We start from the raw sequence: 136,611 nt of genomic DNA, 5'->3' as shown, positions 1-136,611 counted from the left end.
TGAAAAATGTGCCATCGGAAAAGAAATTGTGATTGTATAGGGAAGGTTGGCTGGGACAACTTTTTTCAGTAGAATTGCTTGCTCTGAGGACAATATCAATCAAGTATGGTTTCAAATATAAAAATCAAAGCTTGAAAAATTAGCAAAAGCAGAAAAATATGAAGTAGCAATTTTACTAAGAAATCAAACATGCTTTGAGATATATAATATTTGTCATAATAATAAAAAAAAACTCTCTCTGAATCATATCATTCAAAAAGAAGTGGTCAGGCTAGTAAAAGACGCAAGAACGCGAGTCTTACTAATCCTCTTAAACCAGTACTGCTCTATGGATGTCTCTATGGTTCAATGATGTATTCTTGTAAATTTAAAAAAGCAAGAATTGTTCGAATGCTTATTCAGATTTCATATTAAATTTTATCATTAATTTCTTTTCGTTGGCTTGTAATTAATGTTTAATTTACTGTTTTAAGATTTAGCAAAACCTTCTAGTTTTTTATATATTTTTTTAATTTTATTTTTGATAGTCATCTATGTCAGGTATATTCTTTCGTGAGCATTTGTGGCATTCATGTATCTTTTATTCAACCTGATACTTTCCAATACTTGCCCCAGTCCATTCACAGGCTGCTAGTAGCACCTGCTTGCAGAGATACTGTTCCAAGTCCTTGCGAAATGACTGTTGGAGGTTTTTTCCTATGCCATTCATGACTTTAAGCAACATTATGATATCATTACTACACACTGAAATCTGGCTAACTCTTCAAACCCACACACACAAACTTCTCTCAATTTAAAAAAATATAGCCAATTGTCGCCTCCTCGTGGCACATAACCAGAAAAGATTATTTCTTCCATTTTCTCCAGTTACTACTTAAACTATTTGTTGTTCCAGTGTTTTTCTGAAGGAAAGCACATTAAACTCTAAGCGAAAGCCGACATTTATGAATCTGTCTTTTCCTGTACAGCCTAATCTATTATCTAACAACATCGTCGGGGTTCGGTCATCATCTCGGCAGCTGAAGCTGACTCCCAGTGAACGATGGAAGACGAGGTCTGCTGTATTCCGGACCAGGTGAAGAAGTACTTAAAATTAAAAAAATATATATAGAGACGAGAGAAAGGAAATGAGATAAACATCTCATGACCTTGAAAAGTAAAACATTTTTTACAAATTACATTAATTCATTCATTCTTGACTCATTTTAACTTTTGAACTATTTAGCTGTTTCAAACCTTTTGAACATTTTCTCGTTTTTTTTTTTTTTAAGGGTGATCCTCTTTCCTTTTCACGATTGCCCAAGCTCATAACTTGAAATTCTAGGTGTTACTAAAATTATGTTTTAAAAATTGATTTCGTTCTGCATGCTTCTAGTTCTAAATAGACATCCCAGGGTTCCCTCTGTAATAATCATAATGAGAATGTAACAGAGCCAACAATTCTCCATGACGAAGACATGAAGGCCAACACTCACAGTTTCCTTAAAGTCGATTATTAAGTAAATAAATTCACAAGAATAACATTGGACTAAGTTCGGTAAAAATAAATTAAATTCACATGTAGCTGTGTAAGCAAAATATAACAAAATTGCCAAACGTTCATCCGTGTATGAAAATTGAGAAAGGGCCTTAATAAGCCTTTCTTTTCCCTTCGTTTTTGCCCTTACCATTATAGTGACCTCCCTTGCCAATCATCAAAGTTTTTATTTTTAAATAAACAAATATGGAAAAAGGAAAAAGAGTATATATTAGTATTATCTTTATCAGTATTACAGCGGCTTAGGTACTTTAATTGCAATCAGTAGCAGTGTCACCTGTTGCACGTGGAGAGTCCCTCACACGCCTCCCTCGCACGTGCCCCTCCATTCAACAGCAGGAAAAAGAAATATCGAGAGAGAAAAAAAGGGAATGAGAGAGAGACAGGACAGAGAGAGAGAGAGGACAGAGAGAGAGGACAGAGAAAGATCAAAGTGTGTAAAAAAATAATATTTGTTTTTCTATTAATTTATCTAGTATTGGGTAAGTAAGAATTATTTTAAAGAATTCAAACATCAAGATGGGAGAGAGCCTCGCCCCATCTGCAGACGTTTCGTCAAGGCAAAGTTGTTTCCCGTGCAAGGTACTGTCGAGACATCCTTAGACACTCATTATAAAGACAGAACTTGTCTCTCTCTCTCACACACACACACTGTGCATGCGTGTGTAAGTGTGTGTGTGTGTGTGCGCACGCACATAGCTAAATCTTGAACCATGAGGGGGGGGGGGGCAAGAGGGGCGGGCAGTTGATTTTGCAATAGCTGATTAAAATTTAATTTGTTAAAAGATTTTTAAATCTGGTAATTTACTGCCTGTAAGGAATATAAAAAAGTGGGAAACATACATATTGAACAGATTAATAATATGCGATTGATGTTTCAGAAATATATAAATATACACTTGATTCTTCAGGAATTGCGGAAAACAACGAGTGGTGAAGAAAAAGCAATGTGGGAATAAAAAGCGTTGTCTCCCTTTTTCCATCATGTCCGAGGCTGAGATGCTTGCTTTGAAGACAATCACATTGTTGGCGAAGTAACAGAGGATGGGGCTATACTAAGGTATAGAAAAGTTCACATAGTCGGAGATCAGTTTCTTTTAAACTCCTTTCCTCGAGCAAATAAATCATTTTACAAACGATCTCACAAACTTCATTACTTGATAAACTGTAACAGTTAATTTAAATGACTTATAAATTACAACGTTTTTATTTAAATGAATAATTTTCCTTTCAGCAAAGACATTTTACAAATCTGGGTCCAGTCAGAGAATATAATATTACAAATTTTAACTTTTTACTTACTTTGTAGGTGAACATTGTGGACGAGCGCATATTCATGATTTTTTTTTATTAAAAAAAAGACATGTTCGCGAAATGTTATAACTTGGTCATGATGGAGAACACCAACAGCCGTTGTTGTTAACGAATTAATTCAGACACGGCTACTTTTCTGTACTGTTACCTCCAAACAGTAAAACAAAAACGATTACTGTATATACGGTGATCAGGATAATAATGGCGACATCTGGTGTCCTTGTGAGAACGAGCAGGGTAGGACAGAATAATCTTTTCGGTTTGTTTAATTGGTCTGTCTGTCTGTTGGCCTGCCTTCCTGTCCACCTGCCTGTCTATCGGTCTTTCTGATGACACGTGTACAAGCAATACAATTTACGTTCACCTGTCACCATCGGTTACATTTGTTTTTCCTTTTCATGATCCGTCTTTTCTGATTTCCTGGAATAGAAGGTTCTTAGTTTATATCTACAAGCACCTATTTTAGGACAACGCCTGAAATAGTCTAAATTACTTACAGTCAGTCAGTCTGTGGTATGTTTTTTGTTTTTCAACCTGGCACGAGAACGAAGTGTGTAAAGTAGGTGTAAGGTATGTCAGTGGTGAAACTTGGCAAGTACTGATGGCCTCAGAACAGTTGTCTTCCTGATGGGAAGTAGTTTTTTCATCGTCGTCTATCATCCAAGCAAGGTACACAACGACAATCTAAAGACATTAATCTAACTCCACTGTTTATTTACGATTTAGAGCTGTTTGTTTGGAGTCCTCTGAAAGTGAAAAAAAAAACAGTTTGGAAAAAAAAGAGACTTCTGCTGCATTATTTTCTATCCCCTCGGTTTTTCCATTTCTGTGCCAATCGGCAGGGTGGTCCCATCACACCAAGGCTTGGGTAACAGGATACTGAGCTGTAAGGTGATATGACAGGGTCGTAAGAAACTGTCGACTGACGTGGTAACGCCTTGCCATTCACTGGGTCACAGCGCTACACAGGACTCGATCCCGTGTCTCCAGCTCTGTGGAGGTGGGCTACAGCGATGTTGGTCTTATGTCGCTAGGATAATTGCTCGCAGACAGACAGACAGACAGACAGACAGACAGACACCATGCATACGTATTCTATGCATCATTAATCGATCTATTCATTTATAGACACGCATACAACACAAACTCACATACACAAGCACAAACTCAGAATTTAGGGAGTGGGAATGAATGTTTACGAGGTGTAAACAACTAGACAATAATGCCCAGATGTAAAAAAAAAACAAACAGAAACGCACAATATACTTCTTCCCTCATAGCAAGTGTGAATGCTATGAGGGAAGATATATTAAATATATATTAGAGTCATCTTCATGAAGACACAAAGAAGCATATCCTACTCATCCACATGTGAATGTAAAGGGGGCTACCGTAAATAAATTTTAAGCAATACAGTTCATGAACGACACTAATTGAAGGTTTCTTTTAATGAAGAGGTCTTGTTTTAATTTTAATTAAAAAAAACTATTTTTCGAACTCACTGTCATGCTTTGGTCTCTCATCTTTTCATCAATTCACACCTCTAAACGAGAGGTCACGAGGTCGCAAAATACCTTCCTAAAGCTCGCCTACTTTTCGCTTCCTCAGAGTTCATCCTTCATAACCTGGTTTCAGTCACCATGGATTTGTCATTACCGATGATGTGTTTGTGTTGAATGCAAGCAATTTTGTATTCTGTTTTTATCCCATGTCAGCTCTGTTGTCCCTTTAGGCTTACTCCATATCGAGTTCTCTCCTTGATGTCAGTCTGAGAGCGAGGAGAAAAATATTCTGGAACATCGATGATTTATTTCAGTGTCAACAACGTGCCATCACTCCATTCTATCATCGGTCATCGTTCGCTCATTTTCCTCAGCAGACTCGGTCGAGCGTGTCCTGCTGACAACGAGGCTTCTGCAGTTCCTCCCACTGCAGTCATGCTTTTGTCGAATTTTTATTTTCCAGATCGTTCTCTGTGACAGTTGTCATTTATAGATAAGCTATCACCAGCTTTATGCCTCTAGCATGTCATCGTTCACTACCGCTTCTTTTTTTTGTCATGTTTTATTACCATATGTCTTCAGCAAGGTTTGCAAAGGATCGATCTCCTGCCTGTTAAGTAATGCAAAAATCAAATTTCGTGTTTTCAAATTGAATACACCCTAGAAGTATAATCCTACAATGGTGTCCAGTATCCCTCAGATTTTTTTATCTTAGTTTTGCTAATGGAAGTAATTGATAGTTGACCATTCAGCATACTTAATATTTCCTTTGCTTGCTTATATTTACGAAAACATTTTGCATATATATATATAGATACTGATTTGAGGTAACGAGGAAAGGTCTACTCAATAAAATTCAAAATCAATTCACAGTGATCGCTTATTTTAGCGGGTTTGCCCCACCGACAAAATGATCTCCCTTTTCTACTTAACTAAGCACTCATTAAAATATTTTAGACATACGTGAGCACTATTTCCAGTTTATCATTAAATAAAATTCACCACAAATTCAATGTTCATTATCAGTAAATAATATTAGTTGCAAACAGAGACTAGCTACATGCTTAGTCGTTTTCTTGCATGTTTGGTATTGTCCTCTTGCTCTAGAAGAAACAAATAAATGATTTAAAAAAATTTTTTTATTTCAGGCAGAATTGTTGAGATGTTTTATTGGTCAGAAATTTTTCTTTTTGCTTTGGAACTCTCCTCCTGAAACATTTTCCATGCGCAATAATTCAGGCTTTGAGGACTGTCAAGAAAATGGCGGTTGGTGCCACCATGACTTCATCTCAGAACTTGAAGTCACACGTTCGTCTTCTGAGGGAGGCAGGTCTGTCCGCGGCTTCATTAGATGATGTGTTTGATGATGCCTTTTGGTGATTAAAACGACGAGGAGATGTAAATAGCGCCACCTTCACGCTCAACCTCCTGCAGTCTTTGATAAACTTTTGTGAGCTTGCGGCTGAACGGTTATGTCTTGTCTTCAAGAGCGGGTCGTTCCACCCGCTGGCGACCGCTTCGCTTCACTGACCACCTGGAACTCACCGCAGGTCAGGAAGCTATTAAACGTCAGATCCGGAGAGTGACATAAAGCTAACGACTCGGACATGGCATCCTTCCCTCTTTCCGTCCCCCTTCTTGGACAATAGGCCTCATCCCTGTGACAAGCCTCTCTCTCTCTCCTTCCCCACCTCCCCGTTAGTCACTCCAGTCCGGATCGTCTCACGGTGGTGACTCCATGATGGATCACTCCGCCAGGTCGCGGAGGGATTCAGGTGAAATGAAACGTGAGGACAGGCGGTTGCGGTGTGTGCTCGGTGCTTCAGACCAGAGACAAGAGCTCCAGCCTCTCCCAGACTCACCATCGGCGCCTCTTGCTGGCTGTTTGAACCCCCTGCGCGCGGGGATCGTCTGCCAGTCTTGCTCATTTAGCTCCTGCGTTCAGTCGTAAACCCATCGTTTCAGAGCAGGAACTGGTCCGTGGCTATCGCCGGTCTCTAAGGACGCCAGGCGGGAAGCAAATGTCGCGACTCTTGTCGCAGAAAAAAACGCCCCGGGAGATACGAACCCCTTTTTCCCAAAAGAAAAGATAAAGCGTTGATACAATCACCGTTTTTCTTTTTTACGGACAATCAGTGGTGAGCATCGATGCCAGTCGTCCATCTATGAACAGTCTGGCGCTGCTCGCTAGATATTCGAACGACTGTCACCGACGATCTGATTGTCCACGAGTACCTCCCACCTCTCTATTTTATTTACAAACCTACAACCTACTATGAGGTCAATAACAGATATTACAAGGGCTGTACACACACCAACGGGAGAGCTGGGACAATATGTTAATTAGGCGTGCGTATGAACAAGCCTGACGTCACGAGTTTGTGTGGAGGACGAGAGTTATTTCCCCTGATTTGGGAATATAGTGTCTCGCAATGAGCTTTACTTAGTTATTAGAAATAAACGAACTCCACTAGACCTTTAATGTTATCATACCTGCACCACAGCTGCTCAGAAGAGCAAAGAGGAAAGCTCCAAAGAAGGCTTACCTACCTACCCCGCTGGTTTGCCTACGTTTTAATGACCGCTACAAAGTGATTTGAACCGTCTCCTCCCATGCAGATCTGTATATTATGAAAAAGGGAAACAAGCAGCGGTGGAGGTGGAAGAAGAAGAACAGAGAGAGAGCTCAGCCAGACAGGCAGCCAGTCATACAGACATTCACGATGGGTGGCATCAAAACAGCAAAGTGGTCAGAAAACGAAACCATCCACCCGGGGTCTCCCGAAGACGATCACTCCAGTTTGAACCTCTCCCGTGGCGAAATGACACGAGCAACTGGTTTGACGCTGGTGTCCCCCTACTCACCATCCCCCTCCTCCTCGCAAAACACCTCTTCCCCCTCCCCCCTACACAACCTGTCTTTTGTGGAGGAGATTTTCACAAGTCAGTAACCTCGGCGATAGCGTGAGCCTTTCTTATTGACTCCATCAGCTTTGGTAAAGGACGAGAGGTAGGGCAACCACAATGAAGCGCCTTGTTTCCTTTCTTCTTTGCTTGTAGCGCATTTGCCCTCTCATGCATACCTTATAAACTGCGGAGAGAGAGAAGGTGCGGACTCAGAAAGAAATCCTTTTTTCACTTGCGCGTTAACTGTCCGCGAATGAACACAACAGCTCCGCGTGATGGCCCTCCTTGCAGGTCGTTATATTGCAGGGACGGGGCTGCTTTTGATATACGATTATGCTCTAAGCTTTTCTCTTAGGTTTTTATCGACTTCTTAATGGACTACGTGGGCTTTCCAAGCTTGAAATTCATTCACTGAACGGTGAAAATTCTGTGTGTTCCGACGGTCGGCATAATAGTCCCCTCCTCGAAACAGACAGACTATGAGATGACAATTAATTTCGGGGACATGCAGATTTCGGCAGTATACCCTGAAAGTACAGGCCGAGGTGCGGTGTTCAAGAAGCACTTGATCGCCGCTTTCGAGTGTAATGTTGTGTAACAATTCGTCGACATGGTTTGTGAACATCGGCTTTATGAACGACAGTTTCAAATACGGAGGCAAAAATCTTTTTTCTTCTGAGAGCCGACTCTTTTTTTAGTATCTGAATACAGCAAGCGAGCTGGAAACTTAACTGCCCCCTTGCCTGTTAATAAAGATTTTTGACGTTGTTATTAATGGGAAAAAGATGAGCAACAGAAATTCCACCTTACTTTTATAGCATGCTTGGGAACATGGAGTAGCTGAGAAGACAGTTATTACGTATTCCATTTATCTACTCATTCTTCTGTTTACATCAAATAGGACTGGTCAATCGGGTGAAGGAAAACCAAGAGTGCGCATGCCAGAATTTACCTCTGGAAATTGTATATAAAAATCAGGGAAGATCAAGCAGATTGAACATGAATCAAGGATCGCTGAACCAAGGGCTAGAAAATGTCTTTTAGTTGAAGTGCGCGTGCAGTTGAGGATTCCTGCTCACAAGTGTGTTTCTCAAAACTGCAGTTGTCCAATCGTCTAACCCACCCAAGACACGTGTGAAGGGTGGGGAAGATACAAGGGGGTCTCCAAACAGCTCCATCATTTACACGCATAGAGCCACCACCTGGATATTGCCTTTACAAACAAGTTCAATTACGATGGACCCTCGTCTCCCACAATGCACCACTCTAAACCTGTCAAACTCTTGAGACAGATGTGGGGAAGTTTACTGCAAACTCATCTGGCGGCTCTTGTCGATCTCTTGTCTACTCCTCCGTGTCTGGTCCGTCCCTTCACGTTGGCTTCACGTGGCTGCAGCGCCACAAGTGGCAACACGACTTCCTCAAGGCCCTCCTCCTCCTGCCTCCTGATCCTTCCTGCACAAAAAGAGCCTCGAGAAGAAGAAAGAAGTGGGCAGAAGAGGTTACAATTCCATCTCCAATGAAGTAGTGTTTGTTGTCACACACCTCTCAGCCCTTCCCTTCTTCCACCTCCCACGGACCTCCACCTGCCCGCCGACACCCACCAACCATGGACTCTTCGAGACAGACACTAAGCCCAGGCGTTAACAAAGTAGTCCGCGGGATTACAGACACTGAACACTAGATGTTCAGAAAGTAGTCCCTTGAACATTGTAATACTCGTTCCCTATGCTCAGAATTTGTTTCTTTTTGTGGGCTAATCTCGTCGTGAAGAAACCGTAATGGGGTGCTTGCACCTCAACATAGCCAAGCCGGGTGGGGTGATCTGATAAGCGTGTAAGTGTGCTGACTTACTATAAGCACCCCGGGTCCTTCTGTGAATATACTTAAAATACCTGTATTATAGCATCGCCAAGCAAACGATGTTCACGGTCAAACACCTCTCTTACATACAATACAACTTCAGTTGTAGACTTTTCACAAATGTAAGTAGCCAGGTACACCTTTAAAATTCATGTTCTCTGAAATTAAGGGGTTTTTTTTTGCCGGTTTTTTATTTTTATTTGTTAGTTGTTTAAGAAATATTTATAGACTTTTCCAATTTTTCTAATTTTTATAGATAACTAAATTCTCTATCTATATATAAATTCATAAAAAAAATTAATCATGCTTAAAAGAACTTGTCTTCATCGCGACCTCACAGTCCGCCACCAAGAACAGACTGGCGCCATGAAGACTGCTGACTGTTCCTGTGGTGCAGCACTCTAGGCGATAGTCTCTCTGGTGCAGTAGTCTAGACGACAGGTCAAGCTCAGTGCAACCACGCCCAGTGAACTACAGAAACCACTTCTCGCCTTCTGCCCATGTGCCAAGGGTCTTCTCTGCACCCAGCTCTCATGATGGTGTTAGAGAGGAGTCGCTAACCATGTCACGTGACCGTGATGAATGAACAAACAAGTGGTTTGTTATTAGTTTGCGTTCTTCGCATCTGTCTTCACGGATGAATGATGGTGAAAGTATCATGTCGACAGTATCAGTGATATCAGGGTTCATCACATCTAGGACATAGCACGTAGAACTATTTTTTTCAATAAACATACAAACATGTGAAGATAATTTTTAGAATGCAGTGAGTGTGACTCACTGCTGACTACGAAAAGTGAACAAAAATGACAAAGTTGACTTTCTAACCACAGGAGCAGCCTGTCACTGGCATGACATTGTCAGCAGCTGACACTTTTCCCCCGAAGCTAAACCTCCCGTCATTCAGCGCAGTCCCGCCTCCATGGAGGAGTCTTATTATTCTTAACATCAGTCGTTGAGAGCTCACCCGGGCAGAGCAGGACATGGTAGCATCTTCCTCCACACAAAGCACGGGACGTAAGCCACGAAATCATAACAGGATTTCTCTCCCTTTTTAATGACGGCCAGTCTCCAGGTGTAAGCAAGGTAGAGACAGGGAGGAGGGTGATCTTTTTTCTTTTTTTTTAAAATGACATACTTCATGGAGGATGAGTGATTATAGACGGGGATAGAGTTAGTAGAATTGATTGTGTGTGAATAAATTCACTTGACTAAGTATTGGACCTACAATATTACATATAAATTTACATATCTTGTAATTATCTATATTACATATGGTGTTCTGTGGAGCTCGCTTTCACAAAAGTATTTAAGATGACATGACAGGTGACAGTATAAATACTAACATCCAATGGCTGAGCTCAGTAGTAACCCTAAGTACAGGGACTTTTCTGGTGGCTGGCTGCTTTCATTCCATTGTCAAAGATCTTGAACCCGCCGAGGAGGGACTGTCTGTCCCCAGACTACTGCTCGGGTGTAATTTGATGTTTATTATGGGTGCACTCGGCCGTAATGCACCAACCAGAGGGGAACAAAAACAGAATGAAGTAAATTCTAACTAACGAGCATAGAACATCAAGCTTTTTTCCCCCGTCCTGGCCAAAACATTTGGTGATGGCCTGGGGCAGGCGAGACAGGCCTCAGACGGGGCCCGCAACACCCTCGCTCGACTTTTACAGCGGCCAATGTATCAAATTATTTCTGCTTCAGATGATAGTAATCTGTCGCTCGTTTAGGAGCTTGAAAGGACCTCGACAAAACCTCCAAGCAAAACGCCTTCTGCGTCATCAAGGATATGACTGCGGAGATAATTTCCCCTTCCGCGTGGTGTGACCCCAGTCGAAAAGTCAGCTGACCCCGTCGTCTGCTGCGCGGGGTCCCCGCATGCGCGAAGTTCTCCGAGACCAGAACTGACAAAACACAATGTCGGTGATGGGGGATTGTAAACTAACCCTGATGGTAAACCGCACTCAGTGGAAACTGAAAATTCTACAAGTTTGTTTAGAGGCAAGTCACTATTAATGCGTGTGCGTAGAATGCACGGAGTATTTTCGCACGTGCACTAAATATTTCTGCAGAAACTATGACCTGACTTTTACTTCCGGTGTCAAATTTGAAGAATTTATAATTTTTTTTTTTTTTTGTTTTGCAATGACGAGGTAAACTCTGGGTAAATATCCCGATTTGTTTTCGATATACAGGCAACACCTTTACAATTATCATCATGAAAATCCAGACAGAAGTTAAAATCATGATGTCCAGCTTAATTATTATTTGCTTCTAGTTTTTGCATTGGCCGAGGTCTTTACAATGTAAAAAAGCATTTTCTGACATCCACGTTTCTGTGCATGGTGACATATGTAAGTTCGTATCTCGGGAACGGAATGGGTATTCACCCAGATTTATCGTCATCATCATCATTAGCAACAGCAGCAACAACAGATAGGAAACGTAAATAACAAACACAGGTTCAAAAACCCCAAAGCACACGTGAAGAGCCACGTTGACACGAATGTTACACAATTGTATGGCAGACAACATGATGCCATAACAGGCTGATTGAGCAAAACCATATGAACTCGCCTCAAAACAACTAATACGTGGTTCCTTTCTTCACCACCCGTCTTTGGCGGGGTGTATGTATGTGTGTGTGTGAGAGAGAGACCTTACTATGTCTACTTCAGTGTCTGTGTGAGCATGTACGTGCAAGTCTGCAATGCCTTGCCTCAAGCTGAGTTTTCTTGTTCTTTATCTTTTCTTTTCTTCGTAAAATCCAATTAACCTGCTAAGTAGAGTAAAGATACGGTCTGTGTTTAGTATCAGGCGTGGCAGCTGTAGTACTACTTGTTTCTTTCTTGTTCTTGTTTCCAGAACTTGCTCCCATGCACCAGATTCGCAAAGCAAACCTCAAGGCCCGACTCCATGCTCAGAGGCAGCAGAGGATGTCTTGAGAACGAACAAGTAGTTCTCGAGTCTGTCAAAGACCGATGGACCACTCACAAAGGGGCCGCCACTCGAGGCATGGCTATAGATCGAAGTTGTCGCGCTAAGAGTTTTCTAATTATCAGTCTTGAGGCTTTGCTGCCAGGCCCACCCTCCTTTGCTTACATGCAAAAGGATGGATAATAGTTGTTTGAATTCTCTTGTCATTATTCGATTCACAGACCTGGCGCGACTAATGTTCCAGACGGCCTTACTTCACCATTCATCTCATTTTTTCCCCTTTATTTCTCCTGTCGAATTAGTAAATAGAATAGGTTGGTGGTGATCTGTCGGGGACAGGGGATTGGAGGGTGGGGTGGATAGACAGATGGTATGCTGGAAACGATGGTCGAGACATGCGACCGGTCTTGGTATTAATATATTAATCAAATAAATGTTTGAACATGGCTGTTTAAATTTTAAACAGCTAAAACTTTGATCATCGTCCAAAGAAAGACATCCACATATACCACATGTAGGTGTTGTTCTGAATAGGTAAGGCGAGCCGTTCAGACATATGGAACATAAAGGCGCAGACACGAATCCTCCCCGAGGCACAATGGAGACCCCCTTGTACAATATGACTGTTCAGCGCCCAACTGTACAAAGGCAAGGGAGTAGGGGGAGTGTTTGAGCGAAGAAGTGAGAAGTACGGACCCCTGCTGGTCCTCCCTTGTGCGAGCTCGGGTAAATGTGCACAATCTGGCGGCAAAGGCATTGAAAGGGACCTCCAAGACATGAATGTCCGGCCACCTTCCCATCTCGCCAGATATCGTCTGTACCGCCAATTCGTCTTCTTTTCACCGTTTGGAGTGTAAGAGTAGGTGAGGTGTGAAGTTGATCGCGAAGGAACAGCAATCAGGGAAGGAAGGCTGGGTATTCCGGGTGGATCCGCCAGACCGTCCACGTTCGGTTGGGAGTCGCGGCGAGGAGGCTCTCCAGGGGTTAATAAAGACTATTAACCCTAAGGTTCAAATTGTGAAGACACAGTTCGTGCCTCAGCTCTCGTGGCATTTTCGGAAGAGAATGGAGCTCTTACTCTTCTCTCTTTGCAGCAGGTGATGCAAGATAAATTTCCGTCAAGGTTTGAATCAGAAAATAAAGAGAAAAGTTGTGTTCATTTTAATTACTGAATGTTCGCAGAATCGCGGTATTTGCTTAAGAAGCGAAAGGGAGAAATTTTGTGCTGTTTGCCCAAGGGAATCTGCGGAGAAAATAATAATAATAAAAAAAAACTCTTGTCGCCTAAACTTTCCCTCTGGGTTGTTTACAGTGAGTTTTTAGGCAGTATGCCGTTAAATGCAGTCTTGGAATCATTCATCTCAAGTGTTTAAAATGTTTCATGGTTTGATAACCAGTGTGAATAACTATATTTTGCCGGGACTTCTGACAGTCCCAAGAGTTTTGCGGTTTATTATGCACAACGAAAACAAGTTATTCTAGGGAACAAAAACAGCTAATCACAGTTTCTCCTTTTTTTATTCACCCCGTTCCTTTCTTTCTACATCTGTTTGGCTGTAAGGCTTACAGAAGTTACTGCAAACTAATCATATATTTTTACTCAAGTATTTTTTCTTTAAAAAAGCCAGTAAGATATTTTTCTTTAGTATCCAGTATTATAAAAAAAAACTAGTTAGTGGTTTTGTGGTATAGGCAGCGCTTGTTAGAAATATCTCTTACATCCCCTGAAAGATTTTCTAGATGGTATGATACTAGACAGCGCGAGGTCCTTGTGGAATACACTTAAAATACTGACATCCATGATTTTCATTGCCTGTATCGCTCCTTTAAGCGAATCTTCGGTTGTTCTTTCAATGTGCAAGTGCTGAAAAATGGAGTGAAATGGTAAATATGTCCTTAAATCAAACATTTCTGAAATCGTTTTGGATCACAACTTCCGGTTTCAAACGAAACGTTTTCTTACAATCATTTTCTTAGCATGCCTCTCCTATCGTATGCCACCATGTGCAGAACTCTTTCACGAAGAGAAGCATATCCACACAAACAAACAAACAAACAGACCATAATTCATGATATATGAAAAATCATTTTAAAGAATTCTAGTTATTCTAGTCTTTCTATATTTTCGCTCAACTTTCGGCTTCGTCCAGGTTCGAACTCTTCAGCTCCTTGACACCAGCTTTTTCCAAGAAACTGAGAATGAACATTGGCACAGGATGGTTTTGATGAAGTCACTGGATGGCAAAACATTCTTGAGAGTTCTTTTTTATATTTCAGAAAAGTTTGAGCGGAAACGATTCAAAAATCAATGTTTATCATTAGGCTCAAGTTACTATTTTCGCTGGGTTTTCCTTTAATAATCATAATAGTAGTAATAACAGAGTTTGTAAAGCGCATTTCGCCGTGTGCTGAATGCGCTGCACACAAAGGATCGCAAACGATTCAACCGGAGGAGAAACACGAGCTACAGCAAACAGAAGACAACATAACAAAAACATGAACTACACAGCACGAAGAAAGAATGAAGAGTGAGCAGAACAATATTGCTTGAATATGCAAAAAGATAGGTTCTGAGGCCGGGTTTGAAGACTTTGAACATATAAACAGTTTGAAGACAGGGAAAAGGAGCGAATGACAAATTTCTCCCGTCTGATGGATGGTACAGAGGGCAATACGAGCAGATATAAGAGATGGACTCGGATGGTGAGGCATCAATACTTCAGAAAGGTATGAAGCAAGATCCGTGAAGACAACACTAACACTAGCGATGTTGTCATCTTTAAATACCAACTGGTCATTCTCGTGGCCATCATCATCATCATCATCAGAAAAAAAATGACAAATGTTTCAAGCCACTTGACATCTCAGCCCTGTGATCGGATGAGGCCATGTTAGTACAAGGAATGAGGTGGCTGAAGTTCTATCCTTTCAGCCTGTCTGTTCGGTCATCTTGGCACAGCTCCCTAGGATTCTTTGCAAAGTTGTGCGTTGTCGAGTCGAATTAACTAAACATCGGGGCCAGCAAATGAGCGAAACATCTGCTCAGAGAGATGGATTTCCATTGCTTACAGAAGGAGTCCGGCAAGACGAAGGACAAGAAGAAGCAAACGCGGTAACAATTTGGCTTGCCGCCTTGAAGGAGCTCTCCTCTTCGAGGAGTTTGATAAGGTTTTAGCCAGATGTCCGCAACACCATCCCTCATTGTCTCACGCCCAGGACGAGGCTGGCGCGCGCCTGACACGCTGCAGGGGGCCGATTATTTAATGCAACACGGACAGTTTGGTCATTTTCTTGGGTAATTTAATTGTCATCTCCAGCATTGTGCACTGTCAAATTTATGCAAACGAGCAGGCGGCAGGGGGAGGGTTGGCCCGAAACCGTGGTACTAGCGGAAATGTAGCCAATTAAGCCAAGGGCCCTTGTGTCCCGCCCCCCCAGATGGCGGAGTCGAACCCTAGAAAGAACACTGTCTAACCACCTATCCATTTCTAATGTCAGCATACAGAATACACTTTTCTTCATCGTCAGGGTCTTTTCATTCATCGTTTTTTTTTTTTTTTTTTTTTGGTCTTAAGGGTCATGTTCTTTTTTCAAACACTGTCACTTATTTGAAGTTCAATACTAGGGTCTAGGTGATTGGGTGAGAAGAAGATGAAAGTGTTTCTGAAGCAAGAAAGAGCTTTTGGAGTGTTTGTAACATCTGGTATATGTCACACAGAGAGCTTCCATCAACCTACGCGGGTCACTCGAACTTTGAGTGTTCAGCAAGCTTCTATATCCAGCCAGTCCATTCAACGACTCGAAGATGGTGTCAGATGATCTCAATTGTTATTTTGGAGACTCGCAGGAACATTCTCATGAGCACATGATGTGACTCAGGCGCTTCGCCCTTTGAACTTATTCCACCTAGGACGCCTTGAAAAGCTCTTACGAAAAGACTAAGACGACGATGACGATGATGATGATGATTCTACACAGAAGACAGTTGATGGCAATATTTAATTCCTGCTCACAGACTGGTCTGTGTGAGACTCGCGCGGCAAGTGTCACAGCTTAGTGCCGAGAGTCTATGTAATATTAATGGATGCCGTGGACATCGCCAATTGGTGCCAAAAATGAATCGCCTGATTATCGCCCTCTTGCCGGCAACTTCCTTTCTCCCTCCGTACAGGAGAGGTGCAGGTGGCGCTCATATTTCAGACTAACGTTTGGTGACGTTCGTGCTCCTCTGTTCGTCACACCACCACAGGTCGCTGAGACATCCTCGCCCCTATTGCCAATCACGGCGCACGCTCACGTGGGCTCAGCTTTCATTCCACTCGGGCACCCGGCAACTTTCACGGCCCTGCATCTGTCAGCACCCTCAGACAAACATTTTTTCTCCCCCTCCCTTAAAGCCAACGTATGGTGGTTGGGGAAGGAAGACTGCAAAGTGAAGACAGTGGAGTGTTCATCGGTAAATATTGTCTTCGCTCGTTGCAGAAGACAGCTTTGCTACTCGGTTCATTCCTTCATTCAGTTTCAGGCAAAATAGTTCTTAAGGAAAGGACTTTAACGGATGAAGACATCTTGCTTTTTTCATTTCGAATGTGACTTTTTCTCTTGTAATGGACAGCCTGGACCAAAACAGCACTATGGCAAAATCTATGACCGCTTAATAGTCGGATCTGTTGCCCTCTCAGACTAAGTGTACATAGCAGGTGAAAAATACCACAGCAAACAGTTAAATATGATCTTCATCATGAATGGTTAGCGAATACCAATAACTGAACATGTTCATTTATTTAACCAGTTCAGCTAGCTTCTGGAGACTTGCTTTGCACCTGGTCCAGGTAGCCGTTTTGAAAAAATCTGTTAAAGGTCTAATATTGTACAAATTTTTCAGAATACTATGCGTCGAACACAAAAAATATAGCTGACCAACATCAAAGCACTAGCAACCGTAAAGAGGTTCTGTCACTGGACCCGAACCATTTGATGAGTAATTATGACCGTTTTGCATTATCGTGAACTGGCCAAAGGTCGCAAGACGAGTCTAGTCTGGTAAAGAAACCTACGGGAGAAGATTTTTGCTAAATTTTATACTTCATTAATTCTTTCAATTGCTTAGACAATATAAGAATTTTTCGTTATATTAAATACACAATATCATGACAGTTGGAAAGTGTGAAAAATCTTGACGAATTGTTGATATATAAAAAAGGACGAATTGAAAACCGATACATTTGCTTTTCTGCGAAAGAGCTCTTCCTTCTAATTAACCAACCAACCCAGCCACCCACCACCCAATCCATCCTCATTCCCCACTGAGGTGAGTGGGGGTGGGGGGGGGGGGGTGGGGGCAAGACTCAAAACTCCGCATGTGACCTTTCACGTTTGCCCTATTGACTTCTAGTCATCTCCTGCTGTCCTGCTGTCCTGATGTCAAATCCATTGGCAGCATCTTACAAACAAGAGCTTGCTCTCTGGCAACCTGTATCCCAGCTGCCCAAGCGAGGATTGTGCCAATTAAAGGTTCGTTACGAAATCCACCCGCCATTTCCCTCCCAGGCGCCGCTCCTTGCTCTGCGACTTCACGTGCTTCATCCGGGTACAATGCAAAGGTGGGTCTGGGGTCTCTGAAAAGGATGCTAATAGACCGCCGAAAGATGCTAATTGACTAGCAAAGGATGCTAATAACGAACTGTCGCCAGTGCGCTTGTTGTAAAGCTAAGAGATGTCAGAATTCAGAGGTGTTTCAACAACATCTGCTCTTCGAAAAAAAAACAAAAAGCGTATCACTAATTCATTACGAGTAACACAAAACTAAACGGATATAACTCTGAAAATTATAGAAAGACCATAAATTTTATATTTTTGCCGTATTTTATTTTTCCGATTGCTACATCCATTTACACACAAAACGTGGTGCAAAGTTGTAATAGTAAATGAAAATGTCATGCATGTAATGTACGGGTATTAATACAAGACATGACCATCCGGCGTTTCCTTTTGTAGCAAAATATTCCCTATGTGTTCGGTGCATCTTTAAGTTTGGCAAATAAACTAGCATATATAATAACAATAAAGTAATATGGCGTTTCTTCTTGTGGCAAAGTGGTACTTTCTCTGTCGATCTTGACCCGAAGTACTGATGAACTTGTGAATGAGGTGGCAGTTCATTAAGCCAAGTGAAATGAAATCCCTGTTCCACATGCAGCAGTCAGTTGTGAAATGAAGCCAGAGGGAGCAGTAGCTTCAGGAACCATAAAGTGGACGGTCCGTGTGGTTGCAGGTCTGTAATCTAGTCTCTATTGGCGGTTTGGAGAGGGCGTGGTCAGGGCGGCGGACATCAAAGACTGACCTTCCAAGAGGACAGCCTCGGGCACAACGAGCAGGTCCAGTTAGAGTCCCTGGTGGCTGGTGAGCAGGATGAGTCAATGAAAAGAGCTCTGTAGGATTCGAGCCCTAGTCTACTGCTGTCCTCGGGAGCTGGGAACGCGGGTGATAAGCACGCGACATTTCTTATTTTTTTTTGACACAAGGCGTGCGTAGTCTATAGAGTGAACAGATTGCTCTCGGCTTCTCTGTGTGTGTGCGTGTTCCTTTTCTTTTCTCTTTCCACTTGCCTGTGTGTGTGTGTGTCCGCGCGTGCATAGGTACTAATCTACATGTGAAGACGTCGGAAGGCGATGGGTGATGTGAAAATACTTCTTTTTCTCTTGTTTAGTCTTCATTTTCACTTGAAGCCAGTAGATGCCGACAAATAAATGAATTTGCAAACAATACCAAATTAATTCCCTTATAATTTGCTTGTATGTTTGCAATTTGATTGTCAATATCTATATTAGGACAAGTGAACCAGGATTTACATCACTACTTGAACATAGAGTTGTTTACACGTGAGTGGTTAGAAAATGACATTAAAGGCTCTCCATAGAAAAAATCGCCAGAGTGAGTATTGTTACACCAACATTTCTTTAAAAGAAAAAGAAAAAAAATAAGGAAAAAATCCACTGAACAAGGCAGACGAGAAACCCGTGCCAGTGTTATTCCGGGTTTAGAAGAATGCGACTTGTATTTATACACCTTTACCTCATTGCGTCTGGGGAAAAAAAAGTTCTCTCTCCCGAGAAGACAGTTGCGCAACGGACAAGTCGTCCATCTCTTCTTACCTCAGTGCGAATGGATAAGCCGTTGACAACAATCTCAGTAAATCGAAAAAAATAATGGCTCATGTAAAGAAAAATAGTTGACATACCTCTGATACGGGTATATCATAGCGTGATACTCTGCTATAAAAATGTTTGCGACTGCTCGCGTTGTGTCTGACATTAAAATATTGTTTCTCTCAATCTGAGATTAATACGCGAAATGTAAACCGGGCTTAAGTTGAATGACTAGGAATAATTTCAGCCGAACGCAACACGGGTATCCTGTAACTTGGTCACAGCTTGATAGAAGGAGAGAGAAAAAGAAAGAAAAAAATAAATCGAGGGACAGACAGAAAAATAATTAATAATTAAACATGAGATTAAGCTACAGTTCGCCCAGCAGCGGGGAATGTGTTACTATGTAAGTGAGGAAGGGTACATGTGAACTGTGTGTGAGTGCGTTTGTGTGTGTGTTTGTGAGAGAGAGAGCACTGTACAACACAAAAATACTGTTTATTCTAACCACCACAACTCTTTCTTACTCACTAGCACAGCAAACACACACTGCCACCCTCCTAATAAGAAGGGTGGATTCCGAAGGATGAAGTCCAATCGTGCCACACACTGGCAGCGGCGATCCATCAAGAGCTGGCACCCGGGTATAGTTCCCGGACTCCAAATGAACGGGTACATTTGTGCTTTTGACCTGCGTGAATTCAATGGCGCACAACAAACTACCAGGCGACAACCTGATGGCGCAGATAGTGTATCCACATCCCTTGCCATCAAGACCACTTCGTTTTGTACTCGCTCGGAAAACTAGCCAAACTGTCAGCCCCGGAAGATTAAGTGAGTGATAATGTCAGGGGATCGCTGTTTTAATCGGCCAAAGCGGGTAATCCGATGGATACAGCTACAAATTAGCCTCTTCACTTCTCACATATCCACTGCCCTCGCTAGACACCAACCCCATCTCCTACCCCACACACACCTGTACCAGCATGTTGTGGACTTGCAAAAAGTTGCCCATGTGCCCTTTGGAAGTCAAAGACCTAAAGAATGAACTGAAAATGATAGGTCCTAGGTTTGTTTTCCGTACGACTCTGGATGCTAATGTGTGGAGTGTGAACAGATCTTAATACTTTAACAATCTTTTTTGCTGATTTTTTGTTGTTGTAAATGAACATGTTTCTAAACTTTAAACTGTTCTAAATGAGCAAAAATTGTTCCTTTGCCATTTCGATGCGTTGCACGAGCGTATATGAAAATGCTGACGAGAACGCAAACGTTCTAAAATTATGTTGTGTATGTATAAAACTAACTTATACCGGTTTAATATTTGAAATTGGACATGCAGCTGGCCGAGTGCTCAAGATCTCATGACCCGATGGGGTGACCTGAGTGTTCCCCATGCCGTTGAAAGCGAAAATGTGGAGAGGTCTTCACAAATAAACAGTCTGTTTGCTGTTTTTGTTGTTGTTTATTTTTCTTTGTCAGGGGCTAGCTGCCCAACATGTTGCTAAAACGTAAAACTGTTCTAAAGAAGTAAACTTCGAAACATTTTTTTCTTTAAAAATCACTCCTATGCTATTCATTCGAAAATGTGATAATAAGAATAACTTAATTTTGCAAGAGGTGACATTACCAGTTTTATGTGGCCCACCCTGTACTTGGCTTAGAATTCGTTGCTTTTATGAGATCTTCAAGCTCAGCTTTGCATGGTTTGTCAGCCTCACTGGCTGGTCAGTTGTGCTTCTAATTTTCTCGTTCTGCCGTCCTTTTTTTAAAAAAAAAAAAATGGTTGTTAAAATTTAGTTAAACCGTAGTGAAAATTGGTGACAAAAGACTGCAAGAAAAATACTTCCAAGGCTGAGACAAATGTCACCGACAGGTCTCTGATTCAGTGGCTGGACGAAATACAAAGGTGTGTGGTATCTACTCGGCCCACTGGTCTTAATGTCATGTTTAGTAGAAGCAAGTCTACACATTGTGAAAGCTTTTGGCTAAACGACGAGAAAAACATTTTGCTGAAGACACAACGGGACATATCAAATTCAGTTATTCCCTAAAAATAATGAAGAAACCTATTTTTAAAGAAGAGAAATATATATTTAATGATTAAAAAAAATGAAATGCACGTTGGATACATACTTGCATGAAAAACATCTTGCAAAACATTTCATTGATTCTTTTTCATAAGGAATTATTATGTTACAGACGTGCGGACTAGCGATAACTTGCTGTGAAATATTCCTTTTTGAAAATTTTATTTCTTTTTCTTCCTTATCTCAGAGAAATCCACAACCACTACCACCATCACCACTAAACAACAGATGCATCTAAATCTTCACACCTTTTCTCAATGCTTTAGAGAGATAGCTTTGTCGGGAGCCACAGCGTCTTGCAACAAAATACCTTCGGGTATGTACCTGTGAATGGCGAGGCCTCCCTGCTGAAATTGTATAGACAGCATCCATCTTTATTAGCTCACGTCACTTCCTCGCCTTACAGCAGGCTGTGCCAGACTCTTGTTCCTCGTCCTGGACACCCAGCTGGGGCCACAGGCTTTGTGCCGTGGACACCCTCCTGGAGCAGGCAGCTTTGTGGACGCCGGGTGGAGCTCACTGCTTGACACGCGGCATTAAGCAAAGCCCCAAACAGCGGAACATGATCTGTTTTGCTGGGGGAACAGTGTCTGGGGTAGGGGGACGAGGAGGTGGTGGTTGTCATGTAAGAATTTCCAACGATGACATATATACGTCCATGATGACCTATAGGCTCCATGAAGAATAAAGTTTATTTTTAGAGACAGTGATTCGGTAGGTAAATTAAAAAAAAATCTTTCAGAATTCACATAGAAAGGTACATACTGTGCAATAATCTGGAGAGCATGTCTTTGAAAATTCAGCTTCTCACTCAGTCAAATAAATGCGAACCGACTTACATTGCACACACACGCATCTACTCAAAGACAGACAGACAGACATTCTTCAAGTATTCGACCGTCAAAGAAAGAGTATTGTGTGCAGGACCTGTTCTTCCTGTCTGCTTTGCTCGAAGGCATATCTGTGTAGCCAAGCTAGGTTTGCACACTGAGCACACCTGAATGGACTTGCCTCTCTAATTTTGGCACCCCTGCCGCCAAGCCACGGTTTTTGTCTCTTCAGGAAACTACACCTAAGGCGAAAAAAATGTTCCACCCTCTACCGAGAAATGAATAGGAGCTCTGAGACACAAGTGTAGAGAAGGAACAGAGCACAGCCAGTATTACACCGGGCAGGATGGACGGCACACAAAAACGATCAGTGAAGCACAGAACATAATCGCTGGTTTACAGAAACTTAGAAGAGCGAGAAAACTCGGTTTACAAAAAGAAAAAAAAACTGCTGAGGGAAAGAGGGACAGCTCATGTCACCGCTAACCACACGAGTTGATGTTTGTTCCCGGTTTGTATTCCTCCCGTGTTCTGTGTGTCATCATGTTCTACCTAACACCTGTTGTTGTGTTCTGTGCTCCACTCATTATATTGTGTTGTTATTGATGACATTATGTACATCGCCGGTTATGTTCAGCGAGCCACGGACTATGATCCGTGTTCCTTAACGTTTTGCGGTCATTTGACTATGTTTGTGTTCCATCCATTATGTTCTTTATACTGTCGACTATATTTTGTCTACAGTCTGTTATGTCCTGTGTCCCATTGACTACGTCCTGTATACCAATGTTGTGTGTCCCATTGACTACGTCCTGTATACCAATGTCCTGTGTTCCATTGACTACGTCCTGTATACCAATGCTCTGTGCCCCATTGACTACGTCCTGTATATCAATGTCCTGTGTCCCATTGACTACGTCCTGTATACCAATGTTCTGTGTCCCATTGACTACGTCCTGTATACCAATGTTCTATGTCCCATTGACTACGTCCTGTGTATCAATGTCCTGTGTCCCATTGACTACGTCCTGTATATCAATGTCCTGTATCCCATTCACCCCCGGTGATCGAACGACGGGGCCACATCAGTCTGTGCGATTATCTACCCTTTGCTGCAGTGCTGTCCCCTGGTGGCTGCTAGGCGTCGGTAGCGACACCTCCAGGCGGCAGGCGGCTGCCGCGCCGCGGGCCCGGATCTGGCAAGAGGGCGGAGGTAGCGTAGACAGCGCGACAAAAGGTGTTTTATCGAAGTGTCGTCGAACGATAATCATACGTCGTCTCGTTAGCCTCCCCTGGCCCCGCCCGCTCCCATAAAAGACAATGAGGTTCTCGCCCGGTAAACGGCTGTCGCCGTGAAGGACCCGACCCCATGAAAACAGATCCACTGGGCGAATTTAATTTTCGGGCTTTGTCGGGGCCAAAATTGATACCTACAAGGCGAAGGTAAGCCGTGAAAAGACCGACTTTCCCAGCCAGACCTGACATAACTAACCCGAGCCTTGTAGCTCCGCCTTCACAGCAGAAAATCCATTGTGGCAGGTCCAGACTACAGCCTGGAGACATGCTCTTTGTTTGAACTGCATGGACACGGGTGGATGTCGGGGCAGGACGCACCCTGTATCATTATGCTTGTCCCAGGGCTTAGCACGGAACATAAGCTGGACCGCGACAGTTAGCGACTGAAAGACGAAGCAAACAGACATTTCAGTCCTTGTCGGCGTCTGGCTCAGGTTTCTTGGACAAACTGATGATTTCACGATGTAAAGACTGCCATGGTGGGTGAAAAAACCGTGGTGGCTGCTTTGCATGGAAAACATTTCTAACTGCCTACTGAAAATCATTTTTTTTAAATTGATGTTTCTTCTTTACCTTCTGCTGATCTTGATGCTTCTCCTCTTTCTTTGTTTTTATCGTTTATTACTTTTTCTTTCTGTCGTTTTTGATTGGTTTAAGTCTTAATTTCTTTTTTCTCTGCTTTAAATTAATTCTACTTCTTGTTTCTTTTCTTATCCTCCTCGGTAAACATTTCAAAAAGCTTATTTAAAATACTGAATGATTGTCAAAGGTACAAAACATGAAGAAAGGTCAGCTGTAGAGATTATCAACATGTAAAATGAGCACGTGGTCTAACTCCAGACCTCCCTATGATGACTGAAAAGACTTCTAAGTCAAGAAAATGTTCGAGTTCTACTTCCCTTCACCCCACTGTGTGTGCCTCGGGTGGGCGACGGATGCGCACGCGCTTTATTTTTCCCCTCCTTCTTGTTTCTTTATCAACATCTCCTCTTCCTCTACATTTCTCGCTCCCTCCCTCCCTCTCCTATTTTTTATTTTCGAGTCAGTCGTGCGGCAGCCAGGAGCACCTTCCATGTTTGTGTCGCCCTTGTTCTGACAGCAGCGTCTACCCGAGTGTCGTTCATGAACTTCAGCCATTGCATCTACCCCGTTTTCCTTTTTGTGCGGCCGTCAGGCGCGCTGCGAGGGTTGCTTTGAAAGTTCCACTTGAGAGTGTATTATACACATATGACACCTTTCACGCGGCCTGTATCACGGCATCGTCGGGTTTCTTCGGAGCCGGATTCGCGGACTGCAGCCACAAAGCCCCGGCTTTGTTGTTTGCATTTGTGAACACCGCGAACGGTGTTCCGCAGAAGGTGGTAGACACCTACCATTTTCTTGTAAAGTGTAGTTTTTGTAGTCACCCGTACCCTTTATGTCGCTCTCCATGTTGTTGGAGTGGCATAAAAACGGTCTCAAACATCTTTCGCGTTCAAAAGCCTAGCTCTGTATTCTTTCATTGGCTGGAGTGTCGGGAATTAAATCCGCATAATCTTCTGCATAATATTCCTTTATTACCTCGTGTTTATAGTTATCAACTGCAGGGGATGAGACAGAGGCATTTTAACCATGTAAGAGCTTGTTCCTCGACATTGTGTGTGTGTGTGTTTGCGTGCACTACGTGTTTAGAAAAGTCAGCTTAGCTTCAGAAAAGACTGTAACACTTTGACCTACTTGACCTATAACCTCACAACTCAAAGTATTTCATTTAACAGTTCGTGACGCACGAGCAAGTGAGAGAAAAACATAAAAAGAATTAAAGGAAAAAAAAATTAAGAACGAAGGAGGATAGGGATAAACGGAAAAAATAAACAAATAAACAAACCAAAATTAGGAACAAACATTAGCCAGCAGGATGTGTGATCGTTATCAACAACAGTGATAATTTACAAAAGTGTTACGCATGTTTCAAACTTTTAGCTTAAACTATTTATTTTTTGCACTTCTGTAAACTGTTGTTGTCAATTGTATGTTCAAGGACTGGTGCACTTTACATACACAAATTCCAGAATGTTTCGTCGTCTAATAGCTTTGATGAGCGGCCAGGTGGAAGCTGCGAGACATGAAGGCTAGCCACCACCACCGACACCTCCAACTCTGCTGTGTTTAGGTCGCAGCTCAGCCCGGGGGCAGCACACGGACGCATGCACCGCGCTCTCGCCGGACACGGGCATGATGCACACCCCGCCGCAGCGACTGTTCGCACGCGCCCCGACCCTTGCCCGAGCGGGATGCACGTGCTGGCAATTGTGTGCTCAACCACCGTGTGGGCAGTGTGGCTGGCACCAAAACTGATACCGGTCTGACGGTGGTTGGAGTCGGATCTGCTTCAAAAACGCTTAGTTTGTCCCTAAAGGTCTGTCCAGTATGTATGTGACTGTTTTAAAACTTAAAAAAATGACTGTCAACGAAAACGTGCTAACATAGTGGCATGTTCATCAATATATACATATATTAGGTTAAAAATGTCCCTTACCGAGCTGCAGAGGAAAGGGCGAGCGGGGAGGGCAGGCTGAAACTAATAGGACAAAGAATTAAAGCATTTGAGAAAGTTAAGAGCACACCCGACAAAAACAGATGTCTTTTAAAGGAATGATGCAAAGCGTGACATACTACCATCCTCCTTCTCCACACTATCATCTTCCTTGTCCATGCTCACAACCCCCTTTACTCTAATCCAGCCTTTGTGCCACACCTACTCTTACCTGTAGCTCCGCACAAAAAAGTAATAAACCCATACAAGGATCTATATTTTTTGCGTATTTATTTACATGTGTTAGCATGTTTAGCATTCGCGACACATATGCGCCTAACAGTTACCCTCGCATTTGAAGATGAAATGTAGTTTTGTTATATGTAATGTTTTGTTGTTTGTTCCCAAACCTGCTCCCATTAACGCGCTGTAAGTACCGTATTAAATAATTATACTAAAAGAAAAACAAGTGTGGTATAGGGAGTAGGGGGAGAGAATTCTGCCCTTATGAGGGAAGTACAAAGTTGTCGACTAGCCCTCGACCCATGTAAGGCAGATAAGACGAGCCCTGGAACCTTCTTTCACGTCCATTGGTCGCCTTGTGTAGACTGACACCTCCACCGCACGCGATCGTTGCTCCGCCCACCCCTCGTCCTGAAGCCACGGGAACCTCCAAGGGGGACAATCTTGGAGGGAAGGGAGGGCCGAAAGGTGGCGTGTAAGGACAAGGAGGGCTGCCGTACGTCCGCGCGTTTGTGGGATAAATGGCCCTTGTCGCCTAACGCTCGCTCGCGTGACATGGAGAAGATTGCCTGACGACCCCCCTAACCAATTACACCCAAGCCAAATTTCGTATCCACGGTCGAGAGTCAAGCCGCGTGGTGGCTGCCACACACTTCAAGATCGGTAAACATTTGCTGGTCACGGTGTAGTTGTCAACAGACATTTTGCTTGTAAACAAGTCGACGTTCCCGTGTTTTTCTGCTTGGACCTGCGTTATACTGTGTGCTTCATGTGTCTTTTGGCTTCTGTATCGATGCTTAACACCTTCAGGAATAATCTACCCACAAAAAGCTAGTATGTCTTGGATTTCTTTGAATGAAGTCATATCAGTGCCAGTGTTTTGAAATTGATGATTTATCGGAAGGGCGCTTCCGTGCTGCCTTCGTCGTGTGGGGAAAAGTGTGACAGATTATGATGGACGACGACACCGCATTTGAGGACAATATTCACACGGATGCTGGCTCGGACATGTCAGATCCACTCATCTCTGTTGACGATCTGGACTCTGAAGGAGAAGACGAGTCCTCCGGAGATCGCTTTCTGCTCTCCCCCGTGTCTGCCTCCAAGGCGGAAGACAGCTGTTCCTCCCTGTCGTCCAAGTTTGGCAAGGACCGCGACAACGGACGAGGATCCGGAGGAAGTCTCGCCTCCAAGCTGAAGAAGAAGAGCGCGCTGGCCAGCAAGTGTTTGGATGAGAAGGAGCTGCAGAATCTACGGTTAAAGATCAACAGCCGCGAGCGGCGCCGCATGCATGACCTCAACGCCGCCCTGGACGGCCTGCGCGAGGTCATGCCCTACGCCCATGGACCCTCCGTCCGCAAACTGAGCAAGATCGCCACGCTGTTGTTGGCTCGAAACTACATCCTCATGCTAAACAACTCGCTTGAGGAAATGAAGAAACTGGTGAGTGACATTTACCAGACTCATCCGCCCCCTGTGCGCGGTGGCGGCGGCGGAGGCGGAACAGCTGGCGGCGGCGGACACCACGCTCAACTGCACGTGCCTCTTCCTGCCGTGCCATCTCCCACCACGGGACCGGCCCCAGCGCCCCATCCTCCTCATCATCATCCTCATCCTCATCATCTTCCTCACGTCCAAGTGACGCCCACACTGTCCCTGCCGCTTCACGGCCAACCGACGACGCCGTCGTCTGGTCGGCTCCCGTCACCCAGGGACTTGTCACCGTCCACTTCCCCCACCAAAACCATCAGCACGACCACCGCCACCACGGTGTTCGCTTCCCTCGCTTCTCAGAGTCCTGCAGCTGCAACGCAACCCTCCCCGTCACCCCTGCCACACGACCACCGGTCGCTCGTGTACGGCCGCTGGCACGTGCCCTGCACGTGTAGTCATTGCCTGGTGGAGTCGGTTCGTTCCCCCTACGGTGCTCATTTCAGTCGCTACCCGTATTCATACGTGGCGGCACATGCGTCATCGTTACAAAAGTGATTTTTGTTTTCGAGGGATGGGAAGCAAAGGAGAGAGTGAGAGAAGAAGGTGCATAACCAGAAACTTTTGCCCTTATATTTGATTAGCGTGCCATGGGCCACGTGTGCTTAGACGATGAAGTCGATGCTTCTGCACACACCACTGTCGAGGACAGACGAAAGTGTTCATTCCTTTATTCCAGGGAGCATTATGTCATGTGTTAGGGCGTGTGTCCCTGTGTATCCCCTGTGGCGAATGAGGAGTGTTTTTAGCTGAATGTTGATAGTGTAAAAATTTCTACGATACATTATTTCAACGAATGTCCGTCAATGGACGACAATGTCCATAATGTGTAAACTTTTGACATTTTACAAAGTGGTAATAATTTTATTAGGACAACAAATTATTTAAAGTGTTGCATTAAGTGAATCCTTTCTTTTGTTATTTGTAAACTTTACTTCTCCTCCCCGAGTGTTATAATATAGAATCTTTAAGTGCCTGAATTGTTTACACTCTCGGATGCTGTTGATAAATTTTGTATTTTCTGCTATTGCGCCTTATCATGGATTATTCATTTAAAATACAACAAAGGTTTGTTAATGTTTTTTATGATGCCTTTTAGCACAAAACCTGATACAATTAACTGAAATAAATTGAATTTAAATGTACATGAACAATATGAGTGTAATGAAAGAACAATAATTATATTTTAAAGAAAGTACAGTGGATGCAAACAAGCTTTCTCTTTCTGCGTTTTTGAGGAAGCCCCTGCGTGGATACGATATCTTGTGTATAAGACAAATCTCAGGAAAACAAAATTATTCCCAATATCTCCTCTCTACGTAATTAAACATTTAAAGATCTTTTCATATTTACCAAACTGAAAAATCTAGTTTTAGGCAAATCTCCTTCCTTTAAAAAAAAAAATCCAGAAAAATTCAGTTTCGACGATATATCGAAAAATAAAATGCAGCTGTCAGATTCTACACAAATAGCAAGCAATCAATCGAAAGGACAGTAATTTAAAACTATTTTTGACTTCTGGAAGGTTGTCTTTGCATTCAGATTAAAACACTCCAATTAGTTTAAGTATGTAATAATGAAGGCTGGACACAAGTACTTGATACGAAATTAATTGTGTTTTGCCCATGTATACTTTCTGTAAACGCAGTCCAAACTGTGAGCATGCAGCTTGGGAAACATTTGTTAAGATATGCTATCAACGCACCAGGAAATTACATTGTCTGCTTTGAATGCGAATATAATTCTGTACATTTCAAGTAGATACTTTCGTGAGTTTATGTTTCTTTCTTGTGAGGTTGGGGGCGGACGTGGGTGGGGAAAAATGCAAATATAAATAAATAAGTAGGGTTGGTGAATTTTAATGTGGACCCGATCTCTACTTTCCGCTTTGTTTTTGATAAGTATAAAAATACATATTAGAGCATTTACTACTTTATAATTGAAATCTTGAGGAGAAACAGTTTGCAAATGTGAAATATGTAAGCCAAGAAGCATCGTATAGAGTGCACTGTACTTCGCAACATCCAATTCGTTGTGATGCGCCGGATAACGACATTTCAGTTAAAAGTGGGCTGCATAAAACGTATACGCACAGCAACGAAGTGGAATAATCTATTTCTTACAATATATCTCCGTTATTAGAGATGCATGGCTGTACAGAAAATGTTTTGCCAGTAGTTTTTCTCTGTGGTGTATCTACTGATCACACAAGGAAGCGGGCATTCATGTCCGTGATTATATTATTGTAGTGTTGCATTTGAACATTGTTGAAAGTATTGAATCTGAAGTTTACAGGATGTCAAAATTATTCTGATTACTTTCTTCGGATGCGATGCCTGTCAATTTGTGGATTGCATAATTTTAAAAAAGTCTGCTACTTTGGCTAATTAAGGTGCCTTTTATTACGTAACTGGGAATAAACTGTTTTGAAATAAAACTTTTGTTGTCGCTTATTGTTACAACCATGCTTCTCTAAAATACCCCTCTTAAGGATGATCTTTTCTTTTCTTTTTTTTTCTTCAAATTTTTATGTGTTAAAATTAATTATAGGAGACTTGCAAGACTCGCTAATGAAATGAAACAGTTTAGTTTGTTCAGTCGAAAGCTGACATTCTATTTTCTTTTTCTCTTTCTTTTTTTTTATTCCAGCGAAGAATTCTCTTTTCAAAACCTTTCTTCGTAGATATTTATATACAGTTAATAGTAGCTGATTTATCAATTGAAAACATCGAATTCATACAGCAGTGCTTTCACCCAGACGTTCTCACCTTTCTGCATCATTTTGCATGTGTGCTTCTTTGTATGGATAGCATGGGTGGTAATGTATACTTTAGTCTGGTATATGAGAAAGTGAACGAGGAAAGAAGAGTGCAAAACAAGAACCTCACAACGTAGTCACACACGATGAGAGATCGATCATTAGTAACACGTACAGATCGATAGACAGCAACAAAACCGGTGAACGAATGAGAAATACCAGAAGGAATTAAAAAAAAAAAAAAACAGAACACGGTTATTGTTGGATGGGTGTTAAAGCAATGAACATAATAAAAATAAATACAAATCCTAATCTAAAATATGAAAGAGAGGGAATTTGTTAAACAGTTTTATATGGAGAAAAACTTTTCTACTGCCACAACCCTAGCATAACTCTTCTCCATGTGTAATACTGGAAGAGTAGTTTCCCCTAAGGAAGCAAGGGCTGTTCCATTAATGGAAAGAAACACTATTTTGTATTGGTTGTTTCCACGAAAAGAACCCAATCACATGTCGCATAGCAGCGACAGTAGGATGCATGTTTTCTAATGGCGGATAGTAATGTCTGAGGCATGGAGCGACTTTGATTGAAAAAATCGTAAGATTCTCTTCGTTAAACATCATGGCAGCTGTCTGTGCATCTTGTGGGGGAAAGGCGGCTTTAAAAAGACCCAAAACAGTGAGTTTATTTTTGTCCGATTACACCGAATTCATGTGACTCCCTTGACTGAACCATTTCTCTGTTTTTCGAGTCCTACATCAGCATGCTGATCTGAGGTTTCAATTGTCATATGTTCAGAAGCTGCTGTATTTAGTATTACTCTTATAGAACAGAACTGTGATGATAGTGATGGTAATAGTAGTAGTACAAAATTATTTTGAGTTTTTGTACTGCAGTATTTGAGAGAAAATATAATAGGTAAGTAAGAAGAGAATGCATAAGACACATCAAATCAGAGGCGATGACAGTATCACAGGGAAGCTAGACCACAATAATTTATCCATCAGCTGCATCTGCAGTTACTTCGAACATAATAGCTAAAAAGTACATATCCCAAAAATATTATTCTTGGTTACAGTAAGATTCATTTAAGGGTAAGAATATGAAACATTTTATGGTCGTGAATGTTGAAGTCTTAAAAATGGCACCTGCCATAATTTAATTGTAGGAATCCGCAAAGAAAACAGATTATGGAAATAACTGTTAAGTATTTTTTTTTTTGAAGGCATGAATGTTTTCGTTGTCATATTCTGTAGTTCCTTTTTAATAAATTAATTGCAAAATCAAGCAATATTTCTGAAATAACAGTTCTTTAACATTTCTTATAATACAATAGCTAATAACAAGTTTTATAAAGATGATCTTTATGCCATCAATGACTGCATTTCTTACGCATTTTTTAAGTGTCGTTTTTGCATGAGTTTTCATAGATTTATACTATTTATTGTGAGTGGGCACATGTGCATATAGCAAGAGAAAGAAAGGGATAAAAAAGTTGAACCATATGAACGTGTATTTTTTTTTAAGGTAAATTGTCAGAGTCAAAACATTTTGTCTTTTCGAATGAATTGCTACTTTCAGTAAATCATAACTACTGCACAAGGATTTACTTGAATAATTGCAAACAGAATCCTTATAGTGTATTTCTCTATGTAGCAGGAGGCTCAGTGTGCTTAATAAAAGAAAGGCAAGTACACACAAAAAAATACAAAATGCATTATTCACTTTAATAATTGCTGTCCAGCCAGATAGTGATTTGAGAAACACTGGTCTCAATGATGTAAGCATACTTCTGTCGGCTTTGGTTTCTCTGCTTGGATTTCTCAGTAAAATGATTATCAAATCAAATCAAATCAGACTTTATTGTCTGTCGAGGATACCCAAGACAGAAATTTTTCTTTTGCTCACAAGGGCAGGCATACATACTCATACAGACATTTACACACACAGTTAGGAGTAAAGATACATTGTCATGGTAGGGTGGATCTCCATCAAATAGTCAAAACATTGTAAATAACTGTTTATGTTTAGATCTACAGTCAGTTATCAGTGCTAAGGGGAGGGTTATTGCTCATTTGTTTACAAGGTGCTGGTCACTTTCTTTTAGATATTATTATACCTGCCGACCTCCACCTTGCCTGATCTTACTGCATTGTTACTAAGAGTATCTGGCTATTTCTCTAGTACATTGTTTCATTGTATGCTTTTGAATCAAATCTCCATTGTCTTCGTGATTGACTTTAATTTCCTTATTCAGTGATTGGATTGTATCTTGATTTTCCTGTGCAGCACATTGAACTCATCTTCATGGTGGAGAAATGCATTGTAAAAGTGCTCTCATTATTATTATATAAATCAAATAGTTCATTAAGCACTTTGGTAAAATCTACATATAAAATAAGCAAATTAAAAAAAAAAAATCCAGAAAGAAAGAAAGGGAGACTAGCTATTCATAGGTTTTTCAGGCGACAAACAAGGTTTCTCCCCTTTTATTGAGAAGTTAGGGGGGGGGGGAAGAGAAGAAACCTGTTTATTCTCGCTAGAATCACCTTTAATGTGTGGTGTGATAACTGCATGTTAAAGGTGAGTCTGACATTATGAAATTAACTTGAATGGCTTTAATTCATTGTTGATTTGTATAAATAATTACTGATATTTTTATTTGTGGAAATAGCATGCTGGATCCTACCAATTTATTGTGCAGCTTCAGGTGGGGGGGGGGGAGTGATCTTTTTTATGTGTACCCACATTTGACGATAACGTTAAATTTGCAATTTTACACAAACTAGGATTTTTTCTATCCTTGTTTAAGATTTCGGGTGCAGTGTGTGCCACCATTTGTCAAACTGAAGTCAGGCTGCATTTGAGCCCTGGGTGGTCTGGGTCTTTTATGTTTTTGTTGGGTTAAGGGATATATTTAGAGCTGTGACATTATGTTTTCCTGTAATGGCTGGTCTAGGGAGACAAAGTGCCACAGTGTCTTTTGTCATAGAGCTCTCTCCTGTGGGTGTTTTCTGATGGCAGTGTCAGGAGCAGTAGTCAAGACTTTGATACTGTCAGCTGTCGAAAGGATTTGAGTATAGCTGACCATTTGAAAATCTAGCCCCCGTCCCTTACCTCTGACACCTTAGCTTGATGGATGAGGTGTGCACAGCCAGCTCCAACACCCCTACCTCTCCTTCATCCCTCCCTCCATCTACTCGCTCCCCCCTTTTCCCCCTCTTGGTAGAATGTCTGTTCCTGGGTGTTATGTTTCCCCATTCCAGCTCCTGAAAATTGTTGGGTTATTGACGGGAAAACTACATGTTTACAAGCCAGCTGTCTCTAAGACTTGCATGACAAGGACATGTGCTGGACTCCCAGAGTCAGCCTTCAGTGGAAAGCGACAGGGTGGAGCCAAATGGTGGGGAGAGGGCAGAAATCAAATCACCCAGCATGCCGAACTCTGCTGGCAGCGGCCCTTGTGGGTAGGGCGGACCTTCTGCTGGCAGCGGCTCCCGTGGGTAGGGCGGATCTGAAGGACGGAGGCTGGGACAAAGCGCAACCCGAGTGCAAGGAACTGGTGACAGAAAGTGTACAGCTACCCACTGGTGCCAGAGAACACACATTGACCACGGGTGTAAGAAAGTGTACAACAAGCAGAAAATGAACAGCAGTTCACATGTCAGACAACTGCTTCTGAAACAGCCACAAACTCCGGAGAAACTGAGTTCAAACAAAGACAGCAGATGACGAATAAACGAAAAAACAAGAAGTATCAGCTTTGGGATATTCAAGAGGTATCCTATTAGTTGCAGACAATGGATTTTCCAAAACTTTAAATACCACTGAAAAAGTTACATAGCTAAATCTTGGCATAAAATATTGTTCTCTGTTAATTGAAATGCATCAAGAAATAGTTACACTGGTTTTACAAATGAAAATACCATATGTTGAAATTTGAATGTTTTCGTTCACAAATTATTTAAAAGAAGATTTTGTATCTTTTATTATTTCTCTCAACCCAACTCACACGTAACTGATGTGAAATCTTACAAATAATTCCTTTTTTTTGTATAACCATTCGTTTTCAGCGATTATGCCTCGTTTGCTTCCCCATCAGCACTGTCCTGCCCGTTGTATTATTCTCCCGACCGTGGCTGCACGCGTGACTCTCCTTAGTAGGTAGAATGGGTGCCGGTGGGCTGGGTGTCCATACTGATGATGCCATGTGACTACCTTTAGTCTCACCATCGCCACCACCGGCACAACCACCTTCTCTTTCTTTGTCTTTCTGTCATGCAGCAGCCAACTGCCACCCACACCGCTCTCGCTGTCATTAGTAGTCAAGAAGTAGGTGCGAAGAGATTAGTCAGGTAAACTGGCCCGAGAAAAGAAGATCCTTTTTTGGGGGATATAGGCGCTGAGGACTTTGTTGGTGCCTACCCACCCTGGGCTGCCCCTGTCGCTCTCCTGGCATTAGTCTTCCCATAAAACTGCCGACAGAAAAATAGAGGTGGCAGGCAAGGGCTGTTCTCCTGTTGCCCACTGGCGGGCGCAGAAGGATTTACAGCTTGTAAACCAAGTATAACCAATTAAACCAAAGGTTCCCGTGCAGTCACCCACCCGGTAACTGGACCTACTTGATACCCGCCACAGATTCAGGAGTGGCGCACTCGATCAGCGACAAATTACGGCGAATGGGCCCACGGCACCTGCGGACAATGAGGCTGGGGCCCGTGTTCGCGCTGCCAGGGAGGAGTGGGCGCTCACTCATTGTTGGCGCTACGGGCATGTTAATTAGGCTCCGTCCCGCCATCTTCAGCTGGTCTTTCTTGTGCTGCAGCCTGAAGGAGAGGGTAGTGCTTTTGCTCTGGACCAACCCCACCATCCCTCTTTTTTCAACACTTTCTCTCTCTGTGGTTACACGGCAGTGTAGAATTGTGAAATGAAGGATTGCGACAGATAATCTGATGTCCGTTACTTCAAGGGTTGACACTAGCAGTGATTTTTTTTAATAGGTAAGATGGTCCATTTCACTGTGAAACTCATTTTGTGGACAGTGCAGATATTCATGTTCCAACATGGACTACAGTCATTACAGTGATATTTGTCTAGTGTACGCAGTGTCATGGGTAACACAATTTGGAAAGAGCGGTTATTTGTTTACAAGTACCTGGCTTAAATAATTTAAAATGACTATTAAAGATATTGATCCCTCTCCCAGTATCTGTGTGACTAGATCACCCACTCCAGAGAACAGCGTCTTCTTATTTGCCTTGTGGGAAGAGGTCACAACCTCATTTCGTGACGTCACGAATAGCTAACGATACGTGTTATTTACATATGGTTCCAGCTCTCGTGTGTGTGGCAGCGTGTGTCACATGCACGTTGGGGATGTCAGGGGTTTGATCGTGTTTATGTTCGTAGATGTATGTACATACGTCGAGAACGGCAGGTACGGTTCATCCAGACCTCGGGGAAACAATATCTCCCACTGAGTTCAGCTCAGTTTTGTAAACAGTTCGCACATTGACTCTGGAAACGTGCTGGTGGCCAGTGGAACAGATGACTTTACATTTAAAATGGACGTGATGTCACCAGTTTAACTACTAAACTGCTGTTTGTGCTGCTCGAGATGTTGACTCAGTAGATTAATCATATTCTAGACCTGTCAGTCAGTCAATCTGCTCATTATTTTGCGATTTCTCGAGTCTCTTGCTTCGGACGCGTGGTGAACTATTTCTGTCTGTAATAATAAACACCAGATCCGTTTGTCCTGCGCTTTGTGGACATGCAAAGCGATCTGCTGTTGACGGGTGCTTGTCACGCAAGTGTTTACACAGGCAGAAGCGAACCCGTCCCTTTCAGCCCGCAGAGTCCAAGAAATTGTGGGGTTGTTTTTCTCCGGCAAAGACGGTTTAGCGCGACAGACAGCACGACACCGGTCGTCATGTCACAGTCGTTTGTGGTCGCCGTCGTCGTTGTTGTCTCCTCGCCCGAGAAAACAAGCCCTTCACCCCCTTTTCTCCCGCCCTCTTACCCCGCAATTAGCGCGCATCGTTTTAATATCCCTGACCTCATCTGCTGGCCCCGGGGCTCGCCCAGCGCCTCAGGCAGTTTCAGCAAGGACAGGGCCAGTTGGGGATATTGTTTGTGTCAACACTGCGCGAGGGCCAGGCGGTGAGGGCGACACAAGAAGGGAGGGGGAGTTCGGGTTCTGGAGACACTCACCGCGTCGCCAGCAGGGAACAAGGTCGGGGTTTCATGTCGACCAGCGCAGAACCTGAGCCCAGGTGGATTAAATGACAGGTCCTCGAGGATGGGCAATTGTGCAGCGACCCAGCAGCTTTTCCTGTCCTGTCACGGAAGCCATGGTTTTGCCGTTTTGCAACGGGTGACCTTTTGTAACGGCCACGTGGTCAAGGGGGTCAGGCGTGTTTAACTTTGCGAGGGCCAGGGACTTCTGTAATGGGCCCTTAGAGACGGTTGTTTTGGTGACAAATAGTGAAATACCCAAGTGGTAGTCTCATGCTTGTTCAAGCAAGAAGTCTTCATCTGCACATAGGCTTAAACCTTGATGGGGGTTGTCCTGAAACAGTTACGTCGACAGTTATCCGATTTACGGTCACAGTTGCATGCTTCAACAACGAGCAGCATTTGGTTTAAATGTTGGCATTCACTGCAGTATTAAGTTATAATTAACAAAGTCGTTTTACCATGGAGACGACGTTTTGTGCAAGCATCTAGAGCGATTGTTTGTAGTTGTTTATGCCCTGTTAATGCATTCTGCACACACATTACGCATGAGTATGACAATGACACGCTGGCAACACCACGGCTCGAAACGATGGATTTGAAGATTTTAGCATTTCTGTTATATGACAGTATTTATAATGATAGGGATGATTGGCTTTCAAGAAAGATGTGCTTCATGAACTCTGACTTTTGACTCGCACCTTTCTTTTTTTTCCTCACATCTTCACATCAGTCCTATAACACTCTTTAATGGCGACACATCATTTTTATAGATGCTTTAATTCGACAAGGTTTGTTACTTGGATAATGGACATAAGGATCTCTCAGTGCCCTTTAAGGGTGAAATATCCTGTTTTGGAAGTTGCACATTTTATAAGTTAAAATACAAAATATTACAGTGGAAACTCACACTATTTCTTGAATTGCTACCGTTTCCCAGCAGAAGACGATACCGACATAAGGAAGGTCCAGGCTAATTCTCCTGTCCAGTGAGTTAAGGCATTTGAGTGAACTGAAGCTGAAGAAGGCCATCTGGCATGAGGACACTGTGTGCACACGGTGATGAGAGCTTGGCAGCCAGGCGTGATAATCGACCAGTGTGGGCAGTTGAAGGGATTCTGAAAAGAAAGCATAAGAAAATACACACTTTACCTGAAATACACATGCTGGCAGTAAAAGACAAACACTTTTCTGTTTATTTTCAGGTGCATTTAATTGTTTCTTAGAGTAATATTTGCTGGTGTTTGTGTTTGGTGTTTGGCTCGGGGTTTTGCTGTTTATCCTCTCCCTTTCCATCCCTGTATATGTGTGTGTTTTGAGGAAAACATTTGTGAATCAAGGAACCATGGACATACTATAAACTAGCATGGACCAATAAGAACTACAAATATTTTCGCCAAGAGGTACTGCCCATGTGATTTCCATTCATGGGGAAATATATTAGAGCTTTAATTACACTCGAGTTCACCGATGTGGTTGGTTGTATTAAAGAAACGGGAACTATGCAGTTGTAAGAGTAGAGATATTTAACTGGTTACATTACAATGGCTGGCAGAAATAGAGCAAAAATTGAGAAATAAGGGTTTAGTATAATGTATAAAATTTTTTTGTAAATTAAAAAAAGTAGTGGAATTGTCAGACATATGCACACACACTCACATGGAAATAAATGCTAAGTCAGCATAGGTATAGCACACAGTTCAAATGTTAATTAAGTTCAGGGTATGAAGTAAGTAGCTATTAATGGTCTCAACCTGTCATTAACATCACTCATGAACTTGCAACTGCTGATTATTTTACTTTTTTTTTCCAGGGACATGCTTTGTGCAAAGAGTGTTTCTACTTTGCCTTTGAAGAAGAGATTCATTACACTATTGAGTCAGCTGAGCTGTTCAAGCCATGGGAAACAGTGGCCATTGGTGCCTCAGGAGGAAAGGGTAACTCATCTTTCTTACAGACATTTTGGTCAGAGGCTCTGGCACCTAACTGTTTTGTTATTGCATTAAACTTGTCACATCTTTTTATTATGTCATATTGTTTTATATCTCTGTCACATAGGACTCAACAGTACGGTAAAGACAAAGACTGGGTGCATCTGCTTATCTGATGATTTAGAGATGATTTTTTAAATTGAATTCTCTCCATTTAACAGTACATACTCTTTTTGTGTTAGAGATTCAAGATAGGGTACAGAATCAGTTGTTAGGGAAGATGAAATGAACAAATAAAGATTGAATAAAGGTTGGATGCTGGAGTAGGGCAAGTGTTACTCATGAGAATGTTGAGCCAAGGTATTCTGACCCTCTTGCAGCATACCCATCTTCATTCAGTTTTCTCGAGACAATATTCAGAGTACTAAAAGAATAAAAGAAACAGCTACAGTTCATTTTAAGGAGAAAAAGACTCATCAGCAAATAGCAATACTATGTCGGGTGACAACCTGCTAATGTTGCAGATTCCACTGTCCTTGCATACATCATGAAACTGCTCAATGAGAGGCATGGCTATGGCCTTAACCTAGTGCTGCTGTCTGTTGATGAGGGAATCACTGGATATCGTGACGATTCCTTGGAGGTATTAATAAAAGAAATTAAGTCCCTTGCATGTACATTTTACTGATGCTGTTATTTTACAATTGTGCCCCTCTGCTGCCCTTTGTGTGTAGGTGGTGGTGAGCAGGGGCCCTGCTCATATCGCCTGGTGAGATGGTACCTCGAGAGTGAGATAATCTGTAGTTTTCAGTCTTTGAAATTCCAAGAACTCAAATAGCCTCCCCTTTTACTGGAGTAAAAGTAAATTCCGTTTGCTCATTACTTTTAAAGCCAGTTCTTTACCTATTAGCCATTTCTCATATCAGAAAGCTGTCAAATTTTAGGAGATAATCCTTTTGAAGACATGACCTGTGGTGGTGACTGGCTTTCAGGGGCGAGGTCGTCACCTCATCAACACTGAAAAGAGCGCTTTTTAAGCAAAAGGATTTCTTTAAAAATTAAGGCAGCTGCTATAGTTTGTCATAGTTATAGTTATTTATTTCTTCTTTCTGTTGTACACTTTTTCTTCCTGCAACTAGTAGATAAAACTCACAGTATGTTCATGGGAGGTCAAGGGTACAGTCTTAAAAAAACCTACAACAATTTTCTGAAAATCCGTAGCATTATATATGGTAACAGCTTACCGGTGATTTAGATTTTTAATTAAAATAACCTTCAGCACTTTTACTTTATGGGTTTGCAGACTGTCAAGAGGAACCAGAAACAGTATGGTTTGCCTTTGAAAATCGTTTCCTATGAGGTAAGGTTTCCTTGAAATTCCAGTAACTGCGCATGTGTGTAGTATCTGAGGATGCCATTATCTAAAGACTAAGACTAATTTTAGGAGTTAGCAGCTACATGAAAATATGCTTCAGTGGTTAAAGCATAATTAACTCAAATATTTTTTGTTGACCAGCTTGTAGCAATCAAGAAAAAAATGGTATGTGGTAGATTTGCTTTGTAAATAATGCTTTCACTTTATAACATGTAGATTGTAGTCTTCATAAGCCACAGCTTCAAACCAAAACAGAATGTCTCAGTTATTATGTTGGCATTACCTAAATTCAGGAGCTGTATGGATGGTCAATGGATGATATCGTCAAGCAGATTGGACTCAAGAACAACTGTGAGTACAATAGTATTACATGTGTATAACTATGCATGATATTTGTGTGTGTGTGTGTGTATTCATCTGGCCCTATAGGTGGATGTGTCAGTGTGTCTGCATGGATGTGTGCATACATGCCTGCTTCATCAGATGTATGCATGTATGTGCATTAAATGTTTTAGCAATGTTATACAGAAGATTTTCTGTTTTACAGGTACCTTTTGTGGGGTGTTCAGGCGACAAGCTCTTGATCGTGGCGCTATGATGCTAAATGTAGACAAAATTGTCACAGGTCAGATTCTTTCTGGAATGGTAGATGTATTTTGGTATATACAAACTACTGTCATTTGTGATCTTTCTGATGCTGAATAGTTTTTCTTAAGAAATTTTTTTGTTTCATTGATACAGAAAGCTAATTTTAACCAGGAAATTCTTGTTTTCCATTAATTTATTTATTGTTAGTTTAACACTAAAATGTTATGATGATCATCTTATTATTATAATATTAGTATTTAAAACTATATGATCTTTATTCTACCATATTTTTGTGTCACTGTTTAACCACTCATTGTATCATATCTCACATGCACTGTTTTATTTTTGCTATACAGGACACAATGCTGATGATATTGCTGAGACTGTAATTATGAATAGTAAGCAGTTTCATCCAATTTTGTTTAGTGGGTTTAAGTAATGTGATGAAGTAGATGTAGTAATAACAAAGCATCAGGAGTATAGGAGGGAGGTGGAAAAAAGTGTGAGTTGTTTTGAACAGTGCAAGGGACACAATCCAGGTTCAGTGGTCATTTAGCAGTAGTAAACCAGATAATCTAGCAGTTTGTCTAATATTAGAGCATAAAGGGAAAATTTTTGTTAAAGTCATTATTTTATAAACATAGTTGTGGTACATTAATTGATTTGCTTCAAATTACTCATAGATGCTAAAACTAGTTCTGACATGAGAGTTTGTGTCTTTTTTGGCACCTTACCTTTACAATTTTGATTTGCAGTTTTAAGAGGTGACATTTCTCGTTTGAGAAGGTGCACTGCAATAATGACTGTGAGTGGCAATTTTCCTACAGCCTTGGCTTTGAAAAATAATCGTGTCCTTGTTTTTTTCTTTCAACTGTCTCGTACAATCAGATACACACTCATGCATCAGTATACATGGACACATGCATTCATCCATAATTGCAGACTGGAGTAGAAAAATTGATTAGCTTTGTTAGTAATGTGATGTTTACACCTAAATTTGTGTAATAGTAATAATACATCAAACTTATACAGCGCCATATCCCGGTCCTCTAGATAGCATCATGGTGTTTTACAAAAAAGCAGACAGACATACAACTCATAATTAGCATATAAGACTACTGAAAGGGATTTTACTTTATGTTGAAAGATTTTAGAAAGTTTCAAAAGTGGTAGATATTACAGCATTTATTTCTGTCTACAGTTATTTCTCATAATGTTGATTTTAATCTAGTTAGAACTTTTAGATTCAATAATAATACGTACTTATGTTTTTCACTGATCCTTTAGGGAACTGATGGGGCACTTCCTCGGTGTAAACCTTTCAAATATACATATGAAAAGGAGATTGTTATGTGAGTATGGTTTAAGATAAAAGTACCTTTCTGGAATAGTTTGGATGTCAGTAGAAGATATTGCAGAGGTTCATTTGGTGATTTGAATAGTATTTCTTCCCCTTCCCATCCCTAAATTATGTGCATGATAATAATTTAATAAGAAGATCTCAAAATATATGCATCACTTAATATATATACTTGTATATCCTGTAAATCCTAAGCAGAATCTGGGTTAGAACATAGCACACAGGGGCTTAAAAGGCCTTTGAGATGTTCAAGGGGAAGTAAGCAATACTGTGATTATTTCCCTTCACTTAGAAATTAAGAAATGCAGACTAAGAGAATTATGGACCAAACTTTCCAACAAATAGGTTTCACCCTATTTAAATTTACGTATTTTCATACGTATTTTCTGTTATATTTCTAAAGTATGTATGCACTGACCAATTTGAGGATGAACTGTATAATGCAGAATGCAAATAATGTTTATATTTGTTGGTAAAGTAGCATCACAAAGAGCTTTGACGCAAGGCAGTTTGAACTTCTGATGTATCTAAATGATTTATGTGTTGTTTTATTTTGTAAGGTATGCTTACTACAAAAACCTGGACTACTTTTCAACTGAATGCATCTACTCCCCTAACGCATACAGAGGCCATGCCAGAAAATACATCAAAGACTTAGAAAAAATCCGTTCCAGTGCAATTCTGGGTAACAGCATCTATTGTATTATTGCTAAATACTGCTACGGTTTAGTCTACCATAAGAACATTAACTGATTCCACATGTCTGTGTGTGTATATGTGTTTGTGTGTGTTTAAGAGGGAAAAATCTGCTTTAATGCTTTTAAGTTTTATTTATAAATTACATTTTTGACAGATAACATGTCTTCTGTGATATTTTTAAGATAGCGTCATAGAGAGATGACCTAAGGTCACCAACTGTAGTTGCTGGGAATGAATGTGTTTGTGAGAGATAAAGAAAAATTATTTCAACATATATATAGTGCTAGTACAAATACTATCTGAAATTGCCCTTGTGGATAAATAAACTTGTATTGATGTTTTTTTCAAATCACTTAACATACATAGATCTGTTTGCATTGTTAAGTTCAGAGAAGCAGCATGCAAGCTTTGAAATGTGTGCATCTTTAGTATATTGTTAAATAATATGATGTCTTCTGGAGAGATTGGTGTTTTGCAGATATCATTCACAGTGGAGAACGCCTGTCTGTTAAGGAGGATGTCCGCATGCCTGTTCAGAGTAAGATCCACACAAATGCTCCACACTGTCTTACATATTTAATTGTATTTCACATTGTTTAAGAAAATCAAAAATTTTTAAACTTTTATAGTTGTGATAACATTTTTGCATTTGTTATCATGCATGATAGGTCAGTTAACAAAAAGTGACTGTCTACATATCCAAGTTGAGCACCCCTGCTGAATTTACTGACCAGGAATTGTGAAGACTTTTACAGGCTTCTTTGTTTTTGTTGTTGTTTTTGTTGTTTTTGTTGTTGTTTCTTCCTAATAATCCTCAGTGGAGCTTAGGGCCCCAACTTCACTGTTGTTTAGTGCTTGTGATGTCCATAGAAAGATGTGACAGGCTCTTGTGAAGCTCATTAAAAGAAGTTTCACAGGTTTTCCTGATGCTCATCTTGTGGCATGCACTGTTGACAGGGACATGTCAGCGCTGTGGCTACATCTCCAGCAATGAGATCTGCAAAGCTTGTGTGATGTTGGAGGGACTGAACAAAGGACGTCCAAGGTGAATGACTTGCCCTCTGTTCTTGTTTGTAGAAAAATCTTTTATCTGCAAATGAGTTTTAAAATAATTTTACAGTCATAATTTACTTTGGTTTAGTCGGATTTTTTGTTAACGTTTTTTATGTTTGTTTGTTTGGGCAGTCTGTGCTCAGAAATATTCAGACTCATTATCAGTAATGTATACATCAACACTAAAACTTAAAAAAAAAACATTTTATTCTGATGTTTCTTCTCTTGAGTACCATTATACTGAGCTGTGCAGTTCTGCAGTGGCAACCACATTTTGCATACCTCTTGTCAACGTTTTCAGTGGGTGTTAATGAAGCTCTAGACTCTAGAGAAATATTAGAGTGTTTTTCTTTTTTGTATAATCACAAACCATCACCTATCTCCATGTTTCTGTCAGTGCTTTGGCGGTTTATGGTTTTTCTTGCTGTATCACTTTTTGGAATAACACTTAAGACAAGTTTTATTACCCCTTATTTATCATTTCTCAGGTTGGGCATCGGGAAAACTCATAAAGAGAGAAGAAAGGTAACTTTTTTGGTCATCTATGTCGCGAAGTTTGAATTGTAGCAGATGTAGCTAAGATGTATACAACGTTCAGAGGACAGCATTTAACCTTTGATATGTTGACTGTCAATAGTAGTCGAGATAGAAGAAAACAGATATTACAGTGCAACAAAAGCGATCAAGGTCTTACTGGAAATTTTTTTTATTAACCTGCAGTTGAATCCATATTAGTCATTAAAAAATATGTCTTGAAAGGTATGTTTTTCAATCCTGCTCTGATGATGAAGTGACGCTCTGTTTACATTTCGTTTCATTAGTGGGAGGAGGAGCTAGCTTTGGAGGCAGCGAAAGACCAGGCCTCGCAGCATGTGCAGCCTCCAGAAGATACAGACGACAAGGCCGACGAGGACTGCGGCGCTGGGTCGGAGGGAGGCGGCGGTGCTGGCTGTGGTCAGTGCGCGTGCGGTGGGCGGAGCAGGAACAGCGTCACTTCCAGTGGAGTTGCTGACGTTAACGAGGCCCGGCCGCAGGGTAGTTCGGAAGTTGAAGGCAGGGGGGATGCCGGGAAACTGGACGAGGCGCAGGGGCTAGTCGCTGCCATGGAAAAAGTGCGCCTGGGCGGACGGACAGTCAAACCCAATCTTCTGGATTTTTGACGCCTGGCCATGGGTGGCACAAACTGTTCTTTCCGTGCTGCCTGCGATTTTATGTGAAGCTGGTGGGAAAGGTGAAGGGGCGATGGGGGTGGGGGAAGGGAGGATTTTGAGATGTCTGTGATTCTTGTTAAAAAAAAAAAAAGTGTGACGTCACATGCTATAACCTCTGTGCTATGAGAACTTCAGAGGGAAAGGATGAGCTACTTCATGGCAGTGCATGGAAGTTGTGAATGAGAACAAGGAGAACGAATTTTTTTTTTGTCTTGAAAAAAAGTAGATAAACACACATCAGTTCATCATCAGCAGATTGTTTTCTCTTTTTTTTTATATTTTAGATTTAATAATGATTATTATGTTGCATAGGCATTCCTTCCCTCTGTGTGTGTGTCCGCGCATGCAGTTTTCCCATTATTAGTGTCTGAAAGTTTACTAAATTATTATTAGTAACTGAAGTACTTCGTCCCAAACAATGAACACTGTACCGAATAAGCGAAAATTACTGGCATCCCTACGAAATCGCGGGTATACATTTTAATGTTTAAATGGCATGATATACAACTGGACTTGACTACTTCAAAATTCCAGTTTTTCGTCGCAGGCCTAGGACGACGGTAGCACCAGTTCCTTCAATGACATTCCTTCGTGACAAATTAGGCTCCAGGGGCCGTAGTTATGAAGCGAGGGTAGATCTTGTTTCCGAAGTTATAAAGCGGTGTTCAGACCTCGCATGTGGTGGTGTACCCCTGGAGCTGTGACAAAAGATGTTCTCGGCTAAAGAAACATGAAGTAGCGTCCGCAAGGTCTGGACACCGCTTTATAATTTCGGAAACAAGAGGTCTTTTTCTTGAGTTTCCCACTTTGCCCTACGATAACGGCCCCAGGGGATAATCTGATAGTGACAAAAGCATTCAATGATGATTTGGAGGCGATTCAAAACAGCACCTAACTCTAATCATTACCTAATCTGCAACAGGAAATCCAACACGAAAGGTTAGGCATGCATTTTACACTAGTTGTCTTTGATTTTTTTGTTGGGAGGAGGGGGGGACACAAGATAATAATAGAAGAACGCAACGCAGGTTCAAGATCAAGATCGCGATTAGCAGGTCTAAAAACAAGTTTAACAGAATGTTTTTACTGAAAAGACACTAGCACCCACAGAAGCTGTGCATTCCTATTACAGTCAGCAGGAAAGACAAGCTTTATAATCTGATTGTAAGTTTGCAACTCGATTTATTTAAGCCAAGTACCGCAAATTTCAAATAGAATAAAGCATGATAAATATGGAGCGAGAAGATAGTGCAGACAAAGAAGCACCCATCTGACTGTTATTCTAAGCAATTTTTTCCCTCTCTCTGTATGTAAAACATTTACTGTAGGTACATAAGGCAGGATTGAAAAGCCGAAAAAAGGCCCAGAATGACTGCGACTGCTCATATCTTCTTCATCTTCAGTGTTTCTCTCTCTGAGTGCAGCGAAATGGGACTGAAAGGTTTCTAAGAGTTGTTGACAATGTTTGAATTTGTGTCTATTTTCAAGTCCAGCATGCCTGCTCTCTATAGCACCTTGCCAAAGAGAAGAGCCTAGGTTTGACAGCGACACGAAGGGGTGGCAACCCTCCCTCTCCCCCCAAAAAATAATAACAAAAACCCCACCAAAAACGAAAAGCGGTGGAAGGGTGTTTAGCTGATAAAATCAACTGTCAACAAAAATAAGTAAATTACAAATGACATATCGATGACCACTAACAATTTACTCCAGGGGTGGGGAACGTCTGTTCGAGCTGAAAGAACACATGACGGTCATACGACTGAGAACGGGCTCCCTCAGACACAGACATTACATATTCACAAAGTTCAGCCTAGGAGAGTCCTAATAATGCCCCTGTGGACGGCCCCAATGACGGCCTACATCCTACAGGACTGTCCAACCCACCAGGTCTGAGAGCAGAGACACAAGAAAAAAAAAGGTTTTCGAATCGCCAGGGTGTCCGCAGTGCGCAGCAGACTTTATCAGGATCTCTGGAGTTATTGCTTGAGGGCTCGATGAAGAATAATTTAACATAATTACATAAATGTATCACCTAGTGTTTGTACTTGTTCGTAATTTCAGAAAGAGAATCGGAATTAATGTATAGTCCACCAATGATTCAGGGGGAAGTACTCATAAAATAAAAAGTTTGACCTGCCTCACAAACATGATTATGTCCCCTTGATAACAATTACCTGAAAGGACAGTCAGAACATGAAGGCGTTTCTTTTAACCACCACTTATCGATGGTTTATGTAGTTTCTGTTTTTCTAGTATGCCTAGTGCAAAAATCTACCTATTGTACATCTTGTGTTGCGCACTGACAGATATAAGAGGATGCTCTCAGTCAGTTGTACATTGACCGGCACCTGTCGTTGGGGGGATCACATGGATAGACGTTACAGCTGACAGGCCCGCCACTCTAACCTATTGTGGGCGATAGTCAGCAGATCCCGTACAGGACGACCAGTCCAGTCTTTCACTTCATTTGATTTTTGTTTGGCATCAATGAATAGTAATGAATACAGTCAGTAACATATGTTATTGTAACATCTTCTCCTGTCATCCATTGATACTTCCAACTAAATAATGACAATGGACTCTCAACATGATGTTGATACCAATTGTCATTTATAGCATCAGAGAGTCTGAGACCCTGATTTAGCGAGGGATGCAAATTATTTATTCAGTAAGTACGTAAAATCGTGCACGAATGTGCGGAGGATGTCGGGAAAAGGAAGAAGCTCAGGGGTTAGCTAACCTCATCAAAAGAGGGCTGCCAGGCGGACAGAATCTTCTAGAGTTTTGAAGCCTGACCGTGGCGATAACTGTGCAGCTCTGTTTTTTTTTTTTTTTTTTTGCGCTGTGTGTGTGTGTGAAAGAAAGAGAGACTTGTTTTCCAACCGATAGACTGTCTTCTCTTTTTCCAACTCTTTCCTTCCTGTTCCACATGTCTGGATGTGTGGTTGTGTGTTGCGGATGTTGTTTAGGTGTTGTTTAGATCCCTTTGATCAAAGGGAGCGAGTAAGAGAAACAATATTTTAGGAATGTTTTCTTGACTTCTTTTTACAATTCAGTATATTTTCTGATTTGTTCTTTCATTCTTTTCATACTTTCTTCTTTCTTTTCGTCTTTCCTTTCACTATTTTTTCTCACTCACTTATTTCAAACTCGGTTGTTCAGTTTGGGCTCACACAAGATGTATGATTAAGAATTCCATCGCTAAATTAGTTTCAGTGAGATGGGGACATCAAGTGACTCTTCCGTCAGAAATTTATGAGAAAAACACAAAATATTGATACACCTGACGTATCTAACATCTCGAATAATGTCAATCTGATGTGTTGATTCATTTTTTCATCTGAATCCCTCTGAGCACGGACAATCAAATGTAATGCAATGCTGGATTATTTTGTTTTGACTATGGTGGGGTGGGAGAACATTTAAGATGAGAGTAAAGACTTCTTTCCTTAAATTAAATCCAACATGGCGACAAGATTGCACAGACGGACTTTGACTTTATGAGAGTCAGGTGGCGAGAGGGCAGCTGACGATTGCACCAGACAGCCGGCCATGCCCTGTGCCATCTGACTCCGCACCTCCTGTCTTCTGCTTGATTAAATCTCCAAAAACTTGGCACTGCCTTCTTTAGAGGCCAATCACTCGTCGATGTTTTTAGACGAATTCGACACTCAGTGGACGAGTAAACATGGCATGGAGCTGGCGATTCAATGGTGAGTCCTTCTGTCGGAGACTTGACTGACTCACCCGAGGGGACGAAACTGCGCGATGTAGTAGAAGTGTGAGACTGTTGACGCCTACATGTATGATTGGTGCTTTGTTGTTTCATTGCTAAAATGAGCTAACGGTTCTATGTACCTTTTGATTTAATAAAAACGCAGCTACGATGTTAGCGAGGATTTTACTTCATATGGAGGTATTTAAAAAAAATATTTAACCAAAATGCACTCACGCATCAGCCACAAAGACTCAAAATAAACCTCATCCCATATTCATACACACACACACTTGCACACACACCTCCTGTCTTTTACACACACACACACCTTTCTATTTCTCTCTCTCTCTGTCTGAGGGCGGTGAGGAGCTTGTCAGGAGACGCACAATTATTTAGTTTTAAAAGCAAACCTTTATTTTCCCGTGTTTACTCTTTGTCTCTGAAGCAGCGTTAAGCACACTGTAATTTAGTTCTTACAAACTAAAGGCTGAAGAGCCACCACATAGGAGTGACAAGAGAAAACACAAATCGCACGAAATCTTAAAAAATCTCCTTTTGTGTGAAACTCAAGCTGATATTTCAAATTTAGTACGTCTCCTTTGACTAGATTTTAATCACAACAACACGATGGAGTATTTTTCTAAAAAATAGTGGACCTGGTGATTTCAAAGACAGCTGTGGACTGGCTGAGAGATGATCCAGGTGTGCAGTCCCCCCATACAGTTGATTGTATTGCTAGATACCTCCGTCATTGTTTTTCTACATACTGACAATCTTGCTCTTAGTGACTGTTTCAACGGCTAACTGGTCTCCAATCCAACATCTCTGTAGCTCCAAGCTGCGGCCTAAGTCCCTTGAAATTGAGGGACACATTTTTTCTGTTAGTTTCCCCCCACCAATTTTTGTAAAAATTTATTTTGAATGCATTTTACTCTTTTCTTTGTTTGTTTGCCAGTCAATGTGTTTGTTTTCTCTTTCTTTCTGTATCTGTATATGTGCGTATGTGCCTGTTTGTCTCTGAAAGAACAATGCTTTTCTCAACAGAATTTTTTAAAGTAGCGTGCACGAAGGATGCGGCCCTCTGCTCCTCAAGGGAACAACAAGGAATAAACTAAACACGAAGAAAGGAAGGGACAGAGGTCATTGAGTGCGTGGAGGAAACGGGAGGGTTTCACACTGCCTTTAGTCTTTAAGTTGTCGTAATATACTGTAGAGTGTAGACTATTTCCTTGTATATATATATATCTTCAGCCATGTTTATTTAATTTCTGCGATGAACATATCTGTTTTCGTGTTTTCGTCAGTTAATTCACAATAAAGATGTTTTTGACGCTTTCTCATTAGGTTCAACCATTCAGCTGAATTTTCCAACATTCGAACAGCCACCGACAAACTGACCATTCATAATTTTTTCAAACACCTTTGTTTGACACCAGCATGAACTGGGGAAAGTGTGGTGTGGGTGAGTGTGTGGGAGGTTGAGTGGACACCCCAGATACAGGGTGTGGCATGAACAGGTTAACAACTCATCTGACGAACTGCTAATGGACAGTGTGTTGAATTTTTACTAGCGATACTCAGACTTGTCACGAGTTAACAGAGGAGCATGATGTGTATTCTTTAGCAACATTATCGTAATAACAGCAAACAATGATAATAGGGAAAACAGCGATCTGAAGAACAGAGAAAGGGGCTGAAAAAGAAAAAAGAAGAAAAAGGTCAGTAAAGAGATGATTACAAAGTGATTAGGACATGCAACGGTCCTCCACTTATACAGTGGATGTGGACAATCTCATGTGTTTGGGGAACTAAAGACATTATATGAGAACCCATTGGAGACCATTGTAGTGAAATGAGGATATGTGATTGGAGAATCAAACTGGTATCTTTTGAGTAAATATTATATTTTCCAATATATAAAAATCTGAGATCTTTATTCTGATCAGCTCAGATAATTTTATTCTGGTAATCTTTCGCTTGTTTTATTAAAATTACAATCATTCATTGACAGTCCTTGATCACTTAGTCACCACTCCTCCTCCCTCGCTGATTTCCTTTCAAAAGTGCAAAAGAATTTGTCAGTCTGTGAACATTTGAAAAATGAGATCGAGAAAAGAATATTAAATATAAACCTGAACAATGTATAGGTCAAAGGTGTGATTGTAAAAAAGGAGAAAATGTGTTGACAGTAACGTATTGAGAAACGTTTCCATTTTTTTTTTTTACAGAAGTGCTCAGGATATAAAATGAGAGAACTCGTGGTAGAGACCCGTTTACAGGTCGTTGTTTCTTCTTCTCCTTTTTTCTTTGGTCAAAGAGTTGTATTTCATACGACATTAGGTTGTTGGCAGAAAAAGGGAGACTATTTCCGCTTGCTGATTGTTGGCAATTCTGTAGAAATTCTCTTTCCGCTCACGCATAGTGCTTCGAGTTGCTTCCCATTTCCGATTGCTTTCAGAGTCAACACTGGAGTCGCTGCATGGACCTGCCCGGCACTCTGTGGATATTGGATAGCCAACGGTTTGAACGTTCTTCGTAATAAATCTGTTCAGACGGTCGCAAATAATGTTTACTTCGTGACAAAAAAAGTCTTCGCACCCTCAATAATTAAGTGGGCGACCTGCCATCCAAAAACTTCGAGGATGGAGAAGTTGAGGAGGAAAATGGAAAAGAAAGAAATGCAAGGATGCTTTATAATTTTTTTTTTATGAATTTTTTTTTTCATAATCAATGGGGGAACACAGACACACAATCATGAAACTTATATTTAGGAAACGACGAACAAGAAAAGGATAGATAAAAGTATAGACGCACACACACCCACACACACACAGGTGCACGCCAGGTACATCATCGAATACACAACTGAAGCAGAAGTTTGGCTGTTTATTTATCTCTATCGAAACCAGGAACAATGAATCACATCCTAGTGCTGACAGTCACGTGAGTTACTGTTTATTGTTGTTGTTGTTTTGCAAACAGGCCAGAGACGGAATCGACGTCATCGCCCGTGCAGCTGTTCATCGCTGACGTCACGCCAAGTCTGCGTTTTCCTTCTGCAAACTTCTCTGGAAAAATAAATAAAGACAAAACAAATAAACAAAATGATAGTGAGACGTCCACGTCAGCGAGTCTGCAACCGCCCGTGTCATTACAATTGTCTGAACGGACCGTGCAATCATCCTGCCTCCATGTCTTGTTTGCACGCGGCCACAGGTCACGTGACCCTGGGTAATGATCTTCTCGCGACATGTCGCCCAGCCTGTGCGGATAATTGTGACAGCGGTGAGAAGACAATGAGCAGTTTTTAGCAAACGGTTTATGCACTTAGACCAAGTCCTGAGAGGTTTATGAGATTGTGCGGAGTTTTTTTTTTTTTTAATGGAAATCATTTCTTCTTCTTTGTCTTTGTATAATTATTATTCTCGTTTATTTTCCAGTATGATGGATGTTTGGTTCTCTTTCCTGGTTTAATAATTGTCTTAAAAACGTTTTGTTGGGAAATGAGATATTGATTATCTCCTCTATTGATTTCTCCATTTTCAGAGGGTTTTTTTTTGTTGTTGTTGTTTCCCCGAGTCCCTTCTCCACCCCAACCCCTTCGCACCATGTTTGACCTCTTTATTTGTCCTCTGACCTTTTCCTTTCTAGAGCTCATTGTTCTTTTTTCACTCCTTCCTTATTTTCTCGTTCTATATTTTCCGTCGCTCTTCTCGTCTGCACATGTACACATAGAGACATCCACGCGCATGCGCACACACACACATTCTAGGTTCCGGGTGCCTGTATCTCCATTGCTTCAGTGCTCCTTACAACATTCCCATCCCTCCCTCTTCTCTCCGCAGCGCCCCCTTTACAGTCGGGGGAGGCTAGCACCGGGGATTGAACTTACCTGATCATTCTGACCTTTCTGTGACTTGATCTTTTAAAGTATCTCTGCTCAAAGCGAGCTTACATGCAAATCCGCGCTTCAGGAAGCTCTGGAATCTGACCGGAAAGCTCGAAAGTGACCATAAGGCTAGCTCATCCTCTCAAAAAAATAGACAGGTAATCAACATTCCTTCAGTGTAGCTTAAGTAGTAGATAAGTAGTTAATTAGTAGATTGTTACTAACTGATGGGCGCGGTAGTATAGTGGTTAAAACAATCGCATGTCATCCCTTCTGTGAGAATCAGAAGCCGCATGGTCGAGACCCTGTCTGTTGGCTGTCAGTTTTTTTTTTCCGGTTTCTTGACCAGTATCAACAACCTTGGCAACTTCTTTGCAACCTTTGTTTTGAAGTAAACATAGAACACGGGATCTTCTAGCTATGCTCCTGTTTCCAATCACTAACACCTCATCGTGTCTCTACAACTAACCCTGGGGAAAGTTTACCCCTGCATTATTCATACGACCCCACAAGCGAAGTCCCACAATCGCCAGTTTGATTGGAGAGGTCATGCGAGACCTCACGACCCCGTAACCCGCACTTGAACTGTTCGATGCCTGCCGGTCACATCTACTTTTTTTTTTTTTTTTTGTTACAGTAATTGTTGTCCTGATGCCATTGATGTCGGACTGCGTCAAGCACTTGCAGAAAATGGACAAGTGTGTTTGGTTAATTTCCGAGGAACCTGAATATGCGGCCACTACTCGTCGTAATAACTTAAGGGCGTCTCTCTACATCTTGTATTTTTATCCCCGATTCTTCTGTGCTTCTTTCATTTCCTTTCTCTTGCCAAACTGTCAAAGTGGATAGGAAGCTACGCTGGGGTAAGTAAGTATGAGAGACAAGAATCATTTCGACTTTGAAGCTCGTAAGAATGATTTTTTTTGGATTGATGCTGATTAATTTGGCACTTGTGGGCTGCATATTAATATCATTTTTTGCTGACCTTTGCGAAAGTTTGAAGCATGAGAGAGATAGAGAGATGGAGATAGAGATAGAATCCTACAGAGAAGAGCATGTAGGAATAAATCGCCGCCAAACTCACTAATGGAGAGGAAATCTCATCTCGGGCAAAGCTGGCAAAGACGTGTCTTCCCTAGAGAGGACAGGGTGCAGATTGAAAAGATGAATAGGATTTTTCTTTCTGTTTTTTCACTTCCGAAACCTAACAAGATTTCTGCTACCACTTTGCATGACATGGCCTTTTAAGTGTTTTTATGCAGGTCGAGGCGTTTACGACAATGCCATTATCCGTTCTGATTGTCTAGCGGAGGCGCGGATAAGTGAATTAGAAACGGTTCTAAGTCTTGTTTGATGATGTCTTTTTTGTTTTTGTTTTTATTGTGGTATGTGTCCGGTTTCTGTCCCTCTTTCTTTCTCTTTCTCAGTCTCTCTCTCTCTCACCCACGATACAAAGTGTCTTTTCCCACAGGAGAAATATGTAATCACAAACTGTGATTCGTTGTCCATTTTCCGAATATTTTTTGCATGAATAAATCATCCTCCACAGAAAAGAGACAAAATCTAATCGTACCACGTGGTGCTGGCATGTCCATACACAAAGAAGGGGAATCTACAGGGGTTGATTGTCTACTGTGGGAAGAACATGTATGTTCGTGAGTTCACTGCGAGATGCACGTGCAGATGTTCAGCTGACCGAAGGCCTGCGTATAGGGCCTATGGGCTTGTCCTTATCAGTGGACGAGGAGGACATGCTGGGTGACTAGGGAGTCTGTGTAAATTCACATTTGTAGATATATTCATGTGAGGTTTTCATTAACTAAATGGTTATCCCGACAAAGATTGTTGTGCAAGAAAATGTAGGGAGAAAGCGTCCATTGCAGCTGATATCTTCAGTCATCAGTCACAATATAAATATATTGCTTTGTCATTATTCTTCCAGCCGTGTGATAAACACATCAATATTGTAATACGGATGCTAGTTTTAGGACAGAATGTATTAAATTTCACAAGGACACAATCATAAAAGTAATAAACAACATATCATATCAAAGTATTAGCAAGCCCAGATCATTGTTTGCTTCTTGACATTACCTTGATGATACTCTGTCAGAAAGTGTTTCCACGACAACCCTGTAATTTACTTTACATCATTTTAGCACTATTTTAGAAAAATACTTTCTGGAACAATTCCCATATCTAGTTTACAGATTGCGATTCTTACCTCGAGATTTTGTTACAGGAAGTTGATTGTCAAAAAGCTGAGTTGTCTCCTTTTACAAAATATTTTAAGTTTGGTGTAATAAACACCAAACATTTAACCAAAAATTAATACACAATGATATCAAATACTTGAGTGTTTTATATCTTTCTCAAGTCCTAATATAACACAAGGTGTCTGCTGTTTAATATTAGTATCTCGTTGTAAACCTTTGTCCCTCGCTAGACCTCTGAAAGATTTCTGTCTGAGTGTCCACGATGCTTCCACTTCCGAAAGACTAGTAAAGAAATTCGTATTTTTTGCACAAACTGGATTTTGTTTCAGTTCCGGTAAACATTTTTGCACATTTTACAATTTTCAGCTTTTCAAAGCAAATGTCTTCATCTTTGCTGGTCTAACCTGTTATATTGATATCGTGATAATGTTTGCGATGTCGTAAAACGAGAAAAGATCGTTTGTTATCTTAGAGTGTGAAAAATGCCGAATGACCTTTTGTGATTTATTAAATTAAGGGTATTAAATAATCATTTCCGATATAAATCTGCTTATAATGAAAATTTTATTAAAGCATTATCTGTGGCACCATCATACCAGGCCTGCTATTTGTCTGTTTGCACATTTGAACGAAAAGTTTAAACAGGATTAATGAAATGTAGTCGTTGTGATTATAACGATATTTTTTTATCAAAATTTTCCAGCTGTGAAAAACATAAACATCTTATAATTCTTGTCTCCTTGCGAATTCGATCAAATGAAAAGCACTTAGAACGGATCTATTCCTATTACCTCCCCGCGAAATGTTTTAATGATATACGAAACAGGTTTCACCAGCTTCAGCAGAAAACAAAATCGATGACTGGATTTTTACATGGTTGTGATTACTGTAAAAAAAAAAAACATCTTACAAAGTGAGCTCTCGCATGTGAAATTACGTTTCCTCATGTCCAAGCTCATCTATTGGCCAACAGCAAAGACCGAATAATAAAGAAACAAAAACTACACATCTGTGCTTGAGAAATGTTCTTTTCATGATGTTTGCGTTCTTGTACTTACTAAAGTATTAACAAGAGCTGAAAGCTGGTCAGCTGGGCTGGCAGCGGGGGCAAAATCCGGGTACTCGCTGCTGAAAGATTCGTCAGAGGCAACGTCAGGCAGCAGTGGTCCTGCCGCCATCGGGTAGGCGGGTGAGTTTCGGAGCAGCAGCTGTCTCAGAAGGCTGGTCTGGGAACTGCCTCCATGCTGGGGTCAGAACGCTTGCCATTACCTGCACAGAGAAAGACAATCAGGGGTCACACAGGTCAACTGAGCAGAGCAAACGTAAAGTTGAATGTCGCAAATTTCCCACAATCCCTTTTTAATACAATTTTACAATGAAGACATGACAATGAACAATTTTTTAAATTTTTTTCAGACGAAGAAGTCGATATTTTGCATCGCCGAACCAGCAGTGGAGTCGGAGGAAGGCGACTGATTTAAATGATGACCTGGTGATAGCGGGTGAGGAATGTGAGAAGGACGACAGGATGGCAAGACCATCACCAATCTATCGGATGGCCGCAAAGTTGGTCCACAGTGGGACTTAGACACACAAGATGATATCATCGCTCGGGGTTATCTTCTGTTTCATCTGAGAGGCATGAAGAAGTAGGATACGAGAGACAGACAGACGGAGACACAGAGTTAGGGAGGTGAGAGACCTCTGGCAATAAAAAAAGAAGAAAATAATAAAAGGGAAAACAGTGAACCTAGAAGAAAAAAGAAATTGATTTTGTTTTTTTCCCCTTGTGTGGCTACACCACTTAGCTTGCACCACTAAAGGGATAGATAAACAATCACAGATAGACAAACATACACACATGTACTAATATCTATTTCTACAATCAGACACAGACCGAAACACCCGAGAGAGAGAGGTCTGCATAGAACTTGCAGAGAGAAAGAGAGAAAAAGAGAAAAAAACACCTATAATTGCTTTTTATTGACTTCTTAGAAGCTTGGCAATGTTTAAAAGACTGTGGCACACAAAGAGAATTTGTGGCAGGATGATCATTTATTCCAAATTTCAACAAAGTTTCGGGTAGCTATGGTGACGAGTTGGGTGAGTGAAATTCCTGGCATACAGGCATGTGAAGATGTAAAATATATTTACATCCACTCTGATATTTCCTCAAAGGTTGAGGCCCACTTGACTCTTCTGGTAAACGCACTTATCGAGTCCCACAAGAGGCTGGCTTCAGTCAAGTAGTTTACAGAGAAAGAACTGCTCAAGTCGATCTTGTATTGTAGGAGGTCAAATATTCTTTCCTCGATATCTCCCTACACTTATTATCAGGTTCTCTCCATGACCTGTCTTCACACAATTCCACAATTAAAAGTGATTTTCGAATTCAGCTGGGTAGCTGTAACATTAAGACCATGGAGCACCTTGTAATTCCAACATCAGTCAGACATTCCTACATTCTTGGTTTTTTTTTCTGTGTAAAACTTTCATGGTTGCAGCTGCTTTACAACGATTCGCAAAAATTAAAGTCACGATGGTTCTCTTATCAATGTTTTTAATATGTTTAAATTTCACTAATGCATTTCCTGTCCTCAAAGTATTTTTTACCTGTGTTTTTCAAAAATAAAATCCCTAGTCATTTACTTCGTAGCCAAAGAAAGTCTAAAAAGATGAAAAAAAATTTCGAATTCAATTGAACGAGAAAAACAAAACAAAACAAAACAAACAAACAAACAAACAAACAAACAAACAAGCAAACAAACAAACAAACAAACAAACAAACAAACAATGTGCGGACACGATCGTTAAAATGTCGACAAAAACAGCGAACAGGAAGGAAAATGACGCGCATGCGCACTCCTCAACCACAGCAGCGTCACCTAGCGTCGGCGAAACCGCGTGCGTCACCTTTTCACACAGTTTAAAGACCCGTAATCGAGCGAGGTGTCTAAATGTTTGATGAGCCACTTACGCACTATTTCTGAGTCGCGAGTGTTGACGAAAGGCCAGGGTGAGGCGGTCCCTGGAGTCAGCACGTGCGCCGCTAACAAAGCCCAGCATGCAATTTTCTCAACGGTAACACAACATCTTATTGCAAAAGGTTGCCAGCCACGCGTTTCTGTTTTATCCCTCGACTGAACTGTGACATTTTGTCATTAGAAACTAATAGCACACCCAGCCTGCTGCCCGCCATCTGCAGACGTCAAAATCCATGACCACGAGTTTTGGGGGAAGAGCATATTTAAAGAAAAAATAATAAAATAAAATAACCATGAGAAGGACAACAGATTTGGGACGACGATAACCACTTTAGGGTTAAAAGAGTCTGTTTTCACTTTGAAATGGGTGGTCAGGTTTCTGGAGACTAAACTGTTCCATTGATTTGTGTTTTACTAAGGGAAGGGTCGCACCTTTGTTGCTTCTGTGGATGTTGCAATAGCGGGAAAGAGTACACATTGAGAGAGAAGAAGGAAAGAGAGAGAGAGAGAAAGGAAGAGAGAAGGATAAAGAGTTTTCTTTTTTTTATTTTATAACACTGAAAAAAAGAATTTGGATATTATACTCGAAACCTGATATTGCAAAGAAGTTTGAAGCTTTTGTTTTATACATTTTCAAGTGTGAAAAAAGTATTTTAACTCTGAAGAAAACAGAAATTTTTGTAGTCAGTGATTATCAACAAATACCACTTTACAGTTTTGTATCTGAAACACTTCATATAGGTATATATCACACATAGAATGTGTATGTAATGATCTGCTATTGCAGCGACCATCCATATTATGTTACATCAGTTCTGAAACAATTAGGAATAAGAAAATGTTCAACCGATAAGTTTGTTTCAAGCATTCAGTGATCATTAACCTCTATCGCTGCCAATTTATTTCTTGTCAGAAAAATTCCATCATAAAGACACAGATATATGCTAAACTTTAAAAACATGTTACCCTAGGAACACTTAAATTTCCGAAAGGTTGACGACTAATGATTCAATTTTTTTATTTATTATTTAACAGTGGTAACATCTTTTCAGCCATCAACAACATTAGAACGATTCTTTTGATGAACATGATTCACAGCAGTATTTTTCAGCCATTTGTTCAAAAGTGAAGCAAACAGTCGTCTTCCTTCAGATGGTAATGCAAAGTGCAAGCCTGCAATGCTCCTGGACAAGCCAATAGATTGTGCCAAAACTTTGATCTTCCCTGGAGGCCTGGCTTCCGGACAGGTCATGCAAGGCCTGCTGGAAAACAGATCCACTGCGAGGACACCAGAGGCCTGCGTGTTCACAGAGGAATGCAAATATGTCGACTATAGCAGAGGACTGAGGCGGAAGAACAAGACCGATGAGCCTTCTAAGCTGGTGGAACCCAAAGTTGCAGTGTGAATGTGTTTTTCTTCTTGTCTTTCTTCTTTATCTGTTCTTCCTTCTCGACTCGTTAAGCACCAGCGTCTAGCCAGTAAGATGCAGAAACTTTTTATTTACGAGGCTGTATTTTTTTATGAAGCAAATATAATAATTTCTCAACAGTTTGAAAGCCTTGGCATAACATTCAGCCATTGGTATTTAGCATACCCCAGAGAGGAAATGCTAAAGGAACAATGACGACATTAAAATCGTATAGAAAAAGGGAGACTATTGTAGAAAAAGGGAGACTATTCTTCAACCATCTTTAAAGGGTTAGTCGGACTCACCTTTCAGTTAAGGTGAATGTGTTTTTCTTCAGATAAAGTTTGTTGAAGTGTATAGAAGTAATTCAAACTCGTATAGTGTTTGATTATCGAGACTATGGAGTATGCTGTAGCCGAGACCATATAAGACGCCATCTTGGTAGCGAAGGACTCCATCCTGAGGATGTAAGCTTTCTATGATACAATCGCCTCCATCTTAAAACGATTTCTACTGACTAGGGAGTAGGGATATGCTTCAAAAAAACCAACCACAACACATTTGTTTTCATGTTTATCACATTTTGGTTTACCATAATGGCTTCTAATGACGTCCCGACCCTTTAAAAATATTTCATGTCAAAGCCGAATCTATTAAAGAGGGAACGATCTAGAATTTAATCACATAAGCGACACGACAGACTGTATATCATGATGGATAAATGACGGCCTGGGTAGGGTCTGAGAGAAAGAGAGAGAGAGAGAAAGCTAAAAGATTTCAGAGGAATATTAATTCGTGAGCACTGTTCGTGCCAACATTTTCCGCCTAAGAAACCCTGCGTGTGCAAAGTTGTTAATCACGGACACACGCCCAGACTTCACACTTATTCATGACAAACGTATTTGCGCAAATGCGCGGTTTTGGTGAGGTTCGCCTCGCATAACATCGCCATCTAAATTTGGGACCTCGGTGGCTGGAAGGGAATCTGTGATTGAAAATTTACAGTCCTTAGAGACAGAAAATGTCGCTGTTATCGGCTTGATGCTTGTATTTTGCGGCTTATCTGCTGCAGCACAGATGGCGCTGCGTGCCGCTGCACGGCGCCTGTCCAGGGACCCGATGGAGGACGCGGCATCTGTCATGCGGCAAGAGGTCGACGATCTCTACATCCCAAAACTCGCATCGGTTCTGCACACAGGTTCAGTACGTGATATACGGGGTTGCCATGGCAACTTATCTGAGCTCTGTAGTGCGGTTTTCCTGTTTTCTTCAGCTGACACGTGGAACTTTGGTAGTTAAGCCTAGCTGTACAACACACCGGTTCATTAGTCCTGTGTACTTCGTTGACCCCTTTTTCAATGGTTCCTTGTCCTTCAGGAAGGAAATTCATGGAGGGAGAGAAGATAGGCATCACCCATACAAAAAAAAAAAAAAAAAAAAAAAAAAAAAAACTGAATCAGAGATAAATGAAAAGTTTTGTACATTTATACGAATTACCAGGCCAAAAGAAAACTTGCAATTGAGTTTCCAACCTCAGTATATATATATAAAAGTACAAATGAGAGGAAGCAAGTAGACTGTAAACCCCGAGGTAAACAACAGGTAAGAGAGAAAAAGATGTCAGCAAACAGCGACTGAGGTCGATAGTGTGACAGAGGGCGCCACCACGTACATAACCTTTAGCGAGAGCCGGCGAAGATGTTCGTGTTGCTAATGCCAGGCCTACATCATGGCGAAGATGCCAGGGATGCAGTCATCAGTCATCGGTGTGAACCCTGGAGTAAATAGGCCAGTGATTTACACTCAGCTCTCGCCGGCAAGAAGCTTGCTTAGCTGGGCTTAAAATGGAAATGATTACACAACCAGTCTTAAATAAAACATCCGTTAGAGAGGCAATTGCCGCTCGAGAATGGGAAGACAAATCGCAGTTTTGTGGATGGTGGGTAGCCAGTACTTGTGTGTCTGTATTTTTATGTTTCTGTGCGCACGAGAGGGATAAGGCTGTTTGTGTGTTGCGAGATGTGTGTGAAAGAGAAAAGAAAATCATAAAATTCGTTAGCAACAAAAATGACTTGCCGAACGTTTTATCTAGAAATGAGCCAAAGATTTGAGTGGCAAATAACCATTTTGGTTTCTTTACTTTTTTACACCTTCCTCTGTTGTCAGTCTATTGCTGAACGAAAGATCATTTGAATCATTTAAAAGGGTTTCATTTGAGGAAGTTTTAACAGAAGGTTACAGACTTCAGATAGAGAACGCTGAGATTTACCTATCAATATAAGACGATTTAGACATGGTGAACCACTTACTACCTCACAGCTACTGGGATCTTTCCCAGTTGTTAATATCCTAGCCATATCCCATTTCTCAATACATTGTTCGAATGATAATATCCCGTTTTAAGAATAAGTGGACATTTAAAATTTGGTTAAGAAAAAATGATAATGTCTATCGCGTTAATCCCACTGAATGACAGTGAGAAAGGAAATATTCCACAAGCATGGACACAAACAAGACATTATAAGGACTTCAAGTGTGATCCCCAATTCAAACTTAATTTAATTTCCAACGGAAAACAACAGAGTTTCCTTACGGCTTGCAAATGAGCTCAAAATTAATTCTGTTTTCACGTGTGTTATTTTGTTTAGGAGGAGGACACATTCTTCGTGAAGACCACGCATGGGACAGGTGATTAGCGCGGAGCGATTTACGGAAGAGAAAAAAAAAGGATGTTAACATGAGTGATGAAAGGCTTGTATGTGTCATCAGGCCGAGAAAAATAGATTGATCATCATCATCGGGATACCCACAACTTTGGTCGTGGGAGTGGTGTCATTAGTAATTAGGGATAAAGCTTCTCTTTGTTTTGTTTTCCTTTGGGACGCCTGACGAGTGTCATGGTTCTCCATTATTTAATTTACACATTTCTATCCTCCTCCTCGTCGACATTTCCTCATGTCCATAGTCTTGAGTTCCAGTATGTTGCTGATTTTCTGTTTAGCTTCCTGGTCTTTGAAAACATGAAAGACCTCAACTTAAATGTTCATCTCCACACGGCTGAACTCGTCATAAAAGATCAAACATTCGGATACCAAGGAAACACCGAGACAAGAAGCTGACGAATGGAAGAAGAAATGACCACCGAGGATGACATCTTCACCAATAGCTGACTTGTTGTCCTGAAGATTTTATACTGTCCATTTAAACCGGAGGTTTCTTAGTGTCCATTAAAATAAGAAAAAAAAATTGAAACCATTCTGTATGTTTCCAACAATTTCATGTAAAGCAAAAGTGGTTAAAATTCTACTTCTGTGTAATCGGTAGGTCACGATCTTCTCTTGTAATATGTTACAACAACAACAACAACAACAACAACAACAACTTCTTAAAGAAATTAAGTTCATCGTCATCATCGTGAACAATCTTTTTTTTGTGTGTGTTTTTTTTTTTTTTTTTTTTTTTTGCATTGCGATCTCGTTAAGTGACCAATTCTTTTTCTCTTGTTTATCTCAACAGAGTTCTTTTTAACTTGTTTACTTCAAGCTCAGCTGGCCAAGCACCCCAAAGACACAAGAAAAATAAATTTCATTTTTTTTTTTTCTTTTTTCCATATCTTAAAAAATTTTGGTAAAGTTCTTGTCAAAAAAGTCAGCACTAGTCAGTACAATTACAGTGATTTAAAGACAGGCAAAGTGTGTGGAGGACAAACTAAAAAATAAACACCGAAAACTGTTATTTCATAGAAAATGGAATTTCATTAGCATCTGATTATCGTAACCAGAATTCTCTGTCTCTGGAGCAAAGGCCTGCAACTCTTGTCCCACTTTCCCTCTGGCTTCTTTATTCTGGATTATATTTTGATCGAGATTCAACGAAGCGACTAAAAGGACAAAGGACCCGGGAATTACATTTTGATGATGGTTTTTATCGCACCAGAGTAACCGTAAACTCTCAGATTAATTATTGTGCCAAGGAGGCCCCTCTCTTGCCCTCTGTCCTTTAGTGGATCGCCAACAGGGAGTCGGGCGAGGAGAAATAGTGCGCTGCAGGAGGGAAGAAGGAAGCACAGTGTGCTGTTCCATGATGAACCCAATCTTGCAGGACACGGAGAGTTGCTTGGGAATGGCAGCAGCTGCGACAACCTCCTTCCATGGCTGCTCGCGACAAACAATGGCAGCAGCTCCCCCCACTTTCATTCTTTCTTTCTCTCTTTGCTCTGTCACAGAAGGGACAACAAAACGGTTTTTGCCTTGTGAATGGCACCCACGCGGAGTAATTCCCAGGTTTAGCTAGTCACAGTTTGTAATTCATAGTTTGTTGAAGTTTGCAATTAAAACAATCGTAGCTGTATTTTTAATATTTTTTATTACGAAGATGGCAATGCTACTTCTGATTTTAACCTCTCCTCTACAAATATTTGAAATTTAAAATACAGTCCCATTAGTAATTTATTGAAAAATTTATAAACAGTGCAAGAATAAGTATTTTCTCGAGAAATCCGAAGTCACGAAGTCACTGGCTGACCATATTCGGAAAGAAAGGAAGGTCCATGACCTGGAAGTCTAAAGAAGACTTCTTTGGCTGGCAAACTCCAAAACTTTGACAACAAAGCTCAGGAGGAAAGCCAGCCTCCCCAGAAGACATAAGCACACTGTGGAATCCCGGATCAAGACAACGGGTCAACACAGTGTGAAAGACCACCAAGATGTCAAGACCAGCAGCCAATGGGAAGTCCACAGCACATTCCTCCTCCTCCTCCTCATCCCTCTCCTCATACTCCTCTACCCCTTACCTACCAGGGAGTATCAGGATGTACACTACTCGGATTAACTGATTCAGACACTAAAGAATTCCAAGACCTGATCTTTCTTCCCACACACAATCCCTCCATCCATCCTAGATGGTGAGAACTAATCCTCTTCTGTTCAGTCTGGGCAAGTCGGAGGGTCTCCCATGGTACCCGGGCTCACTGCTTCTATTGGCACCGTATCCCTCCCTCTACCATTAATCTCACAGGCCACTGCACTGAAATATATTTTAACGGCTTTCTGTTTAAAAGAAACAATGAATGTTTCTTTAACAAGTTATGGGCCGTAGACAAGCCGAAGAGCCATAAATCTGCTAAATTTCTGTTTCTGAAAAATGAGAACGACTGCTTAAATCATGATTTTTTTGTGGGGTAATAAAATATTGTTCGGTTAACATATTCATCCTGCGTGAAATGAAATTAAAAGTTTGTTTTCCTTCATAACATTTTATGTGAAAACACATTTTCTTTCCTTAACTGAGTTTTTCAATTCAAGCTAATGATACAATGGGACAGGCAATCCTCTGATGTCTGTTGCTGTTGTGGTATGATGTGAGCATAAAGATCTGTTCTTATATGGGGATGTGTGAGTGTGAGAGAGGAGGTTGAGTGGGATGGAGGAGCGGTTGAGTAGACAGCTTCCAAGATGCCGTTGTTCTGTGTTCGCTCTCCAGAGCTCGGGTGGTTAGCATGCTGAGAACAATCATCCCACAGCCAGTCAGCAGCCACACCACATCCATCACCCCATTAACCTCCTTTCTTTTTTTCCATTTTCTTACTTTGAGCTCAGCACATCTACGGCCAAGAAAACCACACAAAGAAATATCTCTGTGTCCTGTATATTATGTACATTTCTTTCTCTCCATCCTAATCTCAGAAAGATGATCTCTGATTGCAAATTCTGTCAGAATCACAGCAACTTTTTTATGCTCTACCTTTCAACCCATTCACTTAAGTAAACGACTAATCCTCGTTTTGTGGAATACGGTTATGGATGATATTTTCGCTTCTTCAAAGAGTACTTAATGGTTTCACATAAATTGTTATTTTGTTTCTCTCGATTTTACAATCGCTTATTTAGTGTCCGATGTTTCAACGCTCCATGAACTTTATGGTGTCTGCAGGAAAACAAACATCGGGACTAATATTCACAAACATGGCAGGCGGATACTTGACAGATTTAGGTTTGTAATGGAGGAAAATATCTCAACCTTTTAATTGGAATGGTTGTTGTCACTCGGTCCTTATTCAGAAAGCAGGGTGGGACGATCTTTATCTACCCTGTTGGTGAACATGCCTGGAGCCATATCTCACTGTAACTTGATTACTTATAGCAGTTCCTCAGGGAAATGGATGAGGTTTCCATTAAGATCTGTAAGCCCCTGATGATTACATTTATTTTATTTATTGTAATTATAAAGGGAATCGTTCTGAAGACTGGGTCCCACAGCTGCAGTAATATTCAGACATTTCGGGTTCGAATGACTATGGAAGTGGATTTAAAATGCAACATAATATATTTTAAGCATTTTTGCCGAGCAGTAGAATATGAAGATGTCTACAGAGGACGTTGTCACCAAGACGACAATGGTAAATATTGTGTCCATTGAGAGGACATGACTCACAATACTCACCACACGGGGATGAGTCTATGACCATCTGTTAAAATGACAATGGAAAGGTATGTTTGTAAAATGTCCAGTTAGAACTACAATGCAAAGTTCTCATCAGAAAATGGTCTGATTGTACTCATGGAGGTGGTGTTGGGGAAGAGCACCTCTAGGTCAGTCACGCAGAGAGTTCCAGAAGAACATCTCAGTCATTTTCAGACAAGAATCTGTTCCCAAGCTGGATTGCCTGCCATCAAGGGGACCAATTCAATCTTGGTGAAATGAAGTACCTTGCCACACGTAGGTACTCTGCTAATGCAACGCACTTTACACGTTTCTCTTCAAAGGGAATTTTTTAAACGGGTATTGGTCTCGACTGGCCGCATGTCACTGCACACTGGTCGTAAAGAAACGAGCTTCATAAGGTTTTAACATTAAAACTTCCTAACTGTCTCTTTGTCTAGACATATTTGTTTTTCTCTATGGCTGTTGTTGAACAACCAATTGGCTTTTCTCTCGGACTTCTCCAGAAGGTATTCATGTCCCGAAGCAGTGTGTCGACTGACTGAGCTAACAACTTATGATAGATCAAAGGATGTTACAGGAAAGAAAGAAGAGCTGAATGGCCTTTATTTAATTTGAGCCGACTCTTTAAAAGTCGAAAGTGAGGAGTTCTTTCCCCCTGATTCGAAATGTCATCAGAAAGCAAAGAAATCATTTAAAAACAGACAGGAGATTATTTTACTTTACCGTGTTCTTGCCCTCCGTCTGTCTGAACTTAGGTGCAAATAAAAAGTCTGTTTGGAAACATCTGATCAAACAATTTAGACCTTTAAAAAAAGGTCAAAGATCCGACCTTAAGGTTCTGTGAAAGTCTTTGTGCCACAATTTGGACGAGAGGAAACATTTTGTTTAGTGCAGTCAGTACTTTAAGTCCATCGTAAAAAAAAGAACAGGTGTGATCGGACAAAGAAATGCCAACAGATTAAAACACTTTCTTGACTGTCGTCTCTCGAAGTGTCTGCTGTCTGACAGAGTATGTTAACAGCACTAAGACCACTTACTTGATATTTAGGTGATTACAAAAACAAACAAACAAACAAACAAACAAACAAACAAACAAACAAACAAACAAACAAACAAACAACGTTATAAAGCATCATTGTCTTAGCAAACATAAGGTGAGAATCCGTTCTTTAACAATTCACCTATATTGGCAAAGTGTTTAAAGTCTGTAGGACAAAAACAGGGTCAGAGTTCATTGCTTTCTTGTTGCTGTTTGCACTTTCCGCAAGGGAGAGTGTGTCACGACAAACTAGTCCACGTCTTCATCCGAGAGCGCGCGTGCTAATCGCGCGATCGCCACGAGCCGGACTATTTACTCTTGTCCTCGGCGGACGAAGAAAAAGTTTCCAGTTATCAAAGTTAATTGGGTACATTTTGTCGGGGATGGAGAGAAAGTGGGATAGAGCAAGAAAAGCAGAGAAACCCAGCGGCCAGGAAAAAGAAAGACAATGACATGGGACTCAGCGCTGACAAGGGTTATTACCGTCACAGCAATTTTTACAGAAAAATCCGACAGAGCGAAAAGTACAACCAGGAACCGAAAAACAGCTTTAGAAGGAGAGAGGAAAAGAACATGAATGTGTCCGAGTAACGGAAAATGACACAATGAAGTACCGAAGGAAAGAGGAAAAAATAAATAAATGAAAGAATGAATAAATGGTGTTATTGTCATCGGAAGCCATTTTAGTTCGACTTTTTTGCTAAGCACGAACGAGACTGAGCAACAAGTCTGAACGTGTGTCTACCAGTGGAAATAAAAACGAGAGCCCATGATTTTTTGGTTGTTTGTTTGTTTTGCACAAGTAAGTTTAGTTTGCATTTAGGATCCGATACTGATGGAAGGAGGGATCAAATAAATACTTTATCCAAGAAAGAGATTTGCTTCATAAACCACGCATTTGCTCTGTCCTACAATATCGTCAAGTTAATGGCGGTTGTCAGGGGCTCGTTCCACTCCTACATAAAACATCCCAAGTAAGACTTTAAATTTTAAACTCAATGTGTATGGACAGTAAAAAAAATATTTAGTTTTCTTTTAAGCATAAAAAAATAAAACTTGTCATGCTGAGCGCATTCATTGGCAAAAAGGTAAAACTACTACTCACAGATTTTTGTCAAAGTTTCTCTGTCAAAAGGTTTTCTTCTACCTTTCTTGTAATCATGAAGCATAACACGACGAACAGTCAGCAAACGAACAAAAGTCATAAGAAAACACCAAGGAAAAATGGAAAACTGAAAAGAAAATGACAGAGGACAGACACTGACTCCAGCAGCCATTAAAAATGCACGAGCAGACGACAGTAGCTAAATCGAAAAATTTGTGATAGCCTTTCGAGTACAAATAAAAATCAATCATACGTTTAAAAGTTGTAAATAGAACACATCATCTATGTACATATTTGTTGGATTGTTTGTTCGTGACTTCAAGTACATACATGCTTTAGAAAGGACACGAAGACAGAGCGAAGAGGACAACAGCAGAAGAAGAAAGCTCGTATTCTCCTCTTTCAAGGGGAGCGTACTGCAAATTAAAGCGAGATGTGCGGAGAAATACAGAAGTGGATATTGATCATGGTACTTATTGAACATTTCTCTTTTCTTTACCATAAAAACCTATCAAAGAGTAGCGAGGGAAATAATTAAACAGAAGGCTGGAAGCGTGATGGCTAGTTAGAGGAACTCTTCTGGTCAGATGACCACAAAAGGTTGTGATACTCACCTCCATGACACGCATGAATGTTCCACTTCCCGACACATTTGGCTGCAACAAAAAAAGGACACAGTCTTAAAAATATGTTTGAAACATAAAATACTTTTACAATGAAGTACAGTATGTCCATTACTTACGAACAGGTTCAGTTCCAGTCGTTCATCTACAACCTTCTCTACCTTCGGACCAACCGATATAAACAATAGTTTTCGTTTATTTTAATGTGCTTGAACAACTTTCAAATTGAACTACCGTTAAAAAATAAAACTGTAAAATGACCAAATGAGCACGTGACTGTTGTTTCAAAGATCATCGTGCGCATGTTTATTGTTTTTGTTGACGTGCGAGGGTCATGACCCTGTCAATATGGTGGCTGTAGGAAAAAAAAAAAACCTTCACAACCTTCTATGTGTGTTTAAGGTTTACTGGATGGAGTGTATGTTTAACAATTTACTGGATCAGAGTGTCAGCATTGTGCTAACATCGTGCCTTCATCTTTCCAGACCTACTGTATTCCGATCTCGAGTCAATATGTTCCAGGTAGGTGGAAGGCAGGAAGGGGATGGAAAGCGTTAGGAGCGGTAACAAGTGTTGGCATGCCTCGATGGGGAATCTCCTGATGCAAAATTTGGCAAACAGGTGGTGTCCACACCTACCGAAGACCCAGAGTTCAAAGGTCGGTCAGATGTTCTACTGAGCTTCTCTACTGGGACTGAGGAGATGGCGGAATGGGTGGTGATAGTGACAGCGACTTCAAGAACAGCTTTCTTGAGAGAACAGGTTTAGAACAGTGTTCTGATGAACCCACTACACTGCTGGACGGGTAGGAAAACACAAGAACTTGGCGCGCGCTTACTCGGAACACATCAAACCCTTTCTCAAAATCGTTAACAGAGGTTATATACAACGTTTAATAACAAAATTATCATTCAAAGTGTTTTCATAAAATCAACTGACAAGCATCAACACCACATTCCAAGTCTACCAGACTACGAAAGCAGAAAAACCCTTAATCAAACTATAATGAATTTCTTAGGCAATGACTAATTATGTTCCAGTGATTTTTATGTTCCTTGATTTCTGTGATTTTCTTGCTTCTTTGTCGTAGCCCCTGAAAGATTCTTTGAAGATAATTTCAGTTGGGCGCTCTCAAACACCCTGCTCCTCAAACCCTCGCAGACTCGTTGGGAGGCACTGTCAAAAGGCTGTGAAGCGGAACCGCTGCCCCCGTCTCCCGAGGGGAGGTCCATTTAATGAATCTCCGACTGGGGCCATCAGGCATCACCAAATGCTTTCTGTGGTCTTCTGACGAATGTTAAAAAACCCACAGTCCGCTGTTTGGCAACTTGATTATAGCTTGCCTGCCTGTGCTTGTCAGCGTATCATTGGAAGAAAGCTCTTTGTTTGTTTGTTTTTGTCTTCCCAACTGTCTTTTCTCTTGGCCTTTAGGCTCTCCTAGACAGCACACGTGTTCTCAAAAAGCTGATTTTTTTTTAGCTTTGAATTTTGAGTCTTGAGAGATGACATTATTTCTGACAAGCAAGGAAAGGTAGTTGGGACCTAATTTGTGACACAAATTATGTAGATTGCATTTTTGTTGTGTATTTTTTGTGTAGAAAATGAAAACAATCTTCCTTTCATTCGGGAGGGACGAAAGTTAGTATTTAAGATTTCGTTTTCAGTTTCATCAGGTGCATCCTCAATCATCAAGTGCTACTTTAGTCGTTTTTCTAATCAAAGTCCACCTCAGTGGAATCGAGTGTTTCTTTAGTCAAATTAGGGGAATCTTCAATTAAACCAAGTGACAGCTGTGACTAATCCAGCGAAACCTAACTTTGAAAAACTAACTCCTCATTCTAAGCAAGTTTCCACATCCATAATGATCATTTTGTAAATTTTTCATTGCCATTTATATTCACTGAGCAGTCAGGTAAGCATGATTCATGATGAACGATTAGTTGCTAATTAATCTCGCTAAGAATGACCTAAGAATAGACAGAAAATTATTTCAGAAAATTGTTCTCCGCTTTGCCTAGCGACACAAACATTTATTCATGTGACCACAGGTACCTTTGTCCTGTCAGATGAAACTGGAAACGAGAGCAAAGGCAGGTGAGATCGTGTGGAAAGAGGTATAAAAACGAGGAGGACAGGCTGGCTGCTGGAAGATGTGTGCGGGAGGAGGACCCGATGGGGAGGAGTGAATGGATGCTGTCTAATCTTGGACACATGTAGGTGTACGCGTGCGCGCGTGCGTGTGTATAGGTGTGTGCGTGGTGGGAGTGAGGTTGATGGTGTCGTGGGTTGGTGCAGACGTGGTTTGACTCCAGCTCGTGCTGACGTAGGTGCGCGTGCATGCACTCACGTGCAAGGGAGTGTGCGGTCAATATGGCTTGACATGTAACAGTTTTTCTCTCTTTAATATGAAATCGTTCTGCTTGTCTTTCCCAATCAAGAGAATCATAAAAATATCTAAGTGTTGTTTTTTTTTTTGCTTATAGACCATCACAACTAATTAATTAATTGTTGATTATTCTTTTATCTACTTTTCCCCTTTAGAACTTGATGTCACTTTGGCTGCTTACAACTTGGGGTTCAAATAGGCATTGTTTACCTGGCCTGCTTTGCTGACAAACAAACCTTTACAACGTCAAAGAAAAAAAAACCCTCAACGTAACACAAAAATCCTGCTTTGATAGCCACAACATATCTAAATAAAAATGTTCAAAAAGTCACACATTTTAAACTCAGATTATCGGTGGTTTTCACTTCGTGATCGAAGAAACTACACAAAACCCAGTTTTCTGCCTGGCGAGCCCGGGACAAGCCCAGGAAGCCGTGGAACTCTCGTGGAGCTGAGGAGAACTCTGCTGGTTCCACAATAACGTGACTTTCGCCTCGCACCTCATCGATCCTCCCCTAGCCTTGTAATAATTACATGATTGTCGTGTACACACCGAACACTTCGACTTTGCAATTAGGCAATCGATGGCTAATTACACTCACATGTATCCCCCCGCCGAGCCATTACAACCAGAGTGCAAAAGCGTTTAAGCGGCTCTGTCACTTGTCGCATCGACCTGGTCCCGTTCCTCGGACCTCGGTGGATCGGGAGGCAGCGGTTCACCCACTTGTGAGTCCGATTGTAAGGCTAGCAACATTGCAGCTAGCCTTATAATAAAAATAGTTGTTTGTCCACGGCCAGGTAAAGCTGTAAAGGTGAAAATCTAGGTCCTGGCAAATGGTTTTCATTGGCCCATGGCGGGTTTGATTGTCAGCCCGTTACTCGGAGTGAGAGAGGAAAGAAGAGTAGCTGGATGTTTTCAATGGATGTCAAAAGATGGAGAAAGAGGCTAGTGGAATAAAAATCTGTATGCATGAGTTCGCTTGTCTGCTTGTCACCCAACCATACTGTATACCCATACTTTGAACATGAATTGTAAACAGAACGATTACCATGGCTACAGCTTGCGACTATAGTTTATGTCCAATTTGCTGAAGAACTCAGTTTAACATTTTGAACGATTCTGCGGGTCTTTTTTTTATTGTTTCCTCCAAAAAGTTTATTCTTTAATTTGTCCAATGATTGCATAAATTTGTTTGCAATAATTTGTCAGTAAACAAGAATACGCCCATCTTTTTTTTCCCCAAACATTCATTTTCTGCCTACCTGTGTAAAATCTCTCTCTGGATGTCTTAGAGAATATGAGAATATGAGAATTTGCTTCATGGGATTGACATATTCATTCCACACACACTCACAAGCACACGCACACACATCTACACAGATAGACTATCATACTAGCGTGTGTTACCCTGAGTAATCTGTAATTATTCAACAAAAATAAATAAATAAATAAATAATGTCGGTTATATTCGTGTCCTACAACTCAAGCAGTGTCTGTCCTCGTGTCGAATGTTTGAAGACATTCGTGCGGACCTGTTATATCTGAAGAGTGAGTACAGATTAAAAACTTCCCAGAATGCCTCAGGCTCTCTTCATCATGCACAGAAGAAGGGAATTAGGGTTCTCAATAAGATGAAAGCTCTATCGATTTTTTTTTTAAATTTAGGAAAAAAAAGGTTTTCAGAAACAGTCACGATCTTCCAGTATTGTCGGCAAAGCACTCGCAAAAACCGTTTTTACGACTCGTTTTCAGCAGAACAAAAACATGGCAGACTGTTTAGCACTCGGGGACTTCTGGTAGAAGTTTGATATCTCACAGGTTTGATTAAAGCCTATACTCCACCTTCATCCCTTCCCACTATTTTTAACCGTTCTTCATCATTCACCGGAAGCTGGGGGCAGTAAAAGCAAAACCTGGATAATAATCCATGATTAATAAGTTAGTGCAGTAATAACCTGTGTTGGCTGACTGACTACCTCGCCATGTTTCCTTTAATGCAGCCATAACGGCAACTGCTTTTAGCGAAAACACTGAAACAAACCGTCACCATAGAGAAATCACGTGACTCGCGACTGCATGGCGTCCTCCTTTCGTTGATAGTCGAAGTCCCATCTGCATTCCGCGTAGTAATATTTCAAACAAGCTGAGAGAAAGAAATAATGAGACAGAAAGAACTGAAAAGAAAGAAATGCCAAGAGAATGAATGAAAGAAAGAAATGGCGGAAAAAAGTAGGAAAGAAAAAAAAAACCAAACAGCGAAAGAAGGAAGCAGGAGCAAGTGAATTAATGGACTAACAAACAAACGAATAAAACAGAAAGCGTGCATAATATCGAAACAGCGATTACACCAGTTGAGGTCAACGAGGTCCATCACTGCCCTGCTCTTTCACTCCCTTCAGCATACAGACAGATGAGTGGTCTGCGGGCCAAAACATGGCGGAGGATTAAACCAATTAGGCTGTCGCCTTTGGATACGGCCTGGTCGGCAGCAGGCCTACAGGCAGATGCTCATCCAAAGCATCCTGACGGGCAACCAGAGGTCTGTGGGAAGTCGGACACGTGCAGCCGTCCTAGTTCTTGCTGTCCGCGTGTGTGTGTGCGTGCGTGTGTGTGTGCGTGGAGAAAAAACAGCGGGAGCTTGTTATGGAGCAGCACAACAACTTCACGCTTGACAGCAAACAAAACAAGAGTGACAAAAATTGCCTTGATGAGGAGTTCCCGAACCCAACCTCCAGTTATTCCGTTAAAAATATTGGAGTAATGCTATGTTTGGATACACTGCAGGTAAAATATTCAACTACGACCAATGTTTTCGTCATTACGCTGTCATTGCTGCTTTGTACAGTTGCTGCAGTCGCCGGTGGTGGTCGTGGTGGTGGTGAATAAATGAAAGTGTCGTTCTCCATCACATGTGAGCCACTTTACGCTTGGTGATGGTGGATTAATTGGCTACAATATTGATTTGAACATTCATTATTCTATCAATCTTCTTCAGTTTTTGCGTCCTTGTCTGGCAGATTTTTATGTGAACTCCATACAGTTCACTTGAATTTCTATAATCGAGAAACCACACCGCCTCTGTGGTTGATAGGGGGAAAAACAACCCAGCACTAAAAAACAAAAACAAAAACAAAAACAAAAACAAAAAACAAACAAACAAACAAACAAACAAACAAACAAACAAACAAACAAACAAACAATCAAAACAAAAGTTAAGGGCCTTGTTAACGGGACACGTACACACAGCAGAATATGTATTTTTGGACAATGCAGTAAAGGCCATCAGATAAAACTTTGCCTTACATACATATTTGATAATTATTTGTGTGATCTTAGGAAGGCTCATTTCGGCATATCAGTCACTGTCACTCTCGAGGTAAACATTGCTTCCATTCTTTGCGCGAAGTAAGTCGCAGATGTTTTACGGTTTAAGTCTGCCATACCCTAGACATGACTAACCACTTACAGTTCCCGTTCTCTATGCTCCACAGGTTTTAATACTCTTTACCCTTCACCTTTAACATAAAACCTTCACACTTTCACACCCTGGAAGGTCCTCTGAGCTGTAACTAGAGAAAATAACCAGCAGAGAAATGTCCAAACAATAAAACAAAAATAAAATTTGTTTCTTTGTCCACCTGAGCATCAGTATTAATAGAGAAATGCGTGGGCCCACACCTACGACGAGTGGGCGAAGGGGAGATGAGGTGAGCTGCGATAGGTTGCTGTTGTGAGCGCTGTTGATGATGATGGAGATGAGCAGGGAGAGGTGAGGGTGTGGGCTGTCAGTCGCAACCCTCGGATCCCTCGAGGTTTGTGTCGGAGCTGTGGTCGGCGATGCTAACGAGCTCTGACCTTGCAATCTCACCCCACAAGCACGAGACCACCATACACTCTTCCTTTCTCATCTTCCACAAGCAAAGAAGCATCCTGATCGGTAGACGACCCGAAAAAAAGAGCTCACAGAATTAAACAGGGTGGATGAAATGACACGATTAACTGAGACAAGTCATTTCGAGAAACCTTGTTCCGGGTACGAGAGACTGTTTATTGTCGAGAAGGTCATCGACTTTTATAGACCCGGTACCCGGAAGTGGGTTAGACATTAGAGAACTAGCCATCGATACCACGATCGTCTACAACTAATGAAAGTTTAATTGGAACTTGATACCAAGTCCTTCAGTGACTCACCCTTATGAACACGTGCGTCAAACATCCAGGTGACAGCATCGGATGTCTTGGACAGTTTAAACTCGTGAAGAAGAAGAAAAGTACAGAGACAAAAAACGCAGTTATTTCGTCTGATGACGTATAACAATGATTGCTTCCTGCTTTATTAAATGTTTTGTGTTTTCCTGTCCACTGACATTCTGTCTTGCACTTTGCTATAACTACCAAAAACTAATAGCTGCTGGAGAAGAAAATGGGGATTGATAGAATCAAATACATTTTTATTTTGCAATCAAGAGGAAAAGTTTATGAAGTGTTAATAAAAAAAAATTAATTGGAATCATTGTTGCCGGCATTAATCGTTTCATCCTTGCCGCAATGGCCCACCCTCAACACCCGTATTCGTTACCAAGTTTAGGTTACATTGGTTACAACTCGTTGACACGAATAACGAGTTTAAGTTTAAGTGGCCTTCCATTCTTAAATGCCAGGTGGGAGTAAGGATTTTAGTAGAGCATTTTCTTATTCTTATAGTAAAAAAAACCACTTAGGAGAAATTCATTTCCTCATCTCGCTGTTGCTGCTGCTGCCGATGTCGTTCTCAAGGACTTACGGTTGTTTCTTTAATTGTTCATTTCAGCAAAAAAAGGCATCTCAAAATACTCTATTCGTGTAACAAGACACTAAGGAGGAGGAAACAACCTATTCTTACACAAATATTTCGGGAATAAGAACAGGATCGAATTCCTGGACGCACGCGCTCACGCAGCTGCACACGATACCCAGCTGCACACGTCCCCCAGCTGCACACGCCCCCCAGCTGCACACGCCCCCCCAGCTGCACACGCCCCCCCAGCTGCACACGACACCCAGCTGCACGCCTTCATTCTCTGACCTCATGTAGGTGCGTTCATGGAGACTAGTTATCTCGATCTGGGTGTACTCCGGGTGTATGAGCTTATTTGTCTCAATCTGTCACTCTGTCCCTCCCTTCATCCATCCATCCAGCTAACGGCCAATCAAAGATTGATTCCTTTGTTGTTCATGTGTAGTCGCTCCATCTCTCTTCACTTTGATTAAATATTCTGTTAACACATTCTTATCTACATACAGCGGAGGGGAATGTCGCAACCATATTTTATTAAAGACAGTACCTTGTCCTTATTGTGAAAGATGAAAAATGTTTCTTCAAAATTTAAAACAAGATGTACACCTGAACCACACCGCAGGATGCAGTGGTTTAAATGAAATTAAAGATTCCTCGTATACTTTGAACTAATCTTGCATCATGTAGAGGTTCACCATTACTTTGTTCCAACCTACCATCAATATTATTCTCAGTTCTACTTTACTCTGCAGATTTTCTTGTTTTTGCGATAAGACCCGAATTTTGTGCGATTTCTTTGTGATAAGATTTTCTTGGGATAAGAACGAAGGCAAGAGTTCGATAAATCAATGACACTGAACGGGAGGTTGGATGAAAAGAATCGCCCAGTGTGGAGGTTTTTGTTCCTATCATCTTTTGCAGCATCTTTCTTCTTTCTTTTGTAGTCGTGGAGCATTCATAAAGTATGGCCGAGAGATCGAAGTCGATAAAATTGAGTCGAGACTGTTTTGCTTCCTCCAAGAAAGAGACTTTTTCTCTCCAGCCTTCCCTTTTCATTTCAGGTCATACAAATACATTAGTCCATTGGATAATATCCTTCACTTGTCTTCTCTATCCAAAGCTCTTCTGACACGGTGATATGCAAAACAGATCATGTTTGGGGAAGGTGCAAAAATGCTCGCATTCTCAGTATGTTTCCATTATTTACTTTGAAAAATAAAATTGGATTTTGTCACAGCGGCACTAAATTTTCGGGCTTTTGTAAAGAAAATAAAAAAGTAAAAAAATAATAAAGTCGATGAGTCCATAAAGGTGTTAATAAAACACATATCAGGATTTTCCCTGTGTGACTTCCTCTCTCACAAATTTTCAGACCTGAGCCTGAATGTGAAATAAGTTTTCAATAAGACCCAACTGTATACGTTGCTAAGCGACCAGAAGCAAAATAAACTTCTTACATCATCATAAACAAAGACGAAGCCACCATGAGAGAGAAGCATTTTCCCTGTAAACAAACGACCGCCAAAGAGACTAAGACATATTTCTTATTACTTTTTCTTCATCGTCGTCGTCATCATCTAAGTCTTTTGAAAAATATTCAAGACAATGCAAGGATCCAGGACTAGTTTCACAACCATTCGAAAACTTATTTTAATGAAGAAAGTTTAGAAAATATTTTTATCGCTCCTGTGCATTTCGATGAGTTGCACAACCACATACGAAAGTCTGGCTCAAACTTTTATATTTTTTTTGTCAACAACTTTAGTAAGAAAAACTTCTAAAACTGTTGTGTATTGTCTTTCTTTAAAACTGATTATCTCAATATTTTTAAGGTCAAAGTGTCTAAAATTAGCAATGTGTTGTGCAACTGTCCTCTGGCATTTAAGGCCAGGTGGAAATTGTGAGTGACAGGATGAAGACAGTATATCCCAGTAAAATGATTTGCCAGCGCGTCAGGATATTTTCGTGGAGATTTTTACATTAAGTGTCGGTGTCTGATGATAAACTGGGAGTCTTTGTCCTGACATTTTTGTCCAGAAGCATAAAGGAAAATGAAAGTGAAGGAGGGTAAACACGAACAAGGGAGAGAACTTGATAGCGGGGGTGATAGGTGATCGTAACCGTGGATATGGAAAAGGAGGCGAGCAGGGAGGAAACTTCTGAAAGTGGTCCTCGATGAAAGAGAAAGTCTGGGTAATATTACAAAAGTAACAACAGGAACTCCATCTCTCTGTACACCAACACCGGATTGGCATGTCATGGTGGCTACATGCATTCTACGAGCTTTTATTTTCCCATCATCCTTTTCGTGTGTGTATTTATGTGTAAGGTGTACTTATATGTGCCTCCGTTGTGCAGATATGTGTATGTGTTCAGGTACGAAAATATGTTTGTGTAAACATATACCTCCATAGATAGCATCTTGCAGACTTCCACTGAATTTTAAATTATACAAAACTTGAAATCATGACACTCTCGTTTTGTCATACAAACATTATCGTTGTGAATGAAGTATTACTTTTCTTTCTCATCATTTAAAAATTTCAATAAATCTGCGGCTGAAGATAACAAGTAAAAATTTCAGCGAATCGTTTGCTCAACGGACTCTTTTTAAATATATTCCCCGAAACACCAATTTTGAAACCAGCAGGAAGCTATTCATCTCAGTCCAGAATGCAGAAAAATCCAAGATCGTCATGAAGCTTAAAGACACATGACCTGTGCACATATACCCTTCAGCTTAACACTTTGGAGTTTTTTCTCCCGATCCAGCTTGGAATCGATGGCAAAAAGCATGTTGCGAATGTTGCGAATGTTGCAAATGTATGCAACGCGCAGCCTCAAGTATTGAAGGACACCTTTCTGAGCTGAATTGTTATGGAAATGAGAGATTTTATGACAAAGAGAACTTCTCGTTGAACATCAGAAGAAAGGAACTGATTAAGCTGGAAGATTCACGGATAAAGGAAACTGGATTAAATGCCGAGCAGTTTTCAGACCGTCGGAAGAAACTAGTGCTTTTCAGCTGGGATTAATTTGCACCTCAGTGAGTTGTAAAAAGAATAGAAGGAAGGGGAGAAGAGAGTGTGGAAATGAAAGAAAAGGAGACAGATAGAAGAAGATATATGGGCAGGAAAAACTTGCAGCCAGCAGATCACTGTCGCAAAATAGGAAGCAGGACATCTTGAAAACATTTAACAGTCCTCAGTCTTCTTTCGTCACTCCTGAAGTCGATGTCTTTATCTGTAGATGTCGACAGTGGGTACACAAAATGTCTTGGTGATGGAAGATGCAGGACTTGAAGCAGCAGACTGGTCTTCAGTCCATTTTTATTGTCAGCCGACGAGCTGTCACAGAAAACCCCATGCAAAGCACTTCTGTTGCACCATACGTTGCCATGACGATGGATCCGATGCTCATGGAGAGCAGGAATCTTTATCCCCGGAACTAATCTGTCATGTTTCATTTCGGCGGTCATTGCGCATGTGCAGGAGTGAAGGAAACAGAGAGACAATCTTTCTTAGCGAGTTCGAAATAAATCTTACAGGAAGTACAGTGTTGCCAACGCATGGCGACAAGATGGCCAAGAAGATGAAGACAACCAATCGCAATCGCACAAAGGCCTCTCCACCGGAGATGACGTCACAAGGGTATAACTGACTTTCTAGTAGGTAGATGTACTTTTACATGTATTAGTAGATCAGTATACAAATGGATTGGTCGGGATGCTGATCGAACATCATGAAGAAGGTTCTCAAGTTTCTGGGAAAGGGGTGGACAACTTTTCTGAAATTCTCCGTGTTTCCAGAACACAAACTCACCCGCAAGTGAAGCGGAGAAAGAAGGCTCGGATAAAAGAGTTCACGGTCTTTCATATCGTGAGTACGAGCTTATCAACGCTTGCATGATAATACGAAGCCTGATTTTCCCCCTCCTTGCTACAGAATTTAATGTGTCCCAGACTCGTAAAATGTGATCATCATTCGGAAAATGCAGCCGTCTGGGCGACCTGGGGAGGTGGGCAGGACCTTCACGGACATTAGCAGGTCGATATTTTGTTTCTCTTCTTCGCAAAGTGCATCAATGGTCGGAGATATAACAGTTTTCCTCACTTTTTTCAATAAAATTTCAGTGGTGTTTCCTCAAGGACTAATTTAACGAAAACCAGTTTCACGAATTTGTCCAGTTTTGTTAATGGAACTGAATGGACTCAAAAGGTAGAGTAAAGGAAAATGAAGGACTCACTGCTTTGAACTGATGTATTTCTCACACCATTCGCTACTTTGCTGGTTCTCCACCAATTATTCCGTTCATATTTGTTCTGGTTTTTTCCCCTTTCCTTCTGATACACCTAACAAGAGCAGCAGCAAAGACAAAAACCAGCAACATAAACTACAAGAACAACAACACGAACAACAGCAAAACAAGAAAAAACCCAGCAATAAAAATAAAAATAACAAAACAACAGCAAAAAACAACCAACCAAACAAAAAACAAAACAAAAACAAAATTGCAACATAAACAACAACAAGAACAACAACAAAAAGAAAAAACTCAAAACAAAAGTAATTAGAGTCAGAAAACAAGGACAATCGCAAGAAGAACAGCAAGAAGAACAGCAACAATAACAACAAAGAACAATAACCAGAACAAGAACATCAAGTAAAGACCAAGATATATGAACAAGAAGTATAGAAGAAAAAAATTAAGAGGAGAAAGATGAAGAAATGTGAGCTTTCATCGATTGTATGATTTTTCCGAGTGAAGAAAAGTATAATTGAGCAAGTCCTGCTGTTCGGAAAGATAGTGCAACTACATTGAGGTGCACTAAGTGGTTTTTAGCAACTATCATTTATAGTTCGATTCCTTTTGCCTAATAAGCATCTATTTCGAAAAAAAACCCCAGAAATTCGCGTAGTCTGCATGATTAAGATAGAGAGATAGATAAACAGGTAGATAGTATAATGCAGAAATAAAAACTTGCAAAGATAGATGAACATGCTTGATTAAGATAGAGAGATAGATGATAGATGGAATAAATTTGCGTAGCCTGCAGGATTAAGATTGAAAGATAAAGAAAAACATATATATGGAGATATAAAACTTGCCACCAATAGATCAACATGTAGGTGTTGAATAACATTTACTATCGGTTACTCAACACATCAATGTGTGCATCGCCATCATCTCCATTTCACCACCTTTATTGTTGTCTTGTTTATCTATGGATCTCTTCTATTCATTTATCTATCCGTTCGTTCGCCATACACTTCCTATGCTCCTTCCTTTCTATTTATCCTGAATTCAATAGAAAGATGTATCTCTCACAACTGTCGTTCTTCTTTGCCCCCGAGCCTTTTTCCCTAGGTTAAATACCCGTGCTTGGACCAAGCATGCTGTTTGCTTTCTCTTCAATGCAAACTATATTTTTTTTGTTCAAAGATAGACCACTCGGAGGGACAGTTGGGTATTGACAAAAACATTGAATGGTGCTTTGCGGGACGACACAAAAACAGCATCGATGTAAATATTTTCCACTCAAGATCAATGATTCCAAACCCCAGGACGGCCTTTTCCGTGGGTGTCGACAAAAATAAAAATATGTATGGTAGACCCACAGACAGGCAAGTAAGAATTACAATGTTGCAAAGGGATGTTCTGTGGTAGACGACCTCAGACTGCCTGGACAGACGGGTACCCAAAGGGCGACCAATGACTGACTGGAGAGTCGGGTACCCAGAGGGTGCCAGTGACTGCCTGGACAGTCGGGTACAGAGAGGGCGGCAAATGACTGGCTAGCAAATCAATCAAGCAGAATATCAAGCTGATCAATTCGTTTTTAAAAAAAACTCATCCGCCATTTGTCGACTTCTCCATTACAGTCAGCATCCATGGTTTGAAGACGTGAACAGCGGAGCATTTTAAAATTAAATTTTTGTGTAAACAATTCAAAGATTGATAGTCATTGTTTGTCACCTGCCTATTCGCTACAACAAAGTGTGAATTGTTGTCAGACTTGCCCTTACATCTTCTAGGCCAGCGACCTTCCCGTTACTGATTTAGTAAACATCGAAATACATTTCTGGAATATTCTGGGATTCCACAATTTGTGTCTTGCTTAAGGAATGTGCGTAGGAAAAGTTAAAAAAATATTGGGTAATATCAAAAGCAGAAAGTGGCACATACTATAAAATTTTAATGTTTTATTTATTAAGTCTGTCAGGCCCCGTAACAACGGCAGTGCCACCTACACTCAAGTATGGCCTCCTTCATGTTGACATGTTGCAGAAGTTGATAGGACAGACTGGCAGGACAAACAGAACACTTGGCGAATAACGGCAGGAGAATAAAAAAAACATGTGCGGAGTGAGATGGGACAACACGTCCACTCCCGAGTATCTAGTGATGAGAGTAAATTAATTTACAAGGCGAATTTCGGAAATATAAGTAAATCTTTCCCATTTATTTTTAAACAGAATCAAGTTGTGTGTGTGTGTGGGTGTGTCCACAACATTACTGGCATCGACTCATTGCACAATAAGCCCCGTGGTAAGGTGACACTGACCTCGACCTCTTTCTGCAGGTCACACGGGCATCTGGAAGCGTCTTCGACCACCCACAACTCCCTCCCCAGAAGATTCTGGACACGTTCTTCTCCACGACCGAGAATCAATGAGCACGGGCGTGGGATTATCCCGCGAGATTACACGGCCACACGCTGCGCAATGCGCTGGGAAAATGAGTTCTGGTGCATCTCCAGTCAGGAGGAGGATATCCACAAAACTGGGCTGACTCCTACCCACCCCTATCTCTGTGTACCCAACTAGTGTACCCAACATGAGGGTAACCGTTAGATCTTCAAATGAGATATCTTTTGAGTGGGTGCGATGAAAGGGTTAAATAGTGACTTTATGAGTTTTGACCCCATCACCCTATAAATCGTTTGTTTCATTTTCTCTTCTTTAATGTGCCATATGTACAGTCAAACATTTTCCTTTCAATCGTGTTTTCATTCTTTCGCCATTTGTATTCTATTCCAAATTCGAAACACTTTCCCTACCCCGTATTCGCTTTGTTTTCATAACATTATCTACCTTCCTCCCATCTCATTTTTTTTTAAGAAACGGCTCTTCCTTTCTGTTTCAAAGCAGCTCAAAGTTTAATTTTATTCCTTTACATCATCTGAGAATAGTCGATACTCGCAAATATTAATGAGAAAAAGTCTCTTTTCTGTGATTAATAATATTTGAGGTGTAAAGATTGCCAGATACAGACGTGACCTTTTCTTTTACCTTCTACAGTTTTATTCAAAGAAAATAAATAAATAAAAAAATCGGAATAAAGGAAAGAGCAGCAAAAACTCCTTTTGGCTGCATGTGACCCTCACTACCAGAGGGTTGGAACTCGAGAGTTTTCATGTCGAAGTTTTCCTTCAAGCCTTTCAGACACAGGCATCAAGACCCGGAACTCTCCCAAATCCTTTTTTTTTTTTTTGTTATTATTATTTAAAACTTGAGACCATTTCGATATTCCAACACTCCAGCTCAAGTAACCCTGCTCATTGCTTCCTTTTATTTTACTTGTGGCGGTGTGGAGTGTGAAAACTGACCGTAAGCCGCTAATGGAAATCAGCAATTAAAGGCAAATGATTCAGAAGACAAGCGTCCACACATGGCGTAACGGCGCTCCCTCCACCGCGGCGTATTAATCGACCCGAGGGCGGACTGAGGAACTATTTTTGAAGCGCGGCGGCTGGGCCTCCTTCAGCAGCAGGCCCGTTATAACGATACATCCATCACGGACTATTTTCCTCTAATGACTGGCGCCAGTTCGTGTGTGCGTGACCCGAGTCCAGCGGCACGAGGCGGCACGCGTTCCGGCATCCTCCTACGCCCTCCGCACGGATGCGCACGCACACCCAGCCCGTTTCCGTGCCCACCCGAACGCTACCTGATGCTTGCAATGGATGCCAGAATCTGGAACCAGTCGTTCATGCATGTATGCATGCATGCAAGTGCGTACGTGTAATAAACCAACTCAGACTCCTGCCTCCCTCATTCCTCAACCCACTCCTCTACCCGTCCATTCCACCCGCCTTCTCATCTTACACCTAAAGACCTTCTTTCCTTCTTGTTTGCTTTTCTTTCTCGGAAATTATGAAAAGTGAGATGTCATTACAATATATTTTTTCCGTTTTTTTGGTGTAAAAAAATGAAACAAATTAAAAATAAAACTCCTCGATCTGATAACATTCTTTAAGGTGTATGCTTCCTCATTTCCTGTCCTTGTTGAAATTATTCTTTCTTTCATTCAATTTACTGCTGAGTTTGCTGTCTTCCTTTACACACATTTTAACGGTTTTTATTATCCTGTTCCATCATCGGTGTTGTTCTTTGTTTGAATATTTATGGGCGACATGTAGGCCTGTGGCGGTAGTTGCACATGTCGCATGCTAAATGAATGTTGACCTCAGTTTTATCACATGACAATCTGTCTGCTTCCACAACATATTTGAGCATCATCAGCATAAGGTTTAGTTTGCACTCTCTGTCATGAATTATTAAACCTTTAATGGTGTATAAAATTTGAATATTTTTCTCTATCATCGATGTCGACTGTTAGCATCCAGAGACATCTTCGTCATCACTAAGCCTAACCAAAGCTTTCTCAAATTCCAGATTATATAAGATTGATCACAGATATTCTTCGCTGAAATGTCTAGTTAGGTTACTGCAATAAAACACCTTCCTCACATTACAATTTCGGTTCCTTATCTTTTAAAAAGAGTTATTTATCTACCTGGATCTTGGCAGTTGGATATTTTCTATACTTCCTCTACGGAGCAAAGCTTCCTTTGTGTTAAAGTTTCTAACATAACACACCAATCTTTTCAGGAATATGTTTTGGCACTAATGCTGAAGTTGCAACACTTGCAGTATTTGCCTGAAATGATCCCATCACAAAAGGCTGCGGAGGGGCTTACCTGTCCCTCTACCTTTGTTAACCATCTTGGGTTTGAACGCAGACTAATACTTTAAAAAATGTTCTCCTAACTTTTTGTGGTATCCAGAGATCTTTTAATTTTCTTTGCCTCTTCGTTTTTAACTAACCTCCGTACTGTTAATTTTATTTCCTTCTTACTAACTTATTTTTCGTGTTTTTTTTTTTTTACTTCTCGGGTGAGCATTCTGACTCAGACATGGTACTTAGTATTGTGATGATCTTTGGGGATATTTACTGGATATGTTTTTGAGGGGTTTGCTGGTCTGACAGTGAACTCTTCTCACAGTCCTCCATCAAACAATGAGAGACAGCAAGACGGGGGACGCTGATAACCGGGCCGTGCACTTACTGACGGGGAAGAGTATACTTTCCTGACACAATATTGCGAGACATTTCCATCTTGCCTGATATTTGCAGTCTCGACTCCTGGGTATTAGTACCCTCAAAATAAAAATTACCAGATTCGTCCCTGTACCTTTTTATGTGATTATCAAAATTTGTAATTATTAGCATGGGAGCAGAGCAACTATGAATGGAGCATCACCATTCCAGCGCAAAGAATTTCCTTGCATTTACTTCAAATGTTGAGTCTTTTATTTATATCCATAAAAACTCGTATTCATGAAGCGAGAGTGAGTCGTTGCCCAGGCGTGAACAAGATAAATCAAAGACAAAGTTCTTGTCTACGTGAATACAACGTACTCTCCAGACCCCTCGGATGTGTACTTTACCCCAGAGAATCCTTGCCACTGCTTGGTAACTATACTCCTAGGTAAGCCAACCAACCTCCACGGTGTCTACACGCGCTTACCCTTGATTTCCTAATAACTACTTCCCCTCCTTTCTTGAATACAGACCCTGATTGGAGGTCGCTAAAACATGGACGAACTTCATTCTTCCTCATTCAGTAGCAATGTTAGGCTGGATAAGGCAACGAGCGATTTTATCTACCATCCTAACTCCTCCTCACTCGCAAGTCAAACTACTTACAAGGTCCTTCACTACATTACAGAATCTGTGTGTGACGTCACGCTTGTACTTGGCAAACAGCCGCGAGACGTAGCTATCACGTAGTGTAGAGAACTCAAGGTTCATTAAGCTAACTGACAATTTCAACAGGAAACTTGAAACAAAATATTATAATAATTAAGTTAAGTTTTATTCTTTATTTTTCTTTCTATTCCTTGCAGTCTCTCTCTCTCTTTTTCATTGTACTTGTTTTCTTCCAATGTATGTCCGTGTGTGTGTGCGCGCGCACGCCTATCATTATCAGTGTGACTTTGTCGATTTACGTGCTTGCCCGTTAAAAACATCCCCAGAGAAAAATTTCAGGAGTTAATTAAAGCTTGTCGATGAAACGAATTTTGTCTGAAGGGCCCAAGGAGCTAAATCCGACACTAACCGAGTCTGAGCGAGGGGTTTAAATATCGCGCTTCCCGGACAAGACCAGGGATTCTAACCACCACTCCCTCCTCATTTCCTTCCATTTTTACACGCTTCTCTTCGAACATTCTACCATCACTAAGTCACATCTTTATGAAGAACTTCCATTTGCAAGTCATTTGTTTATGAGGAGAAGCTGTCTATATTAAAGCTTATCCTATTTGGGACTTATACATTTAATAAGTCTGAATAATGGATCATTAATTACCATCTGGAAAGTTTCCTGCAAGAATATACCCTCTAGCGATGCTGTTTTATGACCTGGCAAAACTTGTGAAGACAGAATAATTAAATGAGAAACTTTAGCCCAAATGAAGCTTTCTTACTATTAACTTGAGATGAATTTTGGATTTCAAAAAATATCGACACTGTCTCTTTCTGTTTCGTCTCTCTTTCGTCCTACACTTCTTTCTTGTTCTACCTCCATCATTTCTTCATGCATCGCTTTCTCTCCTTTTTCCTTTTTAATAAAGTGAATCAGGCCACATGTCTTAAATTAAGACAATATTTGTACTGATATACGCAAAAGTGAAATAGGAAGTGGACAGTATAAATGTATATGCACAAATAAGTTCTCCTTGTCTCGGCCATTTAATACCGCGAAAGAACGAATAGTATTTCAAAACGAATTATGAGCTCCTCGCAATATTACTAAAATATCAACTCAGGCTTAGAATGTCCAAGCCACAGAGGGCAGGTCTGAACACCATGTGTTGAGACATGCTAAGGAGCTTACCAGGGGCAAAAAAATCGGGCCATTTAAATCATAAACACATTCTGTCAGACCGCACAGAATATTTTATCCCTCACAAAGCTTGTCATTCTTGTCACAGACAACAAGGGCGACATGATTTTCATTTTAGAATAGTTTGAAATAACATTTCCCACTCAGTTTTTCTCTCGGTGAACGATGATGAATATGATAAAATGGTGAAGCTAGAGAAACAATTGCCAGCGAAAGCATGAAGAGAATTATTTGGAGGAAAAATACCATAAAGTTTTAACAGACAAAATGATATTCAGGAGGAATTGTGGAAAAAATATACAGGAATAAAATACAGCATGCAAAAGCAATAAAGAGTAACGAAGGAGGAAAGGTCTTTCGTTATTAGCGGAGAGAATCGAGAATAAAGGGAGAATAACAAGAGATAAACGACAGGACGAGAGGATAGAAGAAAAAATAAAAATAAAAAAGGTGGAAAGGCTCAAAGTGAAGCGACGGTTAACGGAAAAGAGAAAAGAGAAATTTTTGGTGGTTGACGGAAGAGGAAATTCTCGTTTACTAACAAAGAAGCAAATCGTCTACGAGAGAACGAACCAGAAAGACAAGGAAAGAGAGAAGAATGAATACAATGTTGCTGGTACCAGAAGAAAGAGGCTTTTGCTCACCTGAGGCAGGGCTGAGAAGCAGAGAGAGGCTGAGAAGGACGGTGACTGCAGTCCAGCAGGTCTGTGATGTGGTCTTCCTCATGATGGTCAAGTGTCTTTCTGTCTGTCGTTCCGCGTTGTATCTCACCTTGCTGCTATGACAATCTGGCAACGAGATAGAGCTTTCTTGTCTTCGAACTACCACTGAGTCTGGGACCAGACACGACAGCCCTAACTTTTTGAAAACTAGTTTTGATTTTTGTTAAGAATGTTCACTTACAAACCTTTTTTTAAAATTTTTTTCCTTCCTCCGTTCCTGAAGATGTTTCAAAAGAATAATTTGTATCTGTACAAAAAACTATTGTGGAGCGAGAGAGAGAGAAAAAACCAAAGCTAGGCTCTAAACTTTTTATATGTTTAACTTTTTTATTGTGGTTGGTAGCGTTTGCATCCACACACTACCTGTTCAGAAAAGTTTGCTGTTCTTCGCGAAAGACCTTCCCTTCTGTCAGAACTAAAACGAGGCAGCGGTCCGTCTTGTTGATAAGAAATGCTGTGGCTTGTTACTACCCTGAAGACGAAGGTGGTACCCTGACATAGGTTGGCATTCACAAACTTGTTGGCGAAGGAAGAGATGGAGCCCCAAACCTTGTGTGTATGTTGGTACGGTGCAACGGGACGGGAAGGCCTTCTGACAGCTTATAAGAGCTCCACGTGGAACAGTTCCTCGGCTCGTGTCTCTTTTACAGCTCATCCGCCCCCGTATCACCTTGCCTGCTGGCTCCGGCACGCTGCCAAGGGAGGTGTGGGGGGGAGGGCCCACTTGGTATCGCCACGTGCAGGGGGGGTGGCGGGATGTCGACAGAACAGCCGCCTCGGTGGTCGTGTTGGTCCTGGCATCGCGCAGCCATCGGCGGCACTGCAGCGACAGACCCGGTGTCGCTCGATGCTGGAATGCGTGCGGCGTGTGTGGGGGATGAGGATGGGGATGGGGATGGGGATGGTGGGGAGAAGCTGAGGGGCTTAAGAAATACGGGAAGGGGGGAAAATGCGGAGGACCTGCTGATGATGGAGAAGGAAGAGAGAGAGACACGCAGAAGAAGAAGTTCGAGAGAGAGAGACAGCAAAAATAACGACAAATAATTTCATGTTATAAAAGTTTCCAAACTTATTAAGCCCTAACACGTTGTAAATTTAGAGACATTGTGGATGGTTTGTTCGTGATTTTTTTTTTTCGTTTATTTGTTCAGATTTTGTTCACTCCTTCCTGCGTGCGTTCAGATGAGCGTGCGTTCTTTGATTGCAGGACTAGTTGAATTTTTTAAAATTTTCGTCAAATGATCGAAACGTGACCATAAAAGGAAGTTTAATAAAAAAGTAATCAACATTAACATCCAAGAATTTTTTTAACCTTAATTGGAATTTGATGATAGATGAAACAGACTTCAAACAGACATGGAGAGACAAGTAAATGAATTAGCTAATAATAAGAAAGTTAGACACAATCCCAAAAATGTGCACACAATTACCTGAGCTAAAAATGTAAACATTCATATTATTGTATATTCACCTCCATTAAGTTTCAACAGAAACAGAAAGCACTCCGCTTTACAAAAATAATGTGACTGCAAGAAACACCACACAAACTTTGAGAACATTGTACGCAAGACAAGAACTGAAAAATTCTCAAATAAAAAATAATAATTTTAGAAAACAACTATGGTAAAGGCAATAAATGGATTAAAACTGCAAAAATCACTGGTTGGTTTATTATTGCCTGTACAATCAGTCCAAGAGTTTATCGTAAAAAATAGGTTTATGTACACGAAGTCATGTCCCGGGTGCGATGGCGACTGAAGACTTGTTCTTTGCTTATTTCTTTCATTCATTCTCCACTAACTGATAAATGAACGATCGCTTTGTCTCATCTGAGTTCAATAACATGTTTTGTGTTGTATTAAAATAGATTGCATTGTATCGTGAATGAGCTAAATGTCGAAAACAACAAAAACTATGGGAATTTTAACGACAAAAACTGTTTTAAATACCACAGAAAACGAAACCCAAGCTGCTTGCCATGTAAATGTCGCATGTCGTGTCTCCCCCTGTCTCTGTAAACCGTTTAATAAATGTCACACAACATCAGCATTTGCACAAGTGACATGTTTGCATGTGTTTATCAGTTATCTTGTATACAAGCTGAATTTCGTGATTTGTGCGCGATTTGTTTTCCTGTTGTCGTACTGGAGTGTCTCGCTCAGATAAACAAAAACAAGATGAAGAAAACTGAAATACATTTCCGAGTCGTTTGCCCTAACTATTCAAATTTTCTAAATACCTTGACCAATCCGATTCCAACTCAAAACTTATATTTTGAACTCCATAGCTGCACTTGTTTTCAAAGCAGTGTTCTGGAGTTTTCTATGTAAATGTAAACTGTGTGTGCGCGCATGCGTGCTTGCTAGTCAATAAAGGAGTTCCGTTGAAATTTGTAATTTTGTCTGGAAACAGCTAATTGGTGGGTTGATTTGTTTGTAATTACATCTACAAGGGAATGTTGTCAGCATGCTAGATGATGCCACAGGTAGCTGGCCCTTGTATAATTATTTTCCTTCTACTCGGGAGGTCCGGTGAGACGACGGTTAGCGCCTGACACCAATCCAGTGAGAACCTCAGGGTTCAGATCCCTTCTCGGGCTCTCTCTGCATGCTTCTTTTTGTCTTTGCTTTTGGTTCTATTTTTATTCTTCCTTTAAACTTTGCTTTTGTTGTTCCTGTTCTTGTTCTAGAGTTTTCTGTGTTATTGATAAATATTTTGCTTTTTCTTGTTTTTGTCATTTTTTGGTTGTGTTTGTTTTGTTTTACTTTTTCTCGTCTTCTCGTTTCCTTGTGTCTTATTTGTTTTAATATTGTCAATGTTCTTTTTCCTGGTTTTGTGTTTTATCCTGACTTATACTGCTTACTGTTTAGTGTTACTGTTATTGGATTTTTCCTCTCTTCGGTTCCTCCTTCAGAAGTACTCTTACATGGCGTGTAGTCTAAACGATAATCGGAGAAACATTTTTAAAACTGTTTTCATCTTGCAGAGCATGTTGGTGTCTACTTTCTACTACAATTCACTCTATCAGACCAATACAAACTGACCTAACGAGGAAGAGAAGTGAATTGATGGCACAGACGATGGTCGACGATGACCCTTGACCTTTCTTCTAGGGGCGAGGACTGTGAAATTTATTTCGCTTTTATAAGAAGGAAAGTGTTCTGACACTTTCTATAAGTTTAGCGAGAAGTTACAGAATCATCGGTTAATGAGGCCTCAGTAAGAAAATAGAATGTCTGGTACAGGGAGGGACCGCGATGTGTAAAGTAAATATCACAGCTTGGTCGATTACAACTACGCAGGTAACACCAGTCATCTACAAATTTATTTCGTTCTCTCTCTCTCTCACACACACACACACACAAATACACATACACATTAACACACAGACATACATGCGCGCGCCAGTACGAACGCATACACACACGAACACATGGACTCTCCCTCGCACGCGCACATACTCATTCTCACACAAAGGCACGCACACCCACACACACACACATACAAGAACACTCCTAATCACACGCAATCCACATTCACACAGACATACAAATAATTAATGCCACATATTACACAAATTTTAATTATCCTCTTCCACACATTCTCCTCTTGTACACAATATTCTGAGAGAGAGAGAGGAGGAGGAGAGAGGAGGGAAGAGAGAGAGAGAAGAGGAGGAAGAAAGAGAAAGAAACAAATTTCACGTGGCTTTTGTGAACTAATCGTGACACCAGATGCTCGGGGATCAAAGTGGACTTAGAAGGTGTGGGCTGAAGGTCTTTGGATGGCGTGTCTCGCTCGCCATGGCCTGACTAGGATCGTGATCTCGAGATGCACCGCGCGACTATCTGCGAGGTCACGTGGGCTGCACCGTCATCCAGGCCACATTTTAAGAGACTGCCAAACACTACATTCCAGAGTTGACACCGTCCATAGATTAAGAATTGTCTGCAATTTTGGTAATTTCACTATCCTTTTTAGTTGCTAAGCATGTGGGACATCGTTCATTTTTTTTAATTTCTTTTTTCTTCGTTCCTTTTTTACAATCCAGTTTTTTATCAGTGCCCTTAAAGAAGACCACCCTCATATTTCATCATTAACATTTTAACCTTATACTGAAATTATTTCCTAATAATATTTCAAGAAAAAAAAATTAAAGATTAAAAGATTCTCCTCCCACCAACTTCCCAAATCAAGTCGTTGGAAGGAATGTATGGGTGGAGAAAAATGATAAAAGTATAGACATTTATCTGAGAAGCAATATTGCACAATATCGAGGACATAGTTCATATCGCTTTCAGTAATTCCTATTGATCAGGGATGACAGGATCGAACCTCGACAAAAGACTACGTGTGCAATTCCTGGTCGTGCGCGCGCACATACACACCCTCCCCTCCCCTCCCCGACAAACACACACGACTTTGTGGAACCTGCGCTAAGTGAAGATTATTATAGTAAATGTTGACAGAGAAGGTCGAGGCTCTTCTCTGTAGAAAAAACATGAACACTCGGCAAACATCAGTAATCTGATTTTCTCCTGGCCTCGCCCGGTGTACAGTAACAAACGCCAACATCACCCTCGCTACGCCAACATCACCCTCGCTACGCCAACATCACCCTCGCTACGCCTTTTCCTTTAAGTTGCGACAATGTGCTGGTCCCATTCATTAGCCAACTGATGATCGGTGCACTATACCCGAGTGTGTGTATCGAACGAGCCTGGAATACCCTCCCCCGCCCCACCAGACTGCAAGAACTAGGCTCGAAGGTGTGAGCCATCCACACACCCGTCTTTATTCATTGAGTGTAGGAGGACAAGGACTGTTCAAGCTAGTGGAAATGACTTATTAATATATTTTCATAAAATAGTGGTGTAAATTATGATGTCAATAAATTCTAGTCCATCTCCCAAGAGTAGGAATCTCAAAGGTTGCTAAGACATTAGCTCTGTAGTCACCCAAGATGCATTCCTCGCACCATCCTCACTGAGCAGAATTGTTAGGAAAATATGTTTGTTCCTCCCATCATCTGTTTCACCTTGCATATCTCTGTAAAACGAATTTTTCAGTTTTTTGCAGTAAATTTTAGGGAAAATTAAAGAACAGGAATTGTTGTCCCGCCTGTCAAATGTAGAAAGTAGAAATGTAGCTAAACCCAACTACATTTTAGTGACGATGAGTCCAATGTTAACTGAATGTCTTGACAACTTCCAGCTGAACTTCGTGTCTGTGTCGAGCTGCCATTTAAGAAAAATAAATTTAGAAATAAGTTTAAAAGAAAACATTCTGAGCAAGAATGCAAAAATAAAGAATTTATAGAAGAGTATCTCGGTCCTAGTAAAGAAAAAGAAATGATGGACGATGTTCACGAACAGCATTCACATTTGTCAAGTTACACATCTAGCTTAATCTCACAGCTTTTCTGAAAAAATGTAAGAACTTCTGATACTTCTAACAAAGCTAATTATAAGTAAGAAAAATAAATTAAGAATCAAGGTGCAAATGATCATATCCTTAAAAACCACAAATGGAAAAAGAAAACATTGGCATACAGAAAATCTGGCAAAAAAACAATAAAACAATAAAAAAAAGCACTAAGCAAACTGGAAGAAACTTGATAAAACATAAGTTAATGCATAAAATATAAAGCATTTTGTCCAAAGTTGGTAAAGACACCATCGTTAACTTTTAATGAAATGAGTAAGACAAATGAGGACAACGTGAAGGACAGCGACGACTATCATCACTCTGTTATCGTTGTCGAACCTCGGTGTTCCAGAAGTTTCTTGAAGTATTCAGATCCTCATGCAACAGACTGCGTGCAATGTCTTGGCCCCGGGGGTCTGGAGGACAGGAAGCTGTTCCTCCTCAAGACAGGTGTCCAACCGCAGCAGCAAGTATTTATGAGGAAATCAGCAAATAATTTACACCTGCAGTGTATATCAGTCCCTATATCAGTGATTACAGATTCTAGTAATTCGACTCCCTGGTGAGTACACGGACTGAAAACGTTGCTCGGCAGGTGAGAAGTCTGTCAGCGTCTTTAAAGGTCTTCTGGACACTTTCCCCCCGAACACGTGACTAATGAAATATTTTGACTGCTTTTAATAATTAAGGTAATTTGTTGAGTTTAAGGAAGAAGCGTAGAAGGTCTAATTTTCTTTTTATCTCTCTATGTCTGTGCTCCGAATATTGGTGAAATTATGTAAAGTAAATCAAATCGTGTGACGCGATAAATATATTGATCGGAGGTCAGAGGTCTTACGTCACAACTGACTGAACATTATCACGTTGATCGTGAAGTTGAAAAGGATAATTTATGTAAATTCCACGTCGAATTAATTAATTGTGTTTGGGTAGATACAATGATATGTAGGTTGTAAGCATTGACAGGTGACAGGAGCGACAAGCGGCTATACTCGTTGAGATGTAGTTTAGGTTAGGTAAGTAGATGCCCTGTCTTCAAGGAAACACCGACATTCTGAGGACGAGCTTCCAAGCGCAAGACGGGATTACTGCAATAGCCGTGAGCCGTTACTATAGCAACTACACAGTGGATAACCGGGATAAGGTCAAGGCAGCGACTGAATAGGCCAGGGGCCGTATTCATGAAGCGAGGGTAAGTCGTCGCCCTGGGTAAATCAATGGCAAGCGGCTCCGTAGTTTCAAAGTGGCGCCTCGACTCCCCGGACGCCGGGGGGTTGTAGTGATAAATCAGAGGCAAAATCTCCTTAGGGCAAAATAACCTAAAGCAACATCCCTTGAGTCTAGACAGTGCGCTGTAACTATGAAGACAAGACATTTTTCATCACGATTCATATTTTTTGCTCACTTAATTTCGCTTCATGAATACGGCCCCAGCTGACCTATTAGGTCGCTGCCTTGACATCGTCGCTCATAAATATGACCTCTAACACAGAAATCAACTTCACAGATCAGATGACAGTAATCACTTGAGAAGAAAAAAAAAAAAACACCATCATTACTAAACTATTATTTATTCTCGAAGCAACAAAGTTAAAGATGTAACGATAAATACTTTAGGGTTTTAGCTCGGTAAACAAATATTGTGAACAAATGAAGGACATGGCATGGGTGAACGAAGCCGTTATTAATTTAAAAAAGAATATAACTGACGAAAATGTAACAAATAATAACGATTAGGGAGCAATCGATGTTTGGTGTTCCATTCCTTTAAAATTTTCTCAGCAATAGCTCAAAGAATAAAGCAGGTTATGCCATCTATCTTCCATGGGACCAAATGGGTTTTATGCAAGGAAGGTCGACTGCAAAATAATATTAGATTAGCACACCACCACCCCATCCTCAAATACAGAAAAAAATCAGGCCTATTACTCTTGGTGACTTAAAGAAAGCCTTTGATTCTGTTGCACACTCCTTTATCCACAAACCACTTGAATTTTCTTTGGATTAGAAGGGAAAACGTGTTTTATAAAGATGTAAGCTCTTGTCCTTATTGCAAATGGCCGAGTCTCCAGAAGTTTTGGTGTAGAACGAGGTTGTAGACAGGCAGATATTCTTTCGCCGTATATCTTCCTTATACGTGCGGAAATTCTTGATATATCACTAAGAAATAAGGAGGATATTAAAGAAATAGCTGTTGCTAACAAAACATTCTTAGTGTCATAGTTTGCAGATGATACGTATTTGTTTTGTTTTTTTAGGCTCTGAAGAATCATTCAAAACAGCTGTTTGTTAATGAGAAACGTTTGCACTTTTCAGGTTCATACATTAACTTGGTAAAACTTTTGCAATATAAATTGATATTAATCTAAGCTGATTGACATACTATATGACTTACTGACAAATTCAGTGGAATCTGGACAATATCTGTTTCTGGAATTACATTTTCTCTAAGCCTTGACTCGCTGGTACATATTAAGTACGAAAAAAATTTCCCCAAACTGTGACAGAATGGAAGGCAAGAGAAGGAAGAAATGTTGTATTTAAATCTCGCATACTGTCTTAATTTACTTAATTATTTATTACCCTTCAACGTCCTGGTAAAAATATTCTTAAGAAAATTAGTCTGCCTCTCAGTTTGGAAAAAGTAAAACACAAAATTAGGAAAACAATTGAAATCAGGAAATGTTAAAGGTAATGGATTTTCATACTTGTAGCTTACATTCATAAGAAATATTTGTACATGAAATGCGAGTTGGAGGCATTTAAAATTTTTTAAAATTTAATTTATCCACAGATTTTAACTTTTCAGACATTTGGAGGATACTTTCTGTAAAATATTGCAGTAACGAAAGTATTTTGTAAAGTGTATTTACCATCGATACAAAGTTTTCCACTAGATTTACCAATCCTCACAAAAAATTTCTGCATGAACCATTATTCTTCATAATGTTTTATTTAAAAATGGCACAGTAAAAGTAATAGAAACGGGGTTAAATTATAATATTAAAAAATGTATTTCAATACCGTGTTTTACACCGAGCCTTTCTTCACAGCAGTGGTTGCCATATAAACAGCTTCTCTCTACATGTTGAGAGTTTTTGGGTGGTGAGTGGGTGTATGTGTGTGTTGGGGGTGTTAAATAATTTGAACCCAAACCTCTGAACAGTACTTACTTTTTTAAACCAGGGATTAGAAAGAAGCGAGAATTCATTGATATCATATCCCTTCCACCTTCCTTTTTTCATCCTTTCATCTTTTAATGGTAATGTGTTAAACGCAAGCTGATCAACAGTTGATGTGCATATGTCCTTATATTTTTCTTTAGAGTTTGCTATTAGCTGCTGTCTTGCGAAATCTTATATGTCAGTGTCATTAGCATTTATGTACTTTTCACATCATCATCCATCCACATCCACCACCACCTCCACTATCCACCTCGACCATCCGCCACCACCACCACCACCACCTCCTCCTCCACCACCACTACTCCCACTCCCACCACAACCCTTTCCTATCTAACATTTTCATGCATTCAACATACATTCGACATACACTTTTAGTCCCTGAGTCACCAAAGGTTAAACTTCCGAAAAACACGGGGGGCACGAACTGGTCCGTGGCACCCAGGCAAAAGGTCAATGAAAACAATAACAAGAGATTAATATGAAAATATCTGAACATGCCACAGGTGCACTTGCGATAATATTAATTGAAAGTCAGACATTAATAGGCTAAAACCCTCCTTTTGTTTGAAGAGTTAGATTAAATTTTGCTAAAAAGAGAAGTTCTTCATAGGAGAATGTCATCAACCGCAAATTAAAAGCCAGGAATATATTGCTGAATTTTATTTCAAAAGGGCAGCAAAGGACAAGGTATATTTCAGCAACAAACACTTAGGAGTGTGAATGTGAGAGAGAGGGAGAGAGTGAGAGAGAGAGAGAGAGAGTGTGTGAGAGAGAGAGAATGAAAAACAAAGAGATAACAGAAAAGAATTACAAGAAAAGATGGTGGTAGAGAAATACTTCCAATGCCTAACTATGCAAGATAAACGGTTTCTATATGTATATATGCGGTGACTTTTTATCCACTGCTTCCTTCATTATTTCCCACTCTTTCTATGAGTATTATTCTCATTACAATAATTAAGATAATTGCCTACATCCGCTTCTGTGAAGACTGCCGTGTGTGAAATCAACAATAATCAAACTGTTTGTAAACAATGAGAAATAGTTTAGCGCCTTCAAACTTGCCTTGTCGCCAAGAAGCAGACGTTTATCCAGGTTGACACGAGACAGAAAAAGAGATCCGAGCAAAGAATTTCGACAGAAAAACCAGACTGGCAAAAACTGAATTAAAAAAATAAAACCGAGGCGGTGATGAGGCTAACAGGAGGGAGCGTGCGAGGGGATGGCTGGGACTGGACATGATGGTCGCGTGACAAAAAGATGTGGAGCTGTGGACTTTGCTAATGATTTAACAAGTTTTATGCCAGGTTCGATGAGCATGACTTTTCTCAGGAATGGTAAATTACTTTGCTCTCCCCTGTCACCCCGTGATAGTTTAGTGGACCAGAAGGTAGCATCTTGCTTCTTCAGGGTTAATCCTTTCAAAGCCCCTCGACCAGACGGTCTGGAAGGACAGGGTTCTTAGGTCCTGCATCCAGCAGCTGGTCGCAGGCTTGTTCATCTAATCCTGAACTGTAAGTTCTTTGATAAGTAACAGAATACCTCAATTATTATTTGACTTCAGGCCGGCAGTCTTGACACTTATTTTTGCTAAGTGTATGGAAAGGATTGTCTAATCCTGACATTCTAATAAGACAGTTAATGTATATATTTGTCTGTATGCTTGTCTGTCTATCTCTCTGTTTACCTGTCCAACCATTCGTCTTCTTCATCCGCTCAGTTCCTTAAACAGAAGAAGTGGTGAACGGTGGTGATGCTGGCAATGATGGAAGTCAATATATAAATACAACAAATTAATCTTCACACTTGCAAAATTACAATGTGTAAGTTCAAGACTTTGTACCACATCAAAAATTCAATTCAATTCACCCCACCTTTAAAAAAAAACTCTTAAACTTTTTCTTCCTATTATTGCACATGAATTGTTAGACACAAGAAAAAAACAATTCAACTGTTCCATAATACACAAATAGTGACATTTTATTATCATCATCATTATTATTATAAATATTATTATTATAAGTATTATTATCCATAGTTAAATTTGCAGATGAAGGAGACAACCAATCCTTTTAGTTGTCCTCTCTTGCTGACGGAAAAAAGTCCTGCGCTTATCTAATCGAGATGTCAAACGAGTTTTATGGGCCGGAATGAAAGTCTTATCTTGTCTTGTAAGGAATTCTTTCTTCGAATAACAAAGAGGAAACTAATCTTTTAAATGAACTTAAAAATCAGCAAGTGAGGCGTGCAAGAGCCGCGAAGATCACTTGGACAGGAGATGGAAAAACAAAGCGAAAGCTGATTGCCTGTCTTTTCTTAGGTGAAAGTCTGATATTTGCCCCAAAAACAAGAAATACAAAGACCGACTATTGACAAACTCCGTGAAATTGCTTGGTGTAAAGCACAAAATGAGGAGTGACCGTTCGCAAATGACTTACGAATAGAAAGAAAGAAAAAAAGGAGCATTAACTGTCTGACTACAACAGCCAGTCCTGGAAAATGGCGTTTTCAGGATAAGTGTCGGAAAAAAAGAAGAAAATAATGTTCTTTAACTTGGACAATGTTTCTCTCCCAAATATTATACAGCCAGGAACATTTTACAACACTCTGTGTACTACTAATATTTTTCACAGTCTCCACTTGCCTGGTGACGAAGGCAACAATTGAGAAGGAATAATCTCTGTGTGATCATGTTTTGAAAGTAAAATACACAAAAATATCCAAAGCAAGAAATACAAAAACATTCCAAACTTATGTCTACATCTCATCCATACGTTTGCTGTGTAAGGAGATTCATAAATAATTTTATTACAGTTTTTTTTTTTACATTGAATCTCTTCTCTTGCGCTTCCCTAAATATTTAAAATTTTAAAAATATTTTAATATTCGTAGCTACTCGACACCCTTTAAAATATACAGAAAACTTTGTCATTATTCCAGTCTTTTCTTAGGATCTTGAACTCATAAGGATTAACATGACATTTCTCAAAAGGCATTTTTTTCTACCGATTTTCCAAATCCATTTCTCGAATGTGTTTTTAGGTGAAACCTATCAATGTCGTGGCCACTTCAACATACGTGGCGAGCCATTCGCGAGTTTCCAGGCGACACTCACCTTTGTTGGCTCGAACTAAGGGTGGATAGAGGAGTAAGTGGGGTGGAGCTGTGTGAGTGCTCAAGGAGAAGCTGAGAATGAAATGAGGATGAAAGCTGGTATGATGGTGAGGTGGGTGTAGGGTGGGACCTACCTTTGCTGATAATGCATCACAAGCTCATAAGGCGACAGAATAATAGAAATAGCCATCTTGAATCCCGAACTGGCAACAAACTGCAGATGGTGAAGACGTGGGACAAGGTCTGGCTTTTGTTTGGGGAGTCCAAAGCATGGACGACTGTTCATCGCCCTCCACAGTTCGTCCAAGAAAGTATACTCAGATTATGGAACAAAAGAGTGATGTAAATACAAGATTTTTTTCCCCATGCCAAAATATTTTTATTTTATGAAGAAAGCATCCCATTTGTTGATGAACAAAACCCTGGCGTTTTTATTTTACAGTCCCTGGCTGTGAAGTATTTGGTTTTAAGTGCTAGAAGCTCATTAAAAGCCAAAGTAACACAAGACGATTTTGACTAGGGTCTAATTAGTCAAGCATACCCGACACCCTCCTAATTAGACTTGTTCTTCTCTCCCCTCACATAGGTCTTCTGCAGATGGCGCTCCCTGTACGGCCAGCGTCAGGTCGCAGGAGACCACGCTTCCTGCCAGCAGGAGGAGTTCTGTGGCCCCACTTCTACCCCGGTTTCCCTTCTTTCCTTTTTCTTGTGGTTTTTTTCCCTTTTTTTTCTGTTTCTTTCTTTCCCTCATTCACACAAACAATGAATCCACCCATTAACCCAATCTTTATTGTGTCGCTTCATTTAAAATTTACCAGACATGTTTGTAACAAGCTTATATGAACTTCCCAGCATCTTGGAGATTAATTTCGTGTTTTACTGGAGCTAGAATTTAATCTGATGTTCTTCTCGCCGAGTTCTAACATACGTCTGCTGTAAGTCTGATGCTCGGACAAGTTCTCGACAAGAGGAGGAATCTTCGCAGTTCGATTGAACAAGAAGAAAGAAAATAAAAACCTCACAGCAGATCTGATGAAAAGTTTGAGAATTCCCAAAGAGGCACCAAACTTGATCGTCAGGGGCCTTAAGATCGATGAAGAAGTTTTTTCTAGCCTGATATTTTGACTGTTTGTGTGTGTGAGAGAGAGAGCTAGAGCTCTGGAAATTACCGTTATCTCTTCATCCTCGCTCTCAGAAGTTGTTTTTTTTTCTGGCTAGGGGATGGGTTATCGCAAACTTTCTTGTACCAGACATCTTTTGTCGATTTCCCAGAAAAGTGGGAGAAATTTTATTTAATAACTTAAGTAACATGATCAAGAAATGGGACTAACATATTGCGGGCCAGGCGTGTGCTGTTGTATGTTGTAACTTAATTGTCGACAAAAAGCTGGACCGAGCGGACACATCCTCATCCTCATCCTCATCATCATCATATGTCCCTCCAAGCTCTAAAGACACTATTACATCAAGCAGCAATCTCCCTCCTCTAAACACACGAAATGCAGGAGTAAATGAAGAAAGCAGACAAAACAAATACATTGGTACTAGATGGTGATTGGGGGAGAGAGAGCAAGCACCTTCAGACTCTACAGACTTCACGCGGTAGAGAAGTTCTTGGTGTCAAAGACCTCTTGTTGGACTCCTTAGTGTATTTGTTACTCCTGCCAGAAAAAGTATTTATTTGTCCTCTCGCAGATCGTCCTTCCTTGTGCTACCGATTTGAAGCTGTATGCACTGCTGGGACAAGCGCAAGAAATATTTGCTCGTCTGAATAAATAGTTTGTCTTGCTGGTGAAGAAAGTGGCTAGCTTGCAGGCGGCCCTCCCTATCGAGTTGCCCACACGCCCACACGGTGCCGAGGCTGTCGAGGGCATATGAGTACACAAAGGGATGGCCGCTGCAGTGACATCTCAGATCATACAAATATTCCAGTAGGGGGCGAAGGTAATTTGAGGTCCTTAACTTACCCTCCAAACAAGTGTTTCCGGTGCGAGATTGTAGAGAAACAAGACATGCAAATGGGTGAGGCCTAAGTAGAGTTTTTTGAGGGTACCGACAACTATTCTCGCTCCCATTTGCAAGTCTTTCTCTTGGAGGTCAAAGAAGATGTTGGATGGAAAATTTCCCTCAAGGTGTTTGCTTAGAATGTCTTTTGGCAATCAGTCATAAAAATCTCGATTATGATAAAGATGCTGCTTCTACAGTGGCGTCGGTGAAGTAGTTGGACACCATGCCAGTTGTCACCTCTCACCTCTGTTAACTCCTTTTCTCGTCTGAGGGTCGTTCTCGAATATGAAGAAAAATGTAATGGCGGGTCTGATCGAGTTGTTACCGTCTTACGACCGGAATCGTCTGTGCTGTCGGTGGAATGTGCGAAGAACATTTGCAAGCCCAAGAAAAATGTTCAGCAATATTCAGAGATCAGTTAGGGACAGAGGGGACGAGGAGCAAACATCAACATACATGTGCAGCGGAAGAGAACATTCGCCAGATTACAGAGACTTGGGAAACAAGTTAGGAATCTCCCAGGCTTGGCCCTCGTGAATAAAAATAATCAGCAAAGCGTGACGGTTCTAATTTTATTTCTTTCTTCTTTTTCTTTTTTTTTGCAACTTTTTTTTTAGCCCTAATCGCGTCTTTCATTGGCAACATCGTTTGAAGGGAAAGGGGAGAGAGAAGGGAGGGGAGGAGAAAAGACAGAGAGATAGACACGTGAACATAGAACATAAGCGGGTGTGTATGCGTGCCTGCGTGTGCACGTGCTGTGACTACGTGAATGGCATTCCTAACTTCGTTTCCAGAGAGTTCAGAGCTCTGTAAAACACTTCAAAGAAAGGTGTCAGTAGATAGAAGTCTTTTAGATTGATTCAAACTATTTCACATGCGTTTCCCGTTCCTCTCAATTTTACAGATAAACGACGAAGAAAAAGTTATATAATTCTGTGGTGCAAAGAAAAACAACAACCGCCTAGAGAATAAATGAGTTTGTCCTGGACAGACCTCACAGAAATCCGCATGGTTGTTTTGATGTTTACATCAGGATGTTACAATATTCGTTGAAAGCAATTAGTTGAACCGTGTTTTCTTGATAATATTTGTTATCAATCATGACGGATTTCTTCAAGAAGCTATTCCATCCTGAAAAAGGAAAAGGGAAAATAGCCAAATAAAAAGAACAGCAAATAATACTACTGAAAGTGGTAAGAGCAGTAATAACAGTAATAGTAAATAATAAATAGTAATAGTAAATAAACGTAACAACAAGAATAATTACATTAATTGAAACAGTAATAACAACAATGTACAACTAATAATATCAGTCTACAACAGTAATAAAAGTAATAAAACAGTAATAACAACATTACAATTAACAACAATAATAAACGTATTTACAACAGTAATAAAAGTAAAGTAAAAATGGAGGGGAAAATATGGACCATGCAAAGGAAAACAAAATTTTGAGACCAGGACAAGAAAACTAGAACACAGAAGCCTAAATCCTACTAAAGTCCCTGTAAAGTGCTCTCCTCTTATAAAAGGTAGTCGGTAGTACAGTGGTAGTCTTCATCTTTACCCCTGACAGCAATGAGAGGTTGTCTTGAGTCCAAGTTGGAGAAGGATCCATTGCCGACCAAGGAAAGCCCTCCTCGTGTCCTTTCTGTGGTGCGATGATCAATACCTCACTAGTCTTCACGGCGATAACCAACAGTAAGAGATGAGAGATGCTTCCAGAACTTCGTCATGCTCGGTAAGAGAGTTCTTCTCCTTTGAGCTAAATGAGGTCCGCGTCCATTCACTGATTTGCAGAACATCTCGAGAATTCCAACGATGCTGGAATGCTTGAAACAGACCCAATTAGATGTCAGTTTTTCCTTCTCTGTCTCTGTGTGTGTGTGTTTTAAAAAAAACATGTCCTCTCCAAAAAGTAGTTCAACGCCTATTCATCTCAAAGCACAGGATAGATATTCGCGAAATACTTTTTTTCCGTTTTCTGAATGTAGTCCCAGTGTGCGCTTTTGCCGATCAAGAGTGCTCGTGAAAGTTCGTTCTGTCAGTGTTCACCCAGCTCACAGCAGTCGCTTCCATCACAACCCTTTCTTCTGATGGCGGATTTTTGTTGTTGTTTGTTGTTGTTGCTTCTGGCCACTGCTAGGAACTGGTTGGTAGTGTCGCTACTATGTCTTTGCCTAACGGTTGACGTTGATGGCGTCGTTGATCGTCCCTGAGACTACCATCAACTCCAAGCCTTTACGGGTAGTTTGGATAATTGACTAATAACAAACTTCTCGAAATCCTGACTCACAATCCACCAAGGAAGGTGGTAATTGGTCAAAAAAAGGGGTTCGTCTTGAGAAAAATGTGTGTCCCATAATGAGATGTGAACCCAATACTTTACGATCGTTAGGATAGTATGTTAGCGCTGTGTTACTACTGGCACTCCCGCCCCGCCATCACATCGCACTATCACAGAGTTTAGAGAGAAGAAAGTTGATGTCCACGGGCGTCAGCATCATGGCCGTCCCTCCAAAGCTAAGACATCCGCCCTGACGGCCAACCTGGCGTCAGCATAGCTGGCGGGCAGCCCCGGAATAGCAGCGCCACCTGGCGCTCGCTCCTCGCGATGACGATCCCCTGCAAATGCCAGCATTCGTCAGACCTGACAGAGGCGTCAGCAGAGCGCGAGGCGTGTTGACGGCGTGAAAACTCGCCCGCCTCTCGTCCCCCCCAACTTTTAATTTGCCTCTGATTTCAGGGGAGGGTATCCATGACACCCCGAGCCCCGGCCTTGCTGTCCACTGACAGGCCTCTTCTCCACTACGGAGGGTCAGGAAATAGGGACTGGGAGGGTGATGTGTGGAACCCATCTTTGTTCTCGAAATTTTTGTGGTGAAGATTGTGAGTCAAGTTTGTACACAGACACACCTAATTACCATTACCCAGCTTTCGGGTGGCTAAGGTTTAGGTGGTTACTACTTACTCTACTCGTTATTTTTCCAACAGTAACTGTCTTTCACTACACTTAAACAGATTCTTACCCGGCTAAATGCATCCTGGGTATGGATCATCCATCCCTCCTTATGTCGCCTCTTGCCTTACTTTGTGTTGGATGGATGGTGGAGAGATAGAAAGTTGGCAATGTACGTATATGTTGACACAGATCTTGCGAGAGAAATAGAGAGACATGGGTAGATGGAGATAGACATGGTGAAATGAATTCAGTGACAGACCGACAGACAGACAGACAGACAGACAAATGTAGTGCCATCTCTCATGCACCATTAATCTCTAAATTGATGATACACACTTTTGACATCCTATATCTGCTTTTATGCTGTTTTTTTTTGAAATGTTGAGCTTAATATAATAGACTACACTCAGAAAGTTGCAAAGTGTTCTTTTACGACAATTTTATCTTCTCCTCCTGTTTTTTTCAGAGAAAAATGACCGATGTCTGACCTATACTCGAGAAAGCTGAGTCGTCTCCCAGCTTACCTGTAAAATAATTTGTGAAAAAAGATTTCTTGATAACGAAAATTGTGAAATACTAGATTTAAGCAAATAAATATCTCAACTCGTTTTTAATGTTGGACTGTTAATCTCCCCATGTGTGGGGTTAGAGAGGCTCAAACATCGACCTGTCTGCACAAGTAAACTGTTTAAATTTACTTTATGCGTTGTTTTCAGCTTCCAGTTTATTTTCTCTTTCGGCCAGACGGATCTCCTGAGTATTATCGTGTTACGCCTGTCTTGTGTTCATATGACAACCACAATTCAAACAAAATGATCGTTCACCACTTATCCATCGCCAGCAAAGAGATAACTCCCATTTCGCTGGAGAATAGCGACGAGGGTGAGGCGCCCTTCACTCAACTCCTGCAATTAATCAATCATGGCGCCGGGGTGAGATGCTGGCATCCATGACACCAAGCAATCAGCGACCTTCAAACTTCTCTGGGGAAAGAAACTTTGCTTTCTGAAATCACGACATCAGGAATATATGGCCTGAAGCCAGAGCAGTTCCACTGCTCACCCTCCCTCTTCCTCCCTCTCACACACACAAACACACTCACGCAAAACACACACACACTCTCCACAGAGAGACGAGACGAAGAGATAATATGTAAATAAATCTTGCCTACCTAAAGTTTTAGCAATGAGACACATTTAATGACTGCAGCTATTTCAACATTTTTATCTGTCTTGTTTGTTTTTTTATCATCGATTAAACGATTATGAGTGCGACAGAGTGTTTGTTGGCTTCATCGCGCCAAGTCTCGGCCTCCGTGGCGCAGCGAGACTGCGCATTTCGTGCTCGACGGCCCAGAATAAAGCTTATAAAACCGCCTTCAAACGTTCCCCAAACGCTCGTGCAACATGGTTGATGATCGAAACATTCGCTAAACTGGGAGATAAATTATCTATACCCGACCACTCATAGCTGATTGGGGTTTAGGTAAATGTCAGGAACTGTCCACATTCACCAGCAAACATCCCCTCAAAATATTTCCGCGAAGACCCATATCCAATATTATCAGTGTGTATGTGTGTCTGTCTACTGAATGATCTGGAAGAGATAAATTCAATCTACCAATCAGCTACTCAGCCATACTCAAGAACCTTGTGACATCGACGAACTCCCACACACAACCCTAGTCACGTGTTAGGCATTGGCATCCAGCCAGCAATAATCACAATAATATCTATAATCATATTCTTGGGTCCTTATCAGCACAAACACAAAGTGACAGCAAAGCATGAAGTCTACAGGCCGTACTTTAGCTCTTCAACATTGAACAACACATAAAAAAGAAAATATTCCAAAAACAAAAACATTTTTGTGAAGATGTTTCCCTGGACCTTCCTCGGAGAGCCATTAATAAATCTCAAGACCTCAGTCGCATATTTTCTTTTACCCAGTGTAAGATTTTGAAGGATCAGTTAAAAGAAGTTCAAGCAGAAAAAGCAATGATGCCCTGTCTTTTTCCAGGCTTATCATGAAGAAATCGAGGGAATCACTGTTCGGAAGCATTGATTGGACGCTGTTACTGCTCTCCCTCAGGTGATGAGAACTGGATAACAAATGGAGATGCGTGGATAAAGCATAAATATGTCAGGTGTTTGAACAGACACACTTCAGTGCAAATGTTCAGTCATGACTACGCATAGTGGAGCAGACATGTGTCCTTAGTTGAGAGTTGCCTCCCATTGAGGGTGAGTAGAAGGAGTTAACAAAATGACTCAGCCTATGGGTAACTCAGTCACGAGTATAGAATTTTGTTTCACTCATAAAATGAAACACACACACAGAGATATCGTCATGTACACTAGATAAATAACTGTAAGGGACAGTACTCGAAAAAGACTTACCTCCCTTTGACATCGAAGAGACACTATCACTGACCTGGGATCAAGGAAACACATTTTTTTTTCTTTTTTTGGGAGGGATCGAGGGTAAAATTTGTAAGAAGAAAAAAGGAAATTTTCGAAAAAAATGTTACTGGCTTAGTACCTGACAACTCTCGCTAGTTCGTTCTCAAAAAACGCAGAAAAACTGTGAACTAGCAATATCTGATTTGCGACTTGTAGCTACACGGAAACCTCCGAAACTTTTGTCAGCAGGTGAATATAGATAAAATACAAAAACAAAATTATTCACCAAGCATTGAGCTTTACTACCCACTGGGGTGACTACGACAACAATCTACTTGCCTTGAGTGCATAGTTAACATGCTTAATGGCAGGAACAGTATGATCCAAACTAGCGGCAGGACTACGCAGTCGTTGCCCAAAAACAATAAAAAAAGAAGAAATACCGAAGAAAGAACTCCGCAGCATCCCAAAGAGGTGGGTTGGTGATGAAGGAGTGGGATGGTGATATGAGGATGTCAGAAAACGAGATGACGAGAGATAAGGCAAAGATTCAAACACTGATTTATGGGGCTTTTCCCGTCTGATGGCGGAATGGCCAGACTCGCGATTAGCTGCTGTAATCACAGCAGCCCGGCGTCAGATGGAGCGCCAGCGAGCCACGGGCCAGCGGCCACACTATTTGCTGCTGGACGATAAAGCTGCAAAAACCCATCCTTTAAATTATTTTCCAACTGCCCTGGAAAGATGACGGGAGAAATAGATGGACGGGTCAGGTGATGGAGTGAACCATTGAATAAGCAAGATTAAAGGCAAAATATATTGTTAAAAGAATACAGCTGAAAATATTCCATGAGCAAAAGTGTCACCAGTGGATGTAATGGACAAGAAGAAGAAGAATGAGTTTGCACTGTGGCAAACTTTTAAATGTCTTCTTTAAAGGACGCATGTCGAGCGTTTGACCAGCTTTGGAAAATTTGTGTGAGAAGGTCAGAGGATTCAACGGTTTTGTTACAAACGTTTGGGTAATTGAAACTTTGCCAACATCCTGAGTAAAACTTGTTTTCCGAAAGATTGCCATAACACTTGATGATGATGATGATGATGATGACGACGATGACTAGGTGTGTATCTGGACAAGCTGAAGGTATACAGACATGCTAACATTTTTATTTCGGTACAGGGGACAAGCAGTGCATCTGTAAGCCTCTCGGAGGTCTGCCCTGTGTCCACCCTTAGTATTTGTGACACAAGCGCCACCTCGCGTGTGGCGACGGAGGGAGACCATCGAGAAAGGAACTGATGACTATTTCGCGTGTGGGAGCCTGCATCGTCACCGACTTGTGAGGATGGCAGCTGACTGGCACCATCGCCTGGGTCGTTACACTGGTGTTACTGGACCTCACCCTCTAGTTTCCATTACATTATCGGCGGTTAGGGTCAAGGGTTAATTTGCCTCTCTCTCACTCAAACATTTACACACAGAGAGTAATTGAATAATTAATAGAAGCGCCAGGTGCTGCTTACAATAGCAACAATAAAGCACTTGTATAGAAAATTAATCTGCCAGGCAGTAACAAGTAATAAATAAAAATACACAACATGTAAAACTACAAAAACATGTTGGATGAGATGGAAGACGAGAAAAGAAGACTGGCAGCCCTGGAGGTATTCATGAAAGATATCTTGAAAACCTCAGACTTTGTCCCTAGACAACATTTTAAATTATTTCCAAACCCTTTTCCGTCTGTTATTTTAATACTTAGAAATATTCTAGTTGGCTTGTGGATCCAAGGATGGAAAAAATGCTTCATGTCACTCATATGAAGATGGAAAAAAGAAGAAATGAGATGCTGTGAATAAAGCAGAAAGTTTTCTAAAAACCGACACCATAGTTTGAAATTTTTGAAAGCTCTAATACTGAGCATCAATCAAACACAATTTGTTTGTGTGCTTCTTCCATCATCATGCGATTTGTTGTTTATTTACTCTGCCGCTGGACTGAGAGACTCGAAGACTCGAGGCCCGTGAGGTTGACATCCTCACTTGTTAGTGATTCCATTACTTGGGGTAAACAAACCTTGTTTTTAAATAGTGTGTAATTGTTGTGTTCGTCGTTGCACTAATTCTGCCTCTCTAAAGTTTATACTCAATCCCATCAGTCGTGAGGAAAAAAAGTCCAGTCAGGTAAGAAATAACCGAAAGGAGGAGAGGAGAATCAGACTGTTTCCACTGACTGCTGATGACAAATTGCTCAGAGATGAAGTCAGTCGCCTCAGTGCGGAAAAGTTACAGCTTGGGAAAAGTTGGCAAAAAGACAAACAATTATTAATCTCTCAAGACTGCCTGAAAGTCAATGATGAATGGTGATGTACTTTACCATGAACAGCTACCCACCTGGCTCTCGTACCTGTTCTTGATTTTGTCCTGTCTTCCATGCACTTAGATAAGATACACACACTCACTCCTTTATCAGTCTGTAATGTTTACATTAATGAACATGAGATTCAGCATCCCACCACAACATCTTGCTTCCATTTTCTGTTTCATGAGTAACCGCAAGTAACCTTTTCCCTGAAGCCATTGATATTTGATTTCAGCGCCTGTCGGTGTTGAATGGCACAATAGCAATTCATCTTCTGTGGAAACTTCAAACTGAGCAATAACTACACTGGATCAGATTTTAACAGTTGTTTATGGACTGGTAAACATGTTCATTGGTATCGTGTAAAAGTTTAGTTTTGTCATGTTGTTCTTGTTCATATATAATTACTGACCAACCAACACTTTAAAAAAATCACTAGACTATCTAAAAATTCTGTTAACCTAAGTAATTTTCGGGACACCGTTGAAAGCTTTGCTATTAAGATGTAAGTGCGATGAACCAAAGGACAGAGAGACGAAGGGAGAGGTTATCTGCAGGTCGAGAAGAGATTGGAATATTTCCAGCGCGGTGCACGATGGTACGGAAATACACGAGTTATCTGTCTTATCTGTAAGTAAAGTGGAGTGAAGGTCGGACCAATGTTCTGGGAATGAGAAGGTCTTCCAGTCCACAAAGACCAGGTCTCGTGCTGACAGTCGTGAGGTCCTCCAGTTCAGGGACAATCACATTATTTGCTGATACAGCCTCAGTCCAGCCGGCACCCACTTGACCAAACAATAACAGTTACAATTTCGTTAATAACCATTGCCTGATAGGTCTACCCATACCCATCATTTCTAATACATGTGTTGTGGTCTGTGGAGTCGGTAATCAAGACACATCTTGTGGCTACTTGGTTTGTGCAATGGCCATCCGACATGCAACTATTGTTCGAAAAGTTTCTTTGGTTTGCGCCGACGAAAAAATTGTGTCGGTGTTGATATCTTTTAATGTTTTCAGACCTTATACCACGTGATTGAAGAAACAAATTAAACTTCCCTTTTTTGAAAATGATTCTGATAAGCAGCATCTTATAGTGAATAAACTCCTTTTGAAAAAAGGTTTTGCACTTTGATAAACTCTGATAAACGATTGATCTTTCTTTGCTGACTTTAACGATGTTTATAGAAATTATGCAATCGGTGAAAAACAGTTTGAAAATCTTATATTTTCGATACTTAAATATTGCTTGAATATTGTACGACTGTATTCTTTGAAAACAAATGACCGGAAATAGATGATGATGATGAATTTATTTTCTATTGTACATATTTTAGACATTAAAACATATTATCCATAACAATTTATCAATTTATTCAATTTCAAAGATTTTGTACACAGCGAAAAAGATATATTTTTATTATTTTCCTGAATATCAAAGGACTACTATTGAAATCAAAAGAATGTGACAAGTATTTATATAAACCCAATCCAACTTTCATGTCATGCTTAATGCAAAGTTTTAGCGAGGGAGGTCCAGACAGTGTCCTCGCCATCATTTCAATGCCTGTCAGGTTCGAGAACACAACAGGGACCCTCACAGCATCACACTGTCCGATTGTTGTCTTCTGTCAATATTGTTGTTTCGGATGACACACACCGACACAATGAGTCAGGACGATTTTTGCTGGTCTACATTCTTGTGACAAAATCACTTCCAAGCGAACTGAGAAATGATTCAATGACTGTGTGTGTATGTTTGTATGTGTGTGTGTGCACGCGCGCTTACATAGTGATATCGAAAATGGAAGCCATGCCAGGTACAGTTCTGTCCACTCTCATCCCCATCACCCTGACCGAGACGATACCGACTTAAAACTAATAAAAAAGCGATGTGCATACTATCATCACTCCTCTCATCTTCCTCTCATCCCCATCCCCTCTCCTCCTTCCCCTCTCCTCCCTCCCCTCGGCCTGTATCCCCTCTATCCACGTGTCCCCTGTAGCACGAGTCGCAGTGTAATGGTCTCCGAATGCAAAAGAGATTTATTGCGGTAATCATAACGAACGAAACCATTAACATGATCTCTGGGTCCCCCGCCGCCCCGCGGGCACGTGCAGCGTTTGAGGCGCGCGCCGGTAATTAGCTGACGCGCTTGATGCACGAGCCCTTGAAGCAGGGGCCACGTCCATTCAATTCGCTCCGGGGTCCTCGCGGGTCCTTCATGGGAACAAATTGAATGAACTGTACTGCAGCGGGTGTGTGAGTGCGGTACAGGTAATAGCGGCCCTTCCTTTACCCTCCCTCCTCTTCAATCACAAAACATCGCCGCCATTTCAGGGGCCGAGCTCCTACACGAGTCCACAGAGAATTTTGTTTGGAGTGGGCTTCCGTAAGTGTCTCTTGCTGTGCTTGCTGCCGTGACAACGGACCAGGCAGTCTGGTTATCAATAGTTCTGAGTTTGCTAATTAAAGCTAAGTTATTGTACGTATGTCATGCTAGTATTGTGGTTTAAATACTATCGACGTCTGTCATTGGCTGTAGAACCCCATTACCCAACAGTCTCATTGACGAGGTTATCGTCGGCATCCTCGTTCTTCAACGATGTTAGTCCCTCCATAGGATGCTGCCTCATGTACATCTTTTATTTTGTCAATAGACATGTATCTAAATAAATAAAACTCTCGACCATCTCCTACATTCATTTGTCAGGGCTATATTGTTATTAAGCATGTTTTCTTGTTTATTTTGCCGAAAAAGTGATATTTTTAGTTGTAGTTGTTTGCAGATGCTTCTGAACGACCTGCACCCCAGTGACAGGTGGGGGGGCTTGAACTTTTGATTTAGCAAGTTAATTTTCGATAAAGCAAAGCTTGTCGGGAAGATAACGAAGTTTTGGACAGCGGAGAAAACTTTTCATGAAGTGATATGACAGGATAATAAACTTGGCAGGAACAGAGCAAACCACAAGACTTTGATATCACTGGCACCGGGCATGTCTGCATGTTTCATTTTCAAACCTGTCTTTTTATCTGAGCATAACCAAACCTAGCATCGCGGTTTGCCTGTCAGTCTAAACTGTGGGGACCATTAGAGTTCGTGGAAGCGTAAAGAAGATAGACAGGAAGAACAATAGTAGAAAAAGTGTTTGAATTATTAAAGCAGACAAATACCCTCCTACCCGGCCCCCACATGGGGTTTGGGGTGCGGCGGGGAAGTGGATAGAGAGGAAGGAAAAGAAACAGAGAGGCGAAAAAAAAATAAAAGAAAACTGGAAAAAGAGACAAAAACTTAAAAAAGAAAATAATGAAGAGAAAGAACTTAAACATTAGAGGGAATAAAAGAAAGAGAAAAACACAATAAAACAAAGAAAGAAGAATATAAAAAGAATGCTCAAAAGAAAGAGGAAAAAAGAGAAAAATAGGAAAGGAAGAAAGACAAAGTTTGCAGTACCACTCCTTTCTGCAGGCAGCTGGTGCCGACAGCCCAAAGCCAGACGAGAGCTGTGTGTATCGCCACTTGCAGACTCCTGACAGGATTCCAGCAGCTCCAGTGCGCGCGCCGCCAACCCAGACCTCGTCAGTCCCACAAGGAGTGTCAAAGGTACTATCACTCTGATCCTTCAGCATCCAGAAGCTGCTGTGGAGGCCACACAGACACGCAGACACACAGACACACACACAGATAGATATTGTATTACAGAGAAACACAAGTAAAAAACAGACTCACAGATATAGATACATCGAAGAACGGATTTTAAAAAGTAACAAAAATTAACTAAAAATCTTTTTTCTGTAAAAACATGTCCTGATACAGCCGTGGTGATAATGGAAGCTTAGCTGTAGTATTTTGCAATTGTAAAAAGAGTCAACAAACAAAAATGCAGCAAAAAAGTGCCAAGCGACAAGTTAGTTTGTATAACTGTCGAGCCAACAACACCAAGGCAAAACTTCCGGTTGTATTAATTATTATTTTGAAAACACAGGTCAACGGATACGTGTTACAATATCTACACCTGTAATGCCTGTGTGTCTTTCATCCTGTCTGCCAGTAGGTGAGCAAGGAGATAACACCAGCCGCGAGCTGCAAATCCTATCAGACCGCTCCCTGCCTCTTACCTGCTGCATAGCAACCTCTTGACAACGGCGGGCGACTTCAAAGAGTATTGGAAGTAACAGAAAACTTGCTCGAGCCCAGGTGTACATTCAACAGTATTGGCACAGCTCAATAACCAGGGTTTGGAACCAAATTTCCATCCGATAACCGTGCCTTTTTCAAGCTTGAATACCAGTCACGTGAGTTTCTTGAGGTTGTTTTCCGTTTTTTCTTTGGTTTCCTCCTTTCAATTGTTTGTTTCTTCTTTCGCAACGTAGTTGCTGCTAACACCCACATACAGATTAACTTCCTGGTTTTTCTGACAAAACAATGTTTTTGCCTGAAGAAGAAACTTATTTTGGGACCAATGATAATTAAAAACGATCTGGTTTAGGGAGAATAACAGGAAAATGCTGAACAAAGACGGAGAAGAAGCAATGATGGTGGATACATTTATGACCTTAACAAGGTTATTGATTATCAACACATCCTCCTTCCTTTTCTTTCCTCACTCTCTCTCTCTACCAAAACGTATACCCCAAAGAACAATTAGAGATTCAACAACCTATGACTACTATCCGACAACCCCTAGGTGTTAGTTATTTCAATTTGTTCCCGGGTCTCTCCGCCCCGTTATCACCCTGGTTGACAGCGGAAAGCCTGTGAAATTAACTGGAGATAAAACCTCCGGCCTCAAAGAGATTTCTGGACAGAACTTCAACGGCCTCTCCGGGGGACCTCGGCCCCGCACTAACCTTAATCTCCAGCAAATGGTCGACTGTGGCCACCCGATAATTACTCCGTAAAGCGGCGGGTCTCTCGTCAACTGCATTATGTCCTCCTGCGGACGAGGGCGATAATAGGGAATGTAGGTGCTTACGACCCACTGAAGCTCAGATGTTTCTGCGAAAGAGCTTATTCAGACGGAGGTAGTTGTTCGGTCCTTCCAGCCACCGACTGTCACGTTCAAAGGACAAACAAATTTCAGTCCAAACATTTTTATCGCGACCCAGCAATGGATTCATTACAAAGTCCACTGTGAACTTCATGACCTTAGAAAGATGTAAATTATTATCTCGCGGGTTTTACACAGAAATGTGTTACAGAAAATGCAAGCTCATACTGATATTACTTACATTCACGGGGATAAGAGAAAAGTTTGTATGAAGAATTGCTAAATAAGTGACAAGGACCATTTGAGTTGAGAAACTATTTAACAAGAAACAGAGTTGTACAAGGAAATGTCTAGAGAGATCCTTGTGATGTGTGCAGCCTGAGATTACAGTATATATTTGTACAGTAATATGTATACCTTTATGAGAAGTATAAGAGTTACATAGCTATCTTCTGAAAATATGTCTAAGATTTTCAGGATCGCCCATAAACTTGTATCTTGAGAAATAACAATATCTTTTGTATATATAGGCATGCAAGGATCACCCCAACCAACCAACCAAAACCAACCAACCAACCAACCAACCAACCAACCAACCAACCAACCAACCAACCAACCAACCAACCAACCAACCAACCAACCAACCAACCAACCTTTCTTTAAAGAACAAAAACACAAAAAGTTTGCTAGAGATCCCCACCAACCCTCCATCTTAAAGTAAACTGGCCTCTCAGTCCCAGAGAGAGAGGACAAAGTTGACGATTTTTGGTAATAAGGTTATCAGGTCACCAGACGACCAATCAGGGCCAAGATGCTGATAGTGATGTTGACAGTTATCAAACTGTACCGGTTTCTCTTCAAACATATTTAATGTATTAGTCTGTTTTCCCTCAAGAAACAAATTTACAATTCTTCTTACATCGCCGTGGTCGAGGCACTGGTGACCCTTAGTTAAAATCCTCGCGGTGTCATTGTCATCTGACAAAAACATTCAACAGCTTCGGCCTCATCCCTGTCGTCGTCCTGTCTTTGTTGTGCTAGTCACCAGTGCTGAGGTGGTCGCAGTCTGTAAACTACAAGCTAATTGAATCGAAAGATCAAAGGAAGTATTGACGAGGATCCGCTTTGTGTTGGACATCAACGGGCAGGTTCCGACAGTAATCCTGTCTGCATGCGTGTGGGCGGACTCCTCCTCCAACAAAAAAGTCTCCTCCCGATTGTTTCTCACGATTTCCAAAGTCGATTCGCCTCTGTTTACGGTACCGCAGGCGGTTGTCTGCGACTCTCGAGTCCTCCATTGGGTGTCGGAGGGACTGAGCACGTGACAAAGGTCATGGTCGTGTGCCGAATGCTCAATGATGAAAATAACGGAGCAGATAGAAGGATGCAAAGTAACAAGAAATGTCAGTATTGCTTCAATGTTATCTATACATCTCCTAACTTTTCTCTCTCTTTTGTTCCCACTGCCAACAGAAACCCATAAACGTGGGTTTAAACATAAGTTCAAAACTACAAATAAAGGTTCGGACTTTCAACAGTTAATTTCCCCCATTCCTCGTACAATCCGGTTTTTCTCCTTTCTCTCCAAGACTCTTTTTTTTCTCCGCTGTCCAGAGGCAAAGAATCGCGCCGGGTTCAATTCCCGGTGGGCAGCACAGCCGCCCTAAAAATAAAGACGGTTTGCCGGGTCACTTCCGGTGACAAAAAACCCACCAACGCAGCAAGGCAGATGGGGCATGCTCATGTTACGAACAGAAATGAGCACGAGAAAAAAAAGTTCTGTTCACTATAACATTAGCTGTCTTTTCAGAACCACGAACAGCGCAAGAATTCAAACAAAAAAAGTGCTGGAAATATTTTGAACAAAAATTCAAGTGGTAGAGTTAGTTTGGTGCTCTGATGTGGTTGTTGTTGTGTTGAAACTTGGGCTTCAGTAAAGACCCAGAAAAACTTTTTTCCAGAAATGGTTGTCTTTAGTGAGATTCTTTTTAATGTTTGTATTTAAAATTTATTTATCTTTGCAACTGAAACACACATCAATGTTTGCTTTGTTTCTGATCAATCGAGTCACGCAGGTTCAAATAAAATTCTCAGACTTGGCAGTCAACCCAATTGCTTACAGAAATACAAGAACTCTTTCCTCCACACCTGCGTTTCCTTGCAATTAACTTGATTCACGTGTTCTATTAGCTTTCATCATAAGCCGGGGTCACAGGGTTCAGGTTCGGCGAGCAGACATGAGGTATGAGACTGCCAGTCGAGCAGGCAATGAAATTTTGTGATAACAAAGGAGTAAGATAATATATTTTGCTTTATATTGTCTATCTGCACGTGCTACAGTTAGAGACAAGTGGAGAGAAGAACAAGATGGAGATATCTTCAAAATAAATTGCCAAAGAAAGAATAGGAGAGATGATAGTGAAGAACGAAATTATAAACATGGAAAATTTAGAAGCAGACTTGCATCTGTGGTTTTTATATATAACATGTATAACATATTATGTTTATGCACAAAGTTTATAAAGTTTTAGAGAGAGAGAATGTTTTTTGTTTTACATATTTCGAGAAAAACTGGGGGATACAACTAGAGGGCTAGCTGATGAAACACTGTTTTTGGACAAGAGTGCTGGGAAGTGTAATGAAAGTTCTAACTGCTTAATTAGTTTTATTGCCTTTTAAACAGACAGCTAAAAGTTTCGTCTCCCTCAAGTCCTGTTTAAATAGAAATTAGCAATTTCCTCAAGTGGACATGGTGTGTTGCTAATATTCGCAGACCTCACGAAATCCTTGAGAGAGCAGCTCGCGGGGAGAATTTCTAGAAACCAAGACAGGAAGCAGATGGGCAGACGAGATAACAATAACAAAACAGACAGAAACCTTTTACTGCATTAGGCTGTCAGACGGACTGAGCAGACGAACAGGAAAGAAAGAGGAAGACAGAGCTGGAAAGAGAGAAGGTAGCAGACAGTTAATGAGAGAGAGAGAGAAATGACCATCGAGGAAAGAATTCAGTAATACTTTCGTGTCGCTTAGAAAAAGTAATGCAAAAAGGACAGTGGAGATAAAGAAAGAAGAACATAAGAACAGACAAACACTCGGACAGACAGACACACAATGTCCTGAGTAACCAGAGGCGTCTTCAGTAGGACACATAAACTGGTTATAGGCTGGAAATGAATACCAGTCCTACGCATTCCAAAAAGGAGAGACTAAAAGAGTATTTTCTCTAATTGATGTCTACAAAGTTCGTATGTTTTGCTTTTTTTTCATGGTTAATTTGTTTTTTCTATTTATTTCTTGAATTGTTTTTGTTTGTGAAAGTCGCGAATTTCTGAAACTTAATCTATCAAATACTTTTTTTAAAAGAACATCCGTCAATGTTTTCTTCATTATCAACAAATTTTTAACAGTAAATTTTGCTAATATTATCTCTATTTTTGCACTTTCACTGCAGTGACTGTGTGTGTGTTTGTGCGTTTGTGGATTCTAAATGTTCACGAATACTTTTTGAGCGCGCCAGTGCCAGTTTACCTGCGTCAGTGCGTGTGATCGTCTGCTCTAACAAGTAGCGAGGGCGAATGAATAAGTGATAAGCCACATGTCGACAGGATGCTCTCAGTCCACACCTGCAGCTGCCGGTAGCCTGGCAACAGGTTGTTAGTCCCACAGGTCACCAAGAAAGCTATTACTGAAGGAGGCCTCTAGTAGGTCTCTGACCAACAGGATGCGATTGTTGTGCACGAAGACCAGGTCTTCATCCTGCAGATGAGCGATTTGGACAGACGATGGGCGGTTTGGACAGCCAGTGGGTGGTTTGGACAGACAATGGGTGGTTTGGACAGATGATGGGTGGTTTGGACAGACAATGGGGGGTTTGGACAGACTATGGATGGTTTGGGTGGTTTGGACAGACAATGGGTTGTTTGGACAGACAATGGGTGGTTTGGACAGACAATGGGTGGTTTGTAGTAATGATGGACTTTGGTGTGTGGTGGTTGGATGGATGAATAACTAAAGGACAAAGTTCGCGAACAATATTTCAATACTTTTCTTATTATTTTTTCCATTTAGTATATTTGATTATCGGAGGGTTAGAGAACAACAGTAACAGTAAATCGTCAGATCTCCACAAACTTTCACCTTTTCACATACAAAAAATTAAATAAAATAACACATCGCACCAAAAGACCGCATCACAAACAAATAAGTCTTTCAAAACCGACATTCCGATAACAAAAAAAATTTACTTGATATGTTATGCAAGAAATTAGTTTAACCTCCCAGTAATGACATCCAGAATAAGAAAATGAAATACGTCCGATGAAGCATAGAGGGGAGAGACACTTAACGAACTATCTCCAAGCCTTCTGTCTTATCTACTAGGAGTGCCGGCAGTAATTTATTTGACGGGCCTTGATTTATTTAACTAGCGCCACCATCAAAGAGGAAAGACGCTATGCACGTGATAAACATTTCAGCATATCAGGGTCCAGCCTCCAGCAGAGCTCGGTAATGAAAGAGAGGAAAGATGCCGAGGGGTTGATTCGATTCGACACACGATGCCAGGCTGGTCTGCCTTGTAGGAGAGATTCAGTTAGTGGTGGAGTGATTTCCTCTAATGCTCACCGATGCTGTAATCTCCTCGAGACCTACTTCTGTGCCTGGCCCACCACAGGTACATAAGTCTCCACCATCACCAGAGTATATGGAAAAAATAATACCACTGCTGATTTCAATTAAGTGTGATTTGTGGTCAAAGCTTTTAAAAACATTGCCGTTTTGAATTATGATTGTGATTTTGTGATCGAAGTAATGTTATTTCATTTTAAAATCCAGGGTTTTGGTTAGGCTTGTGGATTTTTTGTCAAAAGTTCATACCATTCTCTATGAGGAGCATTAGCTAAAAAGCCAATCTTCTGTTTGTACTAAATAACTTAGACGAAAAGTCAGAAATATATGATCAGGTAGCTATATTTTAATGCGAATAAAAATTTTATTTAAAGAAAAAAATTGTTCTTTCATAAATTCTTTAAAAGCTTTATTTTAATCTGACAATAATTTGCAATCCTTGCTGTCCAATAGTATTTTCTAGATAAATAATTATAGTGCTTGCTTCCCTTTAAACTTTTTTTTTTAAAGCAATTTTAGCCTGCCTTTGATGGTGGTGTAAAGCGCTATATAAATCAACTTCATCATCATCATCATCATCATCATCATCGTCGTCGTCGTCGTCGTCGTCGTCGTTTTTTTTTTAACTAAACACGAGATTTTCTTGTCCCAATGTGTAAAAGGAAAATTAGAGAAGCAAGAGCTCTGAATATCTCCGTCTTGTAAAATAAGATTTCTGGTAGTGGTGGAGGTGGGACTTGTCCTTTTTGTTTCTTTATTTGTCCTTATCTCGTTGTCTCCTACTCCTACTACTTCTGCTCTCTCTCTCATACCTTTGTCTCTGTTCCCAACTCATGTCTTCATCCTTCATGTCTTCTTGTCTTACCTGTGTCGGAATTCTGGTTTCATTCCAATCTACTTATTGCCTCCAATTATCTCTTCCTCTAAAAGCACATGAAAATATAAGGGAAGTATCGGCTATTGAAAGAAAACAAGACTAAAATTGTGAAACCCAAAACACCAGGTGAAAGGAAATGGCGAGGGCTTCGTGTTGCCGAATTCTTTGCGGCGCAGATGTGTTCGTGAAACCAATGCCACCAACGACTGACATCTGAACCTCAGGAGAGAGAAATTGTTGTCATGAAGAGAATGTAAACAAGTCTGATCAATGTTTTCATCGCAATTTTTCAGTTGCCGACCGCTGTGACAGGTTAATGACAAACATTTGTCTCTCAAACTTTCAATCATGCTATCACATTTTGAAACGCGAGTACGAAGTGTGGAGATAAACAAACAAACTGTCAGAAGAAAGAAATAATAGTTAGCCTTGTGAAAATTTCAAAGGGCATCTCCAGCATTGTGTTGGAAATTTCCTCACCAACATTTACAATAATTTAAAACAATTTAGTCTCAGCAGACTCATTACTTTAGTGTACCTGAGTGCTCACCTGAGTGCTCACCTGGGTGTTCACCTGAGTGCTCACCTGTCAGTAGTAACAACACTACCTGTGTATTGACATCGTTAATACAACTGTCTTTGCAATGTTTATTTCTATTAAATATTTGCAACTTTATTTTCCTTCTTTGGGAGTGATTTATTCCTTCATTTGTGTTTTGTGCTTTTTCTGAGTAAATTGACGAGCGACAGAGAGACAGAGGAAGAGAGAGAGAGATGTGGTGTTGCTGGCAGAGACTGAGACGAAGGTAAACAGGTAGAATTGATCATAGGTGACATTCTCCCTACAGCTGTTGAGTGAGGCGTGTACAAAGGAAAAAAGAAGAAACAACTTCCAGACAGCACAGATGAAATCCTGTGTATTACTCTGCAGACTAGTTTCCAGAAAATAGTTCTAAGCCAGGTAGTGAGTTCTGTCGTCTCTCTCTCTCTGCCTATCGGTTTTGTCCCTCTTTTTTCTTTTCCCCACCTCTTTTATTTTTTAGCATTTATATCTCCCTTCCTCTTTCCAGCGGTCCCTTTAAGTACACTTACATGCGCTCTAAGTTTCAGTACCAACGGTCAAAGGTCAAAGTATTTTTTTTTCTGGTGCTCCTCTTCGTCCATCTTCGCCAGCTTCTTCTCTTTTTCTTATCTTCCCAGATCTTTCTCTCTCTTTCATTCATTCCCTCCTCTCTCATATCTACACAATGACACTCCTTACCTTTCCACCCTCTGATAACACAATGGACCAAGCCAATAATTCCATCGGGCGGAAAGGCCAGGAGGAGATAGCCTGGCTGTGTGTGTGGAGGGTTAGGGAGGGGTTACACAGCCCCCCCCGCCTGCTCCCAGCCCGCACCGTGCAGCCAACATGAAGCCAAGGAGACAGCAAAACCCCCAGACCATGAGCACAGCTTAAAGTCTCCACACTTTTCTCCTCCTGTCTGCGCCTCCACAACAATATCCATCACCCATTCTCTCCCTGTCTTCCTCACTTTTCTCTTCCTATCTACGCTCAAAACACCTCCGCTCTCTCTCTCTCCCTCACACACATCACGGACAGCGATCACAGTCTGTGTCTGTCTTTTACTAAGGCGCTCGGTGCATGCAGAAATACGCTAAAAGAAAAAGTCCTGTACCCGAGCAGTCGTCACAGAAGGAGGCAGCAGCCCCAGTCTGCGAGGGAGACTGTCGGAGGAAGAGGTGGCAGGGGTGAGGAGGACCGGCGCCAAACTTCTGAGCTACGCGGAACTCTGGCAGCGGCAGGCGGCACGGCGCGGCATGTAAGTCCACACTTTTCTCTGTACTCATCTTTGTGTGAATGTCTGTACATGGATGGGTGGGAATATGTGTGGGTGTGAATGAGGATTTCCTACGCGTTTTGGAGTGTGATTGGATATATATATGTATGTGTTAATGTGTGTGTGTGTATTCATGTGTACATGCACACGCGTACGTGGGACTGAACAGGTCCATCAGCATGTATGTTATATGCATGTAAGTGAATGCAAATTTAAGAAATGAACTTGTGTTTCTTATCCAAGTTTCAATTCTGAGAACCATTGTTTGTCTTTGTATCAATGAATACCTGTGCGATTTAGTGTGTGTGTGCGCATGTTCGATCACGTGTGTGCATATATATTTATTCAGATGTGAGTGCTCAAGTATTTTTGAAAGTATCTTCAGTGATGGAGTTGGTGATTTATGCATGCGTCTGTGTGTTAGTCTCTGTGAGTTTGAATGCCCAATAGTGTCAGAGGATCGAGAACCATTTTTGGATGAGTTCGACCCGGTGTCGGAGAGAGAGTTGCTCACCCACCGTTGCCCTAAGGAGCTTTATAGTCAAGTGCCCACGCAAGTGCGCATGTCACAGTCCGTGCGAACGTGTGCAGGCCTTTAAATTTTTTTTTTTTTACTACATGGTTACCCTCGGCTACCCACATGTACACAAGAAAAAAAGAGATAAAAACCACCCCATTGAGGCTCTGCTCAACACCAAGTGGACAGCAGTGCATTTGTAATTATCTTGTGCAACTTTCATGTCCAGAATCATCTTGGTGGCGAGAACCTGCGAGCCATGGCCGAACTTCCATAAAACCTTATGTAATTTTATTGGACGAAGGAATCTTGAATAACTTGAATGATTTTGATCTGATGTAGTTCTGAAATTTAATTATCTTACATAATTTTTGTAAACTCGATCATCGAGCAGAATTGTAGCAAATTTGAGTAAGTTTATCTTTGCGGATGTCGAGGAATCTGATTAGCAAACTCAATCACCTTCATAGCTATCACTAACTTAGCTTAGCTACTGTCGTAGTTTAAAAATAAAAGTTGATTTATTCCGTGTATTGAAATCTTTGCGTTCTTTATCGGGAGATCAATGTTTACTTTTCTTGATTTACAGTAAACACAGCCTTCATCGTGTATTCCTTTGCATGCGGCTGATTTCCGGCCATTCTGCGGCTTGTAAAAACAGCGGTTAAGGCGCATGCGCACAGACATGCGCACAGGGAGAGCGCGATAGTGTTTCGAGCTCAGCTGGATGTTGTTCTGATGGACTACAAGATTAGTCGCTGAGAGCTTTACTTTCTTGCCTTGCCTTGTCTGTTTATTTACACGAAGATCGCATGTGAGATGACCAGAGTGAGGGTCTTGAGGTTCTTTCTGCTGAGTTCCGGGGGACGGGATGGTGTTTCTTCCCCTTTTGGAGGAAAATGCTAATGAGGCCCATCTTCATGGGCGTTTTATGCATGCCATCCCAGTATCTGTAGTTCCGTGATGTTTACTATGTTTGTCTGTCTGTCTCGAGTACACAAATAACGGTGGACATCAGAAGCCATTTCCCACGGTTTCATTTCCATTAGTTTAAATTTTCTCGTGTGTAGTCAATCTTAGTTCATTTAAGACTTGATTTAAATGTTTTACATACCCCTGTATATATAATAAATCTTTTCATTTTGTTTCCTTCATTATGATCATCAGCAGCATCATGATTATCAATCATCATCATCATCCGTCATCGATGTTGTTGCTGTTATATCTCGAAACTGTGTTCGTCAAAGAGTGTCAGCGACCGAGCAAGTTTTTGTTTGGGTTTTTTTTTGTCTTGTTGTTGTTGTTGTTGTTGTTGTTGTTGTTGTTGTTGTTGTTGTTGTTGTTGTTTGCCTCCCTTAAATAAACTTTATGTCAGATAATAATTGCAAAACAATAAAAACTTGTATGAGCTGCTGGCTGTGATGGACTTTGTTCTGGTCCTGTACAAGGGTCTCCAAGGTCCACAACACAAAGCTTTCACAGGCAAAATCGTTTTTCTTTTAATTCTTTCCCTTCTTTGACAGGCTCTCTCTTCTTCTAAACATAGAGTACCAGTCTTTAGGTGTCCATCAAAAAGGAATCCGTTATGGCGCGAGCGGCCCGCCGTAACATCTGCCCGACATGCTTAGCATCACGGGAGGAAAAGGCAAGCGGTCATTTGTCTTCATGCTTCGTAATGCGAGCCGCTGACGCCCACGGGAAAGGCAGTAGTCAGTTTGTCATTTATAAGATTGATCCACTGTTGACTCAGCGACAGGCCCACAAAAGCTTGCAATTTTCCAGAGTGTTCCATCTTAAACCGCTCTACGGCATTTGTCAGGCTAATGGATATTCAAACCCCGCGCTTTGCACGCCCCACCGAGCTGTTTGCAAAAGTTTGGCGACGATTTCACGAAAAATCAACCTGCATCCGTGGATGCCAGAGGACATTGGAGCATACCGGGGCTACTTTGGAATGTAAACTTTTCTTATTTTCTTTCGCCATCAACGTGACTTTCACGTGCGTTTGCCGTGGACAATAAAAAAAGGATCCGTTATCCCTTTCGCCCTCCCCACTATTTTTTTTTTACAACCCTCTCTCTCTCCCCCCCCTTACTTTCAAAAGAGCATGATTGCAAACATTCTAGTGGTGCACATGTTGTGGCTATTTCTCTATATGCAAGCGTGTCTGAAAGTGTGGATGTGCGTGCGTGAGTGAGTACGTCTTTATTTGTATACTCGCATGTATGTGTGAGTTTATGCAGGTGTGTCGGTATTCATATTTTTTATATGTTTGTTTGTATGTATGTATATTTTGTGAGTTTATGATTGTCTATGCTTGAACGTGTATTTATCGTCACGTGCGCGTGTGTGTATATTTTCCCAAACTCACAGGATGAAGGGACCATACGAGCATTTTATATATTCAAAGATTTGATCGCCATGGAAACTTTCCCCTTAGTCGTACTTCGACCATTCTCAGCTATTGTTGTTCGATTCAATTTGATCCTGAGAAATATGAATAAATTAATGACCATGTTTGACAGGTTTTTTTATGATGGTTTTATAAAAACTTTGACAATCTAGGCCAAGCATTCATCTTTATTAGTCATCAGAAATTCAGCTACAAAGTTGAAGCATCTACAAGTATGTAAGTGTCAGGTCGTATGAAGCTCTGCATCTAGAGAAGCATTTATTTATTAAATTTTTTGCAAGACTACTCTCGCAATTGTCTACTATAGTAGAATCACCAAAAAGTCAGACTGCCACAGATCGGATTCCGACAGTGTTTTAGAGGTGACGTGAATCATAGTTTCAACTAGTTAATAGTGGATGTGAGACTGGTAACATTATTTATATCTATATATTCATATTTATATTTATTTATATTTGGCTTGCATGTTGTGACTACAAACGTGTTAACATTGCCAGAAAACTGTATTTTACACGGACTTGTTCAAGTTTTAAATATTCCTTGTGATATCGTTTTCATTCTGAATATGCGCGTGCGTGTGCGTCTCAAACTGTATACACGCATGTCTTTATGTGTTTCTATGTGTAGATGTTGCCATTTTAATAGCAGTCTTATTTTAAATGTTGCATCTTTTCCAGCTGAGTCTGTACATAATCATGCCAAGAGGTGGATGTGAGTTCTATCTTCCATAGCAACTCATTGCAAGAGAAGCGTTGCACACAAATGAGTGCAAACGGAAATAAAATGAAACATTTTTGCTCACGACATCGGTATTAACATTTTGAAAATTCACTTTATTTTAAAAAATAAAAGAGCACATCATCTTCAGGATGGAGTATATAGAAAGCGAGGATTGCAATAAGTCGCTGTCCGACATTGTAAACTGTTCTCTACCGTACGAACAAGGGTCAGAGTTCTCTCCATTGAAGCCGGAAGCAGTGGCTGTGCCCTTCACCTTTGCCCTCATTTTTTTGCTGGGGGTCAGTGGCAACACTTTGCTGATATTGAACTTCGCGCGGCACAAGAAGCTGAACACAGCTCACAACGCCCTGGTGGTGAAACCTGGCCGCAGGAGACCTTCTGATGCTGACCATCGGCGTGCCTTTCAACTCCACGTGGTACACCCTCCCCTACTGGCCCTTCGGTCTCCTCGTCTGCAAGCTCAGCCGTTTCGTGGAAACCCTGGCAACAGCGGTCACCATAGCAACCTTGGCCGCGCTGAGCGTGGAGCGCTTCCTGATCGTCACGGTCCGCCGCCGTTATCTCTCGCAATCGTCCCTCGCGCCGCTCGTCGTCGTGGTGGTGATGTGGGCCGTGGGTTTCGTCTTGGCGCTCCCAGACCTGATGTCCGCGACGGTTCAGAGCGCCGCCAACCGGACCAACACGACCTCGACGGTGGAATACTGCCTCGATTTCAACCCAGCTGGGGATCCGACTACCCGAAGACCAACGTCCTGTGTCGGTTTCTTCTCCTCTTCGTCGTCCCGCTGCTGGTCATCGGTCCGTGCTACGCGGCGCTCGCCTACCATCTGTTCTTCCGAATGTATCGAACCCGCGACACGCCCACTAGCAAGACGCCACTGAAGTCCGCGGCCATTTCCATGGCAACCAGAGGCAGCAGCGTGCGTACTGGAAGCCCGGCGCTGCTTCGCATGAGCAGCTTTGCGGACGACGGGCCTGGACAAGTCCACGACGACGACGTCGTCGTCGGTGCCAACGACAACGAAGCCGACGCTAGCTGCCTGCAGAACAACAGCAGCAACTGCTCCAAGAGCATCAAAAACAGCAACAGCAACAACAACACGCCGGCCCTCAAGCGCCAACGTCTGGCCCTAACGGTTCTGGCGCTGGTCATCGCCTTCATCGTCTGCTGGCTGCCTCGACACATTTATCTGCTGTGGTTCCACTTCGACCCCAGCCAATTCAGCTACTTCTGGCACGTCTTCAAGATCTCCGGCTTCTGCCTTATGTTCTCCAACTCAGCCGTTAACCCTTTCGTCTTCTATGTCGTCGACGACCACTTCAGGACACACGTCCACGAGACGCTCCTCTGTCGGAGGCGAGTCCGAGGGCGAGATGACGGCGAGGACGCGACTACGAGGGGACGGGACCTGGCTGCAGCAGACGACACTGCAGCAGACGATAAAAACACTTACATACCTATGTCAGAAATGCCAACATGCACGGAGAGACTTGAGTACGTGTAGCCAACTCGACTTCTTTGTATTTAGGAAACTTTTATGAAAGTAGTATGTACTTCTGATAACTTACAATTCTTAGGTCTGTCTCAGGGCCAGTGCTCACTCACTCACTCGATCCACATTTTAGAACTACATTAACACACAGTAAACCAGAACTGCAAGGATCGCTACAAGAAATTAAAAAACACTTGCCTACAAATTCAACTGATGGGATGATGGTTTAAGAAAGATAATCAAGGGAACAGACCGTTAGCAGGGCAAGTGAGGTCAGATGGTTTATGTTTGAAGTGCCAACCGGCTTTTAAGCCTATTGAATGCAAAATCCTTCTATCAAATATATTTAATGAGTACATTAAAAACAATAATCAAAATTAGTTCACTTGGTCAATACCGCACTGGCAAGAAATCCCAAAATAAAAGAAACAATTTAAATTAGCATTAACAGGCTCAAATTTTAAAACCGCGATTGTTCTATGAATTTAGTACAAAATAATTTTCTTCTGCAGTGATTCATTCAGATTTACGTGTTCTTTGTACAGGTAACAAGGAAGAAATGATTTCTATTGCTGGCAATAACTTTTCCCCCTTTCATCTTTTTTATTGTCGTTCTTTCTGTCTCCCATCTTTTCTCTCCTTGTGTACAGTGTTGCTACACTTGTAGGCTCAACACATGTTCAGTCGTTACCAAAAGTGACTGTGATTGTATATTTGTACCCACAACACCTTGCTTTTCTGTACTCTCTGACAAATTGATTTGCACTTTGCTAATTGCTGCTTAATTACTCGGCTGTCACGCTCCAGCGCCTGTTCCACAGAGATGCCGAGAAACACTGTCTGTGTTTAGATGAACATTCAATATTTTTATGTTTGAATGGAAAACAGATTTTTATATACTCTAAAAATTGAAATTTGTTTCTTCGCATTGTAAAGAAAATATCTGTGCCAAATAGGATGGTTGTCAGATTGAAGTTTGTCATCTGTTGACTTGCTTGTTCTACAGCACGTGGAGCTTTGTAGTTTTTATTTATATTTGTTTTAACAAAAGTTGATAGGATTCACTGAAGCAAGAAGGCATTGGGTGAAGCAATCTTGTCTCTGTGTGTTGTAATGTCATTAAAGAGAGAGCAGAAAGATACTTTGTCATGTAAATTCTACATCCACGTTTGTCACAGAGTTTGGTGTTGACATTTGTTATACCGAATGTGGTCTTCAGTCTACCGTGACGACTTTGAATTTTACCTTTGTGACCCCAAGATGAGTATTTACGAATGACAAAGATGTGTTTCAACTTTTGTGGAAATATAAGTTTCCAGGTAGTCCAAATAAAAAAAAGTGTGTATCTCTTGCTTAGAATAGCTGTGAAAAATTACGCAAAATAAAACAGTGTTGAGCTTTTTGATCCCTAAAGATGCCATAAACATGTCAACATGTGTTTGTGAAACTCTATACTTAACATCGTAACATTTACTGATGTGCATCTACTGATTGACTATTATTGGTTGTTGCTAAACCATGTATTGAATGTAACTTTTGCTTCATTTTACCCCCTGAATATGCTGTAAACAGACAATGTTTTTTTGTGAGCGAGATATAGATAAATACCTCGTGAAAAAGTGTGACACGGTAAAAAAGTACTTTTTTCTTTCATTGCAGACTGTACTCTGATAACACTAAAAAAAAATTCGCACTCTGAAAATGGAATATGCAGACTAGATGGTCTTGGTATTCATGTCCATGTCTTTGTTGGTGGCGTTCGGTCCTCGGTCAGTCTCGTGTCTAAAGCCTGATGCTTCCTCTTTGGGTACAATTTGTGTTCGAACCCCGCAGTTACAGATTACAGACAGCTTTGCACTTTGAGAAAGCCATCTTGTTCGTGGCGTAGATGCCAATGTTGCAGATCCTTGTGTACTTTTTTCCTGCTTGTGAATATTATGGATCTCTCGTACAACTTTTTTATGAGGTAGGGACTTTACGGCCTGACGTGAAGGTCCTGCTAATATTTGGAATTTCTTGAGGCTTAGCATCCAGAGAAGAACCTTCCCAAACAGCCCATGTAGTTGGTGCTCGTTCCAACAATTCTGTCGACGGCAGTCAAAGGTCAGTGGAAGCAGCGCGTGAGTGAACGTGCGGGTGTGGTAGTCACGTGACTTCTGTCTCGGGTACTGCGGTCTTCAAGACTGGAATAGTCATGAAGGTTTTATAAGGTTATCTCACGACTGTAAGGCCTGCAGGCATCTTGTAAATAGAAGAAGGTCGAGTAATAATCTAACAATCTGTTTCATACAATTTTTCACAGATGAGGCTACACAGACATTCGTAGGTGCCGAGGGAGATGAAGAAACTCCACGGTTCATGATCAAGACCTCTGATGTCAATAGAAGAGGCGAAGCTGAAGTCATCAATACACGCAGAAAAAAAATACACACCCAGAAAGAACTGTTTGAAAGAACTGTAGGGCCCTTTATGTACCTGAGCCTTATTATCTCTGCCAAAATTTTCAAATAAATAAACAAATTAATTAATTTAAAAATGCGTCTGCGGAGGTTGCGCACTTGCTACTGTTTGTAGCTGAAGAGCATCAAAGACAGATTCTATTCACAAAAACTACCTGTTCCATCCTATAATTGAATGGCACACATCCTAACCAGACAACTTTCTTTCTTACTTAATGAACCATTACTTGACATTCCTTTGCGCAGTTCTCAAACGATTGCCACCACACTGCTAAAAGATTTTGCTAGGCTCCAACCGCATGAATTCTCAGGAGCTGAAAACATTTAAATAAGAAACTAAGAGGGAATGTGAACCTGAAGATAAAATAATTTATTCTATTTGAATAACTTGGAAGCTCGCTAACATACTGTATCTGAGCTGTTAAAGAAAATAAACAAACATCACCCCAGTCGGACGAACCGCAAGACCCAAAGAAACTCAGATTACAGAGTTTTCATAATTTCCCAAGATGCAACATTTCATGGACATCAGAGGGCTAGGCATGCATTGTTGAGCTTTTCTAAATAATAGCAATATGCACTTTGTGTTTAAGTTTGGATGCACGCACATACATAACATGTTTATGTGTTTGCATGCATGAATGTCTGCTTCTATCGGACCTGTTTAAGGGAATGTGGGGATTGTAGGGATTCGTGCAAGTGTGTTTGGTATTTTAATGTAGCATTGAGCTTTTTATTTACAAAAAAACACTAAATGTTTTGAAAGGTTTACTGTAAAGTACGCTTAAGCAACATTAGTTATGTGACTTTTTGCACAGAAGACATTTATACAATAAATTCTTTATTTTAATCACATTTTGTTGTGTTTTATTTGATGTGGTCGGAGCTGGCTGCCTGGGTTACAATTTCGACTGATGTCCGGGTAAAATCGTGTTTAAAAAGAGTGTTTATCTACACTGTGGTTTAATAAACAAATAAGAACGCTTCTAAAAATATCCACTTCTTGTTTTGCAAACCATCAGTAAGAAAAAAATTGTTTTTTGTATCTGAACTGTTGAGTGACAGGCCTGCGTGTACAAGTTCAAAGTATTGTCATTAAACCGTTAACCTCGTTGTCCCATAATCCTCCAGACCTCTTTCTGTCTCATGTTCCACGGAAGTGAGAATCTGCATCGCCTTCAAATTGTTTGCTTCATGACACTTTACCGGCTCATCTTTTTTTTCTGTCTTTTCTCAGTCTTAACTGTTAGCTAAAAAGAACGAGTTCATCGCCGTTGACCGTCTCCCTGCATTCAGCGATCACGTGACTTCACCCTACGTGACGATTGTTAGGAAGTCTCCATAACCTTTAATGTTTTTTGTTTGTTTGTTTTTATTCCAAGCCTCTTAAAAGAAGTTGTGATTGTGACTAGCTATTACAGAATGAAGTGGATATTCCGAGTAATGATGGACAGAATGAAGTGAGTCTACTGCGGATTGAACAACACCCGGTCAAAATAACGAATAAAAAAGTCGAAGGTTGTGAGGAATTGTAATTTAAACTGTTAAACGTTAGGTTTAAGGAAAAACAGCTCTGAACATCAGCATCATCAAAAGATCTAAGAAGAAAGCAAAAAGAAAGAAAAGTATTCTACATAAAATATGTAAACATGGATTCGTTGTCTGGCATTTGTTTAGACACAGTTTAGAGAGTTGCTCAACCATCAAGGCCAGCAGGAAATACCATGATCAATAAAGAAAATTCAGTAATTTACAAGCAGCCAATGCTGAACAGAATCATCAGATCATCAATAATTTTTTTATCTCGAGAAGATGGTGAACTTGGTACAGAATGTGTTACTGTAGGAGACAAACAAGTCAGATGTGTCAGGTCCAGAAAAATAACCGATCATTGCAACAGAATAATGTCACCCCAGTCACATCCACCAATTAAAAACTTAATCAATGCAATAAAAAAATAATAATAACAAGAGTTTATCACTCAAGATCCATTGTTCTTAAGTTTTAATTAAGGACTGTTTTCTTCATGGTGTTAGTGGGTGTCCTCAAACTTGGTGAAGAGCCTACATCCATTCCTTTACTGCAGTTCGTGGCATTTAGAAATTGCAAAACATGCTCTCACACTTACATGGAGGAATATCAGCCTTTCATTAAATATCCGTTTTAATCTTGACAAGAGGAAAGGGCAGAGAATCGTGTCCTGCAAGCGAACGAGTTCAGGTTCCTCCCCTTCGAAACTTATTTAACCACTTACATTCCATTTACAATCATTACACGGAACAATTGCGAGAAAGAAATAAATCTCAGCAATTTCCGAGAAAATAAGTTTCTGGGAAAAGGTCAGAGTAGATGTAAAGTTCGTACCTCCATCCCAGTCCTTCCTTGTCTGTCTCTCTATCAACACACTTTCTCCCTTCTACCTAACATTTCACTTTCTTGTCTTCTCCAAAGTAGGTTTAATAATCAGACATGTTGTGTTGTACAACGGTAATGTCTCGCACTGTTTCAACATTTGATGCCTATATCTACACTATTACAGACAAAGTTATAACCAGAACAGAGTGAACAAGCTGGGCCTGACATCTGGAACTTTCTAAAACATGAATTTGTAACACGATGCCATGTTCGATCTCAAAAATCACCCGGCACCAGAATTCTTTTGTTCATGGTCTGTATTCATGTCCTGCCACTCAAAACCCCATTCACTCAAGATATTCTAAATTTCTATGATTAAAATCTGTTTCTACTTACAGCTGTAATACACACATTTAATGATGATCACGATATTGACTATTTCCTTTAAAGAAATAAAAACTACAGTTCTTTTGTTTATCTTTCTTTCCGTCTTTTATTCTTTATTCCCCAAAAATATTACACCGGTATAAAATCTTAGGGAAATACGGAAATACAAACTTGTTACACTTTATAGGAAATGCTTGAATTCACACAAAGTGCAGGCTGCTGACATTTATATGAGAGATATTCAAATTCTTTCTCGCGTTTAACCAACATCAGATATAGATAGAGAGATGGAGATGGAGCTGTGTCGATGGAGAGCAAACCTCTTCACTTCTGGAGTCTGACATGTTATTGCCCATATTTTATGTTTCCTTCCATATTATGGCCCACTGAGTACACTTCACTACAGACAGTAGAGAAACAGCCAGTGAAATAACGAGGGGACCATGAACATCAGACAGTTCCAATGCTTATTCTCTCCCTCCTTCATCTACTCACTCTTCTCGTCATGGACACGGCAATCTGAGGAAGAGAAACATTTAAGTTTAGGACAAAAACCCAGAAGTGAGCTCAGGATCACTGGAATAATTAAAAGGCCTGAGGCTCGTGGGTATTTGAGAAAAGCAGAGTGTTCTGGCGCAGGTCGCCATTGAAATCAGAACAGAGCATATTTTGTGTAATAAAACACCAGACATCAAACTAGAGTACAACACTCGTTGTCTTTTGATCTTGTTGCCTGGCATCAAAGCCAGACCACCAGGGCGTTCAGGAACTTCCTTTTCACATCCGTGAGAGAATGGAAGGTGTCTTTTCACCTGGCCAACAAGTTGCACGACTCCAAAAGTGTGAACTCGGTAAAGGATTGTTCCCTCGCCTGCCTTCAGACTTTTACGAGAGGTCAAAAGGCCACGAGGAAGGTCAAGAGAAGAAGTCGATAGTTGAGTGACCTGCTCGGTCAAATAGGTCATCGTCTCTCGTCTGCACAGCGAGGAATTTCATTAAGAAAATCTTGGTTCAGGCTACGTACATCGATGATGTCAACTCACTCCTGGTCGCACTAGCTGTTGTCTGCATGCAAAATATTCAAGTTAATTGTTTTTTCTCGGTAGTACTGTTAAGGGTTAAGGGTATGCTTAATGTTAAGGTTAATGGTATGATAACATTATAGGAAGACGACAATTGAAATCAAGAATTTCTCTCTCCGAGATGACTTATCTTTTAAGTCATCTTTCCAAACATGTTAATTTTTTTAAAACTATGAGGTTAAAAATTGTGGACTTATATAATATTTTCCAAGTGAAGAATATCTGTGTAGATGTCTTATTACATTTAAAATAAAATCATTTATGAAGAAGTGAAAGTATGTATCTACAAGCCAAGGGTGATTGTAGATGGCACCACCATGAACTAGCACAACAATACTGCCATCCTGATGACTTACTGTCTCTTCTCTACTGAGACAAACAAAACATTGGGGACAGTTAACAATCTTTCTTTATAAGCCTGTTAGCTGCTACAAATTCTATGGAGAATTCTCGAAAGACTCCATTAAAGCCGACAACTCCCCTCTTGTCCCCTGACATTTATTGAAAACGATTTGTAGTCACGTTTGTGCACAAGTAACTTCTGTAACTCGCCACGGAAACTTATTGTGACATGACAGACAAAAGTGAAAGAAATAGAAAACATTTAAAAAATAGACTTTGAAAAGAATTGGTGTTGTTAACTAGGGGAGGCAAAGTATAATGTAAGTCGACACGAGAAATCCCCTCCTCCCTTCTCTCTCTCTTTCTCTCGGGATATTAAATTGTGTTGACGAAACTACAAGTAGTGTGTTATTGATCTCTGATAACTTTTTACAATTTTTCTTATTTTACTTCAGACTGAAATGTGGAAGTAGGTAAGCTGTGTACAGCAGCAATGCCTTCTGGTATACTCGGAGAGTCTGCGATGGTTTTGTAACTGTAAGTGAACTGAAGATGAAGAATGAAGAGAAATTCAAAACTGTCTTCTGGTGTGGATGTTGAGGGTAGTCCTGACCTTCCATCTTGTTATGTAACCCTCAATAATAGGGTAGATCGCAATAGTAAAGGTTGCCACGAAATTAAACTGCACACCACCCCTATTGCCCTCTCTATATGAACACACAGCATTTCCAGGGTACGTGTTGACTCTACTTCGGGTGCCGATGGCGGACCTTTACCTCTAGTAAAGGTTGTAATCTTGACCTCTCCTCCCTGCCTTGCAACAATATGTGCGATGTCTGCGAGGACCTAGTCATCGGGAAGAAGATTCGCCACATAGCCAGTTTATTGTGTGATATGTTTATCACTCACCCGACCACCCACCCCTTTGAAACAGAAGAAATGTGCGCCTGTGGTGTAACAGATATGAGGTACTTTATGTTGTGTTTATAAGTAGAAAATGTTGTTACAGTTGTTGCGGGGTTCAATAAACATTTCAATGCAATCAATAATGGACATCTCACGATTCCATGGGGACTGCAAAACTTGTTGTGGTATGCTCTTTGTGATGTATTGTCTTTCAGGCGAAAACACAACATGTGATAAGTGGTGAAATCAAATATCAACGGCTTCAGTGAAAAGGTTACTTACGGTTACCCATGAAACACAGAACATGTAAACAAGATGTTGTGGTGGGATGCTGTATCTCATGTTCATTAATGTAATTGAAACTTGTCTCCAATCTTTGAATCCTAAAATGATAAAGTAAGATGCCATCTCTCTCCTGTTCCTAATAAGTCTCTTTATATTTTAAACCCCATCTTTAGTCTTTGTGTCCTAAACTACTAAACTGTCGTATGTATATCTATGTGTATCTTCTAAGGTCTCGCAACAATCAGAAATCCTTGTAGACCAGGAACACTCACACTCTTCCATAAGTAGAGATGAAGCGCAATCACCACATTCTCACTACAGGACAGGTTAAAAAAAAACCAGAGGAAACTTTTTTTTTCATTCTCCTACTCATTTTTTTAGTATTATTTTTCTGCATGATCTGGCTTGCATCATGAAGCTGGTCATGAAGCTCATCGCGACATGGATCTTTGCGACTTGCCGCCTTCCCGCCAAAAGAGCCATAAAGAGAAATCAGGGGCGACCACTTTTGCACAATTAGCATGCGCTCTTCCAGGCTCACAGGACTTTGATGTCGGGGTCATGCCAAGTCACGTCCCCAAGCACATCAGTCCACTCCGCCATCGTCCCAAACGGCACAGTCTGCAAATAGGGCGAACGTTAAACGGCTCGCTCAAATATCCCCTTTTCGCCCCGTTTGTGAACATAAGCCCCTGGACAAAGGGATTGAGCGACCCCCGTAATACGGCGCAGGACCCGGCCAGGCAGCCAGCCGGCAGGTTTCGTGGAGCTATCCTATAATGTTTTTCTGTGGACACCGGCGGGTGGGTCGATCTTGCCCTTTGGTGGGCAAGGACTTTGGTCAACTTAATGTTCAGGGGCGTCCTGTTGATAGGGCTTGTTTGTTTTGTAGTTTTCTTCTTGTCCTTGTCTCTTGTTTCGGTTCTGTTTACCGCTGGAGCGTGGAACAACGGAGAGCACGAAGATCTGACTGCTGGCAGGTTGTCTGTCTGAGCCTGCGTTCACAGTATAAGGCAGGGAAATTCGGTGAGTTTCTTTGTCCTGCCCCAGCTTCAAGCTGGTGTCCCACTTTTGGGGCAATTTATAAACCCCTTGAGATGAATATTTTTTTTCATCTCAGCGCGGCAAAGCTGAAGGATTTGTTTAATAAAAAATGTTGGGTGTGACGAAGAACAGGCCAAACATCATGAAGTGCAGAATCGAAATATAAAAGTAATATTTTGTTGTACATTCCTGTACCCACATTCCCACTTCTTATCAACTGAGCCACGCATGCGCTGATAGCACCCCGGCGACATCTTGATCAGACATGAAAAGGACAAGTTTCGTGTGGAAATCGGTGAAAGGCCATTCACCAAGAAAGTGTTGTCCTCGTCGGAGGCTTGCACTGTAAGCAAGACGATGATATACTGTCTGAAGTACGAGAGCACCTTCTTCAACCCTTCCTCTCTTCTGCCACCGACTGTGCTACTTACTGTCTTGATGTAGGATGTGTTACGAATGTGGGAACTGTAAGTGTGTGGGGTGGGTGGGATGGTAGTAAGGGTGTGGGGAGGATGGAATAGGCGAACAGAGTCCAGACATTTGTCTGTAGTACTTATGACATACCTCCTCTGGCGGAAACATGGGGCGGACTTTAGTGGACAAGTGGAGACTCCCAGCATCATATTCTTTGAAAAGAACCGCTGTTCCCAGGGTGATTAAAAAATGAGGAATGTCCGGATTTCACATGGTTTTTTTCTTTTCTTTCTCCCTCTGCCTCTCTCATACACACATGCGTGAACAAATTATACAATTATACGCTATTGGTGTAAGAAAAGCGATGAGTGGCGACTGCTGAGCATGAAATTCGTTCATTAAGGCGAAAAAAAGTAACAAGTGATACACAGATACATTTTTATTCTGGAATTCAACTGAGATTTTTAACAGTACCAGTAGAGATAGTCTTAAGACCAGGCTGCCCCCAGAAAACCTACCACCTTCCTTGGTGTTGTTGGGGCCTTGGACAGTTTTGTTCCTTACCAGAAGAGCCACATTCCCACATTTCTTTGTTTTAATCTTTCCTTCTTCTACTTTTTATCAGAAATCCGCACTTTTTCACGTTCATAAATCATTTTATAAAGAGGATCATCAGCTTATCGAAAACATGTCATTGTCATAGTCCTCTGATCCTTGCGCCATTTTTGAGTCGAAACCAGTCGATGAAATGGAGACGACAGGGGATAAGTAGGATGAAGTCTTGCTTTGATTTATTATTAACGATGGATGTCTTTACTACAGAAAATTCCAGACAGAAGAAGTTTGGAGACTAGGCACTCGTTATTAATTACTTTTATTATAGGAAGTCAGCAAGTCCAAAGTTTACTTATCCAGTTGTTTTGTTTGCCAGTAGCTGGTGGCAACAAATATATGCACGTTGGAGAACAAAATTCGGT

At 41.0% G+C, this 136,611-nt stretch overlaps 4 protein-coding genes across 4 annotated transcripts; 3 read left to right on the top strand and 1 right to left on the bottom strand.

Annotated features, from left to right (window-relative positions):
* Positions 1-26,452: 26,452 nt before the first annotated feature.
* Positions 26,453-30,116, top strand: LOC112567296 (oligodendrocyte transcription factor 2-like). Its single transcript, XM_025243937.1, has one exon. It carries the CDS (start codon positions 27,140-27,142, stop codon positions 28,175-28,177), a length of 1,038 nt encoding a protein of 345 aa, XP_025099722.1. The 5' UTR covers positions 26,453-27,139; the 3' UTR covers positions 28,178-30,116.
* Positions 30,117-30,955: 839 nt separating this feature from the next.
* LOC112567126 (cytoplasmic tRNA 2-thiolation protein 1-like) lies at positions 30,956-45,145 on the top strand. The gene is made up of 14 exons (XM_025243674.1): positions 30,956-31,115; positions 38,488-38,611; positions 39,130-39,248; positions 39,909-39,965; positions 40,274-40,331; positions 40,528-40,605; positions 40,925-40,966; positions 41,324-41,373; positions 41,856-41,920; positions 42,489-42,613; positions 43,106-43,165; positions 43,585-43,672; positions 44,169-44,205; positions 44,502-45,145. The coding sequence occupies exons 1-14, from the start codon at positions 31,059-31,061 to the stop codon at positions 44,838-44,840; spliced, it is 1,299 nt and encodes a 432-aa protein (XP_025099459.1). The 5' UTR covers positions 30,956-31,058; the 3' UTR covers positions 44,841-45,145.
* Positions 45,146-51,480: 6,335 nt separating this feature from the next.
* LOC112567106 lies at positions 51,481-88,141 on the bottom strand. The gene is given in 6 exon segments (XM_025243653.1): positions 51,481-51,677; positions 55,773-55,936; positions 55,939-55,983; positions 68,310-68,351; positions 87,321-87,464; positions 87,762-88,141. Coding segments are annotated over 5 exon segments (369 nt in total). The 5' UTR covers positions 87,403-87,464; positions 87,762-88,141; the 3' UTR covers positions 51,481-51,641.
* Positions 88,142-120,544: 32,403 nt separating this feature from the next.
* Positions 120,545-126,744, top strand: LOC112567273 (neuropeptide CCHamide-1 receptor-like). Its single transcript, XM_025243903.1, is given in 4 exon segments — positions 120,545-121,178; positions 124,804-125,223; positions 125,225-125,560; positions 125,563-126,744. Coding segments are annotated over 3 exon segments (1,374 nt in total). The 5' UTR covers positions 120,545-121,178; positions 124,804-124,995; the 3' UTR covers positions 126,373-126,744.
* Positions 126,745-136,611: the final 9,867 nt, after the last annotated feature.

This window comes from Pomacea canaliculata, linkage group LG6 (genome assembly GCF_003073045.1).
Source record: "Pomacea canaliculata isolate SZHN2017 linkage group LG6, ASM307304v1, whole genome shotgun sequence".
NCBI lineage: Eukaryota > Metazoa > Mollusca > Gastropoda > Architaenioglossa > Ampullariidae > Pomacea > Pomacea canaliculata.
This window is presented reverse-complemented; position numbering and strand designations above follow the sequence as displayed.

What these genes read in the sequence shown, in the direction of transcription:
- LOC112567296 (XM_025243937.1), top strand. Translation starts at nt 27,140, where the DNA reads ATGATGGACGACGACACCGCATTTGAGGACAATATTCACACGGATGCT.
- LOC112567126 (XM_025243674.1), top strand. Translation starts at nt 31,059, where the DNA reads ATGGCAGCTGTCTGTGCATCTTGTGGGGGAAAGGCGGCTTTAAAAAGA. An exon ending in TATGAAAAGGAGATTGTTAT is followed by an intron (nt 41,921 to 42,488) that starts GTGAGTATGGTT and finishes TTATTTTGTAAG; the next exon opens with GTATGCTTACTACAAAAACC. An exon ending in CTGAACAAAGGACGTCCAAG is followed by an intron (nt 43,673 to 44,168) that starts GTGAATGACTTG and finishes ATCATTTCTCAG; the next exon opens with GTTGGGCATCGGGAAAACTC.